This window comes from Arachis stenosperma, chromosome 6 (genome assembly GCF_014773155.1).
Source record: "Arachis stenosperma cultivar V10309 chromosome 6, arast.V10309.gnm1.PFL2, whole genome shotgun sequence".
NCBI classification, from domain to species: domain Eukaryota; kingdom Viridiplantae; phylum Streptophyta; class Magnoliopsida; order Fabales; family Fabaceae; genus Arachis; species Arachis stenosperma.
In genome coordinates this window covers 18,119,838-18,264,016 of record NC_080382.1, presented here as the reverse complement: position 1 = coordinate 18,264,016, position 144,179 = coordinate 18,119,838, and the positions used below count along the sequence as shown (strand labels likewise).

General features: G+C 33.0%; 13 protein-coding genes and 1 pseudogene across 18 annotated transcripts in view; 10 read left to right on the top strand and 4 right to left on the bottom strand.

The window, feature by feature from the left end:
- LOC130932974 (serine/threonine-protein kinase Nek4-like) overlaps positions 1-300 on the bottom strand; it is a 4,149-nt gene extending 3,849 nt beyond the window's left edge. For 2 of the 3 annotated variants that reach the window (XM_057862450.1, XM_057862452.1), the window contains exons 1-2: positions 132-250; positions 1-28 (exon numbers count right to left, since the gene is read on the bottom strand). The exon at positions 1-28 is cut by the window's left edge. The gene's annotated coding sequence lies outside the window, so the exon portion shown is untranslated. Of the gene's footprint in view, positions 29-131 lie in introns of all 3 variants that reach the window. The other variant, XM_057862451.1, reaches the window with a different exon arrangement.
- Positions 301-10,561: 10,261 nt separating this feature from the next.
- LOC130932744 (sulfate transporter 3.1-like) lies at positions 10,562-17,963 on the top strand. Its single transcript, XM_057862154.1, has 12 exons — positions 10,562-10,996; positions 11,786-11,993; positions 12,281-12,452; positions 12,784-12,849; positions 13,794-13,907; positions 14,172-14,288; positions 16,070-16,196; positions 16,398-16,684; positions 16,766-16,956; positions 17,057-17,142; positions 17,234-17,310; positions 17,430-17,963. Exons 1-12 carry the CDS (start codon positions 10,687-10,689, stop codon positions 17,616-17,618), a joined length of 1,944 nt encoding a protein of 647 aa, XP_057718137.1. The 5' UTR covers positions 10,562-10,686; the 3' UTR covers positions 17,619-17,963.
- A 4,327-nt stretch (positions 17,964-22,290) lies between these two features.
- On the top strand, positions 22,291-24,238 carry LOC130933115 (protein ANTAGONIST OF LIKE HETEROCHROMATIN PROTEIN 1). Its single transcript, XM_057862629.1, has 2 exons — positions 22,291-22,590; positions 22,855-24,238. The coding sequence occupies exons 1-2, from the start codon at positions 22,425-22,427 to the stop codon at positions 23,922-23,924; spliced, it is 1,236 nt and encodes a 411-aa protein (XP_057718612.1). The 5' UTR covers positions 22,291-22,424; the 3' UTR covers positions 23,925-24,238.
- A 178-nt stretch (positions 24,239-24,416) lies between these two features.
- LOC130933114 (protein NETWORKED 1D-like) lies at positions 24,417-31,506 on the bottom strand. Its single transcript, XM_057862628.1, has 5 exons — positions 31,488-31,506; positions 31,088-31,307; positions 30,375-30,520; positions 25,990-30,149; positions 24,417-25,765 (listed from the first exon to the last, which is right to left on the bottom strand). Exons 3-5 carry the CDS (start codon positions 30,484-30,486, stop codon positions 24,581-24,583), a joined length of 5,457 nt encoding a protein of 1,818 aa, XP_057718611.1. The 5' UTR covers positions 30,487-30,520; positions 31,088-31,307; positions 31,488-31,506; the 3' UTR covers positions 24,417-24,580.
- A 2,019-nt stretch (positions 31,507-33,525) lies between these two features.
- Positions 33,526-35,078, top strand: LOC130933793 (uncharacterized). Its single transcript, XM_057863406.1, has 3 exons — positions 33,526-34,114; positions 34,157-34,246; positions 34,525-35,078. The coding sequence occupies exons 1-3, from the start codon at positions 33,526-33,528 to the stop codon at positions 35,076-35,078; spliced, it is 1,233 nt and encodes a 410-aa protein (XP_057719389.1).
- A 12,902-nt stretch (positions 35,079-47,980) lies between these two features.
- Positions 47,981-49,024, bottom strand: LOC130933792 (uncharacterized). Its single transcript, XM_057863405.1, has one exon. It carries the CDS (start codon positions 49,022-49,024, stop codon positions 47,981-47,983), a length of 1,044 nt encoding a protein of 347 aa, XP_057719388.1.
- Positions 49,025-50,060: 1,036 nt separating this feature from the next.
- Positions 50,061-55,147, top strand: LOC130933791 (uncharacterized). The gene is made up of 3 exons (XM_057863404.1): positions 50,061-51,509; positions 51,593-52,547; positions 52,641-55,147. The coding sequence occupies exons 1-3, from the start codon at positions 50,061-50,063 to the stop codon at positions 55,145-55,147; spliced, it is 4,911 nt and encodes a 1,636-aa protein (XP_057719387.1).
- A 10,500-nt stretch (positions 55,148-65,647) lies between these two features.
- On the top strand, positions 65,648-69,332 carry LOC130932690 (selenocysteine methyltransferase). The gene is made up of 7 exons (XM_057862084.1): positions 65,648-65,947; positions 66,183-66,239; positions 66,349-66,578; positions 66,939-67,068; positions 67,905-68,108; positions 68,559-68,630; positions 68,775-69,332. Exons 1-7 carry the CDS (start codon positions 65,789-65,791, stop codon positions 68,979-68,981), a joined length of 1,059 nt encoding a protein of 352 aa, XP_057718067.1. The 5' UTR covers positions 65,648-65,788; the 3' UTR covers positions 68,982-69,332.
- A 32,605-nt stretch (positions 69,333-101,937) lies between these two features.
- LOC130932494 (type IV inositol polyphosphate 5-phosphatase 7-like) lies at positions 101,938-106,117 on the top strand. The gene is made up of 13 exons (XM_057861825.1): positions 101,938-102,474; positions 102,571-102,673; positions 103,052-103,120; positions 103,383-103,470; positions 103,573-103,677; positions 103,774-104,380; positions 104,476-104,669; positions 104,739-104,847; positions 104,925-105,070; positions 105,158-105,285; positions 105,407-105,438; positions 105,523-105,592; positions 105,699-106,117. Exons 1-11 carry the CDS (start codon positions 102,445-102,447, stop codon positions 105,433-105,435), a joined length of 1,608 nt encoding a protein of 535 aa, XP_057717808.1. The 5' UTR covers positions 101,938-102,444; the 3' UTR covers positions 105,436-105,438; positions 105,523-105,592; positions 105,699-106,117.
- Positions 106,118-107,606: 1,489 nt separating this feature from the next.
- On the top strand, positions 107,607-109,380 carry LOC130932496 (sucrose-binding protein-like). Its single transcript, XM_057861826.1, has 5 exons — positions 107,607-108,065; positions 108,135-108,310; positions 108,390-108,452; positions 108,524-108,787; positions 108,856-109,380. The coding sequence occupies exons 1-5, from the start codon at positions 107,618-107,620 to the stop codon at positions 109,303-109,305; spliced, it is 1,401 nt and encodes a 466-aa protein (XP_057717809.1). The 5' UTR covers positions 107,607-107,617; the 3' UTR covers positions 109,306-109,380.
- A 14-nt stretch (positions 109,381-109,394) lies between these two features.
- Positions 109,395-110,026, bottom strand: LOC130932497 (non-specific lipid transfer protein GPI-anchored 16-like). Its single transcript, XM_057861827.1, has 2 exons — positions 109,660-110,026; positions 109,395-109,575 (listed from the first exon to the last, which is right to left on the bottom strand). The coding sequence occupies exons 1-2, from the start codon at positions 110,009-110,011 to the stop codon at positions 109,535-109,537; spliced, it is 393 nt and encodes a 130-aa protein (XP_057717810.1). The 5' UTR covers positions 110,012-110,026; the 3' UTR covers positions 109,395-109,534.
- Positions 110,027-116,398: 6,372 nt separating this feature from the next.
- Positions 116,399-118,835, top strand: LOC130936066 (non-specific lipid transfer protein GPI-anchored 5-like; annotated as a pseudogene).
- Positions 118,836-132,338: 13,503 nt separating this feature from the next.
- Positions 132,339-136,406, top strand: LOC130935617 (F-box/kelch-repeat protein SKIP30). Of its 4 annotated transcripts, XM_057865445.1 has the most exons (4): positions 132,339-132,640; positions 133,204-133,252; positions 134,074-134,304; positions 134,795-136,406. In XM_057865445.1, the coding sequence occupies exon 4, from the start codon at positions 134,850-134,852 to the stop codon at positions 135,885-135,887; it is 1,038 nt and encodes a 345-aa protein (XP_057721428.1). In that variant the 5' UTR covers positions 132,339-132,640; positions 133,204-133,252; positions 134,074-134,304; positions 134,795-134,849; the 3' UTR covers positions 135,888-136,406. The 4 variants fall into 4 exon arrangements, with proteins under 4 accessions (XP_057721428.1, XP_057721425.1, XP_057721426.1 ...); XM_057865442.1 differs by lacking the exon at positions 134,074-134,304; XM_057865443.1 differs by lacking the exon at positions 134,074-134,304 and having other exon boundaries at positions 134,792-136,406.
- A 1,025-nt stretch (positions 136,407-137,431) lies between these two features.
- LOC130932734 (uncharacterized) lies at positions 137,432-140,047 on the top strand. Its single transcript, XM_057862142.1, has 9 exons — positions 137,432-137,673; positions 137,754-138,099; positions 138,189-138,245; positions 138,326-138,396; positions 138,663-138,741; positions 138,845-138,904; positions 139,126-139,229; positions 139,317-139,377; positions 139,590-140,047. The coding sequence occupies exons 1-9, from the start codon at positions 137,534-137,536 to the stop codon at positions 139,959-139,961; spliced, it is 1,290 nt and encodes a 429-aa protein (XP_057718125.1). The 5' UTR covers positions 137,432-137,533; the 3' UTR covers positions 139,962-140,047.
- The last annotated feature ends 4,132 nt before the right edge of the window (positions 140,048-144,179 follow it).

Below are 144,179 nucleotides of genomic sequence, written 5' to 3'. Positions count from 1 at the left end.
TTTGCATGGTTGCCGACAAGATTTTCACCTGAAGCAAGCAGCGTTCATTGTTTTCACTTCTAAGAAATTAAACAACTGAAATCTGGAAACTAAGACGGAATTAAAGAATGCAAATGGATGCAGAAGAGTACCTGAATTCATGAAAACATGATTTGGCTAAGCAACATAGCGATTTTCAGTTCTGAATTCTGAGGAGTGAGTGAAGACTATTGGTGGCAGTTATTAACTTATTATCATAGCAATATAGTATGATATACGGTACCGTATGATATACGTATTAGTATTTAAAAGTTTAGCAATGATTGTTAGAAAAGAGAGAGGGCGGCAAAACAAAGAGGAAGGGGAAAAATTAGAATGAAGGCAAAAGCGACACCTCAAATTAAAGGTGCATGGATATAACGTATTACATAATTACGTTACACCTTTTTCTTTTCTTTTAATTTGTAGGTATTAATCTTATTTGATATACAATTATAGGTTACGAACTTTCCTTCTTCTGTACTCTGTCGTCTATAAACAAAACATCAAAGAAATAATTAATAGAGAGTAAGCATATCAAAGACGAGTATTAAATAATCATACAGCTACTCCTACTTGCCACTTTAATTTAGGGTAGTATAGTACTTTCGCAGTTAGGTTGTCCATATCTTCGGTTTAGAAATTAAATTTGCATCTCACTCGTCTAATTCACCCGTCTTTATTATGACAGTAACTAATCATTACTAATAAGTAATTAGAAGGTGGGGTTCTCTGTTGACTGTTGAGGGGTCAAAACAAGCAGGTGGCTGAATAGACCTGAAGCCCATTAAAGGCCCAAATTGTTGGGTTATGTTGAGGCCCAAATAAGGAGGCTGCTTGGGAAACGTTGACGCTACACTTTTACCGTACATTGGATTAAATTAGGCCCATATATCGGTCCAAACAAAATTAGGCCCATATATCTTTTACGACTGGGATCTAGGCCCATACTGACCTTGGAGCTACCCTGGCTTAATAAAATTGGCTGACTTCAACCAAGTTGGGTTGTTTTAGTGGTTAGTTCACTAGTCCACTTAAGCAAGTGTCGGGAATTTGAATCCCACCTTGTGCATGCAGTAACCCATTAGTCAGCAGCAAACTCTTAAATGGAGCTCAATACCGCAACAGATTAGTCATTGACCTGTTGGGTTGGGGGATACTGTGAAAAAAAAATTGGCTGACTTCTGTTGTTGTGTTGTATATTTAATTATAAGGAATAAGATTTATATAAAATTTATAAGTATGAATAATTTTCACCTTTTAAATTATTTTATAATTAAATTAGACTCACTCTATTTAAAAAAGAAGTTCATCATTTTTTTTAATTGTAGAGTGGCCTTCACTTTTATTCTTTTCCTCACATATACAATAGCATCGAAAATGAATATCCTATTGTATACAACTATTGTTTAATAATTTATATATATGAAACAAAAATGCCAACAAAAATAGGGCCTACGATAAAGTAATGAAGTGCTTAAAGCACAAAAAGTTCTTCTAAAAGGGACATGAAATTATTTAACTAATTAAGCATTAATAAGAAAGCAAGGGAATAGATGAAGATATATATGAATAGATTAAAGTAAATGATGAATTGGAAAGGAGGTATATATCTCCATAGCCATGTGTAGTAGCTGATTCTCCTTCACCTTTTGTGATGAATTATATTCCCTTACTTAATTGCAAATCATATTAGTGCTCTCTTTCTTAATTACATCCTGTTTGCTTATTTTCTGAAACAGATTAGTGGTGGGTAATATACCATATTTCACATTATTTGTGCATGTGCATGCACCTGACCCTATATATAATTATTAATTAAGAAATTTCATTCTTAATTCAGGAGATTATTTGATTCCAGCTAATTCCTTTTCCTATCGCTAATATAGAATGTTATTATGTTAGTATTAAAAGTGTAGTATTTACATAATTTACTTAATTAATTTAGATTTTTAATTTATCATATATTAGGAGTGAAGCTTTGCACTTTTTTTTTAAGTTAAAAAAAAAAAACAAAGAGCGAATCCAATCGTTGAAATTTCTTCATAAAAAAGAAAAGAAAAAGGTATTTTTATTGTTAATGAAAAAGAGTAGTTATGAAGTGATGAATGATCACATCAATAATCATGTTAAAATCAGAGTTGAAATATAAGACAACTTTAATAACTACTATTTAATGGTATAGATCAATAGCAATTTTAACTTTTTCTTGCACTAAATAATCTGAAGAATGCTTCCACTATTGTCGACTTTCGTCTTTTCCTCTTTTATATTAAGAAAAAAGTGCACAAATAATATTACATAAATTTTAGCTAATCCAATATATATATTTCCTTGTCAAAACTTTCCCCTTTTCCATTAAATTAATTAATTTAGTATGGCTGGATCAGAATTTTATTTAAAAATTTATTTAGTCAATAAATTGCTGTATGTATAAAATTTGAATAAGAATAATTATCTAATAAGAATAATTTTTTAAAAGATATACTGAATAAAAATTTATTAAGAATAAAAAAGTCTGATCTAAAATTATTATTGGCCAATTTGAGTGTTTACTGTATTATGAGAAACATTCCTTTCATTTGGTCAATCCTTAAATTGCTGATAAGTCCTAGTGTCATCTATACACAAAAGAATGTTACTTAACACATTGTGAAATAAATGAAATAATACTTGTCAATATATATTGGGCTTTAATTTTTTCTTTTTTCTTCTATTATTACATTATTGCATTATTGACCATCATGAATATTCCTTTTGCTTTAATTTGGTCAATCCTTAAATTACCCAAATCTATCACCAAACCTCAGCTTTATTTGTTTATAAATAATATTATTTGAATATAATTTCGTGAGACATTATGGCAATCAATATACTTATATTGATTATTAATAAATAAAAGGCTTATTAGTTATTCAATTAATTATTATAATCTTATCAGAATTTTAATTATATTTTACAATTTAAACATTTGAAGTAAAATTCTTATATTAGATTTAAAAAAAATAGTTAGACCTTTTTTTTCTTACTTTTTTTTTGTTAAAACTATGAAATTTTTTTGAAATATTTGATTTTGTCATTTATATAAGATGAATGGTTGAATATTATAGAAATGAATAATATTTTAGGATAAGAGAGATTTTAAAATTATATTGTCATAAAATCACTTTTTCTAAAAATTTAAATTAATAAAAGGTATATGATTATATGAATGATTATATATCTAACATATCTCCATAAACAAGAATCTTTTAATTTTGGATTTGCTTGAATTTTTATCTAGACTTTTTTTTATTTTGTTTTATACTATTTTTTCTCTTTTAGGATAATAAAGATCAAATTTTTAAATTTTCAATTATAGAAATTCTGATAATATATCATAAATCTACTTTTTTAAAAAAAAAACTGAAGATAAAGTATATAAATTATTATATTTCTAACACATAAAATTTATAATTCATTTTATAATAGACGAGAATATATATATATACTCAGGTGGAGTCAATTTTATGTGAAGTTAATAAAAAAGAATCGTTAAATAATTTAAATGATTTGACTAAATTTCTATTTAACAATTCAATTATCAACTTCACGTAAAATTAATTGGATCTAAATTTTCACCAAATAATCACACAATAATATTTTGATTTTGGGAAATATTATGTACGAATAACTTTTTTTATATGCACAAGACAAGGTTGAACGCTGGATGTAATAAGAGGATAAAACAGTTAGGATAAAGCTTAAGAAACCTGGCATCTCTGACCAAAGTTGTTGATGTTATTATCAAGTAGGGTCAATAATAGTAAATTAGTAATACATAGGTAGGGTTGATGACGCAAACACAGTTTTGTCCATCTTATGCATAATAATGATGATGATAACACTAATAGTGGGTCACATACACATGCATTTGAGCCACAAGCTAAGGCATGTGTGTGTGTCCCCAGTTGCAACAAACATGGAAAGTCATATTAATAATTCAAAGTTGAATATCTTTGTGTCATCATGTATAGACTCTTTGAGAAAATTGGAGGTTGATCACTATTGCTTGTGCTTCGATGCAATGTTCTTTATGTTACTCCAAAAAAGTGTATCAATAATGCATAAAAAAAAGAGATAGGAACACACCATATAATATGGAACAAGTCAACTCAAACCTGTTAATTAATTAATTAATTAATGTTGTATAGTGTATACGCCACCCTTTTCTACATATATCATGCATCATATATATTTGTCGTTTATTAATTCAGATGTGAATTCTAATACGAATATATTAAGAAATATTATTAAAATTAAAGTTACATTTTTTTATATTTTAGTAATATTTTATATAACCAAGTGTGAAACAATAATTCTCAAACATATATATAAGCAGGGGTGCTACGCAAGCAAATTATAATTAACAAAAAACGTTATTTAATTTGGTAGTTAATGAGTAGCTAACAAAATAATGCATAGTTATATACATTACTTAGGAGGAAAAGGTAAAAAACAAAGGACTAAGATATTAACATATATATTATTATTTGTATTAAAGATAATCAATCATGTGTATTTTTATTTATTTATTTATTTTTGCAATTCACACTTATAGATGGAATGTTTGCTTGATTGAATAATTATAAACATAGTGTATAAGCAATATCAAGTTGAATACACAATATATATTAACTCTCCCTAGAATAGGACATAGCATTATTTTAATGATTTTTTTGACATATATGCTCTACTTTCTTGAAACTTATTAACTTGCATATCTGAATTTATTTTATTTGTTAGAGATATGATTATTTATATCTCTTATTATTTAATTTATTAAAAAAATATTTTATAACATGATATTAAAAATTTTATAATTGAAAAATATAAAACTTGATTTTTTAGACAAAAAAAATTAGCATAAAATAAACTAAGTAAAAAGAAATTTTATGCAAAAATTTAAACAAACTCAAAAAAGAATATTATTTAAAGAAGTATGTCGTAGATATAATCATTCATATTTTTTTTATCAATTTAATCTTTTAAAAAAAATAGTATCATAATATTATCTCAAAAATATCATAACAAATACTTTAATTACCTATATATAGTTTCTTATATATTAGAAGTAGTAGTATGAGAAACAAACAAATCAATATTTGTTTAAGTTGTCGCGTTATACCAAGTTCATCAATTTGATCTTATCAAATTGTTATCTTATACAATTTTATCAAACTGTATGATAAATTAATAAATATCAATTTAATTTTATCATCATGTATAATCTATTTTCAACACATAATTAGATAATAATTCATTCCTTTACTAAATTAAAGATTGCAACTTAACTGACTTATCCAATTTTGACTTTATGTTAAAATATTAACATTAAAGATATTTTCTAGACTTTCATATGCTACATATGTATATCATTTTTAAATTAACTAAATTAATCAAGTTGTAACATCATATTTATATTCTAATTAATCAAGATTCTATAATAATAATTTTTTTAAACCTCAACTACTCCACTTATAATAATTTATATTTTTATTAACTTCAAACTATAAAAAAAAAAAAGCAATTTTAGTTCTTCTTTTCACACCAACTCAAGAAACAATAACGTTGACTTAATCATCAGAGGTGCAACTGCTAAGTGCAATAGCTAACAAATAATTTGTGTGAACCAGAGATATATATACTCTTTAGAAAGTATTTATAATTAAGAATATTTATCACTAATTCATTTTTTGTTTAGCAAATTCTATATTGAATCTCTCGGGTTTAGTGTAAGCTCACAAAGAATATGATTCTCCTAATAACATTTTTTCCAAACTTAAAACCCTAATTATATGGTTAATTAAGGAAATAAATACCTGTCATCACTTAAACCAGCCATTAGTTAATTGCATGCTTTAATTTAATTTGTAGAAGGTTGTTTTAAGGTGTAAACTCAAGTGCAGTCGACTTTATTTAAAGTTGATAATTGAGTGCCGTTAGATAATTTGACTGATTTAACTAAATTTTTATCTAACAACACTCAACTATCGACTTCACGTGAAATCGACTGCACCTGAATTTTCACCGACTAATAACGAGTTTTTATAACGCTAACAGAATCTAAAGCATTAGTGAAATTCAAATAATAAGTGAAGATACGGATAAATTAAATCCATGATGAAGCAACTAATGAGAGCATCATTAGATTAGATAAGACATCAAAGAATTGGAATCAAATTAAAGGATTTATTTGAAGGGAAAAGAGTAGGTGGGCCCTGGAGGAGACATTGTGAAAGAAAATGCACCATTGAAAGTGGTGGGGACAGAAATTAAACCCAGCTAGCTATTTCTCAATTGACTCATCGCCCATGCCCATATTATTCATTTCTTTTCTTTGGGGAAACACAACCAAACCATTAGGAACAGTTCTTGACCCTTTCTTTTTCCAAACGATCATAAAAACATACATTGGATCATAATGTATCTATATCTATCTATCCATTAACATTTTTCAAATAAATTGTTTTATAACATAATTTTTGTTACAAAAATTTTCTAAAATTCAATTGTTACAAAAAAAATAAAATAAAATAAAATAAAATTCACCCCCTCAAACCTCAAAAAGATTATTATGTGGAGAGAGTGTATTAAATGTTATACATATCTTCAATAAATTTTTGTGACAAGTGGTTCAATAATTATTATAAGTTCATTGATTTTTCATATAATTGGATAAAAAAAAAACTATTTTAGGATAAAAATGCAGAAAATGTAGATATAGAATTTTTTTAAATATCGTTTCGAACATTTATATAACACTTTTTTTAATTTTGATATTAAAAAAACAATGATATTTTATAATGTTATTGGAGTATGGTGTACAAATCAGACCAACAAATTTGTCATTTAAAACATAAATTTAATCTTTAAATTTGTCATTTGTGCAACCGAATTTTTAAAATTTTTATAATGCACAAATCATACTCTCAGATTTATATATATATACCTGAATTTTTAAATATTAATGCACAAATCTAACTTAGATTTGTTTAATAATAATTAAAAAAAAATTTCATATTAAAGAAAAAAACCAATTCTTCCAATAACTATGTATTACATACACTCATTTTTTTCAATATTAAAATTCAACCATATTAGTTTGCACTAAAATTATTTATTAACATCAATAATTAGTTTAAAATATACATTAAAATATAAATATATATTTAAATGAGTTAAATTATATATATTTATTATAAATGACTGATTTTAATAATTAATTTTAATATTAAAATAGCATTTTGGAAAAAAAGTTAGCCTTATATGAATCAAACATAACCATAAAAAGGAAGTGGAAAGAATAAAATAAGAAAAATGCGGAAAAACGAGAAAGAAAAAAGGACAGATGCACAAAGGAGGCCGCCTAATTGAAAAGTGATTAAGGGAAATGACTGCATGAAAGTTTTTTTTTTTGTAACAATAATAAAACTTGTCTTCAAATAATACAAATTATTTAGTATAAAAAACTTTTATTTCAAGAAAAAAAAAGTATCATACTTTTAATGTACACAAGTGGTACGTATATATATACATATAATGCATCTCATAAGTATCATGAAATACTTTATGAAAGGTATATATAGCATAATAGGGCATAGCATCACACAACAGGGACCGTGTATATATAATTCATATACACACAGCAACCCAGTACTGTCTTTTTCTTGCGATGTTAACGGTTTAATGGTAATTACTCACTTTAAAATGTCTTCAAATAAAAATAATATTTAAAAATATTCAGACATAAAGCTTTGATATAATGTTATGAATTCATTCTAAAAATTTAAACTGATAGAAAAAAGTAACATCTATAACTATATCTCTAACAATATAAAATATATTCGTATTTTATCACATTATTATCTTCATGTATTCAAGATATCTTAACGTGAATAATAATGGTCTTTAATTGAATGGTGAAAATCACTCGAACTATCCATTGCAATGCTACTACTATCTATCATCGACATATGTAGCGACTCCAGACAGAAGTATATGAAAAAGAAGAAGAGATGAACAAGAAGAAGAGATAAAGTGTATAAAAATTTGGGAATTTAGGATTATATATATATAATAGAAGAGACCAACGTGAGTACAATGTAAATTAAAAATTAGCTAGCTCAATTAGTCGTTGGACCTCTCTAACGTGGCAAACTAAGTTTATGTTAATGTTCTGATAATGATTCATCACCAGAAATGTGCTCAGAACTCTATCCGGAGAACTACAATAAAAAAATCAAAATCTTAAGAATTACATTATTTATTTACGTAAATTTCAGAGACCACTGTATATAGGTATTTCCTCCTCGAACTTTATTTCCTTTGATTTTTGGCCACGCATTTTGAGTTGCTTCATTTCAATTTTCAAGTTGAATAACATATATATGGTAAGAGTTACTATTATTAAGGCTCTGAAATTTATATATCCAATAATGTGACCAAAGATAAGAGACATTTTCATAGGTTTGCTGTTCCTCCTTTGTCTTCTGGGGAAAGAGGACCATGCCCGTGACATTTGATTCTCCCCTGACCAGAATTATATATATGCCATCATGTACCATATAAAATTATAATTATTTGCATTCACATGCTTTACTCAAATATATGTATAATTCATACGCGTCTTCGCCATTTCACAATAAGAACACAAAGTTAAACCACCAGGTTCTTCATTCAAAATAATAAATTTCATTTATGCACACGTTAAATTATATCTTTATATTAACAAAACATTATATCCATATACAAGTTGCACATTAATTATATTGGTCACGGGATGCTCTTAATTTGTACCATTCTTCTTCCGTACAATAAAACCACATAATGTCCTCTATTTTGCTGATGTACAATACTAATTAAAAAAGGGAAAATAATTATTGGAAAAACTTGCAAGCTAGTAACACTATAGATTATGAAAACATACAAAATATAATAATTTGCATGAAAATTTGTTTCTTTTTACTCTATAATAATAATTTCCATATTATTTATAATTATTTCATCTGTTCTATGCGACGAGCACGAAACTACCAGTACAAGTACTAAACGAACGTACTTGTCACATGTGCGTGTGGTAATAATGTTATTCCACCCACTTGGATAAATAGGCTAGTATCCCAAAACAAATAAAAAATTATTTTAAAATATTTTTTTATTTTACATTTTTTTAATTATTGTTTATTTTTATTTTGTGTTTTTTAATTACTGTATGTTAAAATAATTGAGTAATATTAGATAGAAATATAATAAATGTGTGATTATAAATATTAAGTTAAACTATATTTGTAGGTAGTTATCTTTTACTATTATTGAAAACAATTATATCAGGTGTATATTAAAATTAGACACAAAAATTAATTACTACTTATTAGAATAATATACATATTAAAATATATAAAATATATATTAAAAATAATTAAATTATACATATATATATATATATAAAGTATATGTATATAAATACAGGATAGTTAATTTCAATAGCTAATTTTAGTATGTAAATAATATTTTTGTAACTTATTTAAATGATTATACATAGATATAAACATTGTAAAAATATTATTATGAATATATAATATGTTAATAAAATAGGTTTGAACAAAACTTTTGTCGCTGATTTTTAAATTATGTGGCTTGAAACCATGTTTACCTCTTTTGGTTAGGCATTCACATATATACACTGTATTATGTTTCAACCAAAAAAAAAAAAAGAAGAAAAAAAGAAGAAGAAACAAGAAACTCTAGAGTTGATGAATGAATAATGAAGTGGCATTTGCCAAACTGTGTTGTGTAATTAAGCTTAAAGGAATAAGATACGTGAGCTTGTAGCATATTGCTACCATGTGTTTGGCAGCAGGTATATACAAGACAAAAGACATGAGGGAGGGCATACTGGGAGAGTTCCAAACTATATAATCATTATTATTTCAATTCTCACTTACCTTATTATTAAGGGAACACTCAATAATATCCATCCATCTTGTTTTTCTTTGGTTAACATGTCACCTTCCCTTTAATTTCCAATTTCCACTAATCTCTTCATTGTGCTATCAACTATTCAATAATAATAATGTGCATGCTATCAAAAATTAATATAACTTACACTCACATGTATCTGGAAAAAAATGATTGAAGTACCGACTCTAAATTTTGTGACACAGAAATATATTTAATTCATGTGATATAAAATCTAAGATTGAATAAATAATATAATAAGGGGTCCATTTTGAAGCGCACTCAAAACTAGGAAAAGGAAGAATGATCCAAGACCACATACACACACTCAATCTCATTTCGGGGTGTTAAGTAAATAATTATTATCTTGAACAACATAAATAATTACTAATTAAATACAAATATACTATACCTTTAAATTATTCGTTTAAATCTTAATATTAAAATAACTATTTATATACATAGTAAAATGAATATTCAATATATCTATTATTATCTATATTTTTCCATATCTTTATATAAAGCCAGACATATCCAGCAAACACTCGTCAGTTCCACCACCAAACTCAAATTTCCTCTCCCTCCTCCATCATTGTCATCACACCGCCATTTCTACAACACTTCTCAATAGTAACCGCCATTGCATTAATTATTATTACTTTTGTATCGATGGGTAATAAGGAGTGTCCAAATGGCGTGGCGATTCCGCCGCCGCAACCGTTTATGAAGTCGTTGAAGTACTCGTTGAAGGAGACGTTCTTCCCGGATGACCCGCTGAGGCAGTTCAAGAACCAGGCGGCGTCAAGGAAGGTGGTGCTGACACTGCAGTACTTCTTGCCGATATGCGAATGGGGACCACGGTACACCCTCAGGTTCTTGAAATCGGACGTTATTGCTGGCATCACCATCGCCAGTTTGGCCATTCCTCAAGGCATCAGTTATGCTAAGCTCGCCAACCTCCCTCCCATTCTTGGACTTTGTGAGTATACTTTTATACACACTAGAAACGTAAAATTCATAACTGAAACTAATTCGATCAAAATTTAGTCAAATTTATTAAATTATTTAATAATTTTAAATTATTAATTTTACGTAAAATTAATTGTACTAACTCAATATTCCTTATTTTTATAATACACAAATATTAACACGGACATATAATAATACAAAATACATAAATTTTAAAATTATATAAAGTACAAAAAATCACAATATATATAAAATATAAAATATTTTTTATATAAATTATAATAATATTTTATTTATTTTTAATAATTTTTTATTTATATAAAATATTTAAAATATTTTTAATAATATATTTTATTTTTTAAATTTATTTTAATATATATATTAAAAATAAAATTAAATATACCGACTTATGATAATAATTAAAAATATTTAAATATGTTTGGAAAATATTTTTTATTTTTTATTAAGTATAATTATATTAAATATTTTGATGAAATATATTAAATTATCTATTTTCATGGCATAAAATATTATCTGCCTAATAAATGAATGACTTGTAAACAAAAAAGTTAATAAAAAAATTTAGAGGTTAATAATTTCAATTTATTTTGTTAATATTTGTAATGAATAGTTTAATATTTTTAGTTAATAATTTAAATATTATTGATTAATTAGTTGATAAAAATAATAAATTGTTTTGTAGTAATTAATAGTATTGAAATTAAAAGAAAGTCCGAGGATGAGTTGCGCAATAAGATAAGTTGATGATGATTTGAAGTGTATAATGATGATGTTGCAGATTCGAGCTTTATACCGCCATTGATATATGCAATGATGGGAAGCTCAAGGGATTTGGCGGTGGGAACGGTGGCGGTTGGATCACTTCTGATGGCGTCGATGTTGGGTAAGGAGGTTAATTACATCCATAACCCGCAGCTCTATCTACACCTCGCTTTCACTGCTACTTTCTTCGCTGGTGTCTTCCAAGCTTCACTCGGTCTCTTTAGGTACGAACAGTAATTAATTATAGGTGAAAAATTCACGTAACAATTTTAATTATCAACTTCATATGAAAATAACTTTAGGTGAATCTTTATTTTAATTATATATTAATAATAGCATAATAATGCAACATGGATTAGTCTAATAATTTGATATAAGACATTCCATAGTTCCATATGCTTAAAGTGTTAACTCATGTCTTATGCTAATGTGTTGGAGAAAGCATTATTATGTTGTGTGCAATGATATGAGAGAGAAAAGAATTAACAAGTAGCGAATGATAAAATAATAGGTTAGGGTTCATAGTGGACTTTCTGTCACATGCAAGCATAGTAGGGTTCATGGGAGGAGCAGCAACAGTGGTATGCCTGCAGCAGTTGAAATCAATTCTGGGATTGGAGCGATTCACACACCATGCTGATCTTCTCTCCGTCATGCGTTCTGTTTTCTCCCAAACTCACCACGTAATTAATAATTATCATTCTATCTTCAATTATATATTTTATTATTGTTTTTCTAACATATATAGAACGAAGAAGTTATTACCATTTTTTATTCCTAAAATATTTCTTATCATTTATATATTCATAAAACATAGCTTTTGGTATTATTTTTAAGACTTGGCTTGAGCCTAAAATATTTTGAATAAATAAAAATATAAAATACCAATCATTTCAACTATTCATAATTTATTATCATTTTATACATAAATTAATCAATAATATTTAAAATTGTACACTTTAGTATAATTGCTTTAATTAATTCATATTTTTGTTTATAATTATTATACTGCAGTGGAGGTGGGAAAGCGCAGTGTTAGGATGCTGCTTCATATTCTTTCTTCTCATCACTAGATACTTCGTAAGTGATGCCTAACCCATACCTTTAATAATTTACTTTTTTTTTTATATATATATGGCATATTCATGTACCACGTTTCATATTTTTTTAAGGCTACAACGCTAACTAATAAAACAATACAAAAATAAGAAATTATATCCATACCAAATATGAAGGGATAAGATGCAGCTTGTCACACTTCTTATATATTCTCTGCCCTTATAAATTATTTTTCGATGCCCCATATTTTGGGGAATAATGCTATTTAATTTCTAGAATCGGTATGTTTATCAATAATAATAATCTCCTAACTGAGTTAATTACTAATACTTTTTCCCTATTTGCGCAATTAGATATCCAATTCTTTCGTGATTCTTCCAACACCAACCATGCATCAAAAAGCATAGTATAGCAATATTTATATACAATTGATACTATTCCATAGAAAATGAAAAACAAAAAATTGAAGTGAAATCAATAATTGGATCGATTATTGTATTATAAATGTGAGATTTTTTTTTTTAAATTAGTATAGTTTTAAAATAAGTTATACCCACTCTATTCTAATAAATAAATAATTCTTTAGTACATGAGAAATAATATGTAGTTGGCATGAGTTGATGAAAAAGCAATTGTTAATTAATTAGCATAGTTAGCTTTATTTTCTTAAAGTTAAATTAACAAATATATTTATAATTTGTTATTAGAATTAAATAAACGAAACTTAAAATACATGTCATTAGATTAAATATTTTAATAGTTAAAAATATAAATTAATAAATAATAAATAATATTTAAACTCTTGGTATCTACTTATCAAATCTAACCATACTAATATATTAAAAGTAATACTAAATTACTGTGATGATATCTAGCTAAGAATTTTATTTTGTGTTGATGTAGTACTATATCCTAGGAAGTGATTATGATTATGATGAACATTATGTGAATGTGATGGGATGCAGAGCAAACAAAAACCGAAGCTGTTTTGGGTGTCAGCAATGGCGCCATTGACATCTGTAATTTTGGGAAGTCTCCTTGTCTATTTCACCCACGCCGAGAAGCACGGCGTTCAAGTGGTTAGCATTATTCCCACTTTTTTTGTCCTCTTTATTTTTTTCATTGATAAAAATTCAGATACAGTTATTTTCGTGTAAAATTAATAGTAGTTAAGAGTCGTTAAATAATTTGATAGGTTTAACTAAATTATTATTTAACAACTTTCGACTATTAACTTTACGTGAAATCTTATTTATTTAAAGATTTATCCAAAGTATTATTAATAAAAAAACATAAATTTATGAAATAAAGAATTAATTTAGTTGTAACGGTGATTGGATCAGATAGGAGAATTGAAGAAGGGGCTAAATCCAGCATCGGTGACAGATTTGGTATTTGTGTCGCCTTATATGAACACTGCCATCAAAACTGGCATTATCATCGGCATTATAGCCCTTGCGGTAAGTATCTCTCTAAATCAAAATCAAAATCAAAATCAATTTCATTTTTCCTTTGAAACCTGGCAACCTTGTTAAATCTTACACTTGTTTGGTCCATTAAATCTCACTTGACCTAAACATTTCAACGCACTAAATAATTTTCTCATCTCTAATCAATGCCTAACCTTTGTCAAATAAGAAATTAAATACATATCATATGAGTAGGTAAATTAATCTAACAATTAACATCATACCTAATCGCCATTAAACCCAAAAAGAGAATAAAAAGAAAAATAGCGACACTAACTGGATATGGGCTTTGGAGTTGTTGGACTGAGTTCTTTGTACCTAAATACCTAATGGAGATGTTCAAAAATTATTCTCAACCAAAAAATGATAGTCAACATTCGGCCCATGACCAAAAAATAGGCCCAACACAAATGCTAATTGGTTAAGTACAGAAGGTTTGATCAACTAAGTGTTTTAATTCGCGCCCAGTCCAAAAAAAAAGAGTGTTTTAATTCGCGATAAATTAGTCCTTGACATCAGATTAGGGATATCGTGGACAAAAAAAAACTAATTACTTATTTGGATGCCATTAAATTAATAAAAAAAAATTTAATGATTTTTTTAATGTATTTGACAAATTTTTAATAGTAAAATAGTGGGAAGAGAATTTAAACGGTTATCTCCTATGTGGATAGTGGGAGATAAAACGAGAGATAATGTTTCAATTCTCTTCCCACTATCCCCTCAACTTTTTGTGTTTATTTATTGCACGCCAAAAGTTTGGATTATTGATATTGTTAATATTTTTTATTATTTTTAATTTAAAAAAAAAATACATGTATCTCGTTTACACTATAAACGAGATATGTGTATATCTCGTCTACACGGGTCGCGTCCAATTGTTTATCTCGTTTATAGTAAACATGTAAAATTATCTCGTTTATAGTGTAAACGAGATAAGAGAGGGGTATTTATTTTAGTAAATATTTTAAAAAATATTTATTTTAATAATTATTATATTTATTTAATTTATAAAAATAAAAAATTCATAAAAACACTAGAAAATCATAAAAATATATTTTTGAGAAACTACAATGTATATCTTTTTTTTAAAAGCTATTTTTTCTTAAAAAAAACATGTTTTTCACATCATAAATGAATAAAAAAGTATTTTTATCTTATTTTATTCAAACATAATTGATAAATAAAAATATACTTTTATATAAGATATCTAAACATAAAATCACTTTTACTTTTATAAAAGATCTTTTAAAAAAAATCATTACAAAAAATCTTTTTTAAAAATAGCGTCCAAACACACCCTAAGTATTTTGTTAACTATTAGCCTAATAAATGAGAAAATGAGCGCAATAGTAGATTCTTATTTAGGGCTTATTTGGGTGAACATTTAAGAAAATATTTTTTTTTAGTTATATTTTTTTAAAAGATCTTATAGAGAAATAAAAATAATTTTATGTTTGGATATGTCATGTAAAAAGGTCTTTTTATCTATCAATTATGTTTGTGTATAACAATATAAAAGTACTTTTTAAAAAAATATGTAAATTACAGCTTCTCAAAAAGATATTTTTTTTTATTTTACTAGTGTTTTTACTTTTATTACTAAAAATTTGTCAAACACATTAAAAAATAAAAAAAATCTTTTTTTTATTAAAAAAATATTTTTTTTAACAAAATAATGATGCCCAAACATGCACTTATACTAATCTAGCTTGTGATGTAGATGACATAAACAATGCAAGGTCCTTACTCTTGAGTACTGACTTGTGCAGGAAGGAATAGCAGTTGGAAGAAGCTTTGCAATGTTTAAGAATTACCATATTGATGGCAACAAAGAGATGATAGCTATTGGCACCATGAACATTATTGGTTCTTTCACCTCTTGCTACCTTGCAACTGGTACTACTTAGTACTTAGCTTCTTTCATTAGTAACATAAATGTGTTATTAAAATTATTAAAAATTAAGTAGGTCTAACTTATCCTAAAAGCTAACTTAAGAAATTGTGAGATATATTTTCAAAATATGTGAAATTAGTTTTCAGACTTTCATTTTTACACAATACCAGACTTTAAAAATAAATGCATGTTTGTTGTTTCAGGACCATTTTCGCGTTCGGCTGTAAACTACAATGCTGGGTGCAAGACTGCAGCATCAAACATAGTAATGGCAATAGCAGTGATGTTGACATTGTTATTCCTAACACCATTGTTCCATTACACTCCCCTTGTGGTACTATCTGCCATCATAGTATCTGCAATGCTCGGCCTCATAGATTATGAAGCAGCAATCCACCTCTGGAAAATCGACAAATTCGATTTCTTAGTCTGCATTAGTGCATATATTGGTGTCGTCTTTGGCAGTGTCGAAATTGGTTTAGTAATAGCAGTAAGTATCACTCTCTTGATTGTTTAATCATAGTCACTTGTATAATATAAAGTTTAATAACATGAATATGTGATTTTGCAGGTAGCAATATCTGTACTTCGTGTACTGTTATTTGTTGCAAGGCCAAGGACATTTGTTTTAGGTAACATTCCAAATACTGGAGCATATAGAAATGTGGAACAATATCCCAATGCAAAACACATTCCTGGAATGCTAATTCTTGAAATTGATGCACCAATTTACTTTACCAATGCAAGCTATTTAAGAGAGAGGTAAGAACTAAGAAGGCAGTCCTAGTTGTTTCTATTTTACTCTACATGCAAATTTAGTACTGGAAACTAATTAACTGAAGAATTTAATTTGTGATCATAGGATCACAAGGTGGATTGATGAAGAGGAGGACAGAATCAAAGCTTCAGGACTGAACAGTTTGCAGTATGTGATATTGGATATGACTGGTAAGTTAATTATTATATATGAAGCAACTAATTAAGAATATTTGTTACTCAGGATTTTGAGTCTAATTTGTAGTGTTAATTTTATTTGCAGCTGTTGCAAACATTGACACAAGTGGAATAAGTATGTTTGAAGAGGTCAAAAAGATTGTTGAGAGAAGAGGACTACAAGTAAATTATTCTCCTCTTATGTCTTATGTTGCAACATTTTGTTTTACAGAGAAATGATTTATTATCCTCTTAACTAGTATTCTTAAACATTTTGTTTTGCTCCTTTTCTTTGTGAATAGCTGGTTCTGGTGAATCCTGGGAGCGAGGTGATGAAGAAACTGCATAAAGCAAAGTTCCTTGATGAAATAGGGCAGAGGTGGGTGTACCTAACAGTTGAAGAGGCTGTTGCAGCATGCAACTTCATGCTCCATACATATCAACCAAACCCCAAGAAAGATGAATCAGGAGGAGGATGGAACAATGTCTGATTCAAATGTAATTAAACACTGATCTTGATCATGTATAAGCCAAAAATTTTGAATCACAGCCAAGTTATCATAACTGTGTGACATGATGGAGATAGTGAAAATCATACTTAGAGGGCATCATAGTAAAGACTATAGAGGAAGATGCTAAGTGTATTTTAATAATTTGTCTAAGTTTGTGAGGCCCCAGTTGGAAGTTAACTAAAGAAGTTTCCAACAGAGGGTATATAGTCTATGTACTGAGTTTGATAATCAATGGAATTGACATGAAAGTAGGTGTAGTAGAGTTGAAAAGAAATGAAATGTTCTCTATGAAATGAATAATGTATATAGTTTAATAAATCTTAACCAAGAAGCCCAGCTATTCTTCTTGAATATTTAGTCAAGAATTTGACACACTATACATGAGAAGAGTTTTGTTGCCAAACATTTATCTCCTTATATTCATCATTTTTATATTGATGTGGTTAGAAGTTTATAATCCATTCAAAATACCCAAGCTCCTCTTCTCAAGTGTTCAATAAAGATCCCACTAGAAAGACAATAAAATATGCATACAATGCCTACAATGGGTTCTTTATTAGACCCAAATTGAAATTAAATCTAAAAATTAACCCTAATTTTATTATGGCTGTTTACTTTAACACACCATCAGGTTTTTGTTATTTTCACTTTTTCCCCAAATCCTCAATCCCTTTTGTTACGTTATTTCTCCTCCCCTCACTCAAACCCTCCCAATTCGTTGAAGAGCCCCTTGACGGCGCTAGAACCATGAGCCCCGCAACCTGCAACCGAGGAAGGTCATAGGTGAACGCAAGCGACCTGTGCGTTGTCCTCAAGCTCGGCGCCGTTGCTGAACATCCGGCCGTCACTGCAACCCAGTTGCCGGGCGAGACGCCGCCGATCAGAACTGTCGTCAGGGTATTGGATGTTTGGTGTTCATGATAGATTTTTGGTGTTCATGATAGATTTTTTTTGCCCTTTTAATTGGATGAAAACTGTAGTAGGTAATCAGATTGTTGGTTTTCACATTCACATGTATCCATGCTTGATTATAGTTTTTATTTTATTTAGATATGCTTATTATATGGTCCACTGGAGGATTGAATCGGAAGTTGTTTTTTTTTTTTTGTTAATTCTTTCATAGTTTGTATTTTTTTTTTATAAAATAATACATGTATGATACGAATACTGGCTTCTGATATGAGATCAAATACTAGTTTTAAGTGATATAAGTACTACTTACCAGTTACCATAGACATCATCCAATATTAAACAGTACAAGGTAGTGAGGTCAATATTAATGCACTAATCTCCAAAAATGAATAAATATTGCTGAAGGAAGTGCCTAATAGATGGTTACGTGAGCAATATTTTTTTAAGAATTTCAATATGTTTGGCTAAGCAAGTTTCTGCCATTTCCAGGTTTACTATATAATAACAGGTTTAAGTGTTTAACCGTATGGGGTTAGAAAAACTAGATGTTGATGGATTCAGTTTTAATTCTGGACTCAGCAACTCTTAATCCAATTATGGTAGTATATATGTCATTATATTTCGGCTTTATTTGAACATGTAAAGCTTCGAGCCCATTTTGTAATTTTAGAGTTCAGACCATACTTGCACAAATATAACAATAACCCCACTTAACTCAGTTTGCTACCCTTGGTTACGTCACAACGCAAGCCAAAATCTAAGCCATAAAATACCAAGCCTTTTTGCTGTCCTATATTAGTCGAAGTCTAAACGCCTATAAAGCAACACAACAACAAAATATTGACGGGATTAGCCAAATATTGACTGGATTCTTTAAATGTTACATTGTCATGTTATCTATCTTGTTTATTAGTTATTAATTTAAAAACATATTGCAATGTATTGCAGATGTCAGCGGCGTGACATCAGATTGGTTTTTATTTATTTTTTTCTGTGCAATTAGAGGGACGTAACCGTGGATCCTATATAACTATTGTTAAGTTGTTGTGATCGTGTTTTTTTGGATTCTCTTAGGCATAATGATTGAAAGTGAAAGTTACCATCTAGAGAGTTACTATTATGACATTTTTTAATTATGAATGTATTCAAAGATATATGTTTTTCATTTTCCTATTTTGAATGAGTTGAATTGGTGAAGCATTTTTCTCATGATATTTGATCCTGGGGCTAGTTAATTTGATTCATTTTGAACAGATGCAACAGTGAACTAATGGATGAATGTGAAACCTAACAATCTCTTGGTCTATGATAATGAACATTCGGTTATATGTGAAAAATGAACATCCAAAATCAAGCAAAAATAAACATCCAGATTGACTGAAAATACCGTAGCATTATTTTTTTCCTATCACGACCAGATACCCACTAAATTAACATGTTAATGAAAAAGCTTTTGCAAACCACAATAGTCAGTTAAATCATAAATAACATTCATCACATAAAAATAGGGAGCCAATAATAACCATCCGCATTCACAAGTAAATTGAACATTCGATCGTCTACAGAAATGAACATCTCACGTGTCTGTTTGAAGATAACCATGTAGCCAAAATTCATCTCTTCACTTCCAACTTCAGTAACATCCAATAGTGGCATGACCTATAATCACGAAATAAACACCCAAATTAAATCATGAAAACTATTTAGATAAACAATTAATAAATGAGATGCAAAAAAATTCTCTCTAAATTCCATAGAGAAAGATACACAAATATAACTGAACCACATCATCCTACCCATATTAACTTGAAAAAAAATGCATCAACATCATCTATTGATAGTAATTAAATTACTTATTTTATTTTACCTATTATATAAGCATTTTAACTACCTCTATTCTCTGTGCTACATCACACTGTGTACCATCGATATCAAAAGGCAACACATACAACCATCATGCACTTATTTCATTACTCAGTTGTATCGTTAAGCATAGGCTATCTATCATATATACTCATACATATATTCCTAATCTAAACATACATGCTTCTTTTTATTCTATTTAATTTACATTTTAAGCAAAACTCTTAACAATAATAATGCAGTTAGTTCTATTTTATATTATTTAAAAATATACTACACTAATAAGATTCATGCAGGTCTCTAGGCATTAAGCATATCATGGGTGATTACTTATCAACTAGCCACTTAGAGTATATATTTCCAATTGTGAAGTGAGTTGTGACCAAATTTATTTGTGCATGCATGGCATGGAGGCATAAGGATAGGAATTTAAAATAATCTAATGGCAACCATGTGGAATGTTTAAAACATACATGAATAGGTAGTTTCATTCAATTCACTTAACTAAACATGATATGCACTTCTTAAATTACACTAATCAAATGACCAAATTTAAAATTTTAAACCAATTTGGTGTTTAAACAAAACTAATAATTAAGTGCCATGTCAAAATTCAATCTAAACATCATTAAAAATAGCATAACATTACACAATTCTGAATTATAATGCCTAAAGATAACAAAATTTAAGACAAATGCTGGCCAAACATAAGAATTAAACAAAAAATTTCACTCAGGCATTTCATCGAGCATATGGTGTGCACAATATGTAAACAGGGATTTTAAGCTTAATTTAAGCAGCAATCAATCTAGAAACCAGCCATCAAACATTTTGGAATAAAAAAAGTATCAATCCATTAATCTAAACCTAATCTAAACACTAAAAGCAGAATTAAAAATTAGTTCAAATAAATAAACGAAAGAACACGGATAGGAGGAAGCATGAAACCTGCGTTGGTAAAAGGGGAAAAATGAAAAGAGAGAGGTAGCAGAGGCAATGTTACAGTGGCACAGAGCTCAGCCGCTACTGGATTGCACTGAGGTTGGGCTTTGCACAGAGACCAAGGGTAACGTATAGGGACTGAGGAGAAATGGAGAAAGAGGGAAGAAAAAGAGAAGCGAGGGAAGAGAGAGGGGGTAGGCGACGGTGGTTGTCGGTGGTGATGGCGGTGGTATCGGACGGAAGACTGAAGCGGTGAGATTCTCGGATTAATCGAGAGAATGGAAGTCACGCTGTCTTGAAGGATAGAATTTGTTGTTCGATTCCGGATAATCCTAATTTGTTTTAAATTTTAAATTAGAAAGAAATCAAAATTAATTAATTACCCATAATTTAATTTTAATTTCAATTAAACTCCATTGTATTGTATGTATTGTACAATAAGAATATTGTCTCCCTATACTTTCCCGTTCAATAATATGTATCCTTAAATCCAATTGCTTAAATTCTTAATAACAAGGTACTTATAATAATGAGAACTCCATAAAAAAAAGAAAATAATAATAATAATAATAATAATAATTTATTATAAACTTTCTTCTAATCTAGTGTTTAGGTATTTTCTAATTTTAAGTTGTTATAATTTAGAAATTTCAAGCTACAATAATACCATATTTGGTTAACTTTTTTAATAAGTTTTTCAATATAAATTTAGAAAAACCACATATTTTGGTAATTATATATACTATAGTTCTTAAAAAGTATAATCGATATTAATTTTCACTTTGTCAACTTTGGATTTTGGCACACTTCATATTTTAATATTTTGTTTTATTATTTTACTCTTAAATGAATATTAGAGTCAATAGATATTCCACTTCAAAGTACAAATAAGGCATCTCAGTTAAGTTGAAAATGCATTGAAATTTATAAAAATTTTGAAAACATTCTTTTCCTTTTTTGAAAAAGAAAAAAAATTAAAAGCTTAACCCCAAAGATAGTGTGAGGTAGCTTGAATTTGACTTCACTTTACTGGTGGTGCTGGTGTTTGCTTTGTTGAAACTTGAATCAATGGCACCGCTGCAGAAGAAATCGAGCAAGACGAAAAGGAAGAAGAAGAAGACTAAGAAATTCAAGAAGCGCAGCAGTAAAGAGGTCACCCTTGTCCCCGTTGAGCCCCGAACCGGCGAAACCGATTGGTGGGACTCTTTCTGGCACAAAAATTCCACTGCTCCAGGTACCCCCATTATTCTCCTCTTTCAAAGTTTCAAACTTTTATATCCATTCTTCCTTTTAATGCAGGTGTTTCTGTACTGTTATCACTTTCTGTTGTCAATTGTCAACATCTCTCAAATTTTATGTCTAGTTGGTAAAGTAAAAAGGGGAAAAGAAAGGATTTTTCAAATTGGGTATCTGGTATTATTAGCTTCTCCGGTTCCTTGTGTTTGATTTGATTGTCTTATGGATATGGTTGATGAATAATGCAATTGTTAACTTGCAGGGTACAGTGTACCTACTGATGAGGCAGAAGGGTTTAAGTATTTCTTTAGGATGTCACAGAGTACTTTTGAGTACATATGTTCTCTTGTTAGGGAGGATCTCATATCTAGGCCTCCATCTGGCCTAATCAACATTGAGGGAAGGCTTCTCAGTGTTGAGAAGCAGGTTGCCATTGCCCTTAGAAGGCTGGCATCTGGCGAGTCTCAGGTTTTAGTTGGAGCCGCCTTCGGTGTTGGCCAATCGACTGTCTCTCAGGTCACTTGGAGGTTCATTGAGGCACTGGAGGAACGTGCCAGGCACCATCTCAATTGGCCTGATTTCGACAGGATGCAAGAGATCAAGCATGGTTTCGAAGTGTCCTACGGGCTGCCTAATTGCTGTGGAGCTGTTGACGCGACACACGTCATGATGACCCTTCCGGCGGTGCAGACCTCGGATGACTGGTGTGATCAGGAGAAGAATTACAGCATGTTGTTGCAGGGGATTGTGGATCACGAGATGAGGTTCATTGATATGGTCACTGGTTTGCCTGGGGGCATGACATATTCCAGATTGTTGAAGTGTTCGACGATTTTCAAACTCACCGAGAATGGGGATCGTTTGAATGGAAATGTAAGGACTTTAGGTGGAGGGGATGTGATAAGAGAGTATATAGTGGGTGGCCACAGTTATCCTCTTCTTCCATGGCTTATGACTCCTTATGAAGGGAATAGCATATCAAGTGCACAGTCCATTTTTAATCATAAACATGGGCCTGTAAGGTTTCTTGCAGTGAGAGCATTATCACTGTTAAAGGGAAGTTGGAGAATCCTCAGTAAGGTTATGTGGAGACCTGATAAAAGGAAACTACCAAGCATTATCTTGACATGTTGTTTGCTTCATAACATTATCATTGATTGTGAAGACACCTTGCATCCAGATGTTGCCTTGTCGGGTCATCATGATTCGGGATATCGTGAACAGCATTGCAAGCAAGTTGATCCAGCAGGGAAGGCCATGAGAGAAAATTTGTGCAAGCATTTACAACATGCTAAGCAGTTACATGTCCATGGTAGTTCTGATGTTTTGTGAATCTGATCTAAAATGACTTTTGGTGTCAGCATTCTGATGCAGAACTTAGAACTGAGTTGTTTCGGAGTTGAGTTTAGCATAAGTTTCTTAATCTCCTTGTATTTTGTGAATGTAATTTTAGGTTTGTTACTTTTGTGGATAACTTATTGCAAGAAATATTTCTGATCATAATTCAAGAGGATTAGAGGCACACCCTCTCCATTCTTGTTGCATTTTATGCTGATGGAAAGATTCTTTAAAGCACAAATAAAACGAAGAAAAAGAAGGGCAATAAAATCATGTGACTCTCAATAGTAAAGATAGCACATTTTGAGATTAAATAGATAAATGTTCAATTGTTCATTTGATAGTTTCTTGTTCTGATTCTTAGCAAGTCTTTTTTGTCAATGTCATTGTCACCTACTAGCAAACCCCAAAAGTGATAGCCATGATATGGACCGCACTTCTAACCAAGAAAAAAAATAAAAGATGAAGATCACTCGGAAAATGAAATGGTGAAAGTTTCATCCTACTCTTCTTCAGAGTGAACTTGACATAACATGTACATCAGGGAAAGGTTCAGTGTCATCTCTAGGCTACAAAGAAAAACTTAGAAACAGGAAAGTTAATCTTTTTAAGTAACTAATGTACTGAACTGTGCTTAAAATTAAGCTGAATCAATCTCCCTTAGTAGGAGGTTGTATGCATGCACAGAAGTGCGCTTTCTTCTTCTTCCTCAACTGGTACTTCATTCTTGTCTGACCATAGAGATAATCTCGCAAAAGGACTCTCGAATTTGGATCATCAACCACTGTCTTCCCCCTGGCTTGTTTTTCTTCGTTCAACTTCAGCAGCAAAAATTGCAGTCTTTGCACCTCCAACTGCAGCCGTCCTATCTTTTCAGATCCTCTCCGAGCCCGTGCCGAAATTCTCATCCTTCTGACACCACCACTCTCATCTGAATCTGTTGAGGACCTCCCAGCAGAGGACAAGGCACCACCTTGGACACTCTTGACCAACTTGTGGTTGGCATCAAATAGCTTTGTGATGGACTCCTGAGCAGCTTCTAGCTGCTCTTTCACATTGTCATACTCAACATCTTTTCCTCTTGTGCTCTTCTCACTAATTTCAATCCTCTTGATCAAATCTTGTACAGTAATTTCAAGATTTGTCAACTTCTGAGCATCAGAATCAAGTTTTTCTAAAACCTTTCTCCTGTTTCCTTCTTCACGTGACTGTGTTGAACTTCTTGGGACCTCTACTTTGTCCACACTCAATTCCTTCTCAGTGAAGAAATGTGCTGAAGGATATCTGTTTTTCAGTTCCTTGATTGATCCCTGGCGACGGTAGCCAGCAGGTGCAGCGGCCATCCTCTGAGAGTTGCTGACTTTCAGGCCAATTGTGCCATCCCTGTTAGCAGTTTCCCACAACTCCAGCAACTGATCATCCGATTCAAGAGTTCCTCTCCTACTTACACCAAAAGATGAACATTCAGCCATTTGATCAAGCATGATGTCTTTCGGCAGACACTCAATCTCTGTTATGGGGATATCTGGCACTGACTTCCCTGTCTTATGTTCGCGAAAGGATCCACCCCGGCGCTCCTTTGCTTCATCCATCTGAACAGCATGCCAATTTGGTTGAATATTCACTTGGCGCCTGCTGATTCCAGGTTTTAACTCTTGAATCTCTCTCATTTCAGTCTTGGGATTGAAGCTTTCATTCATCTGTTTAACAGCCCCTTCAATTGCATTGATCCTTTTCTGCATGTCTTGGAAATCTGGAAGTGATGGTGCAGTAGCATCCTGATAAACACCAGTTTTCCGACCACTAGTGCACTTCTGATTTACCAAATTCTGAACCTGGAAATGATCATTTAAACAATATATTGATAAAATATTTCAATATTAACTGGTGCCAAGCTTATCACAAATAATCAAATAACCAGCCATTAGGATAAAATGAGATTTAATGGATATCTAAATTATGGTCTAGAGACTCAATTGGTTTATTTTACTAAATAATATATTCGGAACTTGAAAAAAATGAGAATCAATAAAATAAAGAGATTTATGCTGATTAATACCTTTGATTGTTTGTAGTCAATAGATTTTGCAGGTAAGAGAGTGTGCATCTCCAGGGATGTTATGCAATCATTCAAAGCACTGACAGCAGGAACATAAGCAGCCAACTGACGCTGTAGTCTTCCATTTTCGCCTTCTAACTCATTAACTTTTTCTTTCAGGCTTTCACTTTCCATACCCTTGAAGTTGCTTCTGCGTTCAAGATTCTGACATGCTTCAGCTAGCTCATGGACCTTCCCTTCAAGTAACGCCTCGTTGACAGCAGAAATTTGTAGTCCGGAAAAAAGGGAGGCAGCATGAGTTTCCCATTGCTGTATCTCCCTTGTTCCTTTTTGTAGTTCATAACTGAGCTCCTCCTCCCTAAGTTTAGTTTTCCTAAGTTCTTGCTGCAGATGCCTCATTTCAGCCTCCAACTTCTGATTCACTTCACAAAGGCATCCAAGCTCTTGATCTTGGCGATCCTTCTCCGACGACAATTCCAAAATTTGGCTAGCTTGGTGTTCAAGTAATCGCCTGGCCTCATCATACTTGATCTTAAGATGTTCCACCATTCTCTGCAATTCTGTTTTCTCATCGCGTAAAGCACTAAACATCTCTGCGGCTTTCAGAATCTCTTTTTCCTTCTGAGACAACAATTGCTTTCCAATTCTAACCTGAGAATTTAGTTGATCATTGACAGATTCAACTAGTTGTAGTTCAATTTTTGACACCACAAATGACTCTTTCAGATGTGAATTTCCAATCTTCGGATCTTCCATTTCAGATGCCATTGTTTTCAATCTCTCCTCAAGGTTGGTATTTACCGAACATAGTCTTTCAAGATCTTCACTCAGCTCCTTAAGTGCTAGGAGTTTTTCAAAGATGATGTTCTGATAAATCAGAGAAAGATTAGATTGAGCTACTGTCTCATGAATCATTGCGCAGATTTCTTCTTCCAAGTTACTTTTCTCTTCCGCCAGATCTAGAAATCTTCTCAACAGAGTACTTTTCTCCTCAGATGTTTTGCAACTTTCTTCTTGTATGTTCTTGTGAGCCTCTTCCAATTCTGACAGCTGTTTGCATAGATTCTCAATTTCAGTCGCCATCACTTTCATTTTCTGTTCTCCCCTTCTTATTGTCAACTTCAAGTCCTCATTCTTCTCCAGTATATTTTTGACATCCGTTTGCAGTGCCAAGAACTCCTTAGACTGGGTCCTCAACTCCTCATCAAGGGTATCCCTTTCTGTCACAAGATTTTCTGCTTTTGATTTCAATTGCCTGAGGAATGTGACAAGAACTGAATTCTCAATGGCCCTTTTCTCACTTTCGTTGCAAGCTGTGAAGAAACAATCTTGTGTCTCCTCAAGTTTGCTATGTATATGGTTCAGAAGCTCCTGATTTTCAATAATATCTTCACACATGTTCTCACTGTTAATGTCAAGAGTTTTCGATATCTGAAGCAGCCCGATCCTTAGTATTTTAATTTTCTCTGACATGGAGTTCTCATCAACCTGCTTTTGAACATTGTCATTCTCCACTTTCGATATCAATCTATCAGACATTTTGGATGCCTCCAAGAGTCTCTGACTCTCTACTAGCAGTGAAAAATTCTTTTGCTCCAGATCCATGATGCTTTTCTGCAAGATGAAAATTTCCATTTGAGCATGGACAGCCCTTTCTACTTCCTTGTCATATTCCCCTTTCCAGTGATTGGCATCTTCTTGGAGAATATGAATCATGAATTCCTTCTCAGCCAAATTATCTTCATTCAACTGCACAACTCGAGAATTCTCTTCTCTTTCAGCATATAAGGAAACCAGCAGCTCTTCAACCTTTTGAAGTGCGGACTCCCTTTCCAACTTTAGATCCAGATGCTTCAGTTCAAGTTCGGTGCATTGTTTCTCGAGATCTTCTAGTGTTTGATGAGCCACTGTCAATTGTGAAATCAAGGATTCTTTTTCAGAGGAGAGACTGGACTTTTCATGATCAAGTGACTGGCAAGAGTCTTCTAAGATCTTTGACTTTACCCTTAATCCTTCTAGCTCAGCATTCACATCACATAGTGAACTTTCTAAAAGCTTGTTCTTCTCTGAGAGTTTCTCCAGATTTTCAGCTGTGGTTTGTAACTGAGAAAACAAGGTTGCCTTCTCCACAGCGAGAGTGGAATTCTCGGCAAGCAAAGATTGGCAAGTTTCTTCTAATACCTTTACCATTTCTCTGACAGCCTCCAGCTCAGCATTCAAATTTGAAAGAGAAATCTCCATAACAGAATTTTTCTCCAAAAGCTGTTCCATGATTTCCAGTCTTTGCAGAAGAGATGCTTTCTCAACTTGATTTACCTTGCATGCCTCCTTCAGCTTTGAGTTCTCGTCTTGCAATTTCTTTGCGGATGAGGCAAAGTCTTGTGTGTCTAAGCCGGTTGACCTTACATCCTCCATCATGGATTCATGCCTTTTATTCACACCATTAAGCTCCTCTTTGAGACAATAAATTTCCTGTTGAAGAGCATTTCTTTCATCGACTCGCAGTCCAACCTCCTGTTCAAGTTTCTTGATTGTCTCCCTCAAGTTCAATATCTCATCCTCCAAATTCTTTATGGTCAAGGATGAAGACAATTTGACATCATCTAGAATTTTGTTTTCCTCCTTGACCCTGTGAACTTCATCCTCTAAAGCTTGATTTTGGGACTCCATATTATGGACCACGGCTGCAAGAGATCTAAGGTCATCCTGTGATTTAGAATGTAAATTCTGGAGAGTTTGGAAAGCAGTCTCAGCGTCAATAAATCGCAACCGTTCCTCTTGTATGCTAGTCCAAAGTCTACTCAATTCCTTCTGCTTTTCACTAAATTCTTCACATTGGGAACTTATCTTCTGTGTTAATGACTGCAATTCGGATTGCAGAGACAGATTTGATGTTTCCAGGTGAAGACACTTCTGTTCAGAACTTTTTAACTTCTCAGCCTCATCAGCTATCTTCCATTTTAGCTTATACACCTCCTTTTCAGCACATGAGAGTTTATGCTTCAAACTGGAAATTATCTCCAAGCATTGCTCGTATCGAAGGGCTGCATCTTCTTTCTCTTCAGTAAGTTTAGCAATATCCAACTTCAAGGCCTCAACTTCACTTCTAGCTATATTAGCTTCCTCATTCAATCTCCTTGCATTCTCTTCAGCTTCTTCTAATCTCTCCTCCAGTTTTGACAACGAATCCAAGGAGTGGTTATTTCGGGCAACTGCAGCTTCCTTTTCAGCTTCTATTCTAGCAAGGTCATGCTTAAGGGATTCGGTTTCAGTTTCAGCTTTAATAGCGCGATCATTAAGTTCTCTTACATCATCATGAGCAGAAGAGATGCTTAGCTCCAGAGTAGATATTTTCTCCAAGCACTGCTGGTACTGAAAAAGATTGGCTTCTCTTTCTGCCTGCAATACGACAAGGGCTTCCTTCAAGGTCTGGACTTCGGCTTCAGCTTTGCTCGCGCGTTCGTCAAGTCCTTGAGAATTCTCGCTTGCATTAGACACTTCTGATTCCAGATTGGACAATCTCTCCAAACTCTGCTGATACTGAAGCAATCCAGCTTCCTTTTCACTTTCCAATTTAGCAAGAGCTTTCTTTAAGGCCAAAATTTCTGTCTCGGCTTTAGTCATTCGTTCAGACTCGGATAAGCCTTGACTTCCATTGTCATGGCTTCCATTCTTTAACCCATTAGTCTCCTCTGAATCAAGAAAAGTGAGGCCCCTTTTAGCACGCCCTTCCAAATGCTTCACATGACTTGCATCTTCTCCTAACATGATGAGATCATTGAGCTGTTTTAGACCCATTTTGCTTATAGCAGTATCAGGTTCATAATTAGGAGCTCCATGTTGGTCAAATAATCCATGTGAATGGTGAGGCGTCACCGGTGTGTGCGGCTCAGTCTCTGTGGAAGAAACTAAAGGCAAATCATCTGCTGGTACTGGAGGCACTTGATTAGGAAATGCTTCAGCCATGGTACGATGAGCCTGGCGAATTACTCCGGTTGCATGATCATATCTCTCGGCCAATGCCCGGTATGCACGGTAAAACTCTTCAACCAATTTCATAAGCTCCGGCCGTTTCTTATAATACATTTCAGCCCTTCTAGCAAAGGAATCTGCATCCTCTTCAATAAGCTTAATCATTTGCTTCACCTTGACATCCATATCTGTTCATCAAGAGATGATGTGCTTAATTCAAATGTGTTTGAGAACACCATATGGTTATTAATAACAAAATCTCAACCTATTACTTCAAAATTATGTTTTGTAAAGCACGCTACAAATATCAGTAGTTATGCATGATAGGAAAGAATTAAGAACAATAACAAAGGGTGCAAGAGGATGAATCATAACAATGTCAACATCTTTAGCAGAAAGAGATAAAGTATTACCTGTGAGATTTTCTTGGAGCCATTTGGAGTTCTTGGGGCTTATGTGACTGTCCCACCACCATGAATATTTCATCTTAGAGTCAGAATCAGAATGTGACAGAGCCGCAGCCATCACTTAGGGAACCCAGCACTGTGTCTTCTGAGTTCTGATGTTGAAAGAAACAACACATCATCAGTGAAAAACATCAAGAAAGAAAAATCAAAGTAAAACCATAAGCAACTAAATGTGCATTTGACAGCAAATGCAAGCACAGTTACTCAAATTATGGGAAGCAAAATTCTCTCATGGCCACTTGCATTTGCATAGAATCATCGATACAGACATAAAAGAAATGAAAAATCCTCAGTTTCAGATAAACCATAGCCTGGTAGTTGAAGCCTTTGATTCCAAATGTGAATGAAACAAAAGTCTGACAAGTCAGAGCTTGAACTGATCCCAACAAAATAGGAAGAAAAAAGAATAACTAAAATTCATCCAACAAAAAAAATTGTTTATAGAATTTGGCTAGTAAACAAGAACATAAATTAGTGAGACTACTATGCATCAGATTATTCTTTTTTCTTCAAACCACATGATCAATATATCAAACACCAATGAAACACTAAGATCAGTTAAAAGCTAAAATGCTCATAATTCAAGAGAAGAAATCACTCCATGAAGAACTGTAACAATATAACTCCATAATTCAGATAAAAAGAACAAAGAAACTCACCAACAGAAAAAAGAAACTTCAGCTTCCAGTTACCAGAGACAACACAAAAGAAACATTTCTTTGTTATTCAATCCATTGCATGAGTTCAGCCCATGTTGGTTAGATCTCTGTGTTTTCTGTTGTTGCAGTTTAGAATGTTGTGTTTCTCTCTCTTGCTCCTTCTTTGGTTTGCTTTTTATGGAGCATAGGTTGGTAGGAGTGTCCTAAGCATCTCTCATAACTGTTAAAGTGTAAAGCAAACAAAAAACAATACAAAACAAAGTTGGCAGAGACTCCAAAAAGAAAAAGGAATGAAAGAAAAATAGATGTATGAATAAAACCATCAACACAAACATTATATCATACAATTGGTATGCAGAATACTCATGTTTTGATATGTAATTTAGCATCTGATACTCACATTCAATGCCTTAATTTGGTACATTGATTTTGGAAATGAGAGATTGTAGTGGAAATGGAAAGCAATATTTCTGGGATATGATTTTAGATTCTCAACGCTAAGTCTTTTTTTTTTTTTTCGAAGTTAGGAGTGAGACTCGAATACGAAATCTCTAGATGAACATGGAAAGATTATATTTTTTTTAATCAAAAAATAAAGAGATTCAAACTCGTAACTTCTAAGTAAGTAAGAAAAGACTATATCATTTGAGGTATAATTTATTGACGAAAAGATTACGTCATTTGAAGAGTAATTTGTTGGCCTTTTTATTTGATTTTTATTTGAATAATAATAATAATAATAATAAGATAATCAATTTTCGAATAAAAGAGAAGAGTGATTACTAATTAATTAAATTAAATTATGTTAGCCAAAATATTTCATTTTTGTATTTATTTATTTTTATATTTTTAAAGGAAAACTCCATATCCGTGATACAATATTGAATAACACTAAATGTATGTACAACATATAATTACACATAAATTATTAAGGATTTACCTAAAAAGTGATTTAAGAATATTAGTTAAAAAAAATTAAATTAGGAAATTTTTAATTTTTCTAATGTATTACCAATGCAATAAAAATATTTAAAAAATGTTTCTATTAATCTATTTAAATTATCTATTTGTGATATTCTTGGCAAGATCGTATTATTATTATATATGTATAAAATTAAGAGTCAAATTAAATGTACCGAACGTTGTTGCGTATATTTTACGAGGAAATAAATATTACGTTTGGTTAAAGGAGTTAATGCAATGTGAAATCAAATCGTAGTGTCCAATTCTCCATCTACCACCAAATTATCAAATTAATACGTTGACCAGTGACGACTTCTCCGTCAAAATAATAATAATAATAATTATTTATTTATTTACCAGAAAAAATAATAATAGGCTCTTGTTGCCGTTGCTGCAATGGTGAGTCATTGGATGAATACTGAAAACTGAAAAGTGAAAGAAAAGCAAAACACTATACTAATAATAATAATAATAATAATAATAATAATTGTGCCAAAATAATGGTATACACAAAAGAGAAAATGTCATACACGCTCCTACCTGAATCTACCAAAAATATGTAATGACTCTTTCTTTTTGTTTCACTTTTTTTTCTTAGGCAATAATATTGATTGCTTGCTTTAACAACCCTACTTATATATGTACCATACAAATTAAAGCAAAGCTAAATTGCATTTGATTTATATTTATTTCTGAATTATTTTTATGTAACGTTAATAATTAATAATTATGAGATTATTTGATAAATTTGACTAAATTATTATCTAATAATTTTTTATTATTAAAATAATTAATAACAAAGATATCTGTATGTGAATTCTTATCACCTTTATTTTTGTCTTTTTGGTATGAGTAATAGAAATATTTTCGACAATTTAATAACTCGTATTATATATGTAATTATTTTTTAATTCACAGGCTCATTAATTTTCATATGAGAAAGTAACGTGTGTTATTCAACGTTATGATGGTTTGAGGAGATAATACAGTAATGTGACGGCGTTAGTTAGCTGAGTAGGGGCTAGTAATCGGACCGTCCGATTTCTTTGTTAGAGTAGGTGGTGCACAAATCGGACGGTCCGATTTGTGGGTGAGTGAAAATTTCGAGCATAGTAATCGGACCGTCCGATTACATGGTGCTGAGATATTTTTGTTTAGGTTAACTGAAATCGGATGGTCCGATTTGCTGAATGCTAGAAATTCTGAATTTGAAAGTGATGAAATCGGACGGTCCGATTTCAGGGCGTAGTAAAAGTTTACTGTTGGCATGCGGTCGGACCGTCCGATTTATGGTTTTATATATACCTCAACATTACCCGAAGTCTCCATTTTTTGTTAGTCTTTGAAATTTCTCTTCTGAAACCCCTTTAGTTCTTTCTTCTTCTTGTTCATTGTTTCGGCAGCAGCTTTCATGTTTATTGTTTGAAGATCCTATTTGCATCACGTTTGAGAGTATTTTCTGTGAGTACATCATAATGGATGATAGAGTATTGTTAAAGATTTATTATCATGGGCAGATTTTATTACAAACAGCTGAAGGTGTAAAATTTGTGTGTGAAAATCCATTGGATATTATTATTCCATTTACATTGTCATTTGAAGAATTTAAAGGTGTAATTTGTGAGAAGATGGATTCTCAAATATGTAGGAGAATATCGTGCATTTTATACAGGAACCCAGTATCTGTATTTGGTGGGTTCGTTCAGTTTCAAATCAAATATGTAACCGATGAAGCGAGCATGCAAGATATGTTTTCAGTGTACATGGAAACTCGCTCACATATATCATTCATCGAGCTGTATATTGAGTTTGAGCAGTCGGAAACAAACCGGAATATTGAGATGGAAAATTATAATAGTGATAGTGAGGAGGAGTTCGAAAGTAATTATGAATGCCTTGATCCGGGTGGAGATGGAGATCTGGCCGAGGACACTATGCAGGCAAATGTGGCCGATGTGGCAAATGCACTAGTAAACCAGCATCCGTTTGTGGAGCCTACTTTCATGCGCTCACTGGACTTGGAGGCCATGCATACACCGGAATTTCCTGAGTATATGAATGCAGGTATGCAGTTTTGATACAATGTATGATAGAATAATATGACAGATTTATCAGTTAGCATGACGAACAGGCTAGGTTCGGGTCAAATCGGACCGGTTCAAACCAAACCGGACCGGCTCAAACCAAACCGGACCGGTTCGAACCAAGCCGGACCGGTTCGAACCAAACCGATTCCGACATTGGTATATTGATATTGATTGTGTTATTATTTATTTTTTTTGTTCAGCTTAATTTTATTCTTATAATTTAATAATTTGATTTAATTATGACCGGTTCGGTTATGATAACTACGGTAAATAGCGTTTAGTTTTTTGGTTGATTTTTTATTTCTTATGTATTTAACTACTTATTTATATTTATATGACCAATTTATAGTTATTAATTAGAGTACATAATTTTTGGTGTGAATGTAGCAGAGCTTACTGTTGTAGCGGATGGTGAATTTATGGTGGGGATGGAATTCAATTCTAGGGAGGCAGTGATTAAGACGATGAAAGATTATACAATCCGTCGAGGCGTAGATTATCGGGTGTACGAGTCGGAGCCAACAACATTCTATGCTAAATGTACACAGTACGGTTCCGGTTGTGACTGGCTGATCAGGGTGAGTAAAATGTCCCGAAAGTACTGCTGGGAGGTAAGGAGGTACAATGGTAGTCACACGTGTACTCGAGCATGCATTTCTCAAGATCATTCCAAATTGGGTTCCGACACAATTGCAGAAGCAATTAAGCCGTTGGTAGAAGTTGACCCATCTATAAAAGTAAAATCAGTCATTGCGGAGGTACAGTCGAAGTTTAATTACACTGTAAGTTATCGGAAAGCCTGGTTAGCAAAGCAGAAGGCAGTGGAGTCAATTTTCGGCGGGTGGGAAGCTTCGTATGAAGCTTTGCCCATATGGTTTGAGGCCATGTGTCACAAAGAGCCATCAGCGGTCGTTCAAGTGGGCACCTCTAGATTCTCTTGAAATGCGAGATCTGTCAATTGCAAGTGGGCACCTTATGCCCCCCGATACCATTGCATGTAAATATCCAAGGGACTATGTAATGGAACCAGTGGATCAGAAAGAATGTGACTATACCGATTCGTCCATTGCATGACCCAGAATGAATGCACAGCGGACCAATCTTCATTCTTAGGTCCAGTCAACACCTCGCCATGTGCATGTCCTAGGTTCCGCTCTTGCTGATGCACACCCTGACTCAAACCAAACTGTCTCCTCAACTTATCAGATGCATGCCACTCAATGCATTCAAAAGAGATCAGCGGCACGGTTGCACTCCAAATAACCGAGTGGTGGAGGATGTCAGCCGGAATCAGACCCGCCTCAATGCGCTCAACTGCATAAGCCTCCCAAACAAACTGAACACATTGAAGATAACAGAGTATTACACACCAGATAATAATACTTCTAATGAAAAATATAAAGACAACTGAATATCACATACTTGTCATTCCTGCAGATCGTCCAATACCCTCCTATAGTGCGCTAGAGAATGATATCTATAAGCCCGTTCATCACGGTCCCAATTACGCCATCTGACATCAAACAACCCATCATAAACAACTTATGATAAAACTCTCAATTAAAAGGTGATGCACTTATTCAAAGCAGATGATGTTTGAACTTACCTATTAGCAAGCGGAAAGACTCGAGGATTGCCTGGTATAGGCGAGAGAAATGGTAAACGAATCCAAGCCCAGGTAAGCAGAAGGGTCAGCGGTCCATCAATCTCCTTGCAGTTGACACGAGTAGCCCTACACAATGCTCTATACAAGTGCGCCAAACATGCCGAACCCCAACTAAATTCTCTAATCCCGCCAAAGTTACGGAGCAACGGCAGAAATTTCCAGTGCACTCCTGCCGCAGACTTGTCCCCAAACATAATGGTCCCAAATAATAACATTATGTGACACTTTACATACCTCTAAACCTGAATATCATTATCTAAGACTATATGTTCTTTTAGTCTCCGAAACCAAGTCAACTTTACAAAACTTCCTCTACATTCTGTCTTCCTGGGTGCAATACCAAAATGATGGAGGCATTCGACCTCTAACGCCTCATAACTACTCATAGTCGGTCCTGTAACTGGAAGACCATTTGTCGGAAGCCCAAAAATTACCGCAACATCCTCCAACGTCACAGAACACTCGCCAATTGAAAAATGAAAAGTATGCGTCTCGGGCCGCCATCTCTCGATCAGAGCATTAACCAATGCCGATTGACATTGGACAACTCCAATCTGCGAAACGTAATAAAATCCAGTCTCCCTCAAATGTCCCTCCACAATTGGATTATATGGATCCGGTGGCATATAATGATCGCATATTAACATTCGTGAAGCCTACAAAACATAGCCATATATCACATTAATCAAATATAACCATGCTTAATTAACATACCATATTTAACATTCTTGCATTCTCATTATCATATAAGCAACATAACATAATCAATAAACCTTAAATGAAACTAAAATTAACATCTATTTATTACTATTATTTCCATGAAAGCTATATTTTCTAATATCTACATCCTAACCTTTTCTTAATAACGATTTCCATTCGTTTAATGTAAATAGATAAAATGAATGAATGTTAAACTCAAATAAATTTAAAATTAAATCTAATTATTATTACTCGACAGCAATATAAAATTATATTTGTTAATTCTAACTCCAATATCTAAACTAAACTAAATCCTATTTGGTTTATAGTAATAACTATTAATAATATCTAATTTATATTTATATAACTGATTCCCCACTATTTTCTTGTATATTATTATTATTATTATTCTTGTACGGGCACATATAGAAATTAAATTAACAACCATACATTATTCTACTAACTAACCACATTATTATTATTCTTACAGTAATTAACTATCTAAACTAGTTTAACTTACTAAACTAAACCTAAACTAACGGTCACTATAATAATAATAATAATAATAATAATAATAATAATAATAATAATAATAATAATAATAATAATAATAATACCTCGTTCAGGATAAATAAATTAATGTCACTTAGTTCACTAATTATATTTACACAACTCTAACACTTGAACCAACTAACTAACAGCATACATTCACTAATTATAAAAATTGCATGTAATCTAATTATTATTATTTAAATTAAAAAAATTAATTTAATAAAATAAACTTACATAATTAGATTGATCAAGATAATTAATAATGTGTAATTCTGGACGATTCACATCTTTTGTTCTTCGTCTCCTTGGCATTGTTCAACTTGGTCCCCCTCCTTGAATTTTTTTGCTACTGAAGCTTCAATGGAAGAAAGGAAATGGATTTTGAAAGAGATAGAAGGGTTTGAGAGTGAGAGAGGAACGAAGTGGGGCACTAGATGGAAGGCTGGGATTTTACTCCAATGTGAGAAGGGGTCCACTCCCTGAGTTCCTGCATGCTCGACGCGTGGCCATGGTGCGCAAATCGGATGGTCCGATTTGTTCACCATCCACGCCAGTAATCGGACCGTCCGATTACATACCCCCAAATCGGACCGTCCGATTTCACTTCGCAGCCCCCACACTCCTGTAATTGACGTCACACCTCCATATCGATGGAATACACCAAAGCTACCCTCATATTAAAATTAAAAAAGTGTAATTCACATCCTTGTGTATTTTTTAATAACAAAAGGCAGAACTAATTACTTTATTAAACAAAAATAGTAAAAATAATCATAAAATAAATTTAAACACTTAATAATTCAACAGATAATTATTATGATTGTGATAATGTCATATACTAATATAACTAAACTTTTTATCGTGAGTTATAATAATTATTTTTTATGGGCATGAAGCTCCATTGTTATTTGACCACCTCTATTATCTTAAGCATAACTAGGTAATAATAATTCGGATGATTTATATATATATTATTCTGAACTAAAATATATTGACATGAATAATAAAAAATTATATTAAGTAGATAGATAGATAAGCAAATTGCTTTTTTGTCATTATTTATGACTACTGACCAAGAAAAATATATTTTATGCTCAATTCAAAATCAATGTGGCAAACTAAATATACGTGGAGATAAAGTAAGAAATGCTAATCTAATTTTTATTCCGTACAAAAATAGCAAATCTTATTTAAAAATAAAAAATAACGTCCCTTGTTATATATGGAATGAATATTAATAAGATTTAGCCGTTGGTATTATTGTCCAATTTAATTGGCAAATGGCAAAAGAGAGATGAAAGCTATCAAGTACGGATATTTTGTTGAGTTGTCGTGTCCGCATGTTTTGGATACGATATTTGTTGACAGTTATTCGATATGTATGTCTAATTATGTTTTAATAAAAAATAAAAAAAAAATTTTTAGATACACTTAGACACACTTAAATCACGTATCCACATGTTCAATCTTATTTTTAACATATATCATTGAAATGAGTTTAAAAATAATATATATTATTATTTATTAAAACAAAAAATATTTTAAATATTTTTATATAATTAAAAAATATTAAAAATAATTAAAAAAATTATTTTATATTTTAACAGTAATAAAATATCAAAAATTTATTGTAATTTATCTAAAAAATACTTTATATTCTATATATATGCCGTGTCCCTGTGTCTTATAAGATTTTAAAATTTATGTATCCGCGTGTTCCGTATTGTATTGTGTCTCGTGTCTGTGTCAATGTCCATACATCATAGGATGAAAGTAGTGGTGGGCGCAAGCTTAGGACGGTGATCCTCCACTGATGCCACCACCACTCATCCGCACGCCGCCCCCAACAAATTCCTTTTATTCCCATTAACCTATTCACACGTGCTTTTCGTGCATCAAATTAAAATTGAATAAATGCTGTTTATATGTATCTTATTAGTTTTTTACCAATTCACATGCATGGCATGGCTACAAGTGCATTGCTCTTACACTCTGACCTAATTTGCCGGTTATTATATGAAACAAGTCCTCACTCTAGATAAGTAGGTATTTCTAGGTATTACTTATTATATATTTAGTGGGGTTAATAGTCAAATTTGTATATATATATATATATATATATAAAATTATTTATTTTTTTAATTAATTTTAAAAAAATTAAATTAGTTATATTAGTCTCTAAAAAATAAATTATAAATTAAATTTTTTTTGTTAGTTAGATGATAATGTATCACGTTAAGTATTACGTGACATGATAATGTAATAATTTAATGTCATATATCATAAGATAATTAGTTAATATATCAAATTAGTCACATATGTCATATATTGAGTTAATACTCAAAATCGTCTCTAAAAAATACATATATAAATTTTTAAGAATACATATATAAATCATTTTCATTCTTAAAACTAAAAAAATTGATCAATTTACAAAGAATAATTTAATATAAGAACTTAATTTACATATGTACTTTAGATATTAATTTGATCCTAAATAAATGTATGACATATCAGGTAATACGTGATATACTAATTTGATATATTATCTAATTATTTTATGATATGTAATATTAATTTATCATATTATCATATTACGTGATATTTAACATAATACATCATCATTTAATTAATAAAAGAACTAATTAACTTAGGTTCTATCTGCTAATAACTAATATATATAACTAATTTCATATTTTGAGGACGAATTTAAAAAAGAGTGTTATCCAATGTTGTGTGTGTTAATTAAGTATATAATATAATTATAATAAAGTTAGTGTGGGTGTGATGGATCTGAATTGCACGCGTACTACATCCACCTTGTGGCTATAATAATTGCCTTCTAACTTCGTTTCAAAGTTTGCACCTCATTGTAGCTAGTCACTACTGTCTACTAATTTCATATTTCTGCATGCGGCATGCCATCAAAAACTAAATAAAAAGTAATATATTTTGTCTTAATGTTTTTGAATCTTTTACATTATTTATTTTTAATATTTAATTTATTTTAATTTAATATTAAAATTTATTTTAAAATATTAGTGATAAAATTAAATAAAATTAAACGTTAAAAATTATTTTAAAAATATTAAAAATTAAAAATATATATTTTATGGATTTAAACAATATATCATCTACATTATACTACACAGTGGAAAACTCTACATATTCATTAAAGTTTGTTTATCATGAATGATAGGATTTAATTTTATTTTCATAAAAAAGCCGATTCCTAGCCATATATACTATATTGTTCTTTATGAAATATGAACACTATATTGAATTGTTCTATCGCTATATTAGATATATTTTAGATACGATATTCATTTAATACACAGTATTTTTTGCATTCAACTGTGTCTTAATAAAAGATAAATTTTTTTTTTAAATTAAATATACTTAAATACACTTAAATACTATTACGTGTCAACATCTAACCTTATTTTTAAGAAATACATTTAAAAATAGTACATATTATTATTTATTAAAATAAAAAATATTTTTTATATTTTTTATAATTTAAAAATATAAAAAATAATTAAAAATAAATTTATATTTTAATATAAATAAAATATTAAATATATATATTGTTTCATATTATATCTTAACTTTTATATATATATATATATATATATATATATATATATATATATATATATATATATATATATATGTCATTTTCCTATATCTTATACAAATTTTAAAATTCGAATATCCATATATTTAATATTATATCTTGTTTCGTTTTCATACGATGAGCATTCGTGCAGCATAGCTTCTTGTTAAACTTGAAAAAGTGATGCCATGGATATTAGTGTAGAATGAGCTTGATCAGTACCTAAGAAAATATACTAATCATAATAGAAAAAGTTTTAAAGTGATTGAAGGAGTGAAAGACGGGAATATAATTGAACCATTTCATTTCATCACATTCATGATGAGGATGGATATCAAAGGGAGGTTCAGGTTCTTTCTTCACTTTACAAAAGTAGAACAGATCCAACGCATTCTTCGTTTATTATATGATATAAGGATAGTAAACAATAATAAATACTAGCAAAACCAAAAATCAAAACCAAAATAACAGTAGTTAAAAAGAAAAACATTAGGAAAAGAATGGCAAATAATGAGTCCTTTTTGCTTCTCTTTTTATATTTTGTATTTTATATTTTTTATTTTTTAAACTTTATAAAATAAGATGTAAATCAAGAAACAGAAATAAAAATAAAAATAAAATTTATTATTTTATTGTTAAAAAAATCAAAAAGAAAAAAAAAGAAAATACAAAGCGGACACACCTTACTTTTTCATTTCCAACCTTTTATTGAAAAATGAAACTGTTATTACTTAGAAGCAAATTAAACTTTTCTTAGAGAGACAATACTCTTTTTAACCAGCACTTTTATTTATGTTAGTATATTAATAGACATATTGATAATGCAACTTGATTCGTCCGAGGTGGACGAGTTTAAGCACTTCCAAGCGAGTTGTCAGCAGAAAGGAAGAGCTATACGTCGGTCAGAACCAAAAACCGTAGTGGGAATACCTACAAAAAATACTCCGACGTTTAAGTTAGTGATAATTTTGAGTGAGAGTAATAAAATGAATATGAAAACTAAAAATAGAATCTGCCTTTAGCCGAGCATATTAGCTCGGCTTTATAGAAGCTGTTTTACCCGTTTATTGTGGATAAGTCCGAGTTAGTAGGTTGGTTATGATATTCTATTTTGGTGATTAGGTTTGTTAAGCACGTTTCTCATCTTTAAATGTGCGAGGCCGATTTTATCTGCTCACGTGCCGAGCTTTCCTGGCGGCCGAAGATAGTGGTAACGTATCATAGCCCCCAAACTTGCCTTGGTTTGGACAGGACTAAGGCGAGCTTTTGAATTAGGGATGTCGCGAACCTCGGTCGCTGGGTTTTGTTGTTGTAAATGTTCCTTACAGCCCCCAAGATCGGCTTGGTTGTGTAGAAATTCTGAAACGTTTTTGTGTGTTTATTTTTTACTTTGTATTTCACGCCGGTTGACATGATTGACGTGAAACGTGGTCCGCTTTCCCAGACACCCTTGTCCGTTGAATTTTGAAGTCATTTAATGCTTTTTTTTTTATGACCAGGATTAATTGTGATAGGTTTAGTAACCGTTTGGGTTGCAAAGGTTACTTTTTATTACCTTTCTTTTTTTTTTTCATATTCTGTTGGTGTTTCCTGGAGAAAAGAAATTTGGTTTCAATTCCTATCTAAAAATGACTAACAAAGGTCAGTGTTGATTTGTATTTTTTTCTACTTTGTGTTTTATTCTTTCTTTGCCTATGATGGAGAACTGTGATGGGGGTGATGCGTGTGGTTGGGTAGATGCCAGGGTGAAGGGATATGCGTCGTAGTTTGATGACGGCGAGTCAGTAAGGTTGTTGGGGTCGGATCTGTGGGTCAGGAAAGGTAGTAACATTAGGATAGAGTTGTTGCCCTGTGGTAAAGAGGACCGAGTCTGTGACCGGTTGAAGGATTGGTCCTTCTTTTACATGTATAGCTGTCTGTTTACTGAGTTAGGAGTCAAACTGCCTTTTACCGAGTTTGAGTGTGGGGTTTTATATTGGTTGAACTGTGCCCCAACCAAACTTCACCCTAATTCCTGGGATTTTGTTCGGGCCTTTGAGATATTGATGGAGTTATTAGGTCACTTGCCGTCTCTTAGGCTTTTCTTCTCGTTGTTTCAGGCTAAGGGGTGGGTCGTGGTTTGTGGATGAACCTTAGTAGCTATCCACGTCGAGCCATTTTCGGTCTTTATAAATCTTTGTTCAAAGATTTTAAATCTATGTTTGTTAAAGTTAGAAGTGTACCCGAGGAATTTCCTTTTTATTTGAATGAACATTTAGTCGAGAAGTTTCCCTTGTCCTGGTGTCCTGAGCCATATCAAGTGCTAGACATAGATGATAGGCTTCCTGATGATAATGTTATGATGGACTTCTTATTTAAGTCATTGGGTCCGAAGGGTTTGTTGTCGGTTGCTGAGATGTTGAAATGGGATACTGATAGACAGACTGTGTATGATCATATAGGTAACTTGTTTTACCGTATTTCTTTCTTTCTTGTTATGAGATATTCTTCCTGATTTTGAGTTGATTGCTTTTGTTTTGCAGCCGAGAAGGCTCCCACTATTACCACAACGGGTTTGAAGTCTTTTTTCAACCAACGCAAGAAAGGTGAAAAAGAAGTCTCTTGCAATGTGGGGAAAGGTCCTGCTGCTGCCGCTGTTCAGTATGGGCCTGTTTAGAAGCCCAAGCGTAAGAGGGGTCAGGCGAAGGGTAATGCTGCCGAGGTACTGGAGGGCAAAGGTGACTCTTCCATGATTCTCCAAATGGTTGAGTCTGCTTACGAGTCGCAGAAGAGGCTTCATGGGTATGATGAGAATGAGCATGGGAGGTCGTTGTGGGCGAAGCTTTATCCCTTTAGTACGATGGCTGACGAGCTCTGCTGTTTCTTGGATGATATGAAAATGATCAATGAGGTTGGTCAAGCTGGTGTTAGTAGTTTTCTTCAGGTATATTTGTTTGTTTCGTGTTTTGGACATTTTCGAGTATTATTCTCATTCGTAAGTTGTTGTTTTCCAAGTATAAAGCTCGGCTTTATTGTGACTATTTGGCCTTTTTTTATTATAAGATATGTTGTTTGGCAAAGTTATAATAGCAGTATGGTTTTGTTTTGCACTAGCAATGATGTTTCTGCAATGAAAGAGGTTGTTAATGGCCGATTTGTGAATTATGAGGTTTATCGATGAGGAGAGTGAGAGCTCTAGTGTAGGTGATAAGGCAGTTTTATGAAAAAACTTGACTTGCTTTTGTAGTTTGAATGTTTTCTAAGAACTATGCTCGGCATATGTATTTTGGTTTTCGAGTATGAAACTCGGATTATTTTGACTGTTGTTGACTGAAGTATATGCCAGTTTATGATGATAACATAAATGTTTTGCCTACAATACAAATGACATTTGTATAATAGTTTGTGGCGTCCGACCTCGTTAAAACCCTCTTTGAGTAAAACCCATGTGGTTTGGGAAAAAACCTTCGAAGGAAAAAAAGAATACCATCATTCGTGAATTTACAGCATGTATCATGATTAATATTCCCTTAGGGAGGAGACATTCCATGTTCCTGGAAGTCGATCTACTTTAAGAGTTTCTAGTTTGTAAGCCCTCTTTCCGAGATTCTGGAGAACTCGGAAAGGTCCCTCCCAATTTGCTGCTAATTTGCCATGTGCTGGAGGTTTCCGAGCTTTTTCTGTTCGTCTAAGTATGAGGTCTCCTTTATTGAAGGACCTGTGAATTACTCTTTTGTTGTGTCTTCGTTCTATGAACTGCTTCCTGGCTCGTTGTTTAATGGCTGAGATTTCTCTTTCCTCTTCTACAAGATCTAGCTCGGCTATTCGAGCTTGCAAGTTGTTCGGTTGATTATAAAGCCCGGCTCTTAACGTCAGAACGCTGACCTCTACTGAGATCAGTGCTTCTGCGCCATATACCAGCTTGAAAGGAGTTTCTCCGGTAGCAGATTGAATGCTGGTGTTGTAACCCCATAGGATTTCTGGGATGAGGTCGGCCCACTCTCCCTTAGCCTCACCGAGCTTTTTCTTTAATCCCTGCAAGATAATTCTGTTAGCTGATTCAACTTATCCGTTGGTTTGCGGGTGCTCGACTGAACTAAAATGATGCTTAATATTAAAATTTGTTAGAAAAATAGCAAGTTTATGGTCTGTAAATTGTCTCCCGTTATCTGAGATGATCTCTCTTGGGATACCGTATCTACATATAATGTTTTTCCATAAGAAAGATCGCACTTTTTTTGCCGTTATATGTGCTAGTGGTTGTGCTTCTATCCACTTAGAGAAATAGTCGATTGATACTAAGAGGAACTTTACCTGGCCTGGCGCTTTCGGAAAAGGTCTGAGGATATCGAATCCCCACCTATCGAAAGGCCAGCTTACCTCTATGGAGTGGAGCTCCTCAGCTGGGGTCTCTGAGAGGGTGGCGTGTTTTTGACAATTATCACATGCCTTGACTTTCGAAATACAGTCCCTTTTTATCGTCGGCCAATAATATTCCATTCGTAGTATCTTTGCAGCCAATGCTCGACCGCCGATGTGGTTTCCACAAACCCCTTCGTGTGTTTCTGCCATAACGTCTTCAGCCTCCTCCTTGCTAATGCATTTGAGAAGTGGTTGGGAGTATCCTCGCCTATACAGCGTGTTTCCGACTACTGTGTAGAAGCTTGCTCTTCTTCTGAAGAGCGGTAAGTTCGGCTCATCATCTGGTATTGCACTTGTGTTGATGTAATTGAGAAAAGGTGTTCTCCAATCTGGTACCTGCATGATGCTTAAGATTGTGTCCTGCTTAAAGCTTGGCTTGTTAAGTGTTAGTTGGGACAGGGCCGGTGTGTTTTCCGCTTGCCTTGTTGTGGCTAACTTGGATAACACATCGGCTCTGGTATTTTATTCTCGGTTTACATGAATAATATCAAATTTATTGAACTTTGAGATGAGATCCTTTGTTATGAGCCAATATTTCTCTAACAAAGGATCTTTTACCTGGTACTCGCCCTTGATTTGATGTACTACCAGTGAAGAGTCGCAGTAAACTGTTATCTGAGGTCTCCTGAGTTGTTGGGCGAGCTTCAGTCCTGCTAGCAGAGCCTCATATTCCGCTTGGTTGTTGCTTGCATTGAAGCGAAACTATAGTGATTACTCGGTATCACTTTCTCTCCCTCTTTTAGCAATACCCCAGCTCCGCTTCCTTCTCTGTTTGATGCTCCATCTACATGTATACTCCAATTGGCTTCTGTGTGCTGTGTTTCATTAGTCATTTCTGATACAAAATTGGCAAGTACTTGCAACTTCAGAGTCTTCCTTGATTCGTACTTAATGTCGAACTCAGAGAGCTCGACAGACCATTTTGTTAATCATCCGGCGAGCTTGGGTCTGGTTAATATCTGCCTCAATGGTTGGTCTGTTCGTACTATGATTGTGTGGCTCTGGAAGTAATGTCGCAGTCTTCTTGCCGTGGTGATTAATGCTAGTGCTAGCTGTTCTATCTTCGGGTACCTTGTTTCTGTTGGTTGTAGTACCCTACTGATGAAGTATACTAGGTTTTGCTTTCTCCCTGTTTCAATTACTAGTACTGAGCTTATAGCATGGTTAGATACTGATAAATATAAATACAACGGCTTACCTGCCTCAGGTCTCTGAAGTATTGGTGGTGATGTTAAGAGCTGTTTGAGCTTCGTAAAGAAGTTTTCACATTCGTCTGTCCATGTGAATTTCTTGCCTTTAGAGAATGTCTGGAAAAAATGATAAGATCGGTTTGCCACTGCAGGTAGGAAACGTGATAGGGCGGCTATTCTCCCTGCTAGTTTCTGGACTTCTTTTACTGTCTTTGGACTTGTCATGCTCAGCACTGCATTGCATTTCTCTAGGTTGGCTTCTATACCTCGTGAGGTTAGCATGAAGCCGAGGAATTTCCCTCCTTGGACTCCAAAAGCACATTTGTCCAGGTTGAGCCTCATGTTATATGCTCGGAGTTGGTTGAAAATTTCTACCAAGTCATCACAGTGTGACCCCTTTGCAGGCATTTTCACTACCATATCATCTACATAGACTTTCAAATTTCGACCTATTAGCCGTTGGAATACTTTTTCCATTAATCTTTGATACGTCGCACCTGCATTCTTTAGGCCAAAAGGCATTACCTTGTAACAAAAATTTCCATGTTCTGTTATAAAAGCTGTCTTGCTTTGGTCCTCTAGGTGCATCAAAATCTGGTTATAACTAGAGTATGCATCCATAAAACTCAGGGTTTTGAAACCAGAAGCATTATCAACTAACTTATCAATGCAAGGTAATGGATATGCATCTTTAGGGAAACCTTTGTTTAGATTTGTAAAGTCGACGCACATGTGCCATTTACCTGAGTTTTTCCTTACCATTACCACATTTGATAGCCATATGGTGAAGTGGATCTCTCTGATGAAACCTGCATTGAGGAGTTTCCTGGTTTCTTCAAGTGCTGCTTGTTTTTTCTCTTCTCCGAGGTTTCATTTCTTTTGCGCCATTGGTCGGACTGTCTTATCAATCGCTAGTTTGTGGCAGATAACCTCTAGGCTTATTCCGGGCATATCTTTCGGCGTCCATGCGAACAGGTCGGCATTCTGGCGCAGTATGTGTATGAGTTGTGTTCGTTCATCCCCCTCCAGTGCTTCTCCAATGTGAGTATATTGCTTTTCATCTGCTGTTAATATTACTCGGTGCAGGTTGTCCATTGGTTGGGGTCTTTCATCGAGGTCTTCTCTTGGGTCGAGATCGGCTAGCATTGTGGCCTCGGTAGAATTGTGTATCGCTTGGACTTGTGGCCGAGCTTCCTGCTTCGCTTGGATTCGCTTTAGACTAGCATTGTAGAACTGCCGAGCTTCTTGGTGATCGGCGTACACTCTTGCTATTCTGTTTTCCTGCACTAAAAACTTAACACACAGGTGTAACGTGAACACTACCGCTTTGAATATATTTAAGGCGGGTCTCCCAATTATAATATTATAAGGGCTATAATAATCTACTATTAGGTATTGAATATCAATGGATTTCGACATAGGGATCTCTCCCATTGTGGTCGTTAGCCATATGTGTCCCATGATGGGGGACCCTTTCTCCGGAGAACTCAATTAGCTCTCTCGAGGAGGGCTGTATTAGTTTTTCTGATAACTTCATCTTTTTAAAGTAGAATAAAACAAAATATCAGCACTACTACCTGGGTCCAGCAGTGTTTTTCTTACCAACAGCTCTCCAACCTGGATAGAGATCACTACTGGGTCGTCGAGGTTAGGGCTTGCCGATCTGAAGTTTGATTAATCGAAAGATATTGTGATATCTGGGCCCTCCTCCTTCTTTGGCTACAATGTTCCCTCGATTGCCAGCATTGCCCTATAGCTCCGTTTTCTGGCCGAGTTCGTTTCACCTCCACCTGCGTATCCTCCTGATATGTGGCTGATGATTCCTTTTGGTAGATCAGGAGTTGTCTGTTCTTTCTTATCTGTCACTGCTTGTTTGTGTTCGTTCTTGTCCGAGTTTGTCCCTCTGGCTTTTCGACCTTTGACATATTTGTCTAGGAGCCCTTGGCGTGCTAATCTTTCGAGCAGGTCCTTTGCAATGATACAGTCGTCCGTGGTATGGCCGAACTTCTGGTGGAAGGCGCAATGCTTGTTTCTATCCACGAACCTTTGGTCTTGGTAGTTCCCTGCTCGAGCTTGTGGCTTCACGATTTTGGCATTCAGGATTTCTTTGATGATGTTTTCTCTTTTGGTGTTGAATATGGTGTACGTATTGTATTTTGGTGTGAGCTTGAAAAGTTTCTTTGTGTCTCTATTGCTTGGTGATCTGAGAGCTTTTTCCTCATCTCTTCGATGTGGCTGTTTATCCGACTTTTGGGCCTCGCGGAGCTCCTCAATCTCCATGTGACCTGCGGCCCTTTCTCGGAACTCTTCCAGTGTTTTTGGCTTGGTTATCGCAATAGTCTCCCAGAATTTGCCAGGTCTGAGGCCAGCTTTGAGAGCATGCAAGTGGACAGCCAGATCCAAGTCTTGGATCTCCATAGTGGCCTCAGCGAACCTGGTCATGTAGTCCTTCAAGCTCTCATGCTGACCTTGCTTAATGGTGCCAAGATAATCTGATCCATGTACATATATTCTTGACGCAGCAAAGTAATCGATAAATGACCTGGCTAGATCCTCAAAGGAGGAGATTAAACCTGCAGACAGCTTAGAAAACCAGAGTAATGCAGCACCATCGAGGTAAGTAGGAAATACTCGGCAGAGGACGGGCTCATTGTTAGCACCGTTGAAGAAAATCATGGATTGGAACTTCTTCACGTGGGCTCGGGGATCTCGGAACCCCTTGTATGGTTCAAGCGCAGAGGGCAGTGCAAAGTTTTTTGGCATTTGGTACTTTGTGATCTCCTCGGATAAGGGGTTGTCGAGGGTAGCTTCTTCTTTGGTGGAGTGATGTTTAAGGGATCTGTGTTGCCTTGGGCCGAGCTTTTGGAACTTTCTCCCTCATGCTTTCCGTTGTTCGACGCGGATAGCTCGGCTATCCTCCGCACTTCTACTTGAAGTTTAGCGAACTGGGCCATGAGCTCAGCTTGTGTGAGTTGTGGATTTTCCTTGTCAGCCATGTTCGAGGATTGAGAATCCTACAAAATAGAGTAAAAGATTAAACAAAGGAAAAAGTGGGGTTAGATGTATTTCGGCCCACGGTGGGCGCCAAGTGATTCATCCGAGTACTTAGGTGGCCGAGCTTAAGCACTTCCGAGCGAGTTGTCAGTAGAGAGGAAGAGCTATACGTCGGCCAGAACCAAACGCCGCGGCGGAAATACCTGCAAAAGATACTCCGACGCTCAAGTTAGTGATAATCTCGAGTGAGAGTAATAAAATGAATATAAAAACTGAGAACAGAATCTGCTCGGCTTTATAAAAGTTGTTTTACCCGTTTACTGTGGATAAGTCCGAGTTAGTAGGTTGGTTATTGATATGAGCTGTATGGTCGGTTACGAGTTATAAGCTCGGTAACGTATTCGCCATCACAACCGATCTTCGGTTACAATCAGCATTCATTCTCACTCAATAACGTCGGATGAGCAATAAATCACCTCTCCAAACGTTACGACCCAAGTCTAACGTTCGGCAACAAACAGATTTAAAAGGAAAGGCAAAAGGAGGAGAAGGTAATCAATCTGTCACAAAAATAACCTTCATACATATTCTCTTATTAACTTGATCGTCGGAGTGCCTTTGCAGGTACCCACCCCCGTGTTCCTTCCGGTGGACGAGGTTCCGGATCGTATCTCAGGAGTCTGCCGACCTATCTAGAAAGCGACCTATACCTCGGCCGGAGCTGGTAAGAACATTTGGCGCCCACCGTGGGGCCCGAAGTTCGAGACATTATTAGAGCTAAACCCCGAAATCTTCACGTGCCCCTATGGCTGATGTCCCCCCACCCACCCCATCCGAGCTTTTAAGGATGGTGACCGAGCTTCAACAGGCAAATCAACGGATGGCGGAGGACAATCAGAGAATGCAGAACCAGATTGCGCAACTGGAGCAAGCTCGCTTAGAACATCACAACAATGATCATGAGAACAACGAAAGAACTCATGTTTCTGAGACGCCACAGAGCAGGGATGAAGAAAACCGACGAAACGAAGAAGCTCACCCTGATAATGAGGAGGAGCAACCCGACAACTCGGCAGGACCGTTTACAGCCGAAATAATGAACTTTCAACTCCCCAGACAATTCACCCTTCCGACCACCTTAGTGCCATATGACGGATTGGGTGACCCAAAGCAACACGTCAAAAAATTCCGGTCTATCATGATTGTTAACGGTGCATCCGATCCAATTCTTTGTCGATGTTTTCCATCTTTTTTAGACGGTCCTGCACTTGACTGGTTTTGTTCTTTGCCTGCAGATTCAATTTCCCGCTTTCAGGAACTAGCCAGTCAGTTCGAGGATCATTTTGCAGCGTCTGCAATATACCTCCACGACTCAGACTATCTGACGACTATTAAGCAAGGACCACAAGAAAGCTTAAAAGATTATATAACTCGATTCACAAAAGTGGCCATGCAGATCCCTGACCTACATCCTGAGGTCCATTTGCACGCAATTAAGAGCGGCCTGTGCCCAGGAAAATTTCAGGAGACCATCGCCGTTGCCAAACCCAAAACCTTGGCCGAATTTCGAGAAAAAGCCAAGGGACAGATTGATATTGAGGAGCTTCGCCAGGCACGAAAGGCAGACAAGTCGGCCCCAAAAGATGATGAAAAGCCAAGAGACAACAAAAAGAGTTTTAAGCCTGTCCCGCGATATGAATCTTACACCCAGTTTAATACCAAACGGGACGATATAATCAAGGAGATACTGAACTCTAAATTGATCAAACCCCCTCGGAAAGCAGGCACCTATCCAGAAGCAAAGAACGTGGACAAAACCCGATACTGCAGTTTTCACCAGAAGCATGGCCACACAACAGACGAATGTGTCATCGCCAAAGATCTACTAGAGCGCTTGGCACGCCAGGGACATCTTGACAAGTTTATTACAGGACATATGCAAAAGAGAGCGGCATCGAGCTCCAAACAACTAACGCCAGGTCCGTCATCAAAGGACAAAGAGAAAGCTCCTACTCAACCACGAGGGGTGATCAATTGCATTTCTGGCGGTTATGCTGGTGGTGGCCATACAAGCTCGGCTAGAAAAAGAACTTACAGGGCCATGTTAGCAGTCGAAGATACTCCGCATAGCCCCACTCCGGTGCAGGACATCCCCGAGCTGACCTTCGGACACGCCGACCTTAATGCTGCTTACACCAATTATGATGATCCAGTGGTCATTTCTATCCAACTGGCCGACCTTATAGTAAAAAAAGTACTACTTGATCCAGGGAGTAGCGCCGATATCCTTTTTTTAGTACATTTCAAAAAATGAAACTGAGCACTAACATTTTACAGCAATACTCGGAAGAATTAGTTGATTTCTCGGGAGAGCGAGTCCCGGTGATGGGATCGGTGTGGTTACAAACCACCCTCGGAGAACATCCCTTGTCTAAAACACAAGACATCCAGTATCTGGTGGTTGATTGTTTCAGTCCCTATAATGCTATGTTAGGAAGGCCATTTCTCAATAAATTCACTGCAATAGTTTCAACATTTCACCTTTGTGTTAAGTTTCCTGTGCAGGATAACATCATCGCAACCATCCACAGTGATTTACATGAAGCTCGCCGCTGCTACAATATAAGCCTAAAGCCTACAAGGAAAACTGCCGAAGTTCACATCAATTCTATACAATCAGAGCAGCCAGCCTTAGCCGAGCTGGACCCAAGAGCCGATCTTCAAGAACGACCTACACCAAATGAAGATCTAATAAAGGTCGCCTTGACTGATGATCAAGCAAAGTTCACCTTCATCGGAGCGTCAATGCATAAAGACGCGAAGGAAAAGCTGACCACATTCTTACGTCAGAATGCCGATCTATTTGCTTGGACCTCAGGGAATATGCCGGGAATTAGCCCATCAGTAATAACACACAGATTAGCAGTCAACCCATCAGCCCGACCAATTTCTCAGAAAAAGCGAAATCTCGGAAACGAAAAGAGAGAGGCCTCCATGATAGAAGTCAAAAAGCTCATCGATGCTCAATTCATACGGGAACTCAGATTCACGACATGGCTAGCTAACATCGTTATGGTAAAAAAACACAACGGTAAATGGCGCATGTGCGTCGATTTCACTGATTTAAATAAAGCATGTCCTAAAGATGCTTATCCCTTACCCTGCATAGATAGCTTAGTAGATAACTCATGCGGTTACGGTACACTGAGTTTCATGGATGCATATTCTGGTTACAACCAGATTTTTATGCATCCATCAGACCAGGAAAAAACAGCTTTCATAACTGAATATGGTAATTACTGCTATAATGTCATGCCTTTTGGTTTAAAGAATGCAGGTGCAACATATCAAAGATTAATGAATAAGATCTTTGAACAACAGATAGGCAGGAACCTTGAAGTCTATGTGGACGACATGGTCGTCAAAACAAAGGTCGGCCACGAGCATACCAACGACCTTGATGAAATATTTGCCCAAGTCAGAAAATACAATATGAGGTTAAATCCTGAGAAATGTGCCTTTGGCGTCCGTGGAGGAAAGTTCCTCGGGTTTATTCTAACAAGCCGAGGAATAGAGGCCAATCCAGAGAAATGCAAAGCTATCCTTGACATGCACAGTCCCACTACAGTAAAGGAGGTTCAACGGCTAACAGGCCGCCTGGCCGCATTATCCAGATTCTTGCCGTGTTTGGCAGCTAAATCCTTTAACTTTTTTCAATGCTTAAAGAAAACAACAAAACAATTTTCTTGGGATCAACAATGTGAACAGGCATTCTCAAATTTAAAACAGTTTCTATCTAAACCCCCTGTTTTGCAAAAGCCAAAGCTCGGCGAACCCTTATATCTATACTTATTTGTGACTGATGCGACTATTAGTTCTGTTCTTATTACAGAGAGCAACAAGGAACAACAGCCGGTTTACTTCGTGAGCAAGTCACTGCAGAATGCCGAGCTACGTTACCCAATGCTCGAGAAGCTCGCCCTCGCACTAATCTTCTCTGCCAGGCGACTCCGACCATACTTTCAGAGTCACACGATCATTGTTCGGACATCTCACCCGCTTCGTCAGATACTTTCTAAACCTGAGTTAGCAGGACGATTAGTTAAGTGGTCCATAGAGATATCCGAATTTGATGTTCAGTATCAGCCCAGAGGGTCGATCAAATCTCAGTATTTAGCAGACTTTGTAGCCGAGCTTACATCCTCAGAGCCCGACGATAAAGAACAAACTTGGACGTTATTCGTTGATGGAGCTTCGAATCCCCAAGGGGCAGGTGCAGGCATACTACTTGAAAGCTCGGAAGGCATAGTAGTCGAGCACTCTCTCAAATTCTCGTTCAAAGCAAGTAACAACCAGGCCGAATATGAGGCCCTCATTGCCGGGCTCAGGTTAGCTAAAGACTTACATGTCAAATTTCTAAAAATTCACTGCGATTCATTACTAGTTGTGCAGCAAGTAAACAATGGTTTTCAAACAAAAGATCAGATATTGTTGAAATACCTAGATATTGTCCAAAAGTTATTACATGATTTTTCAAAGGTTGACATCAGCCATATACCTAGGGAACAGAACAACAAAGCCGATATTTTGTCAAAATTGGCCACAACACAAACACAAACTTCAACCCTATTCCAATCAACTCTAAGCAGACCAAGCATTGATATACCTAATATCCTAAGCACAATTAATCAAAAGGGTTGGCAACAACCTTACATACATTATCTTCAAAACGGTACTATTCCAGAAGAAATTCAGGAAAAGAGTAAATTTAAACGACAAGCCTCCTTTTTTACACTGATGAATAACACTCTTTATAGGCGAGGATATTCTCGACCTTTGCTAAAATGCTTGAACAGGGAAGAAGCTGATATTGTCTTGGCAGAAGCCCATGAGGGCATCTGCGGAATACATTGTGGTGCTCGGACTTTAGCACGAAAGGTACTCCGGGCAGGCTTTTACTGGCCGACAATATGGGACGATAGTAAACAGAAAGTCAAATCCTGTGACAAATGTCAGAAACACTCACCGATGATTAATATGCCAGCAGAGCATCTTCATCAGGCCGAGGTAAGCTGGCCGTTCAACAGATGGGGAATGGACATTCTTGGACCATTCCCCACGGCCCCAAGACAGGTGAAATATTTAGTGGTTGCAATAGACTATTTTTCAAAATGGATCGAGGCACAACCCTTGGCAAAAATCACATCATCCCAAATGATAAGTTTTGTTTGGAAAAACATAATTTGTAGATTCGGTGTACCACACCATATTGTTACTGACAATGGTCGGCAATTCACTGACCATAATTTTAAGGAGTTTTTGCAGAACTTAAAAATAAAGCAGCATTTTTCGTCGGTGGAGCACCCACAATCAAACGGCCTAGCAGAGGCCGCTAATAAAGTCGTCCTTCAGGCACTACGAAAGAAACTTGACGACGCAAAGGGATTATGGGCCGAACTTGTACCAGAAGTGCTATGGGCGTACAACACTACAGTACATTCAACGACAAAAGAAACGCCGTTCCGCTTAGTCTATGGATCCGAAGCAATGATCCCTATGGAGATATCGCAAAGTTCCCTCAGAACGCAGTCCGAGCATCATAATGAAGCTCGGCAGGCAGAGCTTGACCTAATTGAAGAAATTCGAGAAACATCAGCTATTCGACACCGAGCACTACAACAACAGTTAAGCCGACGATATTCACGAATAGTTCAGCCGAGAACATTCAACGTCGGCGACTTGATCTTAAGAAAAACTGAGCAAGCCCGCCGACCTCCTTCCCATGGAAAGCTCGCCGCAAACTGGGATGGCCCCTACCGAGTATACGAAGTCCTCGGACGAGGAGCCTATAAGTTGGAGCAATTAGACGGCACAAAAATTCCAAGCACATGAAATGTCAACTCTTTGAAACGATATTACAGTTAGAAAATAAACCAGTACTCTTTTTCCTACTTTGAGGATTTTTTCCGAAAGGTTTTTACTCAAAGAGGTTTTAATGAGGCTGGTGCAAAGTTGTACAGGTACTATCAATAAAGTCTAAATCTTTTCAAGTAATTTCAGTAAGCATCTATCTCTATTTGAAGTTCCAAACAAACTACAATTCATTAACAAAAGTACCATTAAACGCAAAAAGTCGCATCATTTAACTACGGATGCGCAAACAGACATATCAGTTATCACGCCAACAAAAGGCTACAGAACAAACGATTAGGAAACAGAAAATCCCTAATCATACAGACTACAGAAAGCACGTCTAAGTGTCTTTTAACAGAAAATAAATAAAATCAGTCAGCCAGATTATCATCACCCTCCTCAGCAGTTTCTTCATCATCAACAAGTTTCCCATCCTGAACTATTTTCCCAGGATCCATAGCAGAAAAATCAACATCAGGAGCAAGGTGCTTTGCCTGGTTCACAGCCCTCTGAAACCCTTCAGCAAACGCATCCAAAATGTCACCCTGTTTGCTACTCTCAAGCTCTTTAATTTTCGCCGACAAATCAATAACTCGGTCAGTAAAGCCTAGTAGGTCACTTTCTTTCTTTTTCAGCAAACCAGAAAGGTTTTCACGAGACTCTCGTTCAACCTTCAGATCAGTCTCAACATCAGAGAGCTTCTTTTTCAGGTCAGTCAAATTCGACTCTTTTACTGATAGCTGATCTTTCAGTTCAGTAAATTTGCTATGTTCAGAAGCCAGCCTCCTATGTTTTTTCTCTTGACTACGCCCAATACTGGCGAGTCGGAAACCTAACACCTGAAAACCAAAAATAAATGTCAAAAAAAAAAACAAAAGAGACAAGACCTGAATATCACAAATATGTTCGGTAACAAACCTGTAGAAACTGATCTACTGCCACATCTCCAACCTCTCCCACCCGATTCATATCAGACACAGTTTGTACAACCTCATCAGCTACCACATTAAAAGGAAATTTCTTACTCCATACTAAACCAGACTCCCCTTCCTTTTCGAAAACATGAAGCTTTTCTTGATTCACAATAAAACTTGATAAATCCTCAAGAGGAATGCTATTGTCTTTAGCCAACACCTCCTCGGCAGTACCAGACTCTGACTTCCTCTTTTTGAAAACAATCTTCTTCTTCTTTGGCTGAGGTTGGTTAACCTCGGTGCCACCATCCGCCTTATCAGCGTTCGATGAGGAACCATCAAAATTCTTCGCCTTAAAACGTGATCTCAAGCTCGAAGCAGTAACCCCAGGAAAATTGCCAGCTACAACACAGAGACAAAATTCTTCAGTACATATATTGAGCAGCTAAAATCTCGAAAAAATCCTCATAATAAAAATACCTTACCAAAATACTCTATCACAGCAGATTTATTTTCCTCCCACACAAGTAGGTCGGACACAGATACTAACCCTCCCCTATCAACCATCTCCATTAGAAATGAGATAATACACTCATTTCGGGAATTAATGAGTTCCGGACCCAGTATATGCTGCGGTTGACAGCACCAATACATGGGAAATTTTTCCCCCAAATTTTCGTCTAGATAAAAAGGAAAATCTTCATCTTTCGATTTCACTTTCAAAAACATCTCTTTGAAATCCTTAAAAGAGGATTTGTAAAGTTTGAAAATTGAAAACCCTGGAGTACTGTTTAGATTGATCCACAAACCCTTCCAAACCCCCTTGGCTTGGAACAGACAAAAAAACAGCTCTAACTCCGCTTCAATCTCAAGGAAATCCATCAGAGCCTGGAAGCACCTGATGAAAGCCCACCCATTCGGGTGTATTTGAGACGGAGCACAATTCATCTGTCTCATCACATCACATTCGAAAACAGAAAAAGGAAGCTTAACTCGCAGTTCCTCCATTACGCAACTATACATGTAAAAGTATTCAAAATCTGTTTTTCTGTGGAAAACCCGGTCAGATCGACTGCATGGCAGCATCTCCACCCGAAACCCACTCCTAACTATCCTTCCCAAGTTCACCCTATTTACACTCTCCATATCGGAAAATAAAGATGCACGTATGTGTACATCCTGGTCAACCCAACCATAACTTTCGTCATTTTCAAAACCAACAAAAAATTTTTTCTTTTTCTCACTCATTTTCAAAGAACAAAACAGAAAGCAAAAGTATTAGAGACGAAGAAGAAGAAGCAGTTTTTACTGACCTCTAGTACTCATTTCTGCTATAACAATTTCTGCCTCCCACTCAAAAACCTTAAGAATTCCACAAGCTTCCCTAGCCACTAATTTTAATTTAACTCTTCAGTTCAATTATAACATCCTGGCCGTTAACTTAAAAGCCATACTAAACGGTTACCAAGTCTCATGGGAAGTTGAACCAAGCAGTAATAATTACACTACACAACACCCAACGAGCAATCCCATCTATACCTATGTCAACAGTAAGTGGGGAAACGAGACACGTTGACCTGGGGGCTCCACACACCGAGCTATAACTCGCCAATTAAAAGCTCAACCTGTCTCCTCTAAGTCAGGCCAAGCTTGGGGGCTGTGATATGAGCTGTATGGTCGGTTACGAGTTATAAGCTCGGTAACGTATTCGCCATCACAACCGATCTTCGGTTACAATCAGCATTCATTCTCACTCAATAACGTCGGATGAGCAATAAATCACCTCTCCAAACGTTACGACCCAAGTCTAACGTTCGGCAACAAACAGATTTAAAAGGAAAGGCAAAAGGAGGAGAAGGTAATCAATCTGTCACAAAAATAACCTTCATACATATTCTCTTATTAACTTGATCGTCGGAGTGCCTTTGCAGGTACCCACCCCCGTGTTCCTTCCGGTGGACGAGGTTCCGGATCGTATCTCAGGAGTCTGCCGACCTATCTAGAAAGCGACCTATACCTCGGCCGGAGCTGGTAAGAACAGTTATGATATTCTGTTTTGGTAATTAGGTTTGTTAAGCACGTTTTTTATCTTTAAATGTGCGAGGCCGATTTTATCTGTTCACGTGCCGAGCTTTCCAGACGGCCGATGATAATGGTAACGTATCACAACTATTTATTTATTAAATATTTATTATAATTAATCAATATGTATTATTATTATTATTTTAATGCAATGACCTCGTTACTATCCTCGGGCAGTGATATGAATTATCTTTCTTAGGATTGTTCCTCCTTTTTATTGTTTTTTTTTCCATGTATAAACACCCAAAAAAGATAAAAGATAAGAAATAAAAAATCGAACTAAAACGAATTATAATGCATATATGAAATCCCTATATATATATATATATGAATGTTAGAAGGTTACAGATTTATTATTTTTGTTAACAGTTAGTTATTAATATTTATAAATATAAATTAAAAATATATTATTAAATTATTAACTAAAAAAAGGTTAATGGCTAAAAAAATAATTAAAAATAATAAATTTTAATAATTTTTGAATATTGTTTTCTTGATATATCTAAGTCAAAATATATTCGTTTGAAATTAATTGGTAACGTAGAAGTTTTAATTAAAAATTAGAAAACATAATTACAACAAATGGCTCATCATAACTTGCAACGAATCAGATAATCTCAGAAGCAGCAACGGATAGAGTTGACGGAATTATAGGAGTTAGTTCAATTGCTATATATAGTGTAGTAGTGTATAGTTGTAGGCTTGTAGCAGAGCTTTGTAATCAAATTACTAATCATTAATAACATTAGGAGTGGCAAAACGGGTCGAGCCCGCTGGGCCGATTCGCAAAACCCGCTAAAAAAGACGGATCGGGCTAGGATTTCGAACCCGCCAAATTAAAAAAATCCGCCAAACTCGCACCGCTAAATTGGCGGGGCGGGGCGGGCCGGTCCGCCGGGTCGAAGCTTTATATTTTTCTTTTTTTTATTAAATAAAATAGTGGCTACTATTATAAAATTAATAATTATAGAATTTTTAAACACTTTTTTTCATTTTTTGTTTTTATTCTTCTTTTAGTTATTAACTTTATTTATTTTATTTTACAATTTGGTATATATGCTCAAATTATGTGACTTATTTTTTAAAATAAAAATGATTTTATTGACAAATATTATTTTGAACAATTTTATTGAAGTTAAAAATTAAAAAAAATAGTAAACAAATTATATTATAATTTGACTATTTTTTATTTGTATTTTATTTTTTAATTATTATTTTTTGGTTAATTTTAATGAATTTTATTTTTCAAAAAAAAAAGAAAAAAGAGTCAAGCGGGCTAGCCCGCCAATCCGCCATAAAGCGGGGTGGGCTTGCATTTTGAACCCATTTTAGTTGGTGGGGCGGGTCGGTCCGCCCCGTTTATGAGGCGGGCCTATGCGGGGCGGGGCGGGTTGAGGCGGGCCAGCCCGCTTTGCCACCCCTAAATAATATATATGCTTTTACGGATTTGGAAAGAAGACTGAAAGATAGAAATGGAAAAATTAAAAGATAAAAAAATAAAAAATAAAAAATAAATTAAATTTTTGTATTATATTTAGTATAAAATATATTAGATTAAATTATATTTTAATATTATATTTGATTTAAAATAAATATAAACATTGGATAAAAATATTTAACAAAATTATTATGAAATTTTCAGTTTATTGTATTCTTATTTTTAAAAAAAGGTCTATTACACATATAAGTCTTTTTTATTTACAAGATTACAAGTTGGCACAAGCCCAACAATACGCACATTATTCAACCACTTTCTGTTTTCAAAACGTCCTACTCACCATGCATTATGAACGACTCTTGTTCTTCTTCTTCCATGAAAACGAATTTCTTGTCAAATTTGTTCGATTTCCTTCGTGTGTTCTCTCTTTGCCTTTTCATTCGTTGTTTTACCTGCGTTTATCACTGGTATTATTGCTTCGTTTTTTTTTTCGATTTTCATGGTTTCTGAAATCAAGCTTTGAAATCGTTTTGAATATAATGGATTTCAGAAAAATGATTACAGAAATACACCCAAAGGATTACAGAAATACACCCAAATGGTTACAAGAATTCACCCAAATGATTATTGAAATACACCTAAAGGATTATAGAAATACACACAAAAGATTACAAAAATACACCCAAAGGATTTAAGAAATGCACCAAAAATTCGTTGAAGTACACCTTATGCATAATTCATAACTCTTTCTCTTTCTCCTCCTTATCTTCTGCTGCTTCTTCTTCTTCAAAAACGATTTCAGAACTTGATGTCAAAAAACAATGGAAATCGAGAATAACGAAAAAAGAAAACAGAGAAAAGCATGTAAATGAAGAAAGAGAAGGAGAAGGCAAGAAACGAAAAAAAAGAAGATGAAAAAGAGGAAGTGGAAGAAGAACGTGCAGTGAAAAACATGCAGTAACGGTCCGAAGCGCGTTAATATAAATGACTTGTAAAGACTTCTATAAAAAAACGCTTATATGTAAAGAATTATCCTTTCTAAAAATACTGAAATAATTAAAGTTTTATATTTTGAAATTGAAGTTTTAGTTATAATATCTAATTTTATCTATATTAATTTAAGGCTAACAGTCAAAAAGATTTTTTTTTATTTTGTGTTTGATAAATAAAATAAAATTATTTGCTTGCTTGTGCTTTTAATCTTCATTTAAAAAATTAGGAGTATTTCAAACATATCCATGAAAATATTTTTTAATTAATTTGTAATTTTTAAAATTAAAAGACTAATATAATTATATATTAATAAATATTTTTATTTATATTTTATTATATCTAAAATCTGATAAAATCATTTTAAATGTTAAAATTAAAATAATTTTATAAAACATGATTTCTGTAATTTATACTCATGAAAAATCACTTTTATTTTGATTTGCTAAATATAGTTGTATGTTATATATTTTAAAAACATATTTTCAAAAACTTAGCTTTAATAAATCATTTTTTAAAAACCAAAAAGTTTATCAAATTAGACCTAACACCTAGGTGACATATTTTTCTATTTTGGCACGTAGTCATTCATTATTAGTAAATTGATAATAGGCTATCATGTGATAATAAGAGAGATAATAATCAGATAAATAAAACCTTATATAGAATGGAGCCTTATCTTAGCTTCATTAGGGAGGAGAAATAATAAGTGGAAGGAAACTTCATGGTGGGGTAACAATTAACATAGTAGCACCTATATTTTATTTTTTTTCTCTCTCCTACACCAATTATTATTGAAGTTAAATACAAACTGAAGCAAAGTAACTTTTGACTCCATGCGAAGAATGCATCACCTTACGACGTCGTACTACATGAGAAATATGAATATATGAAGCCATGCATAATTATTAATCTCATCTCATCGAAGAAGCAAAAAGCCGAAAAGATTTAAAGGACCACCCTATCATGATGCTGTATGTTACGTTAAAGAAGAAACATTATTTACCACATATTAACACCTACTCCTCTTTTTTCCACATCCCATGTGCTTTGCTCCTTCAGTTTAATTAATAACTACCAACCACGTAATCAAATTATACAAACTATTATTATTTCTTCGATTATTCTAGCCATGAAATGCATCCATATATGGTGGCTTTAATTTGTCTAAAATTAAAGCATAACATTATGAAACTTGTAGAATATAAGAACTCCACCGAATAAGAATACGACACAAGAGTTATTATATGTAGTAATCTTGTATGGACTTGTATTATTTTTCACAATTCTTTTTCCTTTTTTTTTGGTCAACGTTGCCAAACTATGCCCACGGACTTCACGCACATGGTATATGGGCATAAATCAGTCTACGAACAAAAACCTGAGGCCCATAAATCTGTATACGCACAAAAAATAGAGGCCCATTTCTAATGGACAACGTTTGCATTCAAATATAATTAATCCAACACCAACCTTACCTTCCCAAAAAAAAAAAAAGACAGATTAAAACTTATCCAAGAAAGATTATTCATGATTTATTATAAAAAAAGTTTTGTTATTGTTTTAAAAGTTTTGTTGTTATTTTAAGGCAGCAATGATTTGATCTAGAACAAGATTTGATTGCGAAAGAGAGATGACACCTGTAAGATTGACAAGGATGAGGGAAAATGAAATTTTATTTTTTTGAGTAAGTGAAACCTAGGATATATGTAAATTCCACTCTTCCGAAATTGTGTTCATAAGTGAAACAAAGAATCAATTTTGACAGGTGGAAGCAAAATTTCGGACATGCAGCTATGAAAACTGGCATATTGTTAACCTATCAGGAATGGTAGGAGGACTTGCGCTAGTTTGGAAGGACAGCATCAATGTTCAAATTATAAACAGCGGAGAATTCTTTGTAGCAACTGAAGTTAAGGAGTTCGGAAGCAATGGGGGTATAGACATTCATTGGTGTCCATTTGAGCTGTTCGAAACAAATTCGAGCCTTACAGTTTGAGGAACTTACGACAATGAATCAACAACTGAAAGAAAAAATGGTAATATCAGGAGATTTTGATGCTATAATAAGTCAAGCGAAAAAGGAGGGTGGAGGCCAAAAATCAGCAACTACCATTTCAATATTTATTAATTTTATTGACAGCAATGAATTAGTGGATATTGGAATGGTGGGGCGGCCTTTCACGTGGACAAACCGAAGACAAGGAGAGGATTTGGTCTAGAGTCAAATGGCTAAAAGAAGGAGATTAGAACACCAGATTCTTTCACCAGAAATTTCAATCAAGGGTACGAAGGAATATAATTTGGAGATTAGTTGGGAGGAACAATGAGATTGCATCGAAACCGGAGGATATTGCAAAGGTAGATGAAGACTACTTTTGCGATATTTTTACTTCTTCTTGTTCGATTGATCCGAATCCATATTTGGAGGATTTGGAGGCTAAGGTTACAGCTTTCATGAACCGTAGGCTCCAAAGGCCGGTAACTATGGACGAGGCCAAAAGAGCTACGTTCAGTGTTCATGCTCAAAGTGCTCCTAGTGATGACGGGTTTACAGCTAAGTTTTTTCGCTTTTTCTGAGATATAGTTGGAGGTGACGTTTTTAAGGCAATGCGAAGTTTCTTTTACAGTGGCAGAATTCTAAAAAGTTTAAACCATACTCAAATTTGTTTGATTGCAAAGGTGCTAGATGCCAGTGACATGACTCAGGTACGACCGATTAATTTGTCCTAAGTTATATAAAATTATTTCTAAAGTTATGGTGCACCGACTACAAGGTATTATGAATAAAATCATAAGCCCAAATCAGAGTACTTTTCTCAAAGGTAGACTCATTTCAGATAATATTCTAATTGCCCACGAATGTATGCACTATTTGAAAAATAAGAGAAGTAGAGCAGATCATGAGATGACTATTAAACTAGATATGAACAAGACTTATGATAGAGTTGAATGTCACTTCTTATGGTACATCATGGAAAAGCTGGGCTTTAACGTTAAATGGATTAACTGGACTAAGAAATTGGTAACGACTGTTTCTTACTTTGTTGTTGTGGAAGGTCAACCTTTTGGCTACTTTAGGTCAAATAGGGGCATCCGACAGGGTGACCCCCTATCTCCATATCTATTTCTTTTTTATGCGGAAGGGCTTTCCTTCTTACTACACAAGGCAGAGCAAAACAAATTAATTCAAGGAGTTCAAGTTAATCGGAGATGCCAAACAGTTAATCACCTTTTGTTTGTTGATGATTCAATCCTTTTTTGCAAAGGCTCACCTAATACAAGCTAAAGCATTTTGGAATTGCTAAAGATCTACGAGAGCTTCAGTGGACAAAAAATTAATTTGAACAAGTTGGCCATCTTTTTCAGTCACAACACACCTTAGAACACAAGACTAACAATTACACAGACACTAAATATTGAACATATCGGAGCCCAAGACAAATACTTGGGGCTGCCCTCCATAGTTCAGAAATCAAATAAAGCAACCTTTGGAGCTATCAAGAATAAATTTCAAAAGAGGATTATGGGTTGGAAAAGAAGTTTATTGTCCTCAGGTGGCAGGCACACGCTATTGAGAGTGGTGGGGGAAGCGATTCTTATTTACACACTCTCTTGTTTCAAGCTCCTGGACACGCTGTTAACTTAGATTCATAGCATGCTCTCATAATTCTGGTGGGGTAAAAAAGGCACAGAACAAAGAATGATTTGGATTAAATGAGACACAATGATGAGACCGAAGAAAGATGGAGGGTTGGGAATCAAAGACCTAAGGGCACAAAATTTGGCCTTATTAGGCAAGTAATGTTGGTGTCTAATGAAATACCCTAATTCTACACTTTCAAAAATGTTCAAAGCTAAATATTTCAAATATACAGATTTCTTACATTCAGAGATAGGAAACATATCGTCGTGGAGCTGGAGAAGTGTTCTTGAAGGCTGCAAGGTGATCGAGAAAGGCTTGTTATGGAAAATAGGTTCTAGTGCTAATGTCTGCATCTTCCATGATCCCTAGCTCCCACCACCATTGCCCTTTAATGTCCCTCAAGCTGCAGTCACAATTCCACCGAATCTGCAAGTGTATTATGTTAGTGCGCTACTAAATTCTGATAGAAGCGGGAACAGAAACCTGATTGAGTCAATTTTTTCAGTTAATATATGCAATAAAATTTTTTCAATCAAATCAACAGAGGAGGAGGATGAAGTTAATTGCTGTTGGACAAAATCTGGTATATACGAAATTGGGTCAAGATACAAAGTTGCTTATGAGTTTTTTTCATTCTCCTACTTCATTGAGGCCTCAGAACATACAGAACAACATAATATGGAATAGCATTTGGGAATTGAAATTACTTCATAAAATTAAAATTTTTTTATAGAAGAGTCTCCATGAAAAGCTTTCGATTTTGCAACAAATCCATAGTAGGTTTGCATCCAACCCCACCACTTGCCTAAAATGCATGCTGAAAGATGAATCAATTTCTCATGCCTTGTTCCAATGCCCACTGTCTTCAATAATTTAGAGGCTAAGCTTATTAACCCCTGACCTATGGCAGAGAGAAGAGGAGACCTTTATTAATTAGTGGCAACGAGCCTTATCTTGGGCAACGGCTCAAATCGAAGGTAGACAAAAGATCCTCTTCATCGCGGTACTGTGTTGGAGCACTTGGAAAGCGAAAAATATGTGTCTTTGAGAAGCTAATAAGTCCAGCGCCAAAGATAGTGTAAGAAACCAGCAGTCTAGTACATGAACTCAATAGCTATACCTGATGAATGTTGCTAATTTTTTTTTATTCTTACTTCACTTTTTCTCAAATTTTTTGTTTTCCAATTACATTTGATGATAATTGAAATACCCCGTTTCTTTTGTACTTCTTTGTAAAAATAACTTTATTTTATAATAATAAAATAATATATATTTTTGAGGAAAAAAAAAGAAACCCTAGTTTTGTACAAAAATTTTGGTAAAAATTTATATTTTTACCAAAATAGTTATTTGACACCCTAAAAAATAGAAGCTACTACTACGTTTACTCGATAAACGACTAATGACCATCATTTTCCAACTTCAAATAGAAAAGATGCTTAAAGCCTCTTCAAATCTTCAGCTTTCGTTTTCTTTGATTTTGACTTAAGTATCTATCTATCTCGATACCTGTATCTGGCAACGAGTGTCATCATTGCATTTCTAAATTAATGTCTTCGTCGTTGATGAAGGATTTTCTCCGCACCACCGGTGGTACGGCGGTCATCGACGGCGGACTTGCGACGGAGCTGGAGCGTAAGGGCGCCGACCTCAACGATCCTCTTTGGAGCGCCAAATGCCTCCTTTCCTCCCCTCACCTCATTCGCGAGGTACTCTTCATTTCAATTTGGATCCTTTAGGGTTTCTTCATTGTCTCTCTGATAAAGTGTATCATCAAAATATTACTAATCCATGTGTGTGAAATTTATGTATAGTTTTATTTATTTTATTTTATTCTTTTACGCTGCATTTTACAAATTGTGATATTGGGGTTGAATGAACCTGGATTTGCTTCGTTATATTACTGTAAAATTGATATCGTGATTGGCTTGCTGGGTTGAATAGGTGCACCTTGATTACCTGGAAAATGGTGCAGATATTATAATCACAGCATCTTATCAGGTCAGAATTCCATTTTGCTAAGGATGAGATATGGATTTTTATTTTCTTGTTTTTTGCTATGGCTGAAGTTGAGTGTGTGTGTGTTTTCTTTTGTTCGCGCGCGGCGTAGGCCACTATTCAAGGCTTTAAAGCAAAAGGCCTTTCTGACAAAGAAAGTGAAGACTTGATCAGAAAAAGTGTTGAAATTGCTCGGGAGGCCAGAGATGTGTACTATGAAAGATGTGCTGCATGCTCTTCGGGTATCGATGCTGATGGTAGAATCTTCAAGAAACGCCCTATTCTAGTCGCAGGTTCAGTGGGGAGCTATGGAGCTTATTTGGCTGATGGGTCAGAGTACAGGTGAGATCTTCAAAGGACTAATATCAAGTATTTAAGAATCAGCTGTAATTGTTGTTTACTTGTGGTGTTTGTTATATTTTCTTATCTTTTTTGTAGCCAGTTAATTGATCAACATAGTTAATGATATTCTAGATATGATAATATTCCAACCTTGCTTGTTCATCTTGGCGTCCCATTTTAATCTCTGGGTTTTTGAAAGGGGAAAGTTTGTGAGGTTGTGCGAAATGAGTTTATATGTCAATCTTGCATGCAATGCATATATAGTTTTGAGCTTTTTCTGCATATAAACATTACAAATATTGAAGTTTGTTATGTTTTCATGGTAATCTCAGCAATATTTTCTTATTTTGTTCCTAACAGTGGGGATTATGGTGATGCTATAACCTTGAAATGTCTCAAAGATTTTCATCGGAGAAGAGTTCAAATTTTAGCAGATTCTGGTGCTGATCTCCTCGCATTTGAAACAGTGCCAAATAAGCTTGAAGCTAAGGTATTTAAATGGTTTAGTCATTCTTATTGCTAAAATCTTATTATTATTCTTGATAAGTGAAAGAGTTTCTCTGTTACGTTAGTTTAACTCAACTTTGCTGATTTGCTTTTATTCAGTGTTACCTTGAGTTACCAAAACCATTAATATATGAACAGAGGAATTGAAATTGTTTGTATAGAATTTCTGCTATATGTTCAGATGTTTAGATCAGCACTCTAAGTTCTGTAGAGACTTGTTGCAACTCGAGTTATACTTTCTCTATTATATAGATATAGTCATATAGATATAAAGCCTCATTGTCAATCACTTGCCTAAATAAGTAAATATTTTCTTTGAACTGAAATCATTAGTAGACCTAGTAGGCTGTCATACAATGTTATCACTTATCAGGATAAGGGAAAGGAGAAATCAACTGCTGGTGATATTTCCAGTAGTATATAGGTGCAGCAACCTCATAATCAAGGCTTTTGTTCTTCCATTTCTATCTTCTCAGTTGATATGATCTTTCTGTTCCTTAACTACCGTTCCCAACTTATTTTGGCCTTAAAACTTACATTCTTGAAGAAGGAAGCATTACATTTCTATCCTAGTGTTTCTATTCCCTTTTTGAATGAGTAAATTGCTAGTCAAGTAACTTCATATGATGAGGAAACATTAGGACATATTGAATCAACTGATTTTCTACAGCAGAAAGTATCTATAAGGACTGATGGCTAATGGGAAATAATACACTTGAACCTTTAAAATTTGCAAAACTCCACTAGTACACAGAGTATTCAGTTTAGCCCTTAACTCTTGAGTCTCCCTAACTATATTATTATTCATTGACCAAGCAGGCTTATTCAGAGCTTCTAAAAGAAGAGGACATAAGTATTCCAGCATGGTTTTGTTTTAACTCCAAGGATGGAATTAATGTTGTTAGTGGTGATTCTTTGGAGGAGTGCATTTCTATTGCTGAATCATGCAGCAAGGTTGTTGCTGTTGGGATCAACTGTACCCCGCCCAGATTTATACATGACCTGATAGTATCTGTTAAGCAGGTAGAACCTCATGTTCTCGCTTTTCCGACTGACTATGATGTGTGCTGGTTCGGTCGATGCCTGATGAACTTAAATTTTTCTTATTTTAAGTGTAAACATCTACCTTGCCTGGTTTTTTTTCCATTTTATGAACCATATGGATGGATAATAAGCACTATCTGTATAGATTCGTAGCTGCATAATATGTTCAATTGCTGTTTTTTTTCGGGAAACAAAAATGAAGATCACTTGTATGCATGGAGACTTCTTTAGCTATAGAACTTAACCCATATGCTGGCTCACTTTTCATATTCATGTACAACAATTTGTTCTCAAAATAACAGTTTATTTCCTTGCCTTGATGTGTTACTTCCATGTAAGAAACTATGCTTGATGCCATTGACTTATGACTGTTATGGGACATCTATCTTTGTGGAACACTTATCCTTGATTTGTCTATAATTTCTTTAGGTGACTACAAAACCAATTGTTATATATCCAAACAGCGGGGAAACTTACGATGGTATCCAAAAGCAGTGGGTGGTAAGTTCATTTCATCCGTTGGATTTGTTTCTTATTATTGTTTTTTCAAGTTATAGGAAGAGGATTCCTATGTTGCTACACAAATTTGTATTCTGAATTCCTTTTGAATAATATAACACTGATGTTAGGTTGTTTTTGTTATAGAAAAATACAGGGGTTACAGATGAAGATTTTGTCTCGTATGTGAACAACTGGATTGAGTCAGGGGCTTCCCTTGTGGGTGGTTGTTGTAGAACAACCCCGGCTACTATCAAAGGGATATACACCACACTCTCAGTTAGTCGATCAGTGAATCTTGCAGAGGACTCTGAAGCATCTGATCAGAAAATCTTGCAAGAGAATGTCCGCTGAGGAGGCCAATGTGCAAACCAATCTGATTTTCATGTCAACAGTTAGTGAAATGGGACAATGAGACACCGCATATGGCTTGGTTAATTAGTGAGATTCCATCATGGTCATGAAGCTTGGATCATATACTTTTTTAGGAGGTAGCAACCCAACAGTGGCTGTTTCTCAAGATTTTGTTAGATAATGGATTTTTTTAATTTCTTTCTATAAATACTATGATTTTGTCAAATGGAAAAATGGCTAGTAATTAACATGAGGTGCAAGTAGGTTGGAGAATTATGTACTGATTATAGTATTTTGAGAACTATCTCCCAATGAAGTTAAAAATGGTTGCCTATGTAGTGTTTCATTTTATTATTTTCTTTTCTTTTTATCGCTCTTTAGGAGAATGGTATTGATTAACTCTGAAAGTAACAAAGGAAAAAGAAGGGTGGGAAATATAGTTTTAGTTCTATAAATATTGCTACGGCAAAGAAGTGAAGAGGCGGAAAATTGAGTAATTATTCAAATTAGTTTTTGAATTATTTAAATTGGATATTTTAATTTTAGGTTTTAAAATATATAAAATAATCTCTAGTGTTTATTTTTGTTAGAAGTCTCTCTTTATTACTGATTAACGGTGATTGACCTAGAACATAATTTTACATGTGTGTGATATAGACAAATCAATTCTTGGATTAAAGTATAAAATAGTCTTTGAAAAGTTTAAAAAATTTCAAAATAATCTATAAAAAATTTTAAAAATTTTAGAATATTTCTCTTGAATTATTTATATAATTATTTTTAAATTAATAAATTTTAATTTCTAAAATTTTCAGTTTATTTATCTCTGAAGGTTGTGATAGGCTTAGAGAAGGGGGGTTGAATCTATGCCTTTCTTTTACAGTTGCTGTTTTGACCCCTTTTAAGCAGAGCTACGAATCTGATTCTGTTTGAACTCAGCAGCGGAAATTTATGAGACAATTTATTTTTGTCTCATGAAAAACAGAAAACAGAACATGACAGAGAAGAGGAAGCTAACACCAGCATATATCCTGGTTCGGTTGCTTTGTGCTATGCAACCTACATCCAGTCTCCTCCACAAATATGGAAGAATTTCACTATAGTTAACAGTATTACATACACCAATTTCACACTCAAGTTCTAGCCTAACTTGACATTGGCTATGCTAACACCTAACTATCTTCTCTTAGTGCTAACCCAACTAAGAAAGGGAAACCAAACAAGTACAAGATACAAGACAATTAACCAACCTACAGAAATCTGAAAATTAACTCTAGGCTTTTCTCTCAAGTGTATCTCTCAACCTTTTCACTCATGGCTTTTTCTTAAGCTTTCTCACTTTGCCTTTTCTCTCAAGAAATTACAGAAAGATAAGCTTAGAAAAGTACATTACAATCAGAAAAACATGAAGGAGATTGACTTCATCAACAGCCTCTAAGCTATGTGAAAAACCAGCTTTGCAAACCTCTGAATTTGTTCTTCAGTGTTGGCAGAATGCTTCTTTGATAGAGAGCATTGTCCAAGTAGAGGAACTTCACAGGGAATACTTCACAGAACTCAACTTCTCAAACTCTGGTTTTCTCTCCTTACCTTGAATGAACAGCAAGCTCTTCTTTTATCTCCCTGCATGTTCCTTGGTTCTTCCTCCAAGGTCAACATCTTGAGCCTTGAGCTTCACCAACCACAGATTCACTTTTTCTTTTCAATCATCAAATTGGAACCTTTCCTTCTGACTTTTTCAACTTGACCGAAAGCCATGAATATGTAACTGAACTTGTTTTCCAATAGTCAACTAAAATCTGAACCCTTGAATACCAACTTGGTCCCCAAGTCTTGATTAAGACCGTAGATGCACAGCAGAATAGGGCAGATAGCAATTTTCCCTTCACAGCCATTTTCGGATAGAGCAGAGAGTAGGGAAGAAAAGGATGAAGATCTGATTCATGCAAGATGATATGGTTTACCTTTCTTAAACTTGATTTAGCTTGGGATTTCTGTTTTAGCTTCTGTGCTTCAAGCTTCAACTCTCTCTCTCTTGCTTCTTTGGTTAATGGCTTATGGAAGAAGCTTTTCTTCTCTTTCTCTTTCTTGCTTTTTCTGAAATCTTGATGTGACTTGATTAGAAGGAAGAAGAACGTTGCTTTGGTTGGAGCATTATGGTGGGAAATGAAAATCAATTCGGGTTTGGATCATGTAACCCGTTTGGCCCATCTGATTTCTTTGGCTTCTTCCTTTGCTTTTGCTTGGGCTTTTTATTTTGCTTTCAGCCCAATATTCTTTGCTGAATGCCTTTTATTCCATTTGGGCTATTACCATTTGGCCTGCAACAATAAACAATTAGTTAATTAGTAGATATAATTGATCAACACTAATTATTTATTTTGCTCAAAAATAATGTTTGTCATCATTAATTAATTTAGTTAATTTCTTAACTCAACAATCTCCCCCTTGATGACAAACATGATTTAAGCAATAATCAAAAGGAAATAAGTTTGAGTTAGGTTTAGAAAACTCCCTTTGATTTTATGTTGCTCCCCCTTTCTTTTTGAAGATTAGCTCCCCCTGGATTCATGCTTTCCTCTTTGTTCCTGTTTATGCATTGTACTTAAAGAAAGCTATACACATTTATTTTGTCTAAGAGATATCAACTGAGCTACATCACAAAAAATTCGAATGAACTACTAGTAGCTGCATTAACATCAAAAAATACCAAATACTATCCTTACTCCCCCTTTTGTCATCAAGGGTGGACAACTCAAAAGATCAACAAAAAACATCAATTTAAACCCTGCAAGGAAAGGTTAGACAGTAGTTGAAAAGTTCTAACTAAACCAACAAAAGTGCAGCAGTAATTAAAGTTATTACAGTCATCCAACAAGTTCAACAGATGTAAAATAAATAAAATTCATGAGACAAAATGAGAGCAGCAGCAGCATTCTTCATGAGACAAATCTTAGGCATCAGAACCATCTCCTTCCGAGGCAGCATCCTCTTCAACATCAGTGGTAATGTCCTCATCATTGTTAAGGTTATCAATGAAGGTCATGAGTACAGCCACTCTATCCCTTGATTTCTTCAGAAAGTTCTCATGCTTGCTAGCTAACTTCCTTTGTTCCTTGCTCAAGGCAATCATGTGGTTTGATTGAGACACAAACTCTTGAGCTACATCCTTGACCACATTCAGCAGAGTGGATTTCTTCCCAGTGGAAATGGAAGTACCCTCGGTGGAAGGAGCAGGAGAATCCTCATGGACACATTCTTCATCCTCATCATCTAGTACGACTCTTTCAGATCTAGTGGGTCCTTTGTTCTGTTTCACTGAACCACCCCCCTTTAGGTATGAATGTCTATTTTCATATGTCTCATTGGTCAAGTCAACACCAAAATACTCAAATATGCAAGTTAGAAACATGCCATAAGGAAGTGCTTTATCTTTTGTACTTCGAACAGAATCAAACATGTATCTAGCCATCAAGTATGCAAAAGAAATTTCTGTTTTTGTAATAATGGCATATAAAACAAGTGTGTCAGTGTAAGAAACCCTTTGATATGAACCACTTTGAGGAATCAAAATGTGGTTGACAATGCGGTGTAATTGAGCACGTTCATATCCTAGGGCTTTGTGAGTGGGTGTGATTCCATCAATTAAAGAAACATGTTCACAAATGTGAGCCAATGCATCTAGATAAGAAATTCCAACACCTTCATCCCATTTAACCGAAGTGTAAGCACAAGGCCCAACATCAGTATACTTCAATGCATCACTGACAGTTTCATTATTTAAAAAGATGTCTCTGCCCTTAACATAAGAATGCACACTTCCTTCATGATAAGTCATGTTCGCATAAAATTCTTTGACCAACTGAGGATATACAGGTTTTTTGATGTCAAAAAGGTGATTCCAGTCTAAAAATTCCAAGTTTGCAACAAAAGGAAAACCTTTCTTTTTCAAATCAGGTAAGTCAGCCAGAAAAGATGGACATAGAGTACGGTACTTAATAACTCCATCATAGAAATCGTGGTTCATGGCAGATTTGAAACGATGGGGGTTAAAATCAGAGTGAGAAGTCATATAGTGTGATTTGTGAGCAAAAGGATCAACTTCAGGTTCTCTAACAGATGAGAGAGGAACTCGAGCTTTACCTCTCTGTGAACGCACAGGTACTGACCTTGCCCTGGGTTGTTGTGGCTCGGGAACAGGTTCCTCCGTCGCCGGACGCTTCCCTTTGGATGAGGGTGGCTTTGAAGAGCCAGGTTTTGAGGAGGCAGGTTTGGAAGGCGTTGCCTTTGGTGGTGGAGTAGGTTTGGCAGAGGCAGGGAACCTTGGAGTAGTCTTGGTTCGTGCCATGGGGTCACACCGAGGAGGAGAGGTTGGAGGAGAAGGAGAAGGTGTAAAGGTTCGGTCTTGAGAGCGAGTGGAAGGTTTTGTGGGCAGTTTGTATATCTTTTCACGAGGAGCCCTTTTTGCAATGACTTTCTTCCTCATAGTGGTGTGAGAGGGAAGAAACCGAAGGGTTGAGGAGAAGTTATGGAGGGAAGAGAGGGAGTGTTGGTAACCGTACCCAAAAGCAAGTTTCCAAAACCATGCAACTGCATCACCATTTGAAAAGACTTGACAAGACATGACCTCATAAAAGAAAGATTTTGTTTGATTTTTTTTAAAAAATTTGAAAACAACAAAAATAACCTGAAACCTTTTTCGGCCAAAATTAAATTTTCTTGAAAACCTTTTGGGCCACAAAACATTTAGTGAAAGCCTTTTATGAAACACAAAAGAAAAAACAAACAAGATTGTAACATTCACATTTGGGCCTTGAGGTGGTATGAATTCAATGAAATACACTTGGACTACTTTTGATCTGAGTAATGAGGTTGGCCCAGATTGAGATTCACTTGAAACAAGCCCAGATCACACGGACTAGATGGAAACGTTCATCACCTGCCCAGAATTGTCTCATGCCTGTTTATGAGACAAAAAGCTCCAGCAAATACATCAGTGTTTTTCAAACAAGGAATCATAACTCAAAATTCCTAGACAAGTCCTAAGCATGCAAAATCTATCCTCAGCCAATGGTTTTGTAAAAATATCTGCTAATTGCTCTTCTGATTTAACAAATTGAATGCAAATATCCCCCTTTTGGACATGTTCTCTTATTGAGTGAAATTTCACTTCAATATGCTTAGTCCTAGAGTGCAAAACTGGATTTTTAGAAATATTGATGGCACTCATATTATCACACATTAAGGGAATATTTTCAGCATTTAACTTGTAATCAGCAAGCTGTGTTTTTAACCATAAAAGCTGAGAACAACAAGAAGAAGCAGCTATATACTCAGCCTCTGCAGTGGAAAGGGCCACTGTTGGTTGCTTCTTACTTGACCATACATTTAAGGACTTCCCAAGGAAGCAACATAAACCAGAAGTGCTCCTTCTATCAACTCTATCACCAGCAAAATCTGCATCACAATACCCAACTACAGAAAAATCATCAATCTTAGGATACCAAAGACCAAAATTGGATGTGCCATGAACATATCTAATGATCCTTTTAACTGCAGAAAGATGTGACTCTTTTGGTTTGGATTGGAACCTAGAACACAATCCAACACTTTGCACAATATCGGGTCTAGAGGAAGTCAAGTACATAAGAGATCCAATCATTCCTCTATACCTAGTCTCATCAACATCTTTCTCAGTTTCTCCCTTATCTAATTTGGAATTTGGATGCATGGGAGTTCCCATGGGTTTGGCATTTTCCATACCAAATTTCTTAACTAATTCCTTGGCATACTTCTCTTGATGAATGAAAATGCCCTTTTCAGTTTGTGTAATTTGCAGCCCAAGGAAAAAATTAAGTTCACCCATCATACTCATGTCAAATTCACTTGTCATGAGTTTTCCAAATTCAGTACAAAGGGATTCATTTGCTGATCCAAAAATAATGTCATCAACATATATTTGGACTAAAATAAAAGAATCATTAGAATTCTTGATAAATAGAGTTGTATCAGTGGTGCCTCTTTGAAAACCATTTTTCAAAAGAAAAGAGCTAAGTCTCTCATACCAAGCTCTAGGAGCTTGTCTTAAACCATAGAGAGCTTTAGACAATTTAAAAACATGATTAGAATGCTCTTTATTTTCAAAACCCGGAGGCTGCTCCACATATACTTCTCTATCTATCACACCATTTAAAAATGCACATTTCACATCCATTTGGTATAATTTAAAACCACAAAATGCAGCATAAACCAAGAGAAGTCTTATGGCTTCCATTCGGGCAACAGGGGCAAAGGATTCATCAAAGTCGATTCCTTCTTCTTGGTCATATCCTTGTGCCACTAGCCTAGCTTTGTTCCTTGCAATGCTACCATCTTCTCCCAACTTGTTCCGGAATATCCACTTGGTGCCGGTCACTTTCTTTCCGCTTGGCCTTGGAACCAACGTCCATACTTGGTTCTTTTCAAACTCAAGAAGCTCATCCTCCATAGCCTTAATCCAAGATGGGTCATTAAGGGCTTCCTTGACGTTTTGAGGCTCCATTTGTGAAAGAAGGGCAATGTTTGATCCTTCATTTGCCTTTCTAGTGAAAGACCTAGTTTGCACTCCATGAGAGACGTCCCCAATGACAAATTCCTCAGGATAATTCTTTAAGAACCTCCATTCACGAGGTCTAGTAGACCTGGAGGCAGATTCGGTCACCAATGGAATCTGTATGCTGCTGTCTGCAGAATTTCCTTCAGATTCATGAGACAAAATGGAATTGTCTCTTGAATTTTCAGCATTTGCTGTTTCTGGTTCAGCTTGTTCAGAATTTTCTTTTCCATGATTCTGATCAGTTTCATCCTCCTTTTGAGCTTGATTTTCTGCATCACCATCTTCCAAAAAGCTTTGCACCAAGTTAGTATCACAAAATGTAACATGTATGGATTCTTCAATAATTCTAACATCTTGATGATAAACCCTATATGCTTTACTAGTTGTGGAATATCCTACAAACAAGCATTCATAAGCCTTTGGATCAAATTTTCCCAAATTTTCTTTGTTATTTAAAACAAAACATTTGCATCCAAAGATGTGCAAGTAATCCAAGTTTGGTGGGTAGCCTTTCCAAAGTTCATAAGGGGTTTTCTTCAAAAATTTCCTTATGATTGTTCTATTCAAAATGTGGCAAGCCGTGTTAACCGCTTCAGCCCAAAGGAATTTTGAAACATTACTCTCACAAAGCATAGCTCTTGTCATCTCTTGTATGCTTCTATTTCTTCTTTCAACAACACCATTTTGTTGTGGTGTCCTTGGACAAGAGAAGTTGTGAGATATTCCATATTCCTCACAAAAGGATTCAAACAAATTATTTTCAAATTCAGTTCCATGATCGCTTCTTATAGAAGAGATTTTTAAATCCTTTTCATTTTGAATTTTCTTGCAAAAAGGTTCAAAGGCCGAAAAGGCTTCATTTTTGTGTGCAAGAAATAAAACCCAACCAAACCTAGTATAGTCATCCACAATTACTAAACCATAGTGTTTACCACCTAGGCTTTGAGTTCTTGTTGGACCGAATAAATCAATGTGTAGCAACTCAAGTGGTCTTTTAGTAGAGATGTCTTCCTTTGGTTTAAAAGAGCTTTTTGTTTGTTTTCCCATTTGGCAAGCATCACAAGTGATGTCTTTGTCAAACTTTATCAAAGGAAGACCTCTTACTAATTCTTTCTTTACAAGTTTGTTTATTTGAAACATACTTGCATGGCCCAATCTTTTGTGCCATAACCACTTTTCAGAATCTTTAGAGTGGAGACAAGCTACATTTTGATCTTTTAGTTCATCAAGAGTAAGTCCATACATATTATTGAAACGCTTGGCAACAAACATCACTTCATTTGTCTTTTCATTTACAACACAGCATTCAAGCCTTTTGAAAACAACTAAATATCCTAAATCACACAGCTGACTTATGCTCAAAAGATTGTGTTTTAAGCCACATACCAAAAGCACATCATCAATGAAAGTAGATTGCTCATTACCTACTTTTCCAACAGCAATGATTTTACCTTTACCATCATCTCCAAAAGTCACAAAACCTCCATCATACTTATTCAGTTTGATAAAGTAAGTTGACCTTCCAGTCATGTGCCTTGAACATCCACTATCCATGTACCACATGTCCTTTTTGTTCTTGGATGCTAGGCAAATCTGCATGAAGAGTTTCAAGTAGCTTTAGGTATCCAAACTAATTTGGATCCTTTGAAGTTAATCCATCTTGGCTGCCCAAGATCATTGAAATCACAAACAACATTGTAAACTTTGTTTCCTACAACTCTCTTTTCAATGAAGCATTGTGCATATGAGTGACCAAATTTCTTGCAATTAACACAATGATTTTCTGATGTGTGCCGCTGAAATTGAGGTGAGTTATATTGCTTGAAATGATTAAAGCTTTGAAATTTTCTGGTTTTTGGAGGAGATGCATTTCTTTTAACAAACTGATTTTTATTAAAGTTATTCCTCTTTGCAAAAGTATTTTCACCAGAATTTTTTTGAACATTATTGCCTTTCGAATATGAGGTTTTGTTGTAAAATGGTGGTTTCTTGAAAACAACCTCATTTTTCGAAACATAGCCCAAACCTGGTCGGTTTGAACTCGGACCAGTTCTTGGTGAAATTTCAGTTTCATTTGTGTATTCTTCATCAGATTTTTCTTCACAAGTGGAAACATGTCCGATACCTGATTTATTTGGTACGGATTTGGTATTTGATGAAGAGGCCACAAATTTTATAGAGGAAGTGTTGGAAACGGTATCTTCCTTGGCTATGTAGCCTAAACCAGATTTTTCAAACAATGGTCTTTGACTTGCAAGCAATTTGTCCAAGTTACTAGAACCTTGTGCAAATTTTGCCAAGTCACCATTCAGTCTTTTAATCCTATCATTTAATCTCTCATTTTCAGCAATTAACTCATGAGAAGGATCCATAATGTGCTTTCCTTTTAATTTTTCAAGTTCTGATTTTAAAAATCTGTTTTCTTCAATGATGTCCAAAGCACATTCAGTTTCCTTTACTTTTTCTTTTAAGAAATCATTTTCAGCTCTTAACACATCTCTTTCAGATCTGCAACTATTGTATTTATCAAGCAGTTTTGAGGTATTTAAAGTGAGATCATCAATAATAACATGCAAGTCTTCAATGGTCAAATCATAATAATTTACCTCATCAAGATTGTTGTTTCCAGCCATGAAACAGTCTTTGTCATCTCCTTCAAATTCTTCTTCTTCATTTGAGTCATTCTCAAGATCTTCCCAAGCTGCCATGAGTACTCTCTTCCTTTCCTTCTTCCCTTTGTCTTCCTTTTTGAGCTTTGGACAGTTTGATTTGAAGTGTCCAGCCTCCTTGCAATGATGGCACGTCACTTTGCTCAAGTCCATCTTGTGCTCCTTTGAACTTGAACCTTTGTATTTGCTCTTGTTCTTCATCATCCTTCTAAATCTCCTAGCAAAAACAAAAGTTCGTCATCTGAAATATCATCACTAGACTCACTCTCTTTCGGTTCTATTTGTGACTTGAGGGCTATTCCCTTTTTCTTTGAGTCTGTGTTTGTGTGTGTGGCTTCATAGGCAAGGAGTTTTCCTCTCAGCTCATCATAGGTTACGGGACTTATGTTGTTACTCTCGGTTAGGACAGTGGCAGTGTTTTCCCACTCTTTTGTGAGGCTTCTAAGGAGTTTTCTCACTAAGGTTTGTTCTGCATAGTTTGTACCCATAGCATCAAGGTTGTTGATTATGATTGAGAATCTCTCAAACGCTTCATCAATGCTTTCTCCATCCTTCATGCTAAACATCTCGTACTCTTTTCGCAGCATATCAATCCTCGTTTCTTTGACTTGTTTGGTGCCTTCATGTGTAACCTGAAGTTTTTCCCAGATTTCTTTGGCTGTCTTGCATCTAGACACCTTCCGGTACTCTTCAAAGCTGATAGCACAGTGAAGAAGGTTGATTGCTTTAGCGTTCAGCTCTATCTTCTTCTTATCATCTTTATTCCATTCAGCTTCTTCTTTTGGAGTCACCACTCCATCAGCACTTGTTTTTGTTGGGATCTTTGGACCGCTCACAACGATCTTCCATAGGTTGTAGTCAATGGATTGGATGAAGATCCTTATCCTTTCTTTCCAGTAGGAATAGTTCTTCCCGTTGAAGAAAGGTGGTCGGTTGTTTGACTGACCTTCAGTGAGGGTGTAGGCAACTGTGGTTGTGCCCAAGTTGTTCGCCATTGGATCTTTGCTCCAAGCGGTTAAGCTTGATTCTTGAGACCTTAGCTCTTGATACCAATTGAAGGTTGTGATAGGCTTAGAGAAGGGGGGTTGAATCTATGCCTTCCTTTTACAGTTGCTGTTTTGACCCCTTTTAAGCAGAGCTACGAATCTGATTCTGTTTGAACTCAGCAGCGGAAATTTATGAGACAATTTATTTTTGTCTCATGAAAAACAGAAAACAGAACATGACAGAGAAGAGGAAGCTAACACCAGCATATATCCTGGTTCGGTTGCTTTGTGCTATGCAACCTACATCCAGTCTCCTCCACAAATATGGAAGAATTTCACTATAGTTAACAGTATTACATACACCAATTTCACACTCAAGTTCTAGCCTAACTTGACATTGGCTATGCTAACACCTAACTATCTTCTCTTAGTGCTAACCCAACTAAGAAAGGGAAACCAAACAAGTACAAGATACAAGACAATTAACCAACCTACAGAAATCTGAAAATTAACTCTAGGCTTTTCTCTCAAGTGTATCTCTCAACCTTTTCACTCATGGCTTTTTCTTAAGCTTTCTCACTTGCCTTTTCTCTCAAGAAATTACAGAAAGATAAGCTTAGAAAAGTACATTACAATCAGAAAAACATGAAGGAGATTGACTTCATCAACAGCCTCTAAGCTATGTGAAAAACCAGCTTTGCAAACCTCTGAATTTGTTCTTCAGTGTTGGCAGAATGCTTCTTTGATAGAGAGCATTGTCCAAGTAGAGGAACTTCACAGGGAATACTTCACAGAACTCAACTTCTCAAACTCTGGTTTTCTCTCCTTACCTTGAATGAACAGCAAGCTCTTCTTTTATCTCCCTGCATGTTCCTTGGTTCTTCCTCCAAGGTCAACATCTTGAGCCTTGAGCTTCACCAACCACAGATTCACTTTTTCTTTTCAATCATCAAATTGGAACCTTTCCTTCTGACTTTTTCAACTTGACCGAAAGCCATGAATATGTAACTGAACTTGTTTTCCAATAGTCAACTAAAATCTGAACCCTTGAATACCAACTTGGTCCCCAAGTCTTGATTAAGACCGTAGATGCACAGCAGAATAGGGCAGATAGCAATTTTCCCTTCACAGCCATTTTCGGATAGAGCAGAGAGTAGGGAAGAAAAGGATGAAGATCTGATTCATGCAAGATGATATGGTTTACCTTTCTTAAGCTTGATTTAGCTTGGGATTTCTGTTTTAGCTTCTGTGCTTCAAGCTTCAACTCTCTCTCTCTTGCTTCTTTGGTTAATGGCTTATGGAAGAAGCTTTTCTTCTCTTTCTCTTTCTTGCTTTTTCTGAAATCTTGATGTGACTTGATTAGAAGGAAGAAGAACGTTGCTTTGGTTGGAGCATTATGGTGGGAAATGAAAATCAATTCGGGTTTGGATCATGTAACCCGTTTGGCCCATCTGATTTCTTTGGCTTCTTCCTTTGCTTTTGCTTGGGCTTTTTATTTTGCTTTCAGCCCAATATTCTTTGCTGAATGCCTTTTATTCCATTTGGGCTATTACCATTTGGCCTGCAACAATAAACAATTAGTTAATTAGTAGATATAATTGATCAACACTAATTATTTATTTTGCTCAAAAATAATGTTTGTCATCATTAATTAATTTAGTTAATTTCTTAACTCAACAATCTCAAATTTATTTATTTATGTACAAAATTTTTTATGTATTTTTAAAATAAATTATAAATTAATTTTGAAAAACATTAAGTTAAAAAAAAGGGGCAATTTACTTATTTAAATTGTTTCACTCTCAATATTACGCAAATACATTGTTCAGAAACTAATACGTAAATACATTGATTCACATATCTATATAAACCGCTATTGGCAGTAGCGGTTTACAAGAGAACAGAAACCGCTAGTACCAGCCGCGGATTACAAGCGAAAATTGCACAATAGAAACCGCGATGATCTGCCGCGGTTTACGTTTGAAACGGATTGGTTATAAACCGCTGCTGCCAGCAGCGGTTTATGTGCATTGGTGTGTGTGCGTAAACCGCTGGAGCCTATAGCGGTTTACGTGGAGGATGGCTGCGTATATAAACCGCGGAGCCAGCCGCGAATTATTGATTTTGAGGTTTTGTAAGGTTGGTTAGAGAGAGGAAATTCTAGAGAGAGGTCAGAGCAATTTGAGAGCGAGTCTGAGGTATTTGAACTGCGACCTCCGGCGGGATATCATGGCAGACAGAAGAAGCGTGTACCGACTGAACGGTGTTGCGCATGTTGCTGGTTCCATTGGTGACGAGGTTAGTTAATAATTTAGATATTTTTTTAGGCTTAGGATTTTTTTTTAGTTAGAAAAATGGTATGTAAGGTAGAATATATAGAGTTTATAGATTAGTACCTCTAGTTTTAAATTAGGCTTCGCATGTTAGGATGTTAGTTTAATTGGTTTGGATTGTTGTTTTGAATTTTATTGTTAAAGATTTGTAATGCTTTTATAATTGTGGCTGTTATTTAATCAGTTTAGTGTGTTGTCATTTCTGTTATTGTAATAAGTATGTATAATTTGAATCTCGCTGGTTTATTGACGACTTAGTTATAGGATTTAGGGATTAATTTGTTTACTCGTTCAAAAATTGTTGACGGTTTAAGATATTTGTTATTATTAGATAGGGAATTTTCTTATGGATTGGAGAATTTAATTGTATCCTACATTTCTTTCATGTTATGTGCAGCCCACTAGGTGTATATACAGTGTGAGACGGCAACAGAATATGCCCATGCATGAAAGGATCATCCCGTATTTAGAGAGGGCTATCCACACGATCTTCCAACTTCGCAAACAACTCAGGTATCCTCACCTCCGAAAAACTACGCCTGTAGTGAAACAAGACCTGCAGGTCTTCATCCGACCCTATCACAAAGGTCTCATATCTCACACCAGTTGACACAACGGTAATGGAAATCTTGTAAAACAACTTTTTTACCAGCTTCGTCCCACGAGTTTTTGTAGTATGCTGAGCTTAATCTCTGCTAATGTACTCGAAGATCGGATAAAAATACTAACCGGTTCTCTATCTGTGAATTTCACACCATGCCTTTTGCTCTTTTGAATTTTTCCAGAGCAGTGGACCAGAACCACAAAACTATCCTCCCCATCCATTTGTGAATAACACTCTACCTCTCCACATTTGGCCCCTCCATGGTTTATATAGGGAGCCCAATGACACACACTAAACGTAAACCGCTATAGGCACCAGCGGTTTACGCACGCACACCAACCAACATAAACCGCTGCTGGCAGCAGCGATTTATGAACAACCCAGCATACATGTAAACCGCGGCTGGTACTAGCGGTTTCTGTTCTCTTGTAAACCGCTACTGCCAGTAGCGGTTTATATAGATATGTGAATCAATGTATTTACGTATCAGTTTCTGAAACAATGTATTTGCGTAATATTGAGAGTGAAACAATTTAAATAAGTAAATTGCCCTAAAAAAGGAATAATTTAGGGAAATTTACATAAATAAATTGTTTGTCCTTCAAATTTACGCAATTGCATTATTTTCAATATGAAGACACAAATATTTTGTTTCATTTATCTATAAAAACCGCGACCAGCAGTAGCGGTTTACCTAAACACATAATCCGCTATAGCCAGTCGCGGATTACATGCAAATGGGGGAACACAGAAATCGCTAGAGGCTGTCGCGGTTTCTGTCTGTTGTATAGGGAGACGTGCGTAAACCGTTGGAGGCTATAGCGGTTTACGTTGAGTATGTGTGAGCGTGGCTGCCTATATAAACCGTGGAGGGGCCAACGGTGGAGGAAGAGTGTTATTTCTCACAAATGGATGGTGAGAAAAAGTTTGTGGCTCTGGTCCACTGCTCTGGAAAAATTTAAAAGAGCAAAAGATATGGTGTGAAATTTACGGATAGAGAACCGCTCAGTATTTTTATCCAGTTTTCGAGTACGCTGGCAGAGATTAAACTTAGCATATTACGGAAGCTCGGTGCGTGTGGGACGAAGTGGGTAAAAAAGTTGTTTTACAAGATTCTCATTGCCATTGTGTCAGCTGGTGTGAGATATGAGACCTTTGTGATAGGGTCCGATGAAGACCTGCAGGTTTTGTTTCATTGCAGGCGTAGTTTTTCGGAGGTGAGAATACTGGAGCTGCTTACGAAGTTGGAAGATGGTGTCGACAGCTCCGGGGCATTGGCACTGAATCCTCAGTCGACGACGGTCGGTGGTGCCTCGACATCGATGCATGTGGTAGCAGCGGCAGTTCTGATTCCCGATCCTTGACGTGTTGGGGCTGTTCATGCTGGTGCCTCCTGTTGTGCCTGATTTTGAATTTGAGACCGGACCGGATCGAGTTGAGAATGCGATGCGGGACGATGATTCGGATGACGAGCCGGTCGCAATTGGTGGGGACAGTGATGATGACCCTCTGTTCCTTGCCATCGTTCGGAGGTAAGTAAGTAGACCACCTAAACGAAAAAAAATAGGAAACACAAACTTATAATACCACGACAGATGACATTTTTAAACTTACAAAAACGTAACCAATACCTGGATGCCAGCGGAAAGGAGAAAGCCTCAAACCCAGACGGCCTCAGCAATGAAAACTGCCAGAATATCCAACTCTGTAGCAAATGGAGAGGCCCCACAAGGTTGGTCACGTTTCTGTTCGCAACCCGACACATGCATCGATACAACCACACCAAAGCGGCCGACCCCCAGCTATACCTCCCCATGTCATCAAGATTCGCCACAAATAGCAACCACCGTATATGTACCCGATTCGCACTCTTGTCCCCGAATAACTGAGTGGATAACAACATCATGATGTAGGCACGTGCGTAAATGTGTACAGTGTCTTCGGTCGCATCTGCTGGTAACACCCTAAACCTCTCGTGGAACCATGTAAAGTGGACTGTCATCTGCTTGACCTTATTCGGTGGTGGCAGCTCACCAAATAGATCCTAAAACCACTCCCCCCTCCATGAATTTCTCAAACTCACCAGGCAACCACTCATGGCCTCCCTATCGACAGGCAACCCAAGATGAAACGCCACATCTTGCAATGTCACTGTGCACTCTCCGAAAGGCATGTGAAAAGTGTGCGTCTCAGGACGCAACCTTTCAACAAACGCACTGACCAAGGGCTCGTCCAACCAGAATCAGTGGCTGTTTAACCTGGCCAAGTGGTACAATCTAGCCCTCTTTAAATACGGAATGATCCTTTTATGCATGGACAACATTTTAATGCCGTCTCACACTGTATATACACCTAGTTAGATGCACACAACATGAAAGATATACACGAAACAATTAAATTCTACTATCCACAACGAATCTCCCTATCTAATAATAACAAATATCTTAAACCATCAACGAACAAGGAAACAATAAAATAATTAAACTATTAACCTATTAGTCAATCGTCAAATCAAATTAAAACTTCATATTATAAAAACATAATATAATAGTAAATATAATATAATACTAAATATAAAAAATAACAGCTACAATTATAAAAATATAATAATAGTGAATATAATACTTCATATCATAAAAATATAATAACCAACATAAAATATATAACAAGCACAAATATGAAATTTTGTCAAGTTAAAACAAAAAAATTAAACAAAAAATAATTATAAAAAAAAACCGGACAAATAATAAAAAAAGGGACCCATGTGAGCCTAAACAATAAGAATTCCAAAAAATAAACCAATAACACAAAGAATAAGATTGATAAAAGGAAAATAAATTCAGTTAATTAATCATATTTAGAAATTAATAAAACAAAAATCGCTACCCAAACCGATTTGTATGTACAGTTCTACTATATTCTACATCTTAACATGCAAAACCTAATTTCAAACTATAAGGATTAAACTATAAATTCTAGTTCCTCTACGTTACATACCATTTTTCTAATTAACAAATGCTAACGCTAAAAAAAAATAATATATAACTGACTTCGTCACCAACGGCCTCGGCAACATGGGCAACACCGTTCAGTCGGTACAAGCTCTGTTTGTCTACTATGATATCCCGCTGGAGGTCGGCACTCAGATACCTTGGACCCGCTCTCAAGTTGCTCTGACCTCTCTCTAGAATTTTCTCTCTCTAAACAACCTCAAAATGACTCCAAATGAGTAATCCGCGGTTGCCTTTCACGGTTTATATAGGCGTTCACTCTCCACGTAAACTGCTATAGTCTCTAGCGGTTTATGCACGTCTCCCTATACACATAAACCGCTATTGCCAGTAGCGGTTTATGCCCAAACATCAACAAATAGAAACCGCGACAGCCTCTAGCGGTTTCTATGTTCTCCCATTTGTATGTAATCCGCGGTTAGTTATAGTAGATTATGTGTTTATGTAAACCGCTACTGTCAGTAGCGATTTCTATAGATATATAAAACAATGTATTTGTGTCTTCATATTAGAAACAATGCAGTTGCATAAATTTAAAGGGCAAATAATTTATTTATGTAAATTGCCCAATAATTTAAATTAAATGAACTCATTATTTTTGACATTGTAAAATATTAATTTAATTTAATTTACATATCATATTCTGTGATCATTGTTTAATAAATAATGATGAAGAAGATAATGAGTTAGTGTTGTTCCAAGAGATAGGAAAACTCTCATTAACAATTGAGAATATTTATGCAAATGCTTATGAAAGCATCACTTTAGAACTTTCATGCAATACAAAAATCAAGTTATCTATAAAGTCAAATTTGTAAGTTTTGGTCAACTACAAAGTTAACGTGAATAATTTACAAAATTCTAATGTGAAACTCCTCATACTTTGCAATACTTAAAGAATAAATATCTTGGTAAATCCAAGTATTTTGTTTATGTATAAGAAAGTTTTGAAATTTATTAGTTATAGTATTGCACAAATTAGGCTTACATTGTTTGTACTACTACAGTTAGCAATTATGCCAAAATAATAGATTTTTTTCAATTAAAAATATTTTTATAAATTTATTTAGTGTCAATATTTTAGGAGTTTAGGTATATAATAATGGTCTTCATAATATAATGACCTCTTAGATTAGTTATTATTATTATAATTTTTATATTATCTCGATGTAGGTATTATTAGTTAATAATTAAATAATGTTATTTTTTATGACATTTTAGTGTTAATAAATAAAATTATCTTTTAGTATATATTTTATTATTTTTTATATTTTTTATTTTTTAATAATATTTTATTATTTTGATTAATAAATATATGATAAGATATTAGTTAACTTTTGAAAAGATTAAAAGCATTTGAAGAGATTGTTTTAGAATTTTAAAATTTTTTAAAAAATTTTTTTGAGATTTTTTAAAATTTTTCAAAGACTGATTTGTCCAGTTCGCACACATAGACACTCACTACTACATAATTGACTTTTACTAACATTTAAAAAATGTTACCAAATCATATTAAAATGTTAGCTATGTATATTAGTGACATTTAAACAAATGTTAAATATACCCTATGTTACTAAAGAGTTTTACTAATATTTTTCTAAAGATTTAATAACATTTAGTAAAAATGTTACAATAGATCTTCTATAGTAACATTATGAGAAATGTTACAATAAACCTTTTTTAGTAACACTTAAAGAAATGTTACCATAGATATATTTTGTAACACTTAAAAAAATATTACCATAGATATTTTTTGTAATACTTAAAAAATGTTACAATAGATATTTTATGTAACACTTAGAAAAATATTACAATAGATATTTTTTGTAACACTTTAAAAAATATTACCATATATATTTTTTGTAACACTTAAAAAATGTTACAAAAATCTTTAGTAACATTTTTTTTAGTTATATTATACTATTTTTTATTTTTTATTTTATATTATACATAATATAAATATATTAAAATTAATTACTACAACATGAAATATTTCATTAAATTCACAAATTCACAAAATGAAATTTTTATAGCATTTTTCATTAATCAATAATTATTGTACAAATTTACTTCGTTATGCAAATAAAATAAACAAAAAAGAAAAAAAAATACTTATAGCACTTAAACTCTATGAACATTCCATATATAAAAGAAAAGGAAAAGGGATACACAGTACATAAAAAAATTTAGCTTCCTCACTTGGTCCATCAACATGGCCCCTTCCACGACTCCATTTTCCTCCACCGGCAATCGTTGTAACGCCTAAAACAAAAATCATAATTCAATAAATAAAGTTATCAAACATTACATGGCCTATAAGCTACAATGCAACCACATATATATATACAAACAGAGGACTTGTAAGTTATCAAAAATACTAAAGGGAAAGTTTTATATCTTATCTTTTAGGTATCCCATATATAGATTCAGATGAAAAAATACCCGGCATGGAGAGAGGTCCTATACATGACTATAGCTAACATAATGTCTACCTGAGTCACTAATTTTCCTAATTGCCATATTCATAGTATCTACAAATGTAGATATTTTCACGGTCATCAAATGTTATCCCCTTCGGGTGGTTCATCCTTCCCTCCCTAAACTTCCTGTCAACATGCCCAGAATATCCCTCAGCAGATCCTGCCACCAGCTTCGGTCTGCTATCTGCATAATTGCAATGCAAATGCTATCCACTAAATGAAAGAAATATAGAAATATGCACACACAGACAGATTCAAATAGCACATTGATTAGTTATGCACATTGCATAAATCGATCACTTCTGATCCTAAAATATAAGAGATTGACTAGAGATAACAGGGAATAAGATATGGCAGTTACCATCTAAACATTCTTGCTATTCTATGGGTAGACAATCTATAAAAAAATTATAATGGTGGCAGCAATTTTTAAGATGTTGGATTTAGCAACAAGGATTACATCTTACATGAAAACGATATGCAGTCTCAGTAGGTCAAGTAAATATTAAGTCATGTAAGAAGTCTCTATAGAATTGAGAGGATCAAGTATTCAAGTGGAGATTGAACACTGAATTTCACCAGTAACTCATTGTAGCAATTTCAACTTCAGTGAAGACCAGAGAGTAGAATAACTAGCGGCTTATGTATATACTCAAGTGGAGAATGATGCAAGAAATGGAAATGGAACCTTTCTTATTACTCAAACAATCACACATGTCTAGCTTCCAAATATATATACTAGCAAATAAACTCCTATGTTTATATCCTGTTGTTATTTATCTGACCCTCACAATTCCCAAGCAGCTCCTGTGTGAAGACCAGATTATTAGGCATATAATATCCTCATCTATTTGTGTCACTACTCAAATAGTCATACAAATGCAAATAATTAATCTAAAAAAAAAGAAGAGGTGATGGCAAAGTCCATAACAGTCTAAAGTTGTGGATCACTCATCGAGCTTTCAAATGAGCTTCTCTCTCCTCTATACCAGTAACTCATTGAATAAAGTTTGAAATTATCATACATACAATTATAGGCAGAAGAGCATGAATTTCATTCGTTACCATTTACATGACTTTACAAGAAATAAGCAGTCACTTACACCAGTTCGCATTTGATTTAGTCCACCATTGCTTCTCACGGTAAGATAGCGATGAAATCCTTGGGAACCTATGACAAGGTAACATATTTAACAGACCACAAAGAGAGGGAAGATGCAGTAAACAGTTATAGCAAAGGTAAGCTCTGGTTGAAAAGACAAATGCATATGTACTTGAGGTAGTTAAAAGGAGAAGTTGAAATAAAAGTAGGGCTAGAAAATACTTGAACAAATAAGAAGCAGTGTCTTTTTAAAATTAACCAAAGTCTGCATCAGCCATCTCTCTAGGTCCATTTACAATGCATCCCATGATTGCAATTTGATGCAGGAGACAACAATACATTACAAAAATAGCAAAGTTTCTTGTTTTATGCAACTTTGCAAACCATAGTGCATGGTTAAAAAAGCGAGATGTGTGGTTTACAGAGGAAAGGAGTTAGGAGTAGGTGATTACGGAAACACCATGCAAGTGTGATGTCTTTTCCCAAATTTATGCACTTATTTCTTGAAGATCAAACAATGTTCTGCCACATGATGGGCATGACACATACTCATGCAACAAATTAGACATAGAAGTAAAGATCACAGATGCTATTCCTTCGAATTCAACCTATGTCTTGTTAAAGGGTTGAACAACATACTGTCTTTGTGTTTCTCATTCTGCACCCTTGCAGCAAATTGAAAGATATATTTCTGAGGAACTCAAAATCCTTGTCTGGTTCTTCTAAGAGGATACCATCTCCAAGCCCATCAACTAGCAGTGCTCCATAAGATCCCTGTAGAGGAAGGTAAATATCCCTGGTTTAGAGGAAACATACAAAATGGCTCATAAGATCCCTGTAGAATCAAAATTGTTACCATCAAAGTATAGTGATCGTGGTTGATACTCTGGATTTGTCTGACAGATTCTCACTGCATTCATGATTCTCAACACGGAATATGTAAGCATAAAAGTACAAACCAAAACTTTCTGGATACTTACAACAGGGATGTTAAGGATTTTATTATCATGATTAAAAAGAGGTTAACAATGGAATGCACACCTACCCTACATCATCATGGTTACTTTCTTTAATGAGGAAACCATAACTTTAAAAATAAAAATTAAAATATAGAGTTAAAGGATTCTCACAATTCAACAAAATCTGTAGCATCAAAGCTGAAAAGAAAAATTAGAAAAAAAAAGATTGATAAAGGGGATTCTCATAATTCAACAAAATCTGCAGCATCAAAACTATTACAGGATTCTTACAATTCAATAAAATAATTATTAATAAAGGGGATTGAGAGCATGAAATTACCTAGACGAACATAAGCCCTGCTCAAATGGAAAAAACTAAAAACTATTGTCATGCTCGGGATATAGTAATGAAATGAAAGAAATGAAAATGTCGTTGCATGCTGTAAGTTACTCCCTCATTGCTTGAACATAAGCCCTCCTACTCTCAAAAACACCATATATTAATTAAGTTAATTAACTCCCAATTTAAACCCAACATATATATTACTCAGTTTATTAATTAATTTGATTACCTGGAGAGTATGAAATTAACGTTCTATGTCACATATGAATTAACGTTCTATGTCAGAGATTATTATTAGTGATTAATGTAAAAAGACTGTATCCAAAAAAAAAAAAATGTTTTTTGTATTTTGAGACCTAAAAAATTAAAACATCCAATTTTAAAAATCCCATGATGGATTTGAATAATTACTTTGAAAAAAAAATTAATCAAATTTTAGGGTCCTAAAAAAGAGCTTTTGTTTGTTATGGCCTGAACCAACAAACCGGCCCAGACCGAAAAAAAAAACACAATCTCTCACCCAACCCAACCCGACCCCGAGACGGAGCATCCCCATAAACACGTCTAACAAATACAATACACATTTCATTCGAAAAACATACATTTACAGAATCAAAACTAGAGATGGGTATTTGCCTCCTTTCTTCTTCTTCTTCTTCTTGTTTAGTTTGTAACTTTGTATTATTATTATTTTGACTTACTATCTATTATGAGTTGTGACTAAATCAAAGAAAAATAATTACCCAATTTTTATATGAAATATGGCCTAAACGTTAAAATTAAAATTTTGATATTGAAAGAAATTGTTGAATTGCCAGCTTTCTTAGCCCATATATATAACTATATTTCATGTTGTCACTCATGCAACTTTATGTATTTAAATAATTTGCAAATCATAATACTTTTATTTTACATGAATAATTTAATCATTTCTATTTTTGAAACTGGTTTTCTTTTCACCGAGCGTGAGTGCAAAACTGAAAATTAAAAGATCAAAACTTGGAGATCTAATACAGCATGCATATGCATGCATCACGTCTTTTAAATTTGATTGAAATGACGAGCCTTCTACCGTGACTGTTCTCTCATTTATTTTATATATATATATATTTGCTATAGGAATGAACAATTAATTTTATGTAATGTAGACAGTGACATGCAGATACAAACACGTTAAAGCATCTCACAAACTAAAATATATGGTACTGACAAGTGACTACTAATTATTAGGAATTTTTTTTTTCAAAAAATATGTTTTGTTGTTAGTTCTAACTTTGAACAAAACAATTTGTCACTAATTCTGTCTTATGTGTTTTCTGCCATTTGTAATAAGTATCGCTTGATTATTTTTTAAATGAAAGTGTTTCTTATGTCAAAAAAAAAAATAATCATAATAATTTGTCACAAGTTTAATTAGGGTATAAAAATATACAAATATTAAGTAATTAATATTTTTCTTGAATCTATTTTATATTTAAGTTAACACTAATCAATTTTTTTATTTATTTCTATTAGTAATAATACTAATTTCTAACATTTCTCATAAAAAAAAATTATATTATTCCAAAACCGTAACACTGAATTACACAATGAATAACAATAAATAAGGTTGTGAGCATGCAAAGATAGATTGTGCTTTCTTGTGTCTGTTGATCTGCCTGGACAAAGAAAAGAATGGTTCCTTTATAGTAAATCGTATGTGGGGTGAAGTGTTTTTACCAAGAAGGTTATTTTCCAATTCAAGCCATAATTAAATTGGATCTTATTATCTTATATATATATACCAGTCATTTTCCTACAGTTGTGCATTTGTACAAAACATAGATCAACATCATCGTAACTTGTTGAAGGATATAGAGCATAGCATATACTATATTTGTGGAATTTTCCTATAGGAGGAAACAATCAATGTGCATATGTACAAACTTGCCAAATTGTACCCTTTAACTTGCCACGAAAACTGCCACTGATCATGATCCAACATGCAAGAAAAAGGGTTGCATGCGCAGGTTTCAAATCATTTTTATAATTCAAAAAAAAAAAAAAAACTGTTCATATATAATAAGTCACAATGATAGGCTAATTTTTTTTATGATACGGGTGATTTTAACGTGAAATACGAAAATATTTAATCATTTTAGTATTTTATATTGTTATAGTAGCAGTATAAAATATCATTAATATTTTGTAATAAAAATATTTTTTAATTATAAAAAAATAAAACGATATTGATATTTTGTAATAATAATATTTTTTTATTATGAAAAAACAAAACGTCATTGTAAAGACCTACAATAGTGTATCACATATAATTTAGGTCATTTTTGAGAAATTCACTCCTAAATTCTAATAATCAAATATTGAAAAAAAAAAGGTTCTACAATGATATGGTTTGATTAATATAGGTTTTATTTGGTGTTAATGTTGTCCATAAAATATAAAGTATAGTCACAATTAATAAGAGAAATATCTGTCAAAATAAGAATGACTAATAACTCACAATTTTATTTAATGACATTTTTTTATTGATTATGAGTATAATAAGAACTTGTGGTACAAAATATTTTTTAAAAAAAATTGTTGTGAAAGCTCGGAAAATAATGATAAATTAACAGGGCATATGGCATGACCAAATAGTGAGAATATCTTTTGTATAGTTCAATGAAAAGGAGCAAAATGAATATATATATATATATATATAACACAATTAATTAAGAAGTTGTGTTGAGTGAAAACTGAAAACCATCCAAGCATAAAGCGAGTGAAAAACTTCACATCGTTATCGATCAATATCAGTCTTAATCAATTTAGCCCCTCGACAATTACTCAGTACTCACAAAGTCAACTGACTTCATTTTTTTAAAATTATTTTCCCCCGTTCTAGGAAAATGTTTTTATCATAGCGAAAAATTCAAATACAATAATTTTTTATGTTAATTTAATAGTTGATAATTATTAAATAATAATTTAATTAAATTTATTAAATTATCTAATATTTTTTATTATTAATTTTATATAAAAATAACTATAGATGAATTTTTATCTTTTTAACATACATTTGGTCTAAAAAAATTTCATTCTCTTACTAAATTAAAAAAATATTAATCTCTTTCCAACATAATCAATTTTTTTATTAGTGTTCTCTAAGAGAGTATATAGTTGAATTGAATTCTTCTGTAGTTTTACACAATTACTTGAGCTTTTATGTAATAAAAAATAAGGAAAAGTATAGATAGACAATGAAAATATTAAACAATATAAATAATGGATATGTTACATATTTAATTCAATAAGTATGCAGATGATTATTTCATTATTTTTAATTGAATGGTTATTCCTTTTGATTTGGTTTATTCATGCACAGTTAATAATGTATAGATGTTCAATTCATTAGGTGTGCAGATGGTTATCTTAATATTAGAGTTTAGGGAATAATTTGAAAGTGGAGTATTTTTTTATTTTATTTGGCCAATTCTAAAACCCATTATTCACAAAAGTTATTATTTACCTAGCAAAACCCAAAAAATAATTATGCGTAGCAACCTGTGTAAACTTTTCAATCCTGCTACTTAACTAAAAAGGATTCTATCAACTCTTGTCAATTTTTATTTGGCTGAACTCCAAAGCCCATCAAATAAAAAAAATACACCTCAATTACTCAAATTTATCATAATTTAAAATTATATTTTACCACTTCCTCCTATTTTTTTTTTAACTACCAATGTCCTTAGTACCACCATTGTGACTCCACACAAATGTCACCGTCACCGCTGCACCGAATTTCTAATGGAAGTGTTTTTTTATTGGATCATGTCTTTTTTCTGGTTGTGTTTTTTTTATAACTGTGTCTAATAGGAATGTTTTTGTAGATGTATTTTTTTGGTGTGTCTTCTTATACATGTGTCTTTTAGTGGAGGTGACTTTTATCGGATTGAAAAGGTGAAAACCGATAAAGGGAGCGCGTTGCGATGGATGGTGGCAATGTATATCGCAAGGGAGAGGGTGCCACAGTGGTCTTGCGGAGGAAAAAATTACGCATGCAAAGTGCGCATTGTGAAAACGGGGTTTGGTTGTGGAGGGCACCGGCACTGCCCAGAAGATTGTCGAGGTGGAGGCCACGGCGGCAGCGCAAACGCGAACCACCGCACACATTCTGAGCATCGCAACTAACGGCGCAGCGCAACAGCGGCAGCTCCACGAGGAGGGGGTTACACGTGGCAAGATGACGGTGGTGAAGGGGGAACAGCGTGACATGAAGACAACAGCGGCAGAGAGGATGCGGCGCGGCGATCGCGGAAGCGTAATGCGGACAATGGCTTCGTGGACAGCATGTTCGGCACGTCGTGCAAGAGCAGCAATGGTGGAGACATTGGATGCAACGCCGACTGATGCCGGAGTGAGAGAGAACGCAAGGGCGAGTGACTCGTTCGTACATTCACGCAAGGACGGATCTACCTTAGTGGATGTGGGGGCAAGTGCCCCCACTAAAATTTTGTTAATTTACATGTAGTATATGGAATAAAAATTTATTTGCCCCCATTTAATAAATAAATTTGACCCCACTATAATTTTTTTTAATTTATTTCTATTTTCATAATGTATAAAAAAAATCTCACTATTTTATAATAATACTATATTGATTATAAAAATAATTAAATATAATAATAAAAAATAATTAAAAATTAAGTCAATTATTTAAATTTAAGTATTAAAAACAATTTTTGTATGCTCTCTAACATTCTAATTCTCTTCTTTTGTTGTTCTTTTTTAATTCTATGGTTCCTAGTAAGATTTCTTTTGATTCAATTAAAGATTTATTTTTATTTTTTTATTTTTAATTCATTCAATTATTTTGTATTTTATTTTATAATTATATTATTATATATTTTTATTACATGGTTAAATATTATTGAATAATAAGATCCATTAATAGTTTAAAGGGAGAAAAATTAGACGAGGAAGCAAAAGCTTTAATTAACCTTAATATATATACTTCTATTCTAGCTGTCGACGCCTTTATTTAATTATTTTGAATTAATAAGTATACGTTAAATTATCATTGTGTTCAACATATAATTTGATAGTCAGTTCTTTTGTATTATTTTTCATTTAAACTTTGGTACCGTATATTATCTTTCCCTAAACAAGAAAGTATATATATTAAAGTTTTGAATCTTTGTAGGTGGTCCATAATGCCTATTATGATGTCCCATACTATCATTAATATTTTGCAGTAATGAAGGAAAATAGTAGATATATAGATATAATTAGTGTAGTTGAGAAATTAAATCCCATGACATTAACGACAATATCACCAAGTACAACAGGACCAAGGTTGTACCCTTCTCCTTTAATTTGCCAGATTGTGAAGAGAAACAGCCGATCGAGGAATCTAATAAAAGATTTCAACTATTGAAATCATCAAATCAAACTTTTAACTGTCCTCTGATCAATTTTCAAATACGAATAGAACAAAACTGTTATTATTATTGTTATTGTGAAATTCTATGAACAAAAAGGTTTACATAAATGATTGTGAGATTATTATTCTAAGTGGATAACTTCATTTTCTATAGACGATTTATTATTGGCTCAGCATGAAAACCGCGTGCGATTCAATAATATATAATAATGAAGAATATATTATTAGAAAGGTGAAAACTCAGGTGCAGTCGACATTACGTAAAGTTAATAACCGAAAGTTGTTAGATAAAAATTTAGTCAAATCAGTCAAATTATCTAACAATTCTCAATTATCAACTTCACGTGAAGTCGGTAGGGATAGCAAAAATCTCCAGCGGGGCGGGTATCCGCGGGAATTTACCCGTCACGGGGCGGATATGGGGACGATTTTGTACCCGCGGGGACGGGGGACGGGGCCCCGTATATTAAACGGGGCGGGGGCGGGGATAGAGGTCCCCGCTCCGTGGAGATCCGTTTAAACTCCGTTTATGTAAAAAGACTAGAATACCCCATTGTGTGTACTATGATTTTGTTAAGCATTTGTTATAATTATTGAATTAAGTTAAATATAATTTATATGATTATAATTAAGCATTTGTTATCATCTTCATTATCTTTGTTTGCTTTTTCTATTATAATTACTGTGATTTGGATAAGCATTTGTTATAATTATTCTAAAATTTTTATCATTTTACTGATTTTGAATTTTTTGTTAAGCATTTGAGTGCTATACATGTAATTCATAATATTAAAGTAGATATTGATGTAAGTAAAATACTAAATTATATACAATATACTATTTTTTAAATTTTTTTCTAATTTTTTTCAATTTTTATTACTTTTTTATAAAATCCGCGGATATCCGCGGAGACTCGGGTCCCTGGCGGATATGGGGCCCCCGTTACCCGTCACGGGGATGGGGCGGGGACGGAGACGGATAATGGAGGCGGGGGCGGGGGGCGGGGGGCATGTCCCCGCCCCCATGGGGACCCGTTGCCATTCCTAGAAGTCGGCTGTACCTGAATTTCCACCTATTAAAAAATATTAGATACACACAAAAAATAATTATTATGTATATATATTATATAATAATATTAATAAAGAGATAATAATCTAAAATGATCTTATTTAACTTAATATTTATAATTTTATGTATATAACATTTAAAATTATATATTTATTATATCTAATATTATGTATATATTTTAGAGATAATCAATGAATATAAAATAAAATAATTTTAAACTTATTTTAGCTAGTTTTTATTCTTTTTCAAACATTTTTTATATTTGTATATAGGGTTAAATATGATTTTAGTCTCTAAGATTTAGATCGAAAAATTTTTTGTCCTCAACCTTTTTTTATACAAAATCAATCTTTTTACTTAAATTTTAAAATTTTAGACCGAATTATCCCGAATAAAAAATTATAAAATAAAAAAAAAACATAAGAAAGAGTGTATGTTTGAAGTTAAGAGAGAGAAAGAGAACCACGGAAAAGAAGAAGAAGGGGAAGAGGAAGGTGGTGACGATGCCGGCGAGAGAGGACGGACGTCGCACGCCGCGTTGCCGTTTTTGCTCCTGTGCTAGTGTCCGACGTCGAGCCAGTAGATTGGCGAGGGAGGACATTATGCGCTGCTCGCTGTTTCTGCTCCTGCTCCTCACTCGCTCGCTGCTTGCTACTACTCCTTGCATGCTCACTGTTGTTCTGTAGGGTTTCAATTCTTTTTTTTCTTTAATTTTGTTGATTCATTGATATTTGAAATGCAGATTTGTTGATTATTTGGTATTGGTTTTTGCTTCTGTTTCTTGTTATTACGTACATTGTTGATTTTTCTATTTCTAATTCTTTGATATTTGTTGATTTGTTAATTACATTGTTGATTCTTCTGTTTCTATTTTTTTATTACATTGTTTTTGCTTCTGATTCTTCTATTGTTGTTCTTGCTGATACTGTGATGAAGAAGAAGAAAAAGAAGAAGCGAAATTGAGTATTTTGGTGAAAAAAGTTTGTTGAAAAAGGGTTGTTGGAGAAGGATATTTTAGTTAAAGAACGATTTTAAAATTAAACTGAATCTTAAGGACGATTTTTTATGGAAAAAAAAAATCTAAAGACAATAAAATTTTTTTATTTATACTTTAAAAATCAAAATCGTACTTAATCCTTATACATATTAACTAACATATTTTTTTAACTAAATAATTAGTTAAAATAATTAAATATATCATAATAGAATAATCAAATTTATTTATAGTAATATTATGTAAGATATCAAAGATATATGTTTATATACAGTGACTAATTAGCAATTAATTGTTTATATATACCTAAGATAGTTGTATATAATTATTGAATCCAATTATTGGGTGCATTCCCATAGTTAATGGTTTCCAATCCTTGACAACGTAGCAATCTTTGATTGTTAGTTAGTAGGCAATGAAAAATGGATTGAATTTGTTTGTAGGGTAAAGGTAGCCCTTTAGAGAGATACTGCATGGCATGATGAATTTGGACCCATTCATCTTTAATTTTGATACTGCCCTTTCATGGGAGCATCATTGGCAGCATTATAAGGGCAATGAAGATAAAATTTGTGACACTTCACCTGCCAGATTGGGATTGAAATTGAGATTTATTATTATGGTCCTTAGTCAACAAGTGATGTATGTGCATTATCAATGCTTGTGCTAGCTAGCTAGTTCTTAAGAATCATTAATAACCAGATGAAATTTGTATGGATGGAAATAATTGTCTACATATAGAATGATTCTTTAGACAACTTAAATGAAGAGAAAAACACCAAGGATTTGGTTTTTCTCAATCAATTAATCTTCATGCTTACTACGTGCAACTCATCACTAGCAATTAGTAATTATAATTCACTAATAATGGAGAACATGTTTGTCAAATCTTATGAACTATAGATATAGATACTTCGCTGAAGAAGCATTCGATATATTTTAAGTTAACACTTACTTGATATGTGTGTTTGATTTTATTTTAATAAAAAATTTTTAAACACTTTTAATCATACCTAAATATCATTACGCGTGCCAACATATTCAATTTTATTCTAGATTTATATTTTTAAAATAAATTTAAAAATAATATATATTATTATTTATTAAAACAAAAAATATTTTAAATATTTTATATAATTATATAATAAAATATTAAAAATAATTAAAAAATTAATTTAAATTTTAATATTAATAAAATATTATTATAATTTATTAAAAAATATTTTATATTTTATATATATGTATATTTTTATATCTTATAAAATTTTAAAATTTGTATATGGATATACTTTATGTCCATATCAGTATCTGAATAGGTTAAAAATCTCTGAGTTTTATGAACGAAACAAATTAATTAATTCTATAAAACTATAAATATTGTTTTAGTATTATTTTTTCAAAGTCTATGTGTTAGGTAGGTTAACAGGTTTTAATTATCCGTACAGACACATAGACTAGGGTTGGGGTTAACGCTTTATAGATATGGGAGTGGAACCTTCACTGAATTTAGTGGGCCACTATTATAAGAAGATTGAGCTATGGTCCATTTGGGTTAGCCTTGAACTGCTTCTTTCAATTAAGTTTGTGGAACTAATATGTCATCATGATTTGAACATCAAGATCAAATTTAACAAGACAAAATGCAAGGGTGAAACAAGAATCTTGGATTTGATGGCTAAACTTTTTTTAGGTGAAAACAAGAATCTTCTATCTTCGCCTCAAAACAAAATTCTACAACTAAGAAGAATCTTGGTTTATATTTAAAAAAAATCCAAATTTAAATTAGAAATAATGTTATGAAAGCGTTTGTAATATATTTAGTTTCATAAATTAAATTATAATTTAATTAATATAATATTTTAATTATTTTTTAAATTATATATTGTATAAATATAATTGATCTTTTTATATTATATATAATTATTTGTTATTTTTAATTCTAAAAAATTTAAAATTTAATTTCTATGCGTTATACTTTATAACTTCTCAACATTAAAAATCTCGATAATAATTTTTTAGATGCTAATGAGTCAAATGATGATTTTTAATAAATTTTTAAAAATAATTTATTGTTCTGTTTTAAATTCATAAATTTATAAAAATATAAATTTTTTAAAATTTGAACTAAAATACAAAAGTTAGATTTCTATTCTTATTCATTTTAATTTTTTGAAATTTTATTTAAATTCAAAAAAAAATATTTTTTTATTAATATTTATGTTTTAAAATTAATGAATAATACATAACCGATTAACTTAAAAGTAAGATTTACTATTTATATAGCTAGGATAAACATAATAAATAATTAAGTTGATTCGATTTATTATTGATACAATATATACATAGTAAATTGAATTAACTTAATTCGATTTATATAGAAATATTCAGAAAATAGCATATAACTAATTCTAATTTAAGACATTTACGTAATTTTAAACTCTATTTATTTATTAGCATAAATTACTCTACTTTTTATAAGTAGAGATTTAAAATTAGATTCAGTGACTCAATTTCAAAAATAACATATAGTAGAGTCAAAATATTTCTTACGTATAGCTAGTAGAAAATGTGGTTTATCATTCTAATCTTATACATTTAATTTAAAAAGATATACCTTGATCAAATATCATTCATTGAAAAACGACATCTATATGTATACATTGAAAGCTAAGAGAATGCATAAACGATTCTAATATAATTTAAAAATTGTTTTAATTAAACAGCAATGATTTTATATGAATTTCTAATTAGTAGAGTAATATAACACTTTCATGATACCAATAGGCATTTACTCCTATTCTCGTTCTAAAAGTTACATTTTAGAATAAAAAATTGTAAAGTTTGAAGAATTCGTTACATCGTAAATTCACGACGTAAACCAAGAAGGTTTAAATGGGAGAACTTGCATATAATATTGTTAGTGCATGCCATTTATAATATAATAAAGGGAAAGTCTAGGGATCAGTAGCTTTTGTGTTTTTTAGTCAGCATTTAATCATAAAAAAAAAATGAGTAATTTCTCATTATTGGATGTAATCTCACACCATTAAAAACACTGTTGATGGTCAATTGATGGTTATAAAATATCAAAGTTGCTGGCCCCTAACATTATTCTATAATAAAATAAATAATCATCAAAGTATGTACCCAAAAAAATTTTCTGATGTAGTAATTTAAATTATATATATATATATATATATATATATATATATATATATATATATTTTGTTCAAACAATTTTTTGTACTAAAGCGTCTTTGTATTATATTTTGTATTTTTATGTAGTATCAAACACACTTATAATAACATACACATCTTTTTCTATAGTTTTGAAAATGTTAAGTAAATAATTAATTTTAAAAATAAGAAAAAGTATATTATTAATTTAATATTTAAAACTTATATAATTTAATTTTTATACATTATTAGTATAAAGTGATTTTGCATAAATAATCAATCATATATTGTTATACTAGTAAAAAAAAATTAATTTTTAAATTCATTATATCATCTTAATGCATGAATTAGATTGAATAATCGTATTAAATTCTTTTATTTTTTTGTATTTATGTTATATATTTATTTATTAAAATTAACTATATATAAATATATGTATTATTTAATTTATTTTTAATACATATTTTATATTAAAATTTAATTAACTTTGTTATAATAATAGATATTTTATAATAATTTTAATGTATTTAATACATTAAAATGTAAAAAAATAATTTTTATAAAATAATTTTTTTATAATATGCTTAATTTATATCTTTAGAACACAAATTATCAAAACTTTTTATATTAATAGCTGATAAATTTGGTGTTCACTATCATTGATTTGTTAAATGTAATTTTTTAAAAACAAGTTATTAGCCTTTGCTCAAAAATTATTTTTAATATGGTGATAAAAATGGTGTTTTGATTTAAAATGTATTACAATATTATGGATATATAAAAAATGTGTCCAACACGTATTTTACATATTGTTAGAATAATGACAGGTGTTTAATACACACTTGTATATTAAGTAAAATATGAATGTTATAGTACCTATCACATTGTACTTGAGTTACTAAAAAGGATAAATAAATAATATTTAATAAATTTTACATGATTTATTTTTTACTTTAAACATTTTATTTTTTACTTTAAAAGATAAATTAAGCAATTTAAGCATCATAACAAAAATACCATAAAACTCACCTAAATAAAATCTACCCACATATTACATCAAATAATTTCATTTTTAACAACAACACTAATATTTTTTCATATAAAAAAAATTAGCCTTATTTGCTTATCATTTTTGTATTTTTTTTTTTTTTTTGGTGAATGTGAGTGTGTGAGTGGGTCACCATTGATATATAAGCATTGCAATTGCAACTCTCTCTCTCTCTGTTTCTGTTTCTGACTCATTACAGAACCCAAACACACACACACACACACTTACTTCTGGTCTTCTACATTGCCTTGTCTTCTTCAAGGCCTTCTCCAAGATCTTCATACTTGTTCATCTTCCAGTTCCCTTTCTCCATAAAGATTCAAACTTCACAGCTGCAACTTCAAGATAGTTGCAGATGACCAACTGGGCTGCCACATTTTCTCAAAATATGATCAGAAACAGAGACTTACTTCAATTCTTTCCTCTATTTTACTCCTCTGCTTGGCCTCTTCACCCAATTGCTTTCATAATCAAAGCCATCTTCTTTTTTGTTTCTTCTACCTTATTTTTATATGTTTGAATAGATACATCAACATAACCAGCAATTCAATATAAACTTAGCTTCCCTATTTAAGTAGGAAAAAAGATTTTTTTTTTTTTAAAAGGAATAACTAACAGATATTCATATCACTCACTAACTCCATAAAGATATATGAAGTTGTTCCAAGAACAATGAGAGATGAGAACTCCAAGAAAAGCAAGGTTTGATTTAAGAAAAATGGCATTTGTGCTTCCAAGCTTCATTTGCAATTGCATTCTGTCATAGCCATTGCTTACTCTCTTCTTTATTTGGTGAAGCTTTCATGGCCCAAGACATTGGTCAAGAAGTGGTTCAATATCAAGTGCAAAACTGATAACTTTCAAGCAGATGATGATGTTGATGATGATGTCCTTTATCAAGGTAATTGACCAATTTTCCACATGGCTTCAATGCAATCTAGAACTCTAGAATTGGGATTCTTAGCTTTCATTTAAAAAGATTTTTTTTATTTACTTTTTAAATTGCTAGACTAGTTAACTATACATACATCTTTTCAATAACACACCCTCAATTCTGTTTAGCTTTTGTGAGCAATGTTCTTTTCTTTTCTTTCTTTGTTTATTTGATTTACCTTTAGTTATGTTGTTTTCCAGCTTCCATGGTTTTTCCCACCATTATTGGTACCCCCAAAAAAAATTGTTTGTTTTGTTTTGTTGTGCTGTGTTTGATTGAGTGACATGATTAAATAACAGTGGAAAGAGCACAGCTTTATTTACTTTATGGTTTTTCCTTTTTCAGGTATTGATGAAGAGAGGAAGAGCAACTATTCAGAGAAGGAGGCATGCACCATCAAAAAAAGCAAAACAGGTTCAATTTCTTAAACCTTGATATCTATCACCTTGGACCACACCATTCCCAAACCCCAAACCCCTCCAAATTGGTAAAAGATAAAATGAATTTTTGAATACAACTTTTTTGCTGCTACAATCTCAGAATTTTGTGTCTATTAATATGCATGTAGCCGACCACACTTAGTGAGATAAGACTTTGTTGTGGTCACTGTTGTTGACTTTTTTTGCTGCTATTGTCTCCTACTAATCTCATTAGTTTATCTTCATTTGAAATTCAGATAAACCAAGCAGAAGATTCTCAGACAGAATTCATGGAGGTAAGAATGACCTTGATCAAGCTCAGATTACAGAAGTGTATAATTATAGGTATGGTTCATGTAGCTCTTTGTTGTACTAAACTATCTTGTTATAACAACAAGAACTAAGGATCTTCTGTTTTATTGAGTTCTTTATTCCTTCTGCATGCAGAATCTTTGTTGCCACTTGGAATGTAGCAGGGAAGTCACCTCCAAGTTATTTGAACCTTGAAGATTGGCTTCACACCTCTCCACCCGCTGATATCTATGTTCTTGGGTAAATTACTAATGCCGGTTGTATAATGTGTAAGTCACCTTTTGTTCTGCAACATTTCTTGCTGAGAAATTTTTTGCATTTTCTTTTTGGCCTCAGGTTTCAAGAAATTGTACCTCTTAATGCTGGTAACATTTTGGGAACAGAAGACAATGGCCCTGCAAGGAAATGGCTTGCACTTATTAGGAAGACCCTTAACAGTCTTCCAGGAACAAGTGGTGGATGCCACACTCCATCACCACTCTCTGATCCTATTATAGAGATTGAAGCTGATTTTGAGGGATCAATGAGGCAGAAGACAACCTCTTTCCTCCATAGAAGGTCTTTCCAATCCTTGAGTCATAGTATGAAGATGGATAGTGACATCTCACTGCCACAACCAAGCTTTGATCGGCGTCTCAGCGTCTGTGATAGAATGATATATGCTCACAGGCCTAGTGACTACCGATGGGGTTCTTCAGATGATGAAAATGGAGCTGGGGACTCCCCAGTTACGGCATCATATTCGCCAGTGCAATATAGCGGTTGTTTCCCTATGGAGGATGTTGAGAAACAGACAGGGCAACCGAGATATTGTTTGGTTGCTAGTAAGCAAATGGTGGGGATATTTCTAACAGTTTGGGTGAAAAGTGATATCAGAGATTATATTCACAGCTTGAAGGTGTCTTCTGTTGGCAGAGGTTTGATGGGATATCTTGGAAACAAGGTGCATTTGACTTGGTCATATTCTATTATAACATGGCTGAATTAAGGGAAAAGAAATTAAGAAATTCTCATAGTCTTGTATATTGTTATGTCCAGGGTTCAATATCAATTAGCATGTCTTTGCACCAAACAAGCTTTTGTTTCATCTGTAGTCATTTGACTTCAGGGCAAAAGGATGGTGATGAGCTAAGGAGAAACTTAGATGTAATGGAAATTCTGAGAAAGACAAGGTTTCCCCTTGTCCAAGGCACCAGTGACCATTATTCACCTCAGACAATTCTGGAACATGAGTAAGCTCTTCACCTCTATGATCCTATCATTAGTCTTTCGAATTCTGAATCTAAATTTAACTTGTGTAGCCGAATAATTTGGCTGGGGGATTTAAATTATCGGGTAGCCCTTTCTTATCGTGCGGCGAAAGCTCTTGTTGAGATGCATAACTGGAAGGACTTGTTAGAGAATGACCAAGTATGTTGCTTTCTTTTTTCCCTTTGTTCCTTTCTCAAATCTTACCTTACTCACCATTTGATATCTTTTGCTTTCAGCTGCGAATAGAGCAGAGGCAAGGTCGAGTATTCGAAGGATGGAACGAAGGGAAAATATACTTCCCTCCCACATACAAGTATTCAAACAACTCAGACAGGTATGCAGGAGATGGAAGACATTCAAAACAAAAGAGAACTCCAGCATGGTAGTGTTCTTAGTTCTTGTATCAATCAGATAAGTGGTTAATGGAAATAGAAAACAATCAAAATAATGCATGCTTTTTTTTCTCAAGGTGTGATAGAATCTTATGGCATGGGAAAGGCCTTCACCAATTATCTTATGTTCGTGGGGAATCAAGATTCTCTGATCATAGACCTGTGTATAGCATATTCTCAGCAGAAGTTGATCAAAGAAGCTCTAGTTACTCCAATTAATTATGACTACACTGATTTGAATTTCCTTTAAAAAAGCATGCATTTGAATTTGAACATGTCTGTCACTCCATTCTCCTTACGACATGGTCCCCTCCTCTTGCTGGCAGGTGCAGCTGTTACTATCATGTTTCCATAGAAGGTTAGTTTAAAGTTTTACCGGCCTCTTTCCTTTTCTTAGCATCAATGTTTGTTTTTCTTCACTACCTCATTGTGGAAGTTGCAGAGTTCATGGTTTTGCCAAGCACTCTTGAATACCTGAGGCTCTCAATCTGAATTCTCATTAACAAGATAATGTATATGAACTCATGCTACTACTAATTACAGAATCACAACTGAACAAGTAGTTGGTTACTTGGTTTAGGAAAATTAATTTTGTTACTGTTTTTGTGATCTTTGCAGGATTTGAAGAATTGAAATGTGTCTGGCAAACTTCAGATCCAAATAATATTGATTTTATTCATTAACACAAAAAAAAAGTGTTCTATTTTCTAAAGTGGTTAGTTAGTTAACCTTGTAATGAAGAGTGACACAATAATTGTTTTAACGATATAGGATAAAGAAGTGGATATTGCAAAGTGCAGTAGCTCAATAATCGATTTTGATCTACTTAGAGATATAAAGAGATTCTGAGTTTCATGATAATGACTCTCATTAAAGTTGTCAAACATAAGACATGGACCATCAAGGACTTCAAACATTGCATTTATTATCATTTACTTACCGAGATGTCTCACATTTATTAAGTTGTCATAACCTAAGATATGGTCCCATCAAGGTTGCAGCCTTACTGTAATACCATTTGTCTTCCTCTCTTTTATGAAAAATACAATATTAGAAGAGAAAATAATGTGTTTTTGCCTTTTTGGTGAAGAAGAGCAAACCATTCCTCTCCAAGGAACATGTGGTTTAATTTTTGGATCAGCCTCCTATAAAACCAACCAATAAACCCAAAAAGGTTGGTGGTAAAATGAAAAAAAATATATATTTAATTATTTCTAAATTAAAATAATAGAAAAAATATATAATAAAAGTAACAAATTTAATGACAATTAATCACTTATTTTATTATTTTATATATTAATAATTTTTCATTTTAAAAATGTTTTGTTCTAGTTTTTGGTCAATTTGATAGTTTAATGTCAATAGATATTTTGGTAATATTATTTCTTTTATATTTTAATAATATTTTTAAAATACCATAATCATTATAACTACCCTAATATATGCATAATAGAATGATGCAAAGATATATTTGGAAAAAAGTTTAAGTATATTTATATATTATTGATATTTTAGTGATTTTTAATTATTAATCTTAATTATAAAAAATAATAAATGTTATCCTATTTTTTTTAAAGTAATATATAAATTATTCTGTGTCACATTTTAATTCGATGTTTATTTAAATACATTTGTTATATATTTATTAAAATATTAATTTAAAAATTTTCTTATATTAACCAAATTCTAAACTAAAATATTAATGTGACAAATTAAAAATAAAAACACAAATTAGTATTACTGTAAAAATTTTTAATTTAAAAAATTTATCGTGTTAAATAGATCTTTAAATTTAAAAATTTATTTAATACAATTTGATTTCGAATTATATGAAAAATAAGAAAAGAAATTGAAATATTTTATATCTTATTTTTTAAAAATTAATGTAACTAGTTTATAATTATTTTTTTATGAAAGTCTGAATTTTTATTTAATCTTTGTTAAAAATCAAAAATTTTGTGTAAAAAATAAAAAAGTAATATATAACATCATTTTTTAAATATTTTGTTAAAATTTTAACAGATTTTAATGATTTGAAATTAATTTTTTATTTTTTATTTGATTAGATAAATTAGTTATCCAATAATTTTTACTAAAAATTTAAAATAAATAAATATTAAAATACGACATATCAAAAAAGATAATTTATAAATTATTTTAAAAAGGATAAAATAATATTTATCATAAAAAATATATATAATTAAGATCAACCGTCAAAATTTACTAAAATATTGATATACGAGTATATTTAAAAAAAATTATTATTATTTGTGATGGGTTTGTGCATTGTAGCAAAGTAGTTGGCAATGTGTTGATGATTTAGACATTTAGTTTTCAATTTCGTGACACCTAAAGGCTTGGTATACACTTGTCCTTGTGCATGTTATAATCATCCCCACTCCCAAGTGCCAGCATTATTATTCCTATATTGCATACTCATCCTTAGTCCCTACTACCTACCACACAATATATAATACCTACACACATTATTCTCTTCATTATGTTTCTTAATAACTAGGAGTCTAGGACTGCAACCTATGAAAACCAAGCTTGTTCTCTTCATTATTCTGCTCTCTCTATGCACCAACTTATTAGCTGCTCTCAGCAGACATGAGGAGCAGGAAGAAGAAGACCCTGAGCTCACAACATGCATGCACCAGTGTGGCCACCAGCAACAGTATTCCAAGAGTGACAAGCAAGCATGCATTCGCAGTTGCCAGAGGTACCATCAAATGAAGAAAGAGCGAGAAGAAGAAGAGGGAACCACGATGGAGACTCAGAATCCTTATGTGTTTGATATTGAAGATTTTAGGACCAGGTTGGAAACACAAGACGGAAGAGTTCGGGTTTTGAACAAGTTCAGTAGAAGATCCAAGATCCTCAAAGGCATTAGCAATTATGTTTTGGTCACTATGGAAGCTAAGGGACACACTTTCACCTCTCCAACTTACTTTGATTCCGATGCCGTTATCTTTGTACTCAAAGGTACCTTTTTCTTTCTTTCTTTCTTTTTTTAATTTAATCATAATTATATTGTGGAATTGTTAATTATAGGGAGAGCGGTAATTGGGTTGGTGAGAGAAGACAAAACGGATAGGTTCAACCTTGAAGATGGAGACATGATGAGGGTAGCAGCAGGCACACTAGTCTATTTCGTTAACAAAAATGAGAATCAGAACCTTGTCCTTGCCAATCTCTTTATACCTCTCACTACACCTGGAGACTATAAGGTTCATTCATTAATTCTCTTTAACTCATTACTACAAGCCATAAGAATAAGATCAAAACAAGTTATGCATGGCATTGCAGGCATTTAACCCGGAACTATTTCTCACAGCATTCAGTATGGACAAACTTGAAGCTGCACTCCAGGTAGACATAAACTAAACTAGTTTTAAAAATAATTTTGTTATGAATAATGTTTTGATTGAAAGTGAAATCAGACTCCAAGGGAGAAGATAAGGGGGGTTTTCCATGAAGAATTAGAGGGAACCATATTCAAGATAGCAAGGGAGGAAGTGGAAGCATTGAGCAAGGTTAAGGAAGGGTTTTGGCCCTTTAGCACCCAATCGGGTGGTCCCTTCAATCTTTTGGGAACCCGTCCCTACATCTCCAACCAATATGGCCGCCTCTACCAATCCTCTCTTGATAAGCCTTTCGAGCTCAATGAACTCAACCTCGTCCTCAGTTTCTCCAACATCACCCGGGTAAACTAAAAATGTTCTCATACATAAATTTTCTTTTTATAGTTATGTATCTAACAAGTTGCTTATAGGGTTCAATGACTGCTCCGTCTTACGTAACGAGGGCAACAAAAATATGCATTGTGGGAGAGGGGAAAGGGTATGTGGAGATAGTGTGTCCACACTACGTGTCTTCTTCACGCTACTCTGGAGGAAGAGGAGGAGGAGCAAAGGATAAGGCTTTATACCAGAGGTTGAGTTCGGAGCTGAGAGAAGGAATGGTGTTTGTGGTTCCAGCGGGGCATCCATTCTTGGTTGGAGCTGGGAAGGAAGATGATCTTCACATAGTGTGTTACGAGGTAAATGCGAGAGGGAACAAGATTCATGCTCTTGCGGGGAAAAATAACGTCATGAGTGCAATGGACAAAGATGCCAAGCAACTCACTTTCATGCAGCCGGCGGAGAAGGTTGATGAGATTTTCAGCAGACCAGAGACTTTCTTCTTCCCTGGCCCTCAGCATGACGACTATTATGACCACTGATCTGGTGCCACAGCTTATGCGTGAATATATATATATGCGCATGGTGTGTGTATGTGTAGAAACCGAGACCGTAATGTAAATCGGAGAAATAATAAGATGGTCACGTAATAATGCAATTAAAGTCACAAATCATGATAATGTTCGTCGTACATTCTTAGATAAATGTGGAAAACAGAGGATCATGATAAACGTGCCATGGAAGATGAGTCATCGCTACCGGTCTAGTAATTCACGGTGTTTTTGCCCGCGATTCTGCTTCCACCACCTCTCCTGTCGAATTTTTTGGACATGAGAGTTTTGAATTTTAAACTTGTTCATAAATTTTTGAAAGTGGTTGATTCAATAAATAGGTACCTTTACAGTGTGCAGAGAGTCCATTAATGTTACATGCGGTTGCAAGGGAGATGGCAACAGCTTGTGTGATAGGAAGTTGCAGATTTGGAGCATTTGCAGATAAAACCTTGCAAGCACAATCCATGCTTGAACTCATCAGAGCGCGCAATGAATCGCAGCACGTGCTTGATGGCGGCGTCACACCGCCGTTGTTGTTGCCGCTTCCGGTGATGAAGTTGGCGCATGGGGTGATGCTGCTCATCATGGAGATTGTGCATGCTATGCTATTCTGAGTCTGACAATCAACCATTTTTATTGTTGAAGTCATCAACAAAAGGGTAGTTATTATTGCTGATGATAGCATCATCTTCATTGTTAGTGAATGGCATTGAAGTTAATTAGGAAATGACTTTTATATATACATAATGCAACGTTCAATTAGATTTGAATTTGAATGAGGAGTTCAACTGCCTTAGCTAACATACATTTTCCCCACCAGGTTAGTGTCTAATAAGTTTGGTATGGTGGGCAAGAATATAATGAACAACTTTCCATATTTGCATCTTGCTAAGAAATGCATGTTCATGTGCCATGAGGGTTTCACTTGTTATATGTGAATTCTAAAATTGTTCAATTCTTCGCTTTTATGCTGTGTGTTGGACTCTTTGAAATGAAAACATCACAAAAGCTATTTATAACAAATTCCATCGCTTTTATTATTAGATATTCTTGGTGGAAATTATAACTCTGATATATTAATTGACTAACAAGTCATTAATAAGTATTTATAACAAAATCACTTTAAAGTTTGTGACATAAATTTGATTAGAAAGACTAAATCTTTTTCTATACCTCAGAATACATAATAATAACTTGTATAGAAGACCATCCATATATTAAAAGGTGCAGAACATGAACATAATATTCATAATTTTATGGGTCAACAGTTTAATTGAAAACTGGTTTTTCCCATATATACGAAACTCACCCAAGAAAGGAAGCTAGCTAGGACAAAATTCCTCTTCTGCTCAATGATTCAACAAGCTGTTGCCTTTCTCTGCCGAAAAGAGAGTCGAGGGATGACAAGACTGCAAAGAAAAGGAATATGGGTTAGAACCGCAAAAGTACCCTCTTCCCTCTAGAACAAGTTATCCCACTACTTGCTTCAATATTTTTGGTGGAAAAAAAAACAAAAAGATTTGTGTAATACCTATTAGATGGAATAAAGTTGCGTGGCTTGCTCACTTATCCAAACACTACAAGAAATAAGGGGTTTAGCCACACAAAAAATTGTAGCTAAATTCGAAGATAACCGTAGCAACTATATATTGGTCACGAAAGAATATTTGTAGCTAATCGGGGGTTGCATTTTCAATTTGCCACGATTTTAGCGTTATTAGCCACAATTTTAAACATCGTGGAGACCTTCAAAGAGCCACGATTTGTATATCATTGTCCACGCATAATGCCGTGGCTAAATAAGAATAATTAAATAAAAAAATATAATTCTACTACACTTCATCCGTAGCTAATTTGTGCAGGCCGGGTTTTTCGGCCACATTTTTTTTGTGGCTAACGTCGGATTATTTAATTACACTATTTTTGTGGCTAACTCACTCTATTTTTCACATACAATCCAGGACTAATTTGTACTAATTTACTCTAATTGAACAATTATATTAAATTAAAATTATATTTATATATATTACATTAATAACAAAAATCAAACTTTTTAAATATATAATATCTAACATTTTTCCATAAAAAAATACTAATAAAAATTCAGTATAATAATAATAATAATAATAATAATAATAATAATAATAATAATAATAATAATAATAATAATACAAGTCTAAATTTATATATAATAAGAAATAAAAAAAATTTAACATAAATAAAATAAATTCTAATCCCCTCTAAATTAAATATATTTAAAATTTCAACTATTACTTATCAGATACATCAATTAAATGTCTAGCATATTACTGGATAAATTAGGCACTTTATCGCTATATTTTGATAACAAAAATTTGTACAGAGTTGCCATATCCATAGCTTTTTCTCTAAAGTTTCAACCAATTTCTCTAAATTTATCACACATCCTACATTTTCAGCACCAAAGACCTTTTCAATTTACAGCTTTGCTCTATGAGCCATTACACCCAGAAATCGTATTAATAAATTTACGTCATTATCTCGACTTTGTCCATGCCCATCAAGTTCCATAATGTCTTTTTCATCATTTTTCAAATGCCAAACTTGAATTTTTGTCTTTTTGCCGGTTGTAATTTCTCCCATAGAAATGTCTACAATGAATACAAAATTGAATAAAAGAAATAAACTAAATATTAGAACTCAAAAAATCACTAAAAAAAATTAAAATTTCATATACCTTTGACATTCACAACTAAAGGGTCATTATAATCTTTTCTGGTAGGGATAGTTGGTTGAGACTTATTTCACCCAAACCTTCTGCAAATTCTTCATTGTTGTTGATATTCTGTATTATCGTAGTTCTGCTAAAAGGGCCTCTTCTGAATTATTATGTTTTTGCTTCACGAAAAAATCTACTAAAAAACTAACAAATAACAAAGAAAAAAATCGGTATTTTGAGTTTGAAGGATACCCTATCATATGATAGGGTTCATATAGTGTGGTTAAAGAGAGTGCTTTCAAGGTGCTGCAGAAAAGTAGGAGTTAAAAGACAACGTGAATTATGGGAAGTTATATTAAAATTTATCCGTGATTATTTTAACTTTCCACCAAAAGCTACTTCAGAAGTTTAGCGCACATTAAAATTTTAAATTTTAAAAATTTAGCTTGACCAATGTTATTTAGATCGTCTTTTAACTTTCTTTAATCTTAAAAATATTTCTTTCCATCCTACTGTTTATTATCTACTAAATATACATTAAATTATTTTATTTTTAATACAATAGTTATTTATTTATTTTTTAATGGTCAAATATAATTAAAAATTTAAATTTTAATTTTGATTCTGTAATATTTTTATCTTTAATTTTTATTATAATAACAATAAATAACCAAAAAATTACTTTAATAAATATATAATCTCACAATCTCTTATTTCATGCTGTTGATAGTTGATGATTCAAATAATATACTATCATTTAATTATTTACCTATTATACACAAAATAATATAATAAAAATTATACATTAAGTAAATTTTGTAAATATTTTTACCTGAAAAATTTAATGTTTAATAAATTTTAATTACTAAATTAGTTACTAAAATTTTATTACACTAGACAAATTAATTATCAGATCAAATTGTTATAAGAAATTTTATAAATTAATTTTTTTTACTCAATAAAATTTCAAACTTTTATACGAGTGACTCATGAATTAATTAGAATTAATTTTTTTATAACTGAAAATAAATATAAAATAATTAATTAATGGAATATACCAATTAAATTATAGTAAAAATAAAAAATTTATTTCATAATTTCACAAAATAATTTTTAAAAAAATAATTATATATATAATAAGAGTACAGTACTCACAAAAATATATAATGAGTACTAAACTATGTAAATAAAGGCTATTTTTTTAACTTATCTTCATTTTTTTAAATTCAAAAAATGATAAAATAATTTATTTTTAATAAAAACTAAAAATTTTTTTATACTTACAAATTATTGAACTTTTTATTATCTATTCAAATTATATTATTTTAGCTAAATAAATTTTATCTTATAATTAACTCAAATATTAGAATATTATCTTTATTTTTATAAATCTATTTTATCTAAATTCATTTTTTATATTTTTAGATTTAATTTTATAAATATGTGTTAATGTTAAAATATTAAAAAAATGATACTATACATTAATAAATTTATTTAAAAATTAATTTATTCAAGACAGAATAGTCATGACACGTTAATATAAATAAGAAATACAGCTACAAAAAAATATTGTTCGTAGCAAAAGATTAAATTTTAGCCACTGTCACAATGTTTCGTGATAAATAGAAGACACGTTCATTTATTTTTATCACGATTTAGTATTTGTAGTTAAAAGTTGGTGGCTAAATACCGTTTTTGTGGTAGTGAAAGATCAACGAGTATGATACATCATTATGCTAAGTAATGCTAGGACGATAAAAAATCAGTACAGAATTTATTTTATGGAAAATGTTTAGTAATAAAAAAAATTAATAAAAAATAACTATAATTTATCTTATTTAATATTTATTAATTATTACAATAATTAATTAATAAATATTAAATAAAATAAATTTTAATTATTTTTTTGTTTTTTAGTATTATTATTATTTTATTTAGTATTTATTAATTACTGTATTAATTAATAAATATTAAATAAAATAAATTTTAATTTTTTTGGTTAAATTTTTTTTGTTATCAAATATTTTTCTGAACACAAAGAAGAATTGAAGTAATCGCATATCTCAATCCCAATATTTAATTTAATTTTCTCTCAGATTCCTTAATATATTGCAACTAATTCATTTATTACAAATATCATATATTTTGAGGATATAATTTTTAGAGAACTTATAAGCATGAGACGGTATTTTTTATTCGTAAATGTTTAATAACTAAAATAATTTAGCCAAAATCAATTAAAATTTATCTTATTTAATATTTATTAATTATTATAATAAATAATGAATGCTAAATAAAATAAATTTTGACAGTTTTTTTTGTCTCTCTGTTATAACCGAATATCTCTTAAATTAATTTTGGAGTGAGTTTGACTTATTTAATTCTAAGGTTCTTTGTAACAATTTTTGTGTTTTATTTCTTCTTAAAAAAAAGGTGGTCCTATTTCTATTATAGAAAAAGATTTAAACTCATCCATGAAGAAAATGTTCTGTGGGAAGAAACATCAAATGAAGAAATCTTGAGACTAGAGAGTTAAGAGAGTCAATATTGATAGAAAGAGAGTTAAAAAATATACCCTTTTGTCTATTTTTTACACATTATATCAAAATTTTTGGACCAGTATTATTGAATTTATTAAATGAATTATAAAATAAAATTTCATCAATATCTAAAAATATAATAGTTTTTAAAAAAGTTGAAACAAATTGAACATAGGAGTATATTATTCTTAAATAATTGATTTTCAAAAGAATTTTAAGTAACTTGCCAAGAGAAGAGACACCATCTAATAATTATGCTCTCATATATTATGTATACATGACTTAACAGTAAATTTGCATCTCTTATATTTTAGTACTTCTCTTTTCAATCTTTTCTTTTGTATTCTTTAGCGCCATATATGGAAATTTAGGTAATAGAATAAATCTAAAAGAGAGAAGAAAAAAAAAAGAAAAGGAAAAAGAAAAAAGAAAAAAGTATCTATCATTCCAAGGTGGGTTAATAACATGCATGCCTTCTCTGTTAAGCATCATAATTGAATAAAAATTTCAAACCCCCTTTACTACTTAGTAGGCCACTCCCCATGTAATCATAATTGGTGCACAAAAAGCAAGAAACATTTGCTTTTATTTGTTTGTTACAGTGAAAATAATTTGTGTATGAATGCTTTATTAGAAAATCTAGAGATAAGTATTTTTATTGAAATTTTGTTAGTATTTAATTAATAAAAAATGAATAATTTTATATTATTATATGTCATTTTATATTATTAAAAATATTGATGATGATTAATTAATAGTTAAATATTATAATTGTCCTATAACACTCTTCATATTTTAAAAAGAGTTTTAAGTGTATTGAGAATATTGGTATTCTAATTATTTTAACTATTAATTTAAATTATAAAAAATTCATATAATATATATTAATTAAAATCAACTGTTAAAATAATTTATATTTTACGTATTTTCGATATACGTAAAATTTTTTTCATACTTTTATTTGGTTACAAATCATGCTATAAAAAAAAACCCATCATGAAAAGTGTATGCATATGCCTCAGGCACTTTCCATAACATATATAACAAAAGTAAGGGTGAGTACGGGTAGCGGGTACCCGATTATCTGTTCAAACTCGAACCAAACTAATTAAATTGGTTCTGGAACTAACGGGTAATCGGGTTCAACCCAAACCAAACCAATAGCCTTTGTTAGTAATTAGTTTGGGTATTAGTTCTGGGGTGCAGAACTCGAACCAACCCGTGAATCCGATCATATATTAATTAAATAAAAAAAATAAAAATATATATATGGTTTTTAGTGGCTTTTAGTGAGATTATTCACTATTAATATGTTTGGATTTTAACGAGTTTAATTTTTAATGTATTTGATGTTTAACATGTTTAGATTATTTATATTGATGTTACATATTTATTGTACTTGTTGAATTTTTAAAATAAAATTTGGTTTTTTTATGAATTTCAAAGTCATCGGATACCCAATTACCCGAACCGAACTAATCCGTTCTTAATCGGTTTGGTTTGGTTCAGGTACATATACAAAAAAATACAAATTCAAACCAAATCGAACCAATTATATTTTGATCGGTTCGGTTCTAATTTCACCTTGAACCCGAACCAAACCGACCCGTGCTCACCCCTAAACAAAAGGAGCAATGCAGAACAAAAAACATAAGAAACTTATAAAATAAAATGAATACGAATAATATAATTGACGAAGAAGAGACAATTTTATTAAATTAAATTTATAAAGTTGCAATATTAATAAGGTTCTTGGCAAAGAATCTCTCTACATAAAGCAAAAAGAAAAAAAAAAAAAGGCAAGTTATGCACCATGATAAGCTAGCCAGCTACCACTCTTTTATTCACACTTTTCTTTATTCCTTCTTCATAAACCATTCTCTTGTGCCTTTAATTTCTTCAACTCTCTGTAATCTAATTCTTATACCAACCCAAATTTTTTCATTCAATTTTTAGCATGCACTTGATATGATATAACAAATATAATGAATTCAATGGCGGCATCAAGAAGGGTGATTGAGATGCTGCTTTGTATGTCCTTGTTGGTGATGATGAGAATAACAACAATGGCACAACAAACACAACAATATCCTGAGACTAGTACTACTACTTCTTCAAGTTGCAGCAATGTTCTGCTAAGTCTTTCTCCGTGCCTAGATTACATAACAGGAAGTGCTTCAACACCATCATCTGGTTGTTGTTCACAACTTGCATATGTGGTGGGGTCACAGCCACAGTGCCTGTGTGAAGTTGTTAATGGTGGTGCTTCTTCAATTGCTGCCACCCTCAACATCAATCAGACTCAGGCTTTGGGCCTTCCTAATGCCTGCAGAGTACAAACTCCTCCAATTACCATCTGCAATAGTGCTACTGGTATCACTTCTCATTTCTTACTCAAAATCTTTCATATCTATATTTAATTTCTATAATGTTAGCTAGTAAAGGTAACTCAACATTTTTTTCAAATTAATAAATTTGATTGAATAACAATGTTAAGTTTTTATAAAAAAAAAAAACTTATTTGTACACTAAAATTAACTATCAAAATAGAACAATATTACATGATTAGTAAATATTATCATTTTGAATTAGTATTTAGCCAATAATAATTTATACATATATTTATAGAAATTTGCACATAATAAATATATAATTTGTACTTATATTTGTGTACATATGAGTTAATACAGTTAGGGTAGCAAGCGGGGAAGCCCGCCCTTTGGCGGGATGGCCCGCCCCGCCCCACCTAGTGTGACAGTCCTAGAATCCCAACCCGCCCCGTCTAACTGCGGGCTGACGGGTTAAACCCGCCAAAACTCCTCTTTTTTTAACTATTAACTACTAAATAATATATAATTTCACAATCGTATTAATAAATTTATAATTTCTAAAGGTATAAAAAATTATATTTTTCATATTCATAAACATTAAAATCTTCGTAATTATAAATATCTAATAAACATAATTATAAACCAAGTTTTCATCCAAAACATAAGTATAAATATTCTCTCTAAAACAAAATAAACATAATTTAAAACATAATTATAAATATTGTCTCCAAAGTAACATAAACATAATCCAAACCACTCAATTTTTATCTTCATACTCTTATAAGTTAAGTTGGGGGAAGTTAGGTCTTGGCAAAAAAAATTGTAAAAATACCCCCTCACTAAAAGAACACTAAGCCCGGCGGGAAAGATTGCGCCGCCCCGCCAAAGCCCGTGGTTTAAGCGGTGCGGGTTAGGCGGACTTTTGTTATTTGGCGGTCCCAATTTTCCAGCCCGACCCGTCTTTTTTGACGAGTCACGCGGGCCAATTCGGCAGATTTAGGTCCGTTTGCCACTTCTAAATACAGTTTGTATTCATATTTTTTAGAATTTATATATATAAATTAATAAAATATATTTATTAAAAATAATTTAATATGTATATTAGTTAAATATATTTTTAAAAATTTCTCATAAAAATATATAAATATATATTATTTAATTTATTTTTAATATATATGTTGTATTAATAACTGATTTTGGTATATTGATAATATGGTTGAATCTTTAATATTATCAAATCCGTCGTTACATTAAAATTAGGGTAAATTCGTGTATATATTAACACACTGAGATTTATACGACTAAGATTGTTTTGTGCTATGAATTGTGTTTTTTTAGGATCTGTTTCTCCGCCAGCAGGTGTTTATTATGCGCCCAGCATTCCAAATTCCCCTGCCGCAGGTAACAAATTAAAAGAAAGATTAATTCTTTAATTAGTAGTTAGTACCAAGACATTTCTCTTATTCTAGATCATTGAGGGTGTATCACATTATAATAAAGTATAATTATTTATGGTATTGGTAAGTAAATTAAAAAGACATAAAGTTGATGTGTGACGCACTTATCAATGAAAGGGAAATGTCTTAATCCTCCCATAGATTGCGCTGTGAAATTTTCCAAATTAAAAAAGTATTTGAGTCGTTCATTTTGCCTCTAATCGCGAATTAATTAATAGAATTCAACAATTTTTTTTTTTTGGCATATAGGGATTGGATCAACAATTATTTCATCAACGAACGGTGGAGTTGGCGGTGGTTCATTTCGCTGGAATTCAAGTTCCACAGCTAAATTACCTTCTTTGCTGCTTGTCATGTTTTCTTTGCAACGACTTTGTCTTTGACTTTCACCTTCACGACCATTACCTAGACTAAGGTTACCTACGTTAATCTCAATGTAGTATGTAAATTTTCTTAAACCTTATTAATTATTATTATTATTATCTGAATTCTATTTCTTAGTTCTTACGCCGTGTAGCTGATTTAATATAGATTGCATAACATATTTGCGAAAAAACGTTTGGCCCTATATATGCCACTACTTTGGAGCCAAGCTAAATTGACCAATTAACTTTTTATTTGAACAATATAATCCAATCTCTTTTTTAAATATTGTATATCAAACAAAATAATAGTCTTCTCTCATCATTAGTTCTATTATAATTTTTGGAATTAATATCACAAAATAAATTAATTCTCCAAAAAATTTTATTAGAAATTTTTGTGACTAACAACTTTTTATTCTTTACAAATTTTTTAAAGTTAATTTTTTTTATATAGATTGGTCCCTTCATTATTTTAAAAAGAATAATTTGTCTTAATTATTGAAATTCAATTGTGTTATAATAAAATTTATTAGCGATTTATTTATCTAATACGTAAATTAAAAATTTAATTAAAAGCGACAAAAAAATCAATTTGTCTGAAGAGAATGTTCTTCAAAAAAATTTAAATAATAAAAGTCTTTTAGATATTAATTAAAATGTCCAATTTAAAATTTTTTAAGCCAATTTAAGTAATTACTTATTAATAATAAAGATATAATCTATCACTAACTATTATATTACAAAGTAATTTGGGCTCTTTTTGTCTCAAGGCAATCGACTCGGTATTTATTTGTTCAGATTCTTTGTGCAATTTCGAAGAAACTTATCAAGTTGGATATGTAGAGTTTTAAAATTATATATATATATATATATATATATATATATATATATATAATAAATTTAAAAAAAATTAGAATATGCTTTTAATGATTAAACTATTATTTCTATTTAAAAAAATAAAATACTGATAAATTTATTAAAAAAGTTTAAAATTGGTTTTATATTTATGAAAAAAAGGAGTGTTAGGGACTAGTAATTTTTGTGATTTATAGCCATCAAGTAGTTATTAATAATTATTTTAATGGTATGAAATTTCAACTAATAGTGTGAAATTACTCATTTTTCTTTTGCTGGTTAAATGTTAGCCAAAATTTAATAAAATTACTAAAATTACTGACTCTTAGACTTTTCCTATAAAAAAAATAGACTTTTGCTGATAAAACAATTCAAACTCTAAATATTTTTTAAAAATTCCTAAACTATCTTCTTTACTTATCTCAACCCACTTTTAATCCTTAAACGTTTATTTCTAATGCTCAAATTTTCAATCTTGGACCATTAATACAAAAGTCTATGATCATTTAGATCTCATTTTCAACTATCACTATTATCATTGCTGTTGTCTGTTTCTGCAGTAGACATGATGAATATGGTGGTGGTTCATCTCACTTGTTAGCAGCAACTCTTTCTCTATGCATTTCCTTCTTTCTACTACACAACGTTTTTTATCTTTGCCTCAACGATAGCGGTAATGGCTCTATCCGTCATTATCGTCCTTACTCATCACTATTGTGCCTTTTTTCTTTTTCTCTCATTTTTTATTTGGTCTTTATCTCTTGCTATCCTTTAGATATCTTAATATTGCCGTAAATTGTATTGGAGCGTTGAAAAAATAAAATTGGTTATTTGTATGTTCAGAACGCTTAATTCGAAAGTAGTAATCGTTATTGAGAAAGAAGCAAATTTAAGAACAATTGAAACAATTTTATTTAGTGCTTTGAAGAGTGTCTTAAATTCTACCGCATATACTTTAAGATGTTGGAAGAATTTTTTATTAACGAGCAATGAAAGGTTGATGTTGGAGAGAGATTATTCTAGAAGCATAGTTAGGGTTTTGGCTTGTGATGATGGTGACGATGAACAAAATAATAATGAAGAAGAGTCTAAAGATTGTTGTGAGAGAAAAGAAAAAAGAAGGTGTAAGAAGTTGAAAAAAATTTCAATTTGTAATTTGTTTTCACATGAGACTAAGAAGATTTGTGGTTTATTCTTAAATGAGGCAAAAGATGAGTTCAATGGTAGTAAATTGAAGGGAGATGAGTGACGATTGGATTTTTGACGGTTTAGAATTTCTCAAATAAAATCTCGTCGAAGTATAGTTTCTAAACCAAGCAATAATCCTTTCATACAAAAAGTTGTTTGTCACTAAAACAAACCCCTAAATTTATAAACCGAAGTATTGGAACCTCGGGTCGTTCTCCCTAGGAATTACAATAAAGTGTTTTGTTATTGGTTGTGAGTTATTTTGGGGTTTTGATATGAAGCATGAAAGATAAATGGCAAGAAAGTAAACTAAGGCCTAAAAAGGTCTTGGCAAGAGTTGGTAGTCAAGGATCTCTATCCTAATCACTAACCACAATATGAGAATTGGCAAGGATTAATCCCATTAAATCATCCTCTAACTAGTAGTAAAGGAAAGTCAAATGAGCTATATCAATCCTAGTCCATAAGTCCTAACTCTCCACCAATTCAATTAGTGAGAACTAGAGTCAATGGCTCCCAATCATCAATCACTTGGACATTAGTAACTCAAGAGTTCCTAAGCTACCTTTCCAAGCCAAGAGTATAAAATTCTACTCTAAAATCCAACCAAGCATTTCATCAAACACTTGGAAGGCATAAAAGGAAAGCATAGTAAAATTGCAAGAAAAGTAAATCTACACTACTCAATTGCAAGGAATTAAACAACAACAAATCAAATGAACACAATTATTATGAATTACCTTGATTGAATTGAAAGAGAGTAGAAGAAACAAAACTAGATCTACAACAAAATACAAGAACAACATAAAGGAAATTGCAATAAAAGAATGGAAGAAGAATGAATGTAACTACAAGGAATTGAAATGTAGAAGTAGAAGAAAGCAAAGAGTAAAACCTAGATCTAAGAACTAATCCTAATCCTAATCCTAATTCTAGAGAGAAGTGAGAGCTTCTCTCTCTAGAAACTACTTCTAAACTAATCCTAATGTGTGTGTAATGAACTAATGAGTTGCCATCCCCTTTTCTCTTCAATCCTTGGCTTTAAATAGCATCTTTGGCGCCAAAATTGGTTGGGATTGGGCCCCACAACCCTTCAGAATTCGTTGGCCACGTTTTCATTAAAAAATCATAAACCAACACCGACGCGTACGCGCACAGCACGAGTACGCATCCATGGAGTGATTCGCGGGTGCGCACAAACGCCAGGTGCGCGCGCGCGTCCATGGGCGATTTCAACTTCTTTGACTTTTCATGATTTCTCCACTTTGCATGCTTTCCCTCTTCACTCCTTTGATCCATTCCTAGCCCTTTTCAATCTGAAATTACTAACAACACATCAAGGCATCTAGTGGAATCAAAGGGGATTAAAACCATCAAATTAAGGGTCTAAAAGCATGTTTTCACATTTAAGCACAAATAAGGAGACAATCATAAAACCATGCTATTTCATTGAATAAATGTGGGTAAAAGGTGATAAAATCTCTTAAAATCAATTCAAGATAAACCGTCAAAACGGGGTTTGTCAATGAGATAATGGGATGGTGGTGGTAGTAGTAATGATGGAACTTGGAAGTGATGGTGGCAACTGGAAACTAAAAAAATGGTGAGAGAGAATTTGGATGGTGAGGGCTTTGGAGTTGGGACTATGGTGGTGGTGTGGAGTAAAGTTAGAATTTAGGATTAGGTTATATTAGAGAGCATTTGAAAATTTTAAATAATATTTTACTATTCGAATAATTTTGTCAATAAAATTTTATTTTTTATAGATATAAAGTCAATTTTATTTTTTTTTATTGGTAGATTTGTGAATATTTTGATCTTTCAAAAGTGAAAACAGTAATTTATTCGCCGTAAATTAATAAATAAAAGGATAAAAATGGTGCAATTAGATAGAATTTTATGATGAGAACAAGAAGAAAAAAAGAAGAAGAACGATAAAAATAAAACTTTTTGGTAACTAAAAGCATGATAAAAAAATACAAAATTTTACGTAAAATCGAAAAACTAAATTAAATATGTAAAATATAATATTCTAACAAAATTTAAATATTAAAATCATAAGCCCTTGTATAAATTTTATAAAGTTGATTTGACTTATTTAAAATTATAATATCAAAAAATTTTAAAAGTTAAATTGAAATTTTATCTATTGTAGTTAGAAGTGTTTTGGACTTCTTATTTTGAAGAGTAAAATTAAAACAAAAATACAATTTTAAATATAATTAAAAGTAGGCTATTTTTTTGGATATGCAAATTGTGTGTGTGTTGTGCGTTGTTATGAAGATTGGTGGTGCTAGACATAAATGTGGGGTAGGTTTTTCTAAATCATGGGGTGAAGAAATCGGACCGTCCGATTTCTTTATTAAAGAAATTAGGTACATAAATCGGATGGTCCGATTTGTATGAGAGGAAAAATTTAAATTTTGGTGTATCTAATCGGACCGTCCGATTTCAATATAGTTTTTTTTTTATCTTGGGAAGATCAAATCGGACAGTCCAATTTAATTATTATATATGTTATTTTAATGCGTCAATACAAATCGGTTGGTCTGATTTGTTATATCTATATATGTGTGTATGTGAGTAAGTCATGTACGAGTCTGCAAGTATATTCTCTTTCTTTTTCTTCTTCTTTTTCCCTCAGTTCCTCCACCCAGATTTATCTCTATCATTTCGTATGAGTTTAAAAAAATTGACAGTAAAGTTCATATTCATGTAAGTGTGAAAAATGGATGATAGAATCCTATTAAAAGTATATTATTTTGGTAAGATTTTATTACAAACATTTAAACGAGAGAAATTTGTTTGTGAAAATCCGTTAGATATTGTTATTCTATTTACAATCTCATTCGAATAACTAAAAGGTGTGATTTGTGAGAAGATAGATTTTGAAATGTTAAGAAAAAATATCATGTATTTTATACAGGTATCCTATATCGGTATTTGGTGGATTCGTTCAATTTCAAACCAAATATATAACTGTTGAAGCGAGTATGCAAGAGATATTTTCAATGTATATTAAAAGTCGTACTCAGATATCGTTCATTGAGTTGTATATTGAGTTCGAACAATCTGAAGATAACCGCAATATTGAATGTGAAGATTACAATAGTGATAGTGAGGAAGAGTTTGAAAGCAATTACGAAGTTGTTGGTCCAAATGGAGACGAATATCAAGGTGACGACACTGTGGAAGCAAATGTGACAGACATGACAAACGCACTAACAAATGAATATCCGTTTGAGGAGCCATCTTTCATGCGAGTTTTGGATTTGGAGGCCATACATGTTCCGAAGTTTCCTGAAAATATGAATGCAGGTACGTAATTAGTGATATGTTTATACGAAGAATTTGGAGGCCATGCACACTCCCAGCTACGCCACCTAATATGATTTATTTCATTAATACAATTGGATTCTAAATATGAAGATACGATGTTAGTTGATAATGTTACCTGTTTGCAAGCGAAAAACTGTGGGATTCCCTAGGAACCGGAGCAAGAAATGGTAGACGGATCCAAGCCTAAGCTAGCAGAAGTGTTAGTGGATCATCAATTTCTTTGCAGTCAAAATGAGATGCCCTACATAACGCCCTGTACAGGGTGTGCTAGGCATGCCGATCCCCAACTATACTGTCTGATACTGTCAAAATCACAAAGCAAAGGCAAAAACTTCTCGTGCATAGCTGTCTCAGACTTGTCTCCAAACAAGATCGTACCAAATAACAACATAATGTGGCACTTCATGTACCTCTGAATGATGTTTTCGTCAATCAACTGTAAACGTTCTTTTAAATCCCAAAGCCACGTCAATTTTATGAAGCTTCCTCTACAGTCTGACTTTCTTAGTGCAACCCCAAATTGGTGTAAATACTCAGCCTCTAAGGCTTCGTGACTACTCATAGTCACTCATGTCACTGGAAGACCGTTTGTCAGAAGTCAAAGAATAAGAATAACGGCCATATCTTTCAGTGTCACAGCACACTCATCAGCCAGAAGGTGAAATGTGTGTGTGTTTGGGTGCCACCTCTCAACTAGAGCATTTACCAGTGTTTTCTGATATTGAATTATTCCAATCTAAAAAATATGATAAAAATCAATAAACCGTAAATGCTCCTCCACATTTTGATTGTACCAATTCGAAGGCAGTAGGTGGTTACATGTCAAATTCTGTGAACTCTACAAAAACATAGCAAATTATTAGTCAAATAATTAATAATTACTAATTTACTACTAAAAGTTAATAATTTTCTAATCATATATAATAACTAATTTATTAAACTAATTCTAAACTTACTATTAATTAGCTAATTTAGTAACTAGTATGTATGCATAAATATAACTAACCTACCAATTATTTAACTATCATTATTAAAAAATTTGCAAATTTAACTACACAAAATATATAATTAAATATCTAATAACAATAATCATTAATCACTTAAAATACCAAAAAAATTGATTTTACTAAATCCAATTTACCAAACTCCAAAATAATAATAATAATTTAACTTCTAAATTTTATTCATAATACTAAAAATTATTTCAAATACTTTTTAATTTTAAAAAATTTATGATATTATTATTCATATTAAATATTTTAGTCAACTATTTCCTAAATCTTTATTAAATTATTTTTTACATAATTATTTATTTATTTATTCATAAATAATTATTCCTATTTTACTAATAATAAATACTAACTTACTATTAATAATAACTAACTAACTCTAAACCGTATGACAAATCTAATTCAACTACAATAATATTAGGGTTAAATACTTTTTTCATCCTTAAGGTCTTGGGTCAAAATCAAAATCGTTCCCAACTTTTTTTTCTTATTAAAATCATCCTCAACGTTACAAAACGTTATAAAATCGTCCTTTTCTACTTTAATTTTAATTTTTTGACCAAATTACCTTTAACAATTAATTAAAATAATAAACAAAAATAAAAACACCTCTCCCCCATCCTCGATGTCTCTTCCTTCCCCATCCCCTTTTTTCTACTCTCTTCGAATTCCCCTTTCTTCCTCCTCCTCCACCCAAAAAATTCCAATTCTTCGTCTCTCCTTCAGCAACAACAACAATCAAATTCAGCAAACAACAAATTCAGCAAATTCACAAAAGCAAATTCAACAGCAACAACAACCACAAAAATTAACAACAACATCCACAAAATAAATCACTATAAATTTTAGATTTAACAAAAATTTAACAATCATCAACCGCAACTTCAGATTCAAAATTAGCAACCCCATAAATTAAAAAAAAAATGTTTATGTTCATAAAAAAAAAGAAGAATGAAAAGAGGAGGAACGAAGATGAACCCAAAATTCTCTAAAACAACCAAACACCACCATTTGAACAAGCACCAAAGGTAAGAATTTTTACTCACTCATACACTTACTCCACGTTTTGTGTGCCCTTTCAAAAGGGGTCTACAGTTGAAGCAGGAGGAACGATTAGGGGTTTGGAGCATCCGATGAACTGAAACGGGTTGGAAAAATTGGGACTCGGAGAGGTTGAAGATTATGTGGTTAGAGGAAGAGGATAGAAGGAGTAGAAGGTTGGTGATGCCATTTTCCACCATTATGCCTCCGCCTCATTCAGTAGATCCGCGAGCTTCTCTATTTTCTGCTTTGGCCGGTTCTCCCTATCGAAGTTGCGACTGAGCTGGAACCTGCGTTGTCGTCATGGCGTAGAAGGTACCGTAGCGTGAGGTGCCACAACTAAGGGAAGAGCTTGTAACTTCTGAAGGAAGTGAGGGAGTATGACGTGGAAGACGGATCTGGTGATTGGTAAAACCCAGTATTTGAAGCCTTTTTTTAATTTTTGTTTAAGGGTAAAATCATCCAAAAAATGTTGTTCTGAATAAAAGAATGATTTTATAACATTTTGTAACGTTGATGATGATTTTAATAAGAAAAAAAGTTGGGGACAATTTTGGAAAGCTAAAAAATAGCAAGTTCAAACTGTAATGGTAGCTTTGAAAAATTTTTGCAGAGCCTCTGGGATGAAAGTTAATGTGGAGAAATCTAATGCGCTATGCTCTAGGAATGTTTCAGCGACAAGAAAAGAGATTTTCACCAGAGTGTCCTCCATCAGATTCGTCTAGAACTTGGGCAAGTATTTAGGGGTGAACCTTAATCACTCTAGGGTGACACGCGCAACTTTCAACGATGTTCTAGACAAGATTCGGGGAAGGCTAGCCAACTGAAAATGGAGATTACTTAATAAAGCAGGAAGACTCTGTTTGCTCAACTCAGTAGTGACTGCAATTCCTACTTACCGCATGCAAGTATCTCTCTTCCCTAAAGGGGTAACTAATAAGATAGAATCCATGATGCGAAACTTTCTATGGAAGGGTCAAACTGATGGTAGAGGCCTGAATCTAGTTAATTGGAAAGTGTTGGTCACCCCTAAGAAGTTTGGAGGTCTGGGAATTAGAGACCCTTTTTGTGCTAATATTTCTCTTCTTGAAAAGCTAGTTTGACAACTTTTTCACCATCCGAACAAGCTATGGGTTTAATTGTTGACAGAAAAATACCATTCTTCTAAGGATGATTGTTTCAGTTGGTCTCGAGGAAGGGAATCTTATGTTTGGAAGAGTATATGTCGAGTTTGGGATATCCTGAAAGAAGGTTTTATTGGTGCATTGGAATTTGAAACAGAACTTTTGATTTTCTAAATGGAGAAGAGAGGGGCGGCTGTGTCAGGAGATGGATTATGTTCACATTTCTGATTCGGATCTCAGGATCTTGGACCTTTGGTCATCTGGATAGTGGAACCTTGAGAATATCTATTCTCCTCTGAATCACTCTCTGTAGAGCAATATTAACTCTTACAATCCAGATGTTCAAGCTGGTTCAGAGGTCGGTTGGTGTTGGACTGGTGCGACTTCAAATGTTTATGATGCTCGTAGTGGTTATTTGTGACTTAGTAAGAAGATGTTTAGTTGGGAGGATAGGGGTAATTGGCTTTGGCTTTGGCGTCAACATGTTCTGAAAAAGCACAAATTTTTGGCCTGGCTATGTCTTCAGGAGGCTCTTCGTACTGCTGCATTTCGTTTTATGAGGGGCATTTCGCACATGGATAGCTATCAACAATGTTTGTCAGGTCAGGAATCGGTTTTACATTGTATTCGAAATTGTCCAAAAGTCCAACTAGTTTGGCAAGTTTTAGGGATCTCCGATCAACCAGTGGATTTGATGAGTTAGTTCTTACATAACAGCAAACAGTTCCCCTTTAGATTCTTTTCTGGTCTCTGGTGGATTTGGCATTCGAAGAATAACGAGATCTTTCATCCTCATGAGCATTGGACCACAGACAAGGTAATTGGTATGGCTTTGTCCTGGAAAAAGGAGCTCTGAAATATTTTTTAGTTGCAACGACTATCTATTCCTTTTACCATTAGTGGCTCTTGGATTCCCCCCTTAGTGGGTACCTTTAAGATTAATTGTGGTGCTAGCTATCCTGGCAATGGTGCTCGAGTTGGTTTTGCTTATGTTAGCAGAGAAGGGAAGGTGACAACAAGGCTGTTTGGGAACAATTAAAAATCGTAGCATTTTGCAAGGAGAGTTGTTTACTATTTTGGAGATGCTTTTTTTAAGCATGAAACTCGAGACAAAGACATTATATGTGAGACAGACTGTATGGAGGCTTTTATTATGGTCAATAATTTACAGGATTGCTATGGATTTATTGATCCTTTGGTGTTAAAATTTCAAGATATCATGTCATGAAAATGGCGTGCTGATCTTCGGTTGATCTTGAGAGATGTAAATACAGTAGCAGACATCATGGCGAAGACTGCAATAAGGACCCTTTTTCCCCAAGTGGAGCTTTCGTTGCCTTGAAAAGAGTTTGAAAGTAGTATTTAACGGGACTATCTTTTTTAAGCAGTTTCTTGTTTATTTTTTCTTTCTTATTGTTGTTTATTTTCTTTTAAATCACCAAAAAAGACCTTAAAAATAAAAAAATACTTAACCAATAATATTATTATAAATTTATAATATATTTATGTTAATTTAATATCTCACAATAAATAAATAATTATTACCTGATCAAAAATATAATCTTTTATAAATTCTACTTTACAAAAATTATACGATAATACTAATAATAATAACGTAGCTCTAATAATAATTAAATTTAATTCTCTAAATTATTACAAACAATTCTAAACATATATTTTTTACTAATCTACTACATTAGTCTAATCCAAATATTATTATTGATTACATATTCATTAACTAAATTTAAATATATATTTTTAACTATTACACCAACTATTATTAACACTCTTAATTTTTAACATTATTTATAATATTTTAGTTATATAAAAAAATTTAAAAACAAATTTATATAATTAAAATGATAGAGATAATTAATAATGTGAAATTGAGAATAATCAACACCTTTACACTTTTGCTTTTTTGATATTGTAATTTTTTTTTCAAAGTTCAAAAAAGTGGTGAAAACGAAGAAAAATGGTGACTGAAAAAAGATTGAAAAAAGGGACACACGAAGAGAATGGGACTTCAAGAGAGGGGTATATTGGTATAAGGGGATCACTGTCTCCAGAAACAGATTCAGAAATTTTAATATGGAGGAGTTAAATTTTAGAATTTTTTTCATTTCATAAAAATAATTGACATATAGTTGTTAGAGTTTAATTTTTAAAAGATTTATTAAAATATATATATAATTATAATTTTTCTTTCACAATTTTATTTTTAATATGATAATTACATAAAAGAAATATAACAATATCAATAGTACATTATAAAATTATAAAATATTAATAATTTATAGCGTGTTTGGTTAAAAATGATCACATGCTTATTAATTAAAATTAATTCTTTTAAAAATTTTAAAAATTTTGAAAATAAATTATAAATGATTAATTGTTTGAAAGACAGTACCTTTATAGAATACAAGATACAAGATATATTTATAAAATTTTTTCTTTTAACAACATAAATTTAGAAGAAAAATGAGTATTTTTTACAAGAAAATAATATTTAAAGTACATGATGTGATTACCAAAATATAACTACGTAAGTCATTATTAATATAATAATATAAATATTAAATATATTAATATAAAAAACTAAATAATTTTTTAAAGATAAATATAGAGATTATTATATAAAAACTAATTTAAAAGATACAAAGACTTGAGAGTATAATATTAAATTAGTTAAATAAAAAATATTAATAAATTAAATAATTAAGACATAAATTTATCACATAGTGAAAAGTAATACATATAAAACTATTAAATTATATAATATTTTTTTAAATACATATCTCATATAAAAGTATAGTTTCTTAAAATTTTGGGCCACTACTCGTCCCCTTTAGGTCTGTCCTTGACTGTTCTAGAGAGAGATGCATGCGCGACACGTGGCAGGAATGACACAAATCGGACCGTCCGATTTGTGCACCTTAAATCAGATTGCTTGATTAATCCTGACACCATATCCACGTAAAGTATCCATACACTCCATAAATACGTTCTACCCCATTCTCGTTTTCATATCTAAATTAAAAAGTATTAAAAATAATTAAACTTATGAAATAAATTTAAAACAAAATAAAAGAGTCGCACTATAATGGTAATATATTTATCCTGATATCTCTTTGATTGTTTTTTTTTTCAAAAATGTCTTATTGACTTCCAATTAAAAATAGAAAAAAAAACTATAAAATTGATTTTATCCATTTTTTAAATGGTTTAAAAAAATTAAGGAAATATTTTTTTAATTAAATTCAAATGGTCCAAAATATTAAGGGACCATCAAATTATGTGCCTTGATGGTTATCGTTGTATTGATAACAATAAGCGAAATGTCATGCTTTCATCCTATGCTTTTCAAATCATTATATAGGTTTATCATTTGATTGGCCAAAAAATTTTAATGCGAAAGGATGGTGGGTGTGTATGTCTAAATATGATTTTCATGATGTGATTCCCGCATATATAAAATACCTGAAATTTGTTGGAGCAAAGAGTTTTCTTAATGTAAGAACTAAAAAGTAAAAACACGAATTAACAGCAGCAGAGTTAATAGATTTTTTGTTTCTAGTATAATTAGTTAATTACATGTCGTTTCTAACAATTTCTCATTTTGATCCATTTTTTCCATCTATTAGAAAAACAAGAAGTGTTCATTTTCAACACTTTTATTTTTATTTGTGTCGATGAGTGTTGATTTTCATTAGCTTCTAAATTTTTTAGAAGTATATTTTATAATTTATACAAAAGAAAAGTAAGAGAGAAAAATCTAATCCGTGGTCCGTACGAAACCGAGAGTCAAGATCCAAATTAGCCAGCTAAGGTTGAATGGGTCAGTGTCATATAATTTTGTTTTTCTTCAACTGATTTTTATTTTCTGATTAAAACCAATTTTCATTTTCTGAATTAAGAAGAAAATATAAAAGAGAAAAAAAAAAGGGAATTTAGAATATGCGAAGATGTATTCTTCTCTATTGACAAGTGAGGAGGCTGCCCGGGCACGCAACCCAACCCAAAAGGCCAAAAACCCCCATGCAATTTGCAAATTCAACATTTTAATTTTTAACTTTTAGATACAGTTTTACTTTGTCAATAAATCTAAACTAAATTCTCAAATAATTTTGTTAACAAAATATTCGACAATTTTACTTTAGCCATTAAATTATTCTTTTTTTTCTTATACGCAAACTCTTCTTATGAGACCCTTCTCATTTTTTCAATTATTATCTATGATAAAACGAAAAATATTAAACATATTGTGTATTATTTTAATTAATTTTTATTTTGACAAATAAGTTTGCTTACCAGTAAAACAATCTCTAAGTTTAATTTATCTGCATTAGAAGGAAGTCTTATAAATGCAATGATGAATTAAACTTATTGTGTATTATAATTTAGTATTTTTCATCAAATTTTCTTATGAATTATAATCTTTTAATGAAATTCGATGAACTATTGAGACACAATAATAATAAAAATAGATGAAAATTCGTATGCATATAAAGTTGATAGTAAAAAATTATTAAATAATTTTTTAATTATTAATTTCATATAATGACATATATATAAAAATTTATTGTAGAAATAATATAAAATAGAATTTAATATCATATATTAATAGCATAATACAAAAATATTGAATTATATATTTTGACATAACTTAAAAATAAAAAAATCTAAAAAGTCACCTACAATATAAGCCAATTTTTTATATTTTTAAATTTTGAAATTTAAAAAATTAGGATAATAGAAATATTTTTTTTAATAACAAATCTTTTATTTTTTAACTATTTGGCTCTAGTTGGTTATCCTCTTTATTAGTTTTCTAACAGAACCGAATAAATAACTAGTAAAATGTAAATGATAAAAATTCAGACAGAATCAATTTTATATGAAATTAATAATTTAGAATTATTAGATAGTCAAATTAATTAAATTATTAATTATTTTTAAGTATCAATTTGATGTGAAATTAACTGCACTGAATTTTTACCATTGTAAAAACCTAAGTTAAAAAATAAATAGTGTGGTATAAGAAATTAGTGAGATGGAGAATGGAGGAAGGGATTTGGCAAGTAAAGAGCAGCATAGCGTAGAGCATTGATTCACATTGATTGATAATTGCATTGGCCTCTCTGTCACTGGGGTTTCATTCATTCATGAAATGCAATGCAATTTGTATAATCATTCATGTAACCAACCATAACTTTGCATTTTCTCTTAAACAATAAACATAACTCATCGTTGCCGTTTCCATAGCCTCGCTCGCACCCAATTCCTTACCCTCTCTTCTCTCTTCTCTCTTCTCTCTTCATATTCCCCTCTTTGTTTCTCTCCGTACACTCGATTCCGTTCCTTCTTCGCTGTTAGGTAAATTTTCCTTCTCTCCTTCTCTCTCTACTATCTTTCCCTTTCTCGTTTTCAATTTTTCTTCGAATCTTTACCCTCACAAGATGCTTAATTTATGCGTTTTTCTTTTCTTTCTCATTTTCACTTGATCGATTACCCCTTACTTAATACTCTTCCTCAATTTCAACTCAGTTCTTCTACTTGTATTCCTTTGTTTAAATTAATTAAGAATTGTAGTACTTACAAATGTTAGGGCTGGAATCCTAATTTGAATTCCATCAGCTGTCTTGTGTTCTACTGCTTTTGCATGTCAAAGGTTTTTACTTTCTTTTCAGTTTTGTTTTGGGAGGAAAGAGGCGCGTTTGGGGTGAATGCATTTTCGGAAAATTTCAGTTCACGGGTTTTGGTTTTGGATCATGTTTTAGAAAAACCGTGGGAAGCACTATTGGCAAAGCTAGTGCATTTTCCTCATCTTGTGAATTCAGATGATGATCATATTTGCTTCCATTTCTAGCTTTTCCTTTTACATTTACCCATGGATGTATCTATTTTATTTATTTCTCTCTTTATTTGTCTTGTTACAGATCAATCATCGATATCCTCTTTGCCATTGACTTTGCTCTGGAACATCAGGTATATTGCATTATGTGGCTGGATTTATGCCATTCGTAGTTCCCTATAATACTAAGAAACATTGTGCTTTAATTTGTGCCTGATTAGAAAATGGGTGTGTGGTATGAACATGACTCTTTTGCAATTTCAGTGACTTAGGCGTCTCTGACCTAGTTCTTTCCATTCGTGGCTGTTTTATTCAGTTGTTTTCGCCTTTTATTTTTTCTCTTAGAGTTGGACATTCGGTGCTCAAAGTTTTAAGAGATGAATATAATCATAATCCCTGACTTTTAGTTTTGGAGCAAGTGCATTGAGCTGTGCCCAGTTCAAGTTAATGCAGCGTAGAGAGGACCTATTTATAGGAATGGGAATGTAACTGGTCTGTTTATAAGTTATAACCCATCCATACTCCATAATCTCAGATATTAAGTTGCCTCCCCTCTGCTGGGGCCAAGGTTCACCACAATGTCAATATTGAGAAAATGAAGTTGGAAGTTAAAACACATGTCAGAGTCCAGTAACAGATGGTTATTAAGCCATTAAGCTAGCTCTTTTTTCGTGTCCTTCATATTAGAACTATCAACATAAATTGCTAGGTTGCACTCTTGTGCTTCTCAAGTTCGTTTCCTTTAAAATCTTGAATAGCCTCCGATTGTTGTTATTCATTTGTCTAGAATGAATTAATGTCCCCAATATTAGATGTGCAAGTGTAAACCATTTAAACTTTGAGGGCTGGGTGGGTTGATTTAAACACTTATGCTTTTTTTTAAAGGCTGAGCAATCAGCAGCAACTTTAATCTGCTTGCTAATTTTTTATTTTTTATTTTTTATTTTTTTTGGAGAGAATGAGACAAGAAAGAAAGAACATTCTGCAAATCATATGCAATCTCAGTTATACAATGGTGGTGGGCAAACACATAAAATGCAAGCTGTTAACTGAAAAGTATTGTAGAACATGCCAACATGGGGCAATTGCTTTGTGTGATGAAAAAAAAAAAAAACATAAGAGATCTCTCAAACTATTATGTTGAGTGTCTACAGTATCACCATGTCTTCTACCATCATCCCATAAGGTTGAGGCAGGGACCACTCATTTGAAAACTTTTATCTCTATTGTCTCTATATGAGACCTACTAGTTATTATCTCATCAATCATTCACAATTAGTTTGGAATGCTTTATGTTGTCACTATGTGAGCCTTACTAGTCATGGTATATCATTCCAATGATAAAACTTGTTGAATATGTTTCTATATCCAGTTCAAACATTATATTTCCTAGCATTGTTGCTACTTCAATGATCTGCATCTTTTCTGAAGTTCATATATATATATATATATATATATATATATATATATATATATAGTTAACTTATAAAAGTACTCTTTGATGAAACAACACAATATAATCATAAAACTATATTCAACTGCATTCTTTGGTTATACTTACTAATGTTTCTACTTCCTAACATATTGGATTTGAGTTTTCTCAAGTATATCTTACAAAATTTGTATACATTGCTGGATATATATTGTGATTTCAAGGGTGGCTTCCTTTATAGCAGGAATCACAGTTGGAAAGTTATCTGTGTCGGATGAAAGAGTGGCTATCCACTTACAATGGCTGGACTTATTGAAGGACTCCCTGATGCTGTTGCAATAAGGTGCCTTGCTCGGGTTCCCTTCTACCTCCATCCGAAGTTAGAGGTTGTCTGCCGTTCTTGGCAAGCAGCCGTTCGGAGCCCTGAACTATTTAAAGCCCGGCAGGAGGTTGGTTCATCAGAGGAGCTGTTATGTGTCTGTGCTTTTGACCCAGAGAACGTGTGGCAGCTGTATGACCCTCTACGAGATCTGTGGATTACACTTCCGGTTCTTCCCTCAAAAATCAGGCATCTTTCGCACTTTGGTGCTGTTTCCACTGCTGGAAAGTTGTTTGTGATTGGCGGTGGCAGTGATGCAGTTGATCCCTTGACTGGTGACCAAGATGGCTGTTTTGCAACAGATGAAGTCTGGTCATATGATCCCGTAGTCCGGCAGTGGGCCCCTCGAGCATCAATGCTGGTTCCGCGCTCTATGTTTGCATGCTGTGTTTTGAATGGGAAAATTGTTGTGGCTGGGGGCTTCACCAGCTGCCGAAAATCAATATCTCAAGCAGAAATGTATGACCCTGAGAAGGATGTATGGATTCCAATGGCTGATCTTCATCGCACCCACAATTCAGCCTGTTCAGGAGTAGTGATAGGTGGAAAGGTGCATGTGCTGCACAAGGACATGTCAACAGTTCAAGTTTTAGACAATGCGGGGCCTGGATGGATTGTTGAGGAATGTGGGTGGCTCCAAGGTCCTATGGCGGTTGTTCAGGATGCACTTTATGTGATTAGCCATGGATTCATCTTCAAGCAGGACAAAGAAGGGAGAAAGGTGGTAGGTTCAGCTTCCGAGTTCCGAAGGAGAATTGGGTTTGCAATGATAGGGGTGGTTGATGATCTATACGTGATTGGAGGCTTCATTGGCCCTGACAGATGGGACTGGGACATTAAGCCATTATCAGATGTCGATATTCTCACACTTGGGAGTGAGAGACCAAATTGGCGCCAGGCAGCTCCAATGACAAGATGTCGTGGTACTATTCTTGGTTGTACACTGCTGAGAATTTAGACCTTGGCAACTTTCTTAGGCTTGTGTAATTTGTGGCTCATGGGGGATTTGGGTCCCCTAAACTAGACAAAGAATTAGTTGTTTCAATGGCTTCCTTATTTTGTATGTAAGCCATAATATTTATCCTTGTCTTTGTGATGATTACATGCTGGTAAATTAGGCAAGTCCTTTGTCTGTTCTGTTCGAAACAAAACAGTAGGTGAAGGACCATCAGTTAGGCCGGAACAAGCCGGTTCTACAACAACTGCAAGTTTGTCACCTTTCTTTAGGAAAAAAAGGACCACTTCATAGTTCATAGTTCCTTTTTCTCATAGGTCATAGACTCGTAGTCATAGGGTTAATGTTCGTAAACTTCATAAGCAGGTCAACCGATAAAATGTGACAATTAAACTAGCAGTGAAAATGGAGTTTCACTTTGCAAATTATTGCTGTAAATTGTGTTCGTGTGTTTGAGTTCTGCATTTCAGCTTAAAATGTATATCTATTTTTGTATTTTGGAGGTGTTTAACTTTTACGTCTTAAAGAATAAGTTACTTTTATTTCTGTGGTGATATATATTTTATTAGACGGCGACCAAGTGTTTATGCTGAAAACTTATGTAGAAGTAGGGTTTGGATTCTACCTTAATTCTATTTGCAAGTTGAAATTTTTTTTAAAATTCTACCCTATTATATGTGACGGTTGAGAATCTTTCAATTCTAATTCTACTTGCGTCATAAAGTTCTAAATTCTACCTTACTCGATTCTATTCACAGAAAAAAAATTTCAATCAAATATAAAATTCAGCCATAGCAAATTTCATACGTATTAGTAAAATAAAAAATAAAAAAGTTAAGTTTAAATTAAAATTAAAAACAATAAAATGTTAAAGAAATTTAACATAAAATTACAAATAATATTACTCATTTGAGTATGGAGAGACTATGTCATTTGAGCTATTACTCATTGGCTCACTTTTCTCATTATATACATAACTTTTACATATATATTATATAATATATTAGAGGTGCGGGTAGAGTAGAGTAGGATAGTGTTGTAAATTACTAAAACAACTATTTAATTTTTTTTATAATATTTTAATTTTGATGCACTAGAATAAAATTTTTCATATAGTCATATGACATTTACATGAGTTTTTTCAAATATGTGTATCAAAATGAACTTTAATTGTAGGAATAATCAAAATATTACTTTTCTTTACCTAATCATATCTTCAAGATAAACTTTTTTTTCCAAAAATATTATGTGTATAAAAATAATTACCATAAATTTGTGTATGAATATATATTAATTTTTTAATATATATTTTGTATCTTAATATATAGTCTATAATTTATTTGGTAACTAATTTTTTATATACATGTAAGATAATTTTTTTTTGAACAATCGACTTTAGATATTGAGTTTTTGTCAGAGTATTTTTCATTTTGGGTCATATATATTCCCTTCTCTTTCTTAACTAATGGGTGATAGCTGATGTGTAAGACGCTTATTGGGCTTAATTAGAGTCACAAAAGCCCAAAAGGAGTAGTGAAGCGCGAAAACCCTAACACGATACTACGTGTTTGCGGAAATGACGAAACTGCTATCCACGCTCTTTCGTTCGTAAATCCAACTTTGAAAAAAGTCGGTGAAAGCAAACAGAAATGGAAGAAGCAGAAGTAGAAGCAGAAGTAGAATCAAACCGAGACAACGTCGAAGTAGCTCCGGCACTAATCGCGGTTCACCCGGAACAAATCTCCGTCGCCGTCGCCGTTGGACCCGACCTCCGTGTCTTCGACCTCCTGTAAGTTTCTCCCAACCCAAACCCCCAACTAACGACAAACCTAACCGTTTTCTCAACCTTTTTTCCATACACACGCACAGTGCTGGTTCCGCTGCTTCTCTAGTCGACGAGTGCGGTGCACCCTTCCATAAGGACTCAATCAGAGCTATCAGATTCGGCTCCAGAGGGAAGCTCTTCGTGTCCGCCGGCGACGACAAAACTGTCAAGATTTGGTCCACGGAATCGTGGCGCTGCGTCTGCACGGTGTCGTCGGAGAAGAGGGCGAGTGCGGTTGCGATAAGCGAGGACGGTTGCCACGTGTGTTTCGCGGACAAGTTCGGTGTTGTGTGGGTTGTGGACGTGGCTGGGTCCCATGGACACGTGACATTAGGTGATAGGAGACCGACGCCGCTTCTTTCTCACTATTGCAGTATCATCCCTAGCTTGGTCAGATTTTTTATCAACTTGTTTTCTTTTTTACAATGTGACATGTGTTTTCTATTTCATTTTCTTATGTTAATATTTGTGCTGTGCAGGAATTTTCCCCTGATGGCAGGTTTATTTTAAGTGCTGATCGGGATTCTAAAATTCGGGTAAGCTAATTTAGTTTATGATTAATTCATTATGCTGCTTTTTGTTTAGAGTACTTTATGTAATTGTGTGAATGCGACAGGTTACTAATTTTCCCAAGAAGCCGTTGAATGGAGCTCACGAGATACAAAGTTTCTGCCTTGGTCATACAGAGTGAGTTTTGATTCTATTTAATCATCATGCTTACTGCTGTGTTTGATTTCTTGATGATTCACAATGCTCACTTTCTATGATCGTAAGGGCTAGTTTGCCTTTCTGCCCGTTTGGTTATAACTCGTGTCAAATGATTAAGATTCCATTATGCAGTTTTTACCTTTAGAGTTTTACATCCTAACAAATTGTGAAGCTGACATTTCTTTTTTATCCTAAGGAGGGAGGTTTCTTCCTATTCGCAGATTTTGACATGTCCCTATTTGCAGGTTTGTATCCTGCCTTGCGTTTGTTCATGCTCGGGAATGCCCTCAAGGCCTTCTTGTCTCTGGCAGTGGTGATTCGACGGTCAGTAACCAATTCTATCCTTAGGGACTCGGACATTGTTTTTATGCCTTATACTTAAATCGTTCCGTGTTAGGCAAAAGTAATGCGAAACTGATTTCTGCAGGTTCGATTGTGGGATATCTCCTCTGGCGCGCTCCTAGATACTTGTGAGGTTGCTGCTAAGGTATAGCTATTGTATATATCCCCATTGATCCTAGGGTTGTATAATTTTTATTTCTCAGTCAATTATGAATTATGAATGCATTTTGTTAATTATTGCTTGACTTGTCAAATACTCATTAAAATTTGTAAAATAATGTTGGTGATTAAATAAGGCTTTGCTCACTTACTATTTCCCGGGGTGGTAAGTCTGACGTTCTTGATCCTCATCTTCTGTTTCTAAAGGCAGGACTTCTAGAGTCTAATGGTGAAGCAGAGGAGCATGGCCATGCTGTTACTGATTTGTGCACCACCATCAGCGGTTTGCTTATTGCTGTGGCCATTCAAAGGTAAGTCTTTCATTCTCCAGTCATGCCATATTAGTCCAGTATAGTCTTCTTCATTACCTGACATGTTTATATTTGATACAACTCTAGCTTGCAAGGAATAGTATTGTTGAGCTGCGATGTTTCTGCACAAACACTTTCTGTTTCCAAGGTAAGAAATATGATAACACAATTTTCAAATGACACTCACTCGCGTGATTACTGTCATATTTGGTGTGCCTTCTTTCATTTTGTGATCTATTCTTCATGTATAATGTTAGTTTTCTAAAGTCAACTCATGCATTATCTGTGTAAGAGTGTAGCAACCACAAAACCTTTTCTGGAGACAGGAATTTAAAGTTTAAACTGATGGGAACACTGCAGGTGGTTTCTATTGCGGGAGAGGCCTTTGTTCCTACCTGCTTGGGGTTCAGCCCCGCCGAAGGGAAATTGTGGATGGTAACTGGTGTTTCTAGTTTACCTGCTTGTAACTACCCGCCGTTGGCTCGCGTGCGAGTAATCTCTGCTATTGATGCTGAGCAAGAGCCAGTAGTTTTGGGAGATGATGAGATACCTGGCGGAGAGAAGCTGCTAGAAACGTTGCAAGGAAGTGCTTCTGTTGATGAGAGTGCTTTCTTGGCTGCAGCTGAAGCTGTCAAAACAGCAATGCGCAACCTATTGATTAAAAAGCAATACCCTGCAGATAATAGAGAATCTAGGAAGAAAACTAGAAATGATAGAAAACTGAAAATGTGACAGTATTTTTTCCTTTTTCATTAATTGTTGTTTCTATTAATATAAATGTTGATTTCCTTGATTTGATTTTATCACTAGTTCTATTATTGGTTCCTTGTGACCCATTTCATTTATTTTCTCATCGGTGAGTCTGAAAATTTCAAACCAAACTGCCATCAATTTTCTGTCTGCTCTTTTACTAGTAATTGTCGCAAGCATTTTAACTATATTAACTGTGGTATGATTTGACCTGATCCAGTGTGATTAGTGTGATGAGTTACACATCAGTGATGCATTTTGGACCGTCGTCATCATGGCAAATTGGTAATTAGAGTTGATAGACTATCGCGTCAAGATAGAACTTCTTGTAATTTGATTTAAAAATAAGTTTACTTGAATCATAATCCGATGAGAAACTTGAATTTATTTTGTCAGATTAACCATGAAATGTAAACTGAATCGAAATAGAAACGCGATGAAATCTCATTCATTTGGTGTACGTGTACTTACACCACGTGTAATTGTTCATTTATTAATTGGTAGTAGTCTAGTAGATAAGGCTTATCCTGAATTTAACGGAACCATCATCACATTCACAATAACCATTACAGTCGTACACACTATGTGAGTTTCCACTAAATTCAAGTTAGTGACTCACTATGGCAAATTTACCACTGATACTAAATAAAAACCGTAGCCTCTAACAAGTAATTTTATTATTTTAAACTAAAATTTTTAATATAATTTTAATACATTGTTAGTATAAATTAATTTTATATGTATATCTAATTACATATTATCGCATCAGCAAAATTAATTATTTTTTACATTCATTGCGTGAGTTATCATCTAAATGAATTGAATAATTGTGTAAAATATTTTATTCTGTTAGTTAATCAAAATTAATCTTATTTGATATATTAAATATGTTGATATCTTCAAAATATTTTATCTTAGATTTCTTAATCAATCAACAATTTAACAACTCTATATGGGCTCCACCTAATTCCTCATAGCCACCTGTTGGTTTCCCCTGCAGAAAAATTCAAAAATAATGATGATGAATTGATGATAATATTTTACTTATTTCCTTCAAAATGAAAATGAAATATCCTACCCGAAATTATTTGTCTATTGGACTTATCTCTATAATTTTAATTTGCTTAATTATGTGCCGTATATGACCAAGCAACACATACACGTTAATGTTATCCAAAAATGTATGAAAAAAAATGCCCGAGAGAGAGAACTCTATTTTCTATCCTCCAACCATAAATTTTACCTTATTTTTCTGATGCGTGTTTAACAAAAGGTGGAAACTTAGGTGCAGTTGACTTCACGTGAAGTTGATACCTAAGAACTGTTAAATGATTTGACTGATTTGACTAAATTTTTATCTAACGGCTCTCAAATATCAACTTCACGTGAAGTCGACTTCACCTGAGTTTTCACCTTAACAAAAACTTAGAATATTATTTTCTAAACAATTTCTTGACAATTAATGTAGTATCTTATATATGATTTTTTTTTCTCTTTTGAATTTTTTTAAAGGACTCATACACGAAGAGATTTTAACTCTTAAGAACATTTTTTGTCCAAAACAGTCACATACAAAAAGCAAAAATAAAAAAGAGGAAAATCCATACCAAAAAAGTAAAAGAAAAAAAAGAAGAAGAAATAACTGATTTGACCAAACTCTATTGCCCACTAGTAAAATTGGTTGTAACATCATTTCGTTGTTTGCCACATGATTCTTAAATTAATAAATGCATCTCAATTGATTATAAATAGTTCCCTTCTATAGTATATTTAATAATTTAAAACTTTTTTCGACATAGTTAATAATTTTGAGACATAAAACTGACTAAAGAAAAGACATACATCAAAATAAATTAATAATAAAGAAAATAAAGTTTTCTTTCCACTGTAAAAAGAACCGAGAATAATAGGAGTGTTATTTTTGGTCGTGAACATGGGGGAATAAATTCAAGAAACATAATAAGCATATTTTTTGTCTTACTACATCACCCGATATACATTCAGCCCAATAAGGCAAAATGTGGGCCTATGAATCATAAAGATGGCTCCCTTTTGGTGGGGCCCATATTGGGCCCATGGGTGAAAAAAGTACGTTATGTGGGGCAGGTAGGTTACATGGTGGGTCCCTTCCCACGAGCACATTAGTATTCTTTACCAAAATGTTGTGTATAAAATTGACATAAAATAAATAACTCTTATTCTTGGCGAGTCCTAACTCCTAATGCGTTCCAAATAAATAAATAAAGAGTATAATATTTTTAAAATTGTAAATCAAATTTTAATTTTAAATTATAAATTATAAATTCTACATTTTAAATTTTAGATCTAAATTATTAATATAAAATATAATAAATAAAAATTAATATTTATTTAATTAACAAAAAATACGACATTTATTATTCAATAAGAAGTATTTAAATATGAATCTTTATTTTTTATATAATAATTAAAAAAATATAAATAACGAGTGTTATTTCTTGCTGCTGTCTATATATGACTTTGGCCTCTGCAAGAAGATGTATATAAAGGGTGCCAAATAATATATAACTTTGTTATTATTTAATTTAAATTTAAAATTTGATTTGATTATTTATTTTAGCATCTCAGATTTAATTTTTATGTTTTTTTTTTTATTCATTGAACTATATATAATAACTCTGATATAATTTGTATGAGTTCGACCAACTTTTATTCAAAATATTTTAATAATATCAGAATATTTTATTTCTTAATATTAAAATTAATATCACATAAAATCTTCCAATGGATAATCCCTCCCAAGCACAAAAATATCCTTGAGAATAGGTTTGACCAATTAATTAAATTTAGACTTCTGTATTGGCAATTTTGTTTTCCTCTACTCTCGTTCTCTCGGCTTTAAGTTTAAGAAATTAATTAAAAAAAAAAACACATTTTTCTGAAACTTGGTAAATCTCTTTCTATGGTGCAGTGAAGTTGCTGCCCCTCCCCATCAAATGGGGCTCACTAGTGCCTCACTGCCTTTTTTTTTATTAGCAATGAGATAACGACACAACACAAGATCTTTGAATCAGAAAATATAATAATTAATGAATAAGCAAAACAAAGAAAATATTGTAATTGGAATTCGGGATTAGAAGTGCGTAATACTATTTTACCTAATCTTATATTTTAGAGTTTGGACATAGCATGGAGTATAAGAAAACAGAAGTGTTACATATATTGCTAAAAATACCATAACTATTATTGCATTTTGTATACAATAATTTAGGTATGTCCCTGATCCAGATTGATCCATAAGCAAAAACCTTACTTGTCTTGAACACTTTGAATTAGATTTGACTTCCCATATAATTTTTGTTTAGCTGGATTGGAATATTCCGATCCAACTCAAATATTATACATATATAATATAAAATTTAATTTCAATGTATTATTAGTATAAAACCGTTTTTTATATATATATCTAACTATATATATATATATATATATATATATATATATATATATATATATATATATATATATATATATATATATATGACGTTAATATTAGTAAAAATAACTATTTTTCATATTAATGTGTGAATGCACATTTAAAAAAAAATTGTGATTATACGATTATGTAAAACATTTTATATTGTCAGTACATTCAAATTAAACTCATAATATAATCCTTTAAATGATATATCTTTTAATAATAAAACTTGTGATGATATAACAAATAAGAAGGCAAAGCACGCCAGGCTATCTATGCAGAAAATAGTAAAAACAATCATACCTTAAAGTCACATATGTTGGAGGAGGAAATAGTTACAAGCCAACGACAGATGGCAAGCATAGGGGTAAATCAAGGTCCAAGAAGAAGTGCAAGAGTGAAAACTACTAATAGGCGGTTAGAGGAATATGTTCGTTAGCGTGATGTAGTAATTCTCACTCCTTTCTGTTATTTTCTCTAGCTTTTTTATTCTCTCTCCTTCTCTTCCCTTCTTTCTGTCATGAAAATTCTTCTCTGATCTCACCTTTCCAAAATTCTGCCCAGGTCTTTGGATGAGGAGCGTGGGATTGTCTCCAATACGGTTCCTTCACAATTTTTCTTCTCTTCTTTATTATACTGATTCTGTTCTTATTATACTGTTACATTGAGGCTTGAGTCCTCCATAGTGTATTATACTTGCTACTGATACTCCATTCAATAACATTCATATTACATCCTTCCAT

Excerpts from the sequence above, each read along its gene's own strand:
- LOC130932497 (XM_057861827.1), bottom strand. The coding sequence starts at position 110,011 with ATGAAGATGATGCTATCATCAGCAATAATAACTACCCTTTTGTTGATG. Across the intron at positions 109,576-109,659 it reads ACTCTCTGCACACTGTAAAG|GAGAGGTGGTGGAAGCAGAA; the intron begins GTACCTATTTAT and ends AAAATTCGACAG.
- LOC130932494 (XM_057861825.1), top strand. The coding sequence starts at position 102,445 with ATGAGAGATGAGAACTCCAAGAAAAGCAAG. Across the intron at positions 104,381-104,475 it reads TGGGATATCTTGGAAACAAG|GGTTCAATATCAATTAGCAT; the intron begins GTGCATTTGACT and ends TGTTATGTCCAG. Across the intron at positions 105,071-105,157 it reads CAAAAGAGAACTCCAGCATG|GTGTGATAGAATCTTATGGC; the intron begins GTAGTGTTCTTA and ends TTTTTTCTCAAG.
- LOC130933114 (XM_057862628.1), bottom strand. The coding sequence starts at position 30,486 with ATGGCTGCGGCTCTGTCACATTCTGATTCTGACTCTAAGATGAAATAT. Across the intron at positions 30,150-30,374 it reads GCTCCAAGAAAATCTCACAG|ATATGGATGTCAAGGTGAAG; the intron begins GTAATACTTTAT and ends CTTGATGAACAG. Across the intron at positions 25,766-25,989 it reads TTGACTACAAACAATCAAAG|GTTCAGAATTTGGTAAATCA; the intron begins GTATTAATCAGC and ends GATCATTTCCAG.
- LOC130933792 (XM_057863405.1), bottom strand. The coding sequence starts at position 49,024 with ATGCCAAAAAACTTTGCACTGCCCTCTGCGCTTGAACCATACAAGGGG.
- LOC130932690 (XM_057862084.1), top strand. The coding sequence starts at position 65,789 with ATGTCTTCGTCGTTGATGAAGGATTTTCTCCGCACCACCGGTGGTACG. Across the intron at positions 66,240-66,348 it reads TAATCACAGCATCTTATCAG|GCCACTATTCAAGGCTTTAA; the intron begins GTCAGAATTCCA and ends CGCGCGGCGTAG. Across the intron at positions 68,631-68,774 it reads GTATCCAAAAGCAGTGGGTG|AAAAATACAGGGGTTACAGA; the intron begins GTAAGTTCATTT and ends TTTTTGTTATAG.
- LOC130932744 (XM_057862154.1), top strand. The coding sequence starts at position 10,687 with ATGGGTAATAAGGAGTGTCCAAATGGCGTGGCGATTCCGCCGCCGCAA. Across the intron at positions 12,850-13,793 it reads TTCTCATCACTAGATACTTC|AGCAAACAAAAACCGAAGCT; the intron begins GTAAGTGATGCC and ends GATGGGATGCAG. Across the intron at positions 13,908-14,171 it reads AGAAGCACGGCGTTCAAGTG|ATAGGAGAATTGAAGAAGGG; the intron begins GTTAGCATTATT and ends TGATTGGATCAG.
- LOC130932496 (XM_057861826.1), top strand. The coding sequence starts at position 107,618 with ATGAAAACCAAGCTTGTTCTCTTCATTATTCTGCTCTCTCTATGCACC. Across the intron at positions 108,066-108,134 it reads CGTTATCTTTGTACTCAAAG|GGAGAGCGGTAATTGGGTTG; the intron begins GTACCTTTTTCT and ends TGTTAATTATAG. Across the intron at positions 108,311-108,389 it reads CTACACCTGGAGACTATAAG|GCATTTAACCCGGAACTATT; the intron begins GTTCATTCATTA and ends ATGGCATTGCAG.
- LOC130933115 (XM_057862629.1), top strand. The coding sequence starts at position 22,425 with ATGGCACCGCTGCAGAAGAAATCGAGCAAGACGAAAAGGAAGAAGAAG. Across the intron at positions 22,591-22,854 it reads CAAAAATTCCACTGCTCCAG|GGTACAGTGTACCTACTGAT; the intron begins GTACCCCCATTA and ends GTTAACTTGCAG.
- LOC130933791 (XM_057863404.1), top strand. The coding sequence starts at position 50,061 with ATGGCTGATGTCCCCCCACCCACCCCATCCGAGCTTTTAAGGATGGTG. Across the intron at positions 51,510-51,592 it reads CCGACCTTATAGTAAAAAAA|CAATACTCGGAAGAATTAGT; the intron begins GTACTACTTGAT and ends AACATTTTACAG. Across the intron at positions 52,548-52,640 it reads AGCTTTCATAACTGAATATG|GCAGGAACCTTGAAGTCTAT; the intron begins GTAATTACTGCT and ends AACAACAGATAG.
- LOC130935617 (XM_057865442.1), top strand. The coding sequence starts at position 134,850 with ATGGCTGGACTTATTGAAGGACTCCCTGATGCTGTTGCAATAAGGTGC.
- LOC130932734 (XM_057862142.1), top strand. The coding sequence starts at position 137,534 with ATGGAAGAAGCAGAAGTAGAAGCAGAAGTAGAATCAAACCGAGACAAC. Across the intron at positions 137,674-137,753 it reads CTCCGTGTCTTCGACCTCCT|TGCTGGTTCCGCTGCTTCTC; the intron begins GTAAGTTTCTCC and ends ACACACGCACAG. Across the intron at positions 139,230-139,316 it reads ATTGCTGTGGCCATTCAAAG|CTTGCAAGGAATAGTATTGT; the intron begins GTAAGTCTTTCA and ends ATACAACTCTAG.
- LOC130933793 (XM_057863406.1), top strand. The coding sequence starts at position 33,526 with ATGGATGATAGAGTATTGTTAAAGATTTATTATCATGGGCAGATTTTA. Across the intron at positions 34,115-34,156 it reads TCCTGAGTATATGAATGCAG|ATTTATCAGTTAGCATGACG; the intron begins GTATGCAGTTTT and ends ATAATATGACAG. Across the intron at positions 34,247-34,524 it reads GCTCAAACCAAACCGGACCG|CAGAGCTTACTGTTGTAGCG; the intron begins GTTCGAACCAAG and ends GTGTGAATGTAG.